The 124,008-nt window shown below is 44.7% G+C and overlaps 2 protein-coding genes and 1 long non-coding RNA gene across 3 annotated transcripts; 2 read left to right on the top strand and 1 right to left on the bottom strand.

Annotated features, from left to right (window-relative positions):
- Positions 1 to 15,251: 15,251 nt before the first annotated feature.
- Positions 15,252 to 73,585, top strand: LOC123763147 (pneumococcal serine-rich repeat protein). The gene is made up of 22 exons (XM_045750108.2): positions 15,252 to 15,475; positions 17,856 to 18,730; positions 23,511 to 32,756; positions 34,782 to 34,952; positions 35,268 to 35,552; positions 36,171 to 36,343; positions 37,812 to 37,899; positions 39,409 to 40,996; positions 43,099 to 48,129; positions 49,161 to 49,274; positions 50,369 to 50,494; positions 52,710 to 52,833; positions 53,565 to 53,749; positions 55,284 to 55,403; positions 58,045 to 58,170; positions 58,363 to 58,551; positions 59,200 to 59,334; positions 62,163 to 62,481; positions 64,193 to 71,177; positions 72,790 to 72,948; positions 73,082 to 73,185; positions 73,386 to 73,585. The coding sequence occupies exons 2-19, from the start codon at positions 17,885 to 17,887 to the stop codon at positions 65,361 to 65,363; spliced, it is 20,037 nt and encodes a 6,678-aa protein (XP_045606064.2). The 5' UTR covers positions 15,252 to 15,475; positions 17,856 to 17,884; the 3' UTR covers positions 65,364 to 71,177; positions 72,790 to 72,948; positions 73,082 to 73,185; positions 73,386 to 73,585.
- Positions 73,586 to 77,148: 3,563 nt separating this feature from the next.
- LOC123763416 (uncharacterized) lies at positions 77,149 to 80,807 on the bottom strand. The gene is made up of 4 exons (XR_011222379.1): positions 79,128 to 80,807; positions 78,829 to 78,976; positions 78,588 to 78,676; positions 77,149 to 78,309 (listed from the first exon to the last, which is right to left on the bottom strand). It is a non-coding gene; the product is annotated as an uncharacterized lncRNA (long non-coding RNA).
- A 21,155-nt stretch (positions 80,808 to 101,962) lies between these two features.
- Positions 101,963 to 104,807, top strand: LOC123763315 (circumsporozoite protein-like). The gene is made up of 2 exons (XM_069303234.1): positions 101,963 to 102,027; positions 104,252 to 104,807. Exons 1-2 carry the CDS (start codon positions 101,963 to 101,965, stop codon positions 104,805 to 104,807), a joined length of 621 nt encoding a protein of 206 aa, XP_069159335.1.
- Positions 104,808 to 124,008: the final 19,201 nt, after the last annotated feature.

The following is a 124,008-nucleotide window of genomic DNA, read 5'->3' as shown; positions in this document are numbered from 1 at the left end:
ATATATATATATATATATATATATATATATATATATATATTATTAAATATGACCGAAAAAGTAAGATTAATAATTCTAACACGAATTTTCTCAATCTTTCGTACATTACGCTTCACTGTTGGAGGTAAATCAAAAATCACTTCTCCAAAATTCATTTTTATTTCTAGTCTGACGCGACACGGGCGCGTTTCGTAAAACTTATTACATTTTCAAAGACTTCACAAATACACAACTGATTAGAACTTACGTCTCTCTGATATTATATCTACATTTGAGTGAGGTGGGAAGGGTGATGTGGCATTAACACAAGACAGAACAGGAGGGGATATTAATAGGGTATTAAAAGTATCAACACAAGACAGAACAGAAACAATGGGTATTGAATAGAAGTGTTTGTAGAAAGCCTATTGGTCCATATTTCTTGATGCTTCTATATTGGAGCGGAGTCTTGAGGTGGGTAGAATATAGTTGTGCAATAATTGGCTGTTGATTGCTGGTGTTGACTTCTTGATGTGTAGTGCCTCGCAAACGTCAAGCCGCCTGCTATCGCTGTATCTATCGATGATTTCTGTGTTGTTTACTAGGATTTCTCTGGCGATGGTTTGGTTATGGGAAGAGATTATATGTTCCTTAATGGAGCCCTGTTGCTTATGCATCGTTAAACGCCTAGAAAGAGATGTTGTTGTCTTGCCTATATACTGGGTTTTTTGGAGCTTACAGTCCCCAAGTGGGCATTTGAAGGCATAGACGACGTTAGTCTCTTTTAAAGCGTTCTGTTTTGTGTCTGGAGAGTTTCTCATGAGTAGGCTGGTCGTTTTTCTGGTTTTATAGTAAATCGTCAGTTGTATCCTCTGATTTTTGTCTGTAGGGATAACGTTTCTATTAACAATATCTTTCAGGACCCTTTCCTCCGTTTTATGAGCTGTGGAAAAGAAGTTCCTGTAAAATAGTCTAATAGGGGGTATAGGTGTTGTGTTAGTTGTCTCTTCAGAGGTTGCATGGCTTTTCACTTTCCTTCTTATGATGTCTTCGATGAAACCATTGGAGAAGCCGTTATTGACTAGGACCTGCCTTACCCTACAGAGTTCTTCGTCGACTTGCTTCCATTCTGAGCTGTGGCTGAGAGCACGGTCGACGTATGCGTTAACAACACTCCTCTTGTACCTGTCGGGGCAGTCGCTGTTGGCATTTAGGCACATTCCTATGTTTGTTTCCTTAGTGTAGACTGCAGTGTGGAAACCTCCGCCCTTTTCCATGACTGTTACATCTAGAAAAGGCAGCTTCCCATCCTTTTCCGTCTCGTAAGTGAAACGCAGCACGGAACTCTGCTCAAATGCCTCCTTCAGCTCCTGCAGATGTCCGACATCAGGTACCTGTGTAAAAATGTCGTCAACATACCTGCAGTATATGGCCGGTTTCAAGTTCATGTCGACTAAGACTTTTTGCTCGATGGTACCCATGTAGAAGTTTGCAAACAGGACACCTAGGGGAGAACCCATGGCGACCCCATCTACTTGCTTATACATGTGCCCATCCGGGCTCAAGAAGGGTGCCTCTTTAGTACAAGCTTGGAGTAGTTTCCTCAGAATACTTTCTGGCATGTCAAGAGGAGTACAGGCTGGATCACGATACACTCTGTCGGCTATCATTCCGATTGTCTCGTCCACAGGTACGTTGGTAAACAGCGATTCTACGTCCAACGAGGCTCTTATCCCTGTGGCCCGTGTGCCCCGCAGTAAGTCCACAAATTCCTTTGGAGACTTCAGGCTGAAGGCGCAAGGAACATAAGGAGTCAGCAGGCCGTTGAGTCGCTTCGCCAGTCTGTACGTGGGTGTGGGTATCTGGCTAATGATTGGCCGAAGTGGGTTTCCAGGCTTGTGCGTCTTGACATTTCCATACGCATATCCAGGTTTATATTCCCCAATGATCTTTGGCAGGTGGAGTCCGGATTTCTTGGCGTTCACAGTTTCGATCAGTTTGTTGACCTTTGCTTTTAATTCGGCTGTAGTGTCCTTCGTTACCCTTTGGAACTTAGTTTGGTCAGAGAGTATGATGTTCATTTTCGCCAGATATTCGTCTTTTTTAAGAATGACATATATTGGCGACTTGTCACCTCTCCTGACAACTATCTCCTTGTTCTCACGAAGGCTTTTAGCTGCCGCTTTAAGCTCGGGGGACAGTATGGTGCTTCTGTAGTTGCCTCGATTCTTTCCTCCTTCTGCAATAAGTTCTGCTTGTAAGGTATCTTTGGTAGTGACCTTCTTTTGTGTCTCGAGGTCGAATATGTCGTCCAACAGAATTTCCAACTCTACTTTCCGGGCCATTTCACTCGGTCTGGACATAACATGACAGTTTATGCCCAGATTTAGGAGAGTGACTTGGTCCTCAGTGAGGTTAATTCCTGCAAGGTTCAGGAAGCCATCTCTTGGTCGTGGAATTGCCATAGGTCCTCCATATAATGTTGTTAGTTTCTTAAACGGAGAAAAGGGCGGAGGTTTCCACACTGCAGTCTACACTAAGGAAACAAACATAGGAATGTGCCTAAATGCCAACAGCGACTGCCCCGACAGGTACAAGAGGAGTGTTGTTAACGCATACGTCGACCGTGCTCTCAGCCACAGCTCAGAATGGAAGCAAGTCGACGAAGAACTCTGTAGGGTAAGGCAGGTCCTAGTCAATAACGGCTTCTCCAATGGTTTCATCGAAGACATCATAAGAAGGAAAGTGAAAAGCCATGCAACCTCTGAAGAGACAACTAACACAACACCTATACCCCCTATTAGACTATTTTACAGGAACTTCTTTTCCACAGCTCATAAAACGGAGGAAAGGGTCCTGAAAGATATTGTTAATAGAAACGTTATCCCTACAGACAAAAATCAGAGGATACAACTGACGATTTACTATAAAACCAGAAAAACGACCAGCCTACTCATGAGAAACTCTCCAGACACAAAACAGAACGCTTTAAAAGAGACTAACGTCGTCTATGCCTTCAAATGCCCACTTGGGGACTGTAAGCTCCAAAAAACCCAGTATATAGGCAAGACAACAACATCTCTTTCTAGGCGTTTAACGATGCATAAGCAACAGGGCTCCATTAAGGAACATATAATCTCTTCCCATAACCAAACCATCGCCAGAGAAATCCTAGTAAACAACACAGAAATCATCGATAGATACAGCGATAGCAGGCGGCTTGACGTTTGCGAGGCACTACACATCAAGAAGTCAACACCAGCAATCAACAGCCAATTATTGCACAACTATATTCTACCCACCTCAAGACTCCGCTCCAATATAGAAGCATCAAGAAATATGGACCAATAGGCTTTCTACAAACACTTCTATTCAATACCCATTGTTTCTGTTCTGTCTTGTGTTGATACTTTTAATACCCTATTAATATCCCCTCCTGTTCTGTCTTGTGTTAATGCCACATCACCCTTCCCACCTCACTCAAATGTAGATATAATATCAGAGAGACGTAAGTTCTAATCAGTTGTGTATTTGTGAAGTCTTTGAAAATGTAATAAGTTTTACGAAACGCGCCCGTGTCGCGTCAGACTAGAAATAAAAATGAATTTTGGAGAAGTGATTTTTGATTTACCTCCAACAGTGAAGCGTAATGTACGAAAGATTGAGAAAATTCGTGTTAGAATTATTAATCTTACTTTTTCGGTCATATTTAATAATATATGTCTACAGGAAAGACTGCTACCAAAATATACTAATATATATATATATATATATATATGACAATGTCAGACCACGGAGGAAAATGAAACAGGAATTTCCTTAAGTACTTTCGTATATTAAATACATCTTCAGAAGGAAGATGTATTGATTGATTCCTTCTGAAGATGTATTTAATATACGAAAGTACTTAAGGAAATTCCTGTTTCATTTTCCTCCGTGGTCTGACATTGTCACATTCTTAATCACGTGTTTATTTTCGTGATATACACACATATATATATATATAATTTCATGTAGTTGAAATGAAAGCACCAGTATAACGGAGAATTTTATTATATTATATATTATATAATATAATGTTACCATGAACCATGAAACGAAAGGAATGGAATTATCAGGAGAAAGCGCTAAGACTATAGCACTTGGAAGGGGTCAGGTTAAGGATTTGGGATGGGACGGGGGTAAAGAATGGTGCCCAACCACTTGGACGGTCGGGGATTGAACGCCGATCTGCATGAAGCGAGACTCGCTCTACCATCTAGCCAAAGTGGTTGACATGAAAGCACCAGTATAAAAAGTTATGGTCTGTTTAGGTCTGGTAATTCAGGACCTACTTGTAAAAATGTCCGAGAGCGGAGAACTTTTAATGGACTTGTAGCAAGTAACCCTTATACTCGCTCCATTATCTCATTATCTTAATGGCGTAACTAATTAACGCTAACTACATAAGCTATAATCCTATCCCTAATTACAGGTAACAGTTCTCACATTTAGTACCCAGATGAGCCACAGAGACGTTAGAAAGAATTTTTTCAGTGTCAGAGTAGTTAATAAAAGTAATACATTAGGCAGTGATGTGGTGGAGGCTGACTTCATACACAATTTCAAATGTAGATATGATAGACCCCAGTAGGCTCAGGAACCTGTACACCTGTTGATTAACAGTTGAGAGGCTGATAGGAGGAACAAATCCACAAGGGCCGTGACGAGGATTGGAACCTGCATCCGGGAGCATCCCAGACACTGCCTTAATCGACTGAGCTACGACAGGGTTAAAAGAGTTGAAACCGAAGTTCTACTAAACTTATTGGATCTCGTAGCCTCTCCGAGGCAGGTTTTTACACAACTCTCCCCTGCACCCGAGCTATGTCAATAGGCCGTTCTCCCTCTTCGCCCTTACATCATTGTGTGATCTCTGTGTGTTAGGATAGGAGGATGTGAAAACAGTCACATGTAATTAGGGATAGGATTATAGCTTGTGTAGTTAGTGCTAATTAACAGTCCCCGTGGTGCAGTGGTAAGACACTCGCCTGGCGTTCCACGAGCGCTTTGTCATGGGTTCGTATCCTGGCCGGGGAGGATTTACTGGGCGCAAATCCTTAACTGTAGCCTCTGTTTAACTCAACAGTAAAATGAGTACTTAGTTGTAACAACGATTCTTCGCGGCGGGGATCGTATTCCAGGGACCTGCCCGAAACGCTACGCGTACTAGTGGCTCTACAAGAATGTAACAACTCTTGTATATATCTAAAAAAAAACAATAGTTACGCCATTAAGATAATGAGATAATGGAGCGAGTATAAGGATTACTCGCTACAGACTACACGTTCCAAGAAGTCCAGATTAGGTTCCTGGAGGAGGATAGAGATTATTAGATTGGTGTTTGCACCAGTGGGATGGGCGTCTTATGAGGCTTTCAGAACTAATGGGTACTCATGGTGAACTAATGTTTAAACCTATTGTGAGCTACCAAGGGCTTTAGGTCACATTTTCTAAGCCTATTCTTACCCATTAGGCTTTTAAAAGTTAATTTAAGTCTAGTCGAGTCTGCTGACGAGGCTATATAAATATTGTATAATGATGGAGGAAATTTTGTCTGAAATATTCCTTGTTAGGCAAGAACTGAGGGGAAAGGTCGGCACAGCAAACATCGTCATGTTAAAGGCCTATTAACGCCTGGAGGGTTATTATAAGGCCATCACAATACTGACAAACTAGTTATTATATTAAAAACCTGAATATATTCCATGTTAAAAAATTTTTTGCAGCATTTAATACACCTCGATCTCAGTGTATATATTAAAAAAAAGGACATCTATATATAAAACCGATAACATATGTAACTTTCACACATCTACATAGTAAAATCACAATATATAACACATGTATATAATGAAGTACATAACAAACGATGAGTCACAATAACGTGGTTGAAATATGTTGACCAAACCACACACTAGAAAGTGAAGGGACGACGACGTTTCGGTCCGTCCTGGTATGTGCCCACCGTCCCATCCCAAAATCCTTATCCTGAATCCTTCCCAGTGCTATATAGTCGTAATAATAGCGAAGTCTATTTTACGGGCTCACCATAGCCCGTGCTACATGGACACTTCGTTCTGAGTTGCTAAATCTGAAACAACAACAACAACGAACTCTATTACACGCAGGGTGCAGTCGAACCTCCACAGATCTCCAGTATCAGCTCTTGATACTGATAATGGTACAAAAGGGCCACCACTTACGGGCTATTCATGCCCGTGCCACCTTTTGGGTGGCTTAATCTTCATCAATCAATCAGAAGTCTATTATTACGTCGAGGGAAATAGCGAAGTCTCTGAGGCGTCGAAGGAAATAGCGAAGTCTCCGAGGCGTCGAGAGAAATAGCGAAGTCACCGATGCGTCGAGAGAAATAGCGAAGTCTCCGAGGCGTCGAGGGGGAACGTTTTCTGCGGCGCTGAGACTTGGCCCCGTCAACAACTCGACCACAACTCTACTTCCACTAACCCCGTCAACACCTCTACCTCTACCCTCGCTAATATCACACACAATCCACCCAATCCGCCTACGTAGAGGTCAGTGACTTATGTGTGCGTCTATTTTGAGTGTCGGGATTATAGTTGATTAACTTGCCGTGGTGTATTTTGACTACTGCAGGGGAGGTCGCTGAGGCCATCTGTATTTTAACGGTACACTTACAATCTTCACACACAAAAAAGGGGGTTCCTGTTCATTATCACTGCTACTGGCACCGGACAATACATACACGGTATGTGGGTTAATATAACTAATTCTATTAACCAAGCATCGTAGATTACTATTTACACTTCTAATCAGTTATTAACCATAATTCACCAATTTCTTCTATTCCCCAACTCGAGGGAACGTAGCCTAACTTAAGGGAACTAACTCAAAGGAACGTAGCCTAGCTCAAGGGAACTAACTCTAGGGGAACTAACTCTAGGAGAACTAACTCGAGGGAACGTGGCCTAACTCGAGGGAACGTGGCCTAACTCGAGGGAACGTGACCTAACTCGAGGGAACGTGACCTAACTCGAGGGAACGTGACCTAACTCGAGGGAACGTGACCTAACTCGAGGGAACGTGACCTAACTCGAGGGAACGTGACCTAACTCGAGGGAACGTGACCTAACTCGAGGGAACGTGACCTAACTCGAGGGAACGTGACCTAACTCGAGGGAACGTGACCTAACTCGAGGGAACGTGACCTAACTCGAGGGAACGTGACCTAACTCGAGGGAACGTGACCTAACTCGAGGGAACGTGGCCTAACTCGAGGGAACGTGGCCTAACTCGAGGGAACGTGGCCTAACTCGAGGGAACGTGACCTAACTCGAGGGAACGTGGCCTAACTCGAGGGAACGTGGCCTAACTCGAGGGAACGTGGCCTAACTCGAGGGAACGTGGCCTAACTCGAGGGAACGTGGCCTAACACGAGGGAACGTGACCTAACTCGAGGGAACGTGACCTAACTCGAGGGAACGTGGCCTAACTCGAGGGAACGTGGCCTAACACGAGGGAACGTGGCCTAACTCGAGGGAACGTGGCCTAACTCGAGGGAACGTGGCCTAACTCGAGGGAACGTGGCCTAACTCGAGGGAACGTGGCCTAACTCGAGGGAACGTGGCCTAACTCGAGGGAACGTGGCCTAACTCGAGGGAACGTGGCCTAACTCGAGGGAACGTGGCCTAACTCGAGGGAACGTGGCCTAACTCGAGGGAACGTGGCCTAACTCGAGGGAACGTGGCCTAACTCGAGGGAACGTGGCCTAACTCGAGGGAACGTGGCCTAACTCGAGGGAACGTGGCCTAACTCGAGGGAACGTGGCCTATCTCGAGGGAACGTGACCTATCTCGAGGGAACGTGACCTATCTCGAGGGAGTGAATGGAGATGGGAGATGGAAAATAAAGGGAACTAGATGAATGACACAGGTAGTCAAAAGAGCATTGATAACTAAGTGGAACTTCTGGAGAAAGTATAAATCCATGAACAACATCATTGATTGAGATACAGTATATAAAAGGGCACTAAACATGGCCACCCAGGAAATCAAATCGGCCAAAAGAAACTATGATAGGATACAAAGAAAGATCTAAAGTCCTTCTATGCCTATATAAGCAGTAAAACCAAAACAAAGGACTCGGTAGGACCCTTAAAAGATGAGTCTAAGCAAGTTATAATGGACGATAAAAGGGCAGCAAAGACCAAGTAAATACTGCACTATGTATCAGAGTTCACACTAGAAAGATTAGACATCTCTATGAAAACTCACGGAGAGAGTCCTAAGGGAGGGAATCATTCACCAACTCTGCGAATAATCTTATAAAAATAACACATGGATTTGTTAAAAATTAGATCCTACCTTACAGACCTGCTCACATTTTTGGACACGGTAATCAGCTACACAGATAATTGACATCCGGTAGATGTAGTATACAGTACTGTACATGGATTTTAATGAAGCTTTAGATAAGATACCAAGTGAATGACTAGCAAGGAAATTACAGGCACATGGAATAATTAGTAGAATACTAGAATGGATAAAAGAATAGTTAAAGCAAAGAAAATAATGGATCATGTTAAACGGGAAGGAATCTGACTAGAGAATTGTGGCGAATGGGGTACCTCAGGGGGTTCAATTTGGGACCAATCCTTTTTGTCATATACATCGATGACATAGATGAGAATATTATAAACCTCATTATTAAATTTGCAGACAACAGGAAAATTTATGATAAAATGGGAAATGAAAATGATAAGGCCTTACAAAAAGAACTACTGTATATGAACTCCACAAATGCTCGGTTCATGGCAAATACTTTTTAATAACGAAAAATGCAAGACTGCACTTGGGACATAAGCCATGTCACAACTACCAAACTACAGTACTGTAATAACATTACCTTACAGCAGATTGAGGAAGAAAAAGGACCTTAGCCTCAGGATCCACCATTCACTGAACGTTGCACAAGAAGTGGGAGCAGCAGTAAAAAAAGGTAACCAAACCCTAGGTATAATCAAGCGTACCTTTGACTTTAAGGATAAGAAGGTAGTTATTTAACTGTACAATAAGTCTCTGGTGTGCCTCCATTTGAATTATTGTATCCAACGATGGAGACCTCATCTTTAGATAGATGTAGCTGCATTGGTGAGAGTTTGACACCAGGCAACAAAAATCATTTCCGAACTAAGTTAGCTCTCGCATGAGAACTGGACACTAGAATGTTAGTAGCCCTCTGGTAAATTCAGGAAAAGTTTAGAATAACAAAATCATTTCATGTTTAATTGCCATGCATGATGTTTAGTAAGAAAACTACCTTGAAACTAACCATTGGATGCAGGTCACTTTCAACTGTAGATTGTTTGCCAATGCATTTTTCAGCCTTCCTAATCCAGTGTCACAACCTGTAGATAAATACACCTATACAATTTTATTAATGCTTTGAAATCAATCATTGTCAAGATTCCTCTATACAGTGTAATTTAACCATGCATTTGACCCCACGGCCGTTGATTAATGCTCAGGTATCCATTTACTGCTAGGTGAACAGAGGCATTAAATGGTAGGAAATATGGCCACCCATTTGTCTCGCCTGGGATTCGAACCCAGGATTTGAATGCAACTGTACTACTGAAACCCTTGTCATATTGTGCACAGGCATTTTTACAAATGGGCTGTTTCATCCATAAATTTGTATTTTAAAAGCAATATTTTGCTTTTGTAAGATTTATATAACCGGTTTTGCATGGTATTGAAAGTGAGTAACATTGAATAAAGTACAACAATGTTTGAATTGTAACTTGAGAAATATGAACAAGGAACTCTTGCCTATCTAAAATGTTTTTGATATGTTTGATATGTGCCTATGTAATTTTGAGCTATTTGAATGCAGTATAAACTAAAAATGACAACCAGCAATGTATGAGCTGACCATTGATTAATTCATTCAACTGTATTAAAGATTTGTATATTAAAGTAATGCAACTCCTCATGGGCCTTGTTATAGTACCTTATCTTACTTCATGGGCATGTTCAATCCCTAGCAGTCCAAGTCGTTGGGCACAATTCCTTTCCTTCATCCTATCCCAAGTTCTTGTCCTCATACGAATTTGAAGTGCAATATGGTTGTAAGGACTTGGCGTTCTCTCCTGCTAATTACCTACCTGGCCCATGTATTTCTACATTGGACTGTTCAACGTAGCCAAAATGGTTAAGTTAGGTAATGTTAGAATTTACATGATTCTCATGTTTATCTAGTTTTGCAGCATGATCTGCTTTACAAAAACTGCTATATGTAAAAATATTGGCTCTACAATATGCTGCATAGATTTGTAATGAATATCATGGGCTAGTTACTGGTAGGTTAAGGAAGACTTGCAAACTATCTGCTCCATAAAGTGACCTGTACTGTATCTAAACTAACCTTAAAACTAACATGTTTGATTACTGTATTGTGTAAAGGAAAATATCAAGCTAAGCTAATGTATGATTTCAGTTTCTAGCTTGAGAAACGTATTCAATATAATTTGCTAAACTTGTGTAAATTGATTTTGGTGGTAGGATGTCAAATCATTGCTTATGCTTAAAAAATCTGTTATCTTGATTGCTGAAGTTAAGTGTCAAAACTTCCTGTACAATCACCTGTACAGTCTGTTATAGGTGATGGTGACAGTTGTGTTTATGCAAATAGCTGTACTTGTAATTCTTCTTTAATGAATCTTAATGCATTATGTATACAGTAGTTGGACAAGGCAAAAACCCTAACATTTTATTTTAAAATGTTGGCTAAGAAAATACATATGTAAATACAGTGGAGTTCTCCTTGAACAGATTTTGGGCCATCAGAAGCACAGAGCAGTTGAAGAATTATTTCATACCACTGTTGTGTCTGCAGTGGGAAATAATGTAAAGGCTTCAACAGGAGGAAGTTTATATTTGTGGACTGGAATGCATTGCTTTAAAAAAAAAATTACACATATTTCGTTGAAAACGACAAAGTTTTAGATTTTTGATTCTGGCACGAATCTTCTCAATATTTCTTATGTTTTTCTTCACTGAAGCAGGAAGATTAAAAATTAACTCTCCAAAGTTCATTTTTACTTGTTATTTGGGTTTGATGTCTAGTGATGCATTTCGTAAGGTCTCACCTCACATTCTCAAAGACAAATGTGAGGTGAGACCTTATGAATTGCATCACTAGGCATCAGACTCAAATAATAAGTAAAAATAAACTTTGGAGAGTTAATCTTTAATCTTCCTGCTTCAGTGAAGAAAAACATAAGGAATATCAAGAAGATTCGTGCCAGAATCATAAATCTAAAACTTTGTCGTTTTTAACGAAATGTTTAAAAGAAAGACTGCTTCCAAAATACAGTATACAGTACTAATATATATATTGTGATGGGTTGTGGTATCGCAGCTATACTGAACCAAGATGGTATGCTCTCCCTCACACAAATAAAAAAATGCTGCTATTGGCCTTACAGTGTGTAAGTCGCAGGTGGAAACAAATGAAAATCATCAAATAAATAATTAAACAATTTACTGAAATAGTAATGAACAAAAATGAACCATGACAATACTTGGCTATCATATAATGCGAAGGTGAACAAATTAATATGACATTAATACAAAAATAAACTATAAACAATGAATGCAAAACATAAATACATATGCTGGTGTACTGAAGACAGCTACCGTACCACCATGGCATCAGTCACACGACGTTGGCTGAAGGCGGACGACGGGTGAGACACGAAGGTGATCCTAGAGCACTAAGGGAGAGACTGACTCCAGGGAGGCAGCGGCCTTTATATAGTCTGGCGGTGATGACTCATCCAGTGTCAACGCAAGGTGGACATCTGGTCAACTAGCAAATTGCTCGTTGTGGCTGGCGGTGCCTTTGTGTTGAGATGCACCACTGGCAGTTGAAGGCCGCTAACTGCTTGTTTGTGGGGGCAAACTATCAGTTAGCAGTGGCGCCCAGCTTACCTCTGAGTCGTACCAGGCCGTGCCAGGCCCTTGGGGGGGGGGGGGATTATGGAGAGGTGGCAGGACTGATGACTCATCTGGGCTGGTGTAGATGTAGACTTCCAGTGCAGAGGCATTGAAGGTGAAGGGAGAAGGCAGTTCCACTGCTATGGAACTGCCATAATTTTGGAATTTTCGAACAAGCGAAAATGTTTGTTAATCGAGGAAAGCTCATTAGTAGAGACAAATGTTCTGCGAGTGGCTTGCTCGTTACTCAAAATGCTTGTAGATAGAGCCACTCGTTAATCGAGGTGCCACTATATATATATATATACTGTATATAGATAGATAGATTATATCTGAATATTTTTTTACTTAAAATGTAAAGTATACAGTATCATATATCTGAATATTTTTTTACTTAAAATGTAAAGTATACAGTATCATGTTCAGGATCTTTGGGATCAAAGAGCAACCCAAAACCAAGAAAGAACACCTTTAAAGGATAAGTGCAACAAAATAAGCTTCTTCTTGAAGGAAATTATTTACCCTGGGGTAAATGCGAAACTGTCTGCGGGTGAACCTGTTTATCTCTGTTTAACTGATGGCTTCCAACCTAAGTGGCACCATTTCTTGATCACACAGTGTTAGTGATGGATGCATTTCACTTTGATTGGGATTCGTAGTCTTCACCATGCCTCTTTTTGTCCAGTTCAAACACGTCTTTATGTATTGACTAGATTAGAGACTTCTGCAGGCCACATTCTTCTGCTGGCTTCCACATAGCTGGTTTAGCCTTGGTTTCTCTGGCCCTTCTTGTCCTTTTTCTGAACCTCCTTCCCTTCCCTTCCTAAGGCTCTGCCACTTTCAAAGCAAAGGCTGCAAGACTATAATTCCAAGCTCTCCACTCATCTCAAGTATAAAGTTTGTATGTTGGGGTCATTTGGCAGACTGCTTGGTGTCGCATTTGCATCTTTGAGGGGACAATATGAGGTGGGTTGGTGGGTCTTTGCTGCCTCCTCTCTCTTTAGTATGTCTTTCTGGTTGATTTCTGTGTTGATGTCCTGTCTGCACTGGCTTTCTGTGGGAACCAGCACTTCTCATCATATAACGCTTTGAAACTACTGACTGTTTTGGCTTCCACCACCTTCTCACCTAACTTGTTTTAACTGTCTACCACTCTGTTTGCAAAAGTAAATTTTCTTATATTTCTTTGGCAGATTCTTTAGTTAGTTTAAAAATATGACCTCTTGTTCGTGAAGTTCCAGGTCTGGGGAAGTCTTCGCTATCAATCTTATCGATCACCATTACTATTTTGTACGTAGTGATCATATCGCCTCTTTTTTCTTCTATCTTCTAGTTTTGGCATATTTAATGCCTCTAACCTCTCCTCGTAGTTCTTGTCCTTCAGTTCCAGGAGTCATTTAGCTGCATGTCTTTGCACCAATCAAAGTATATTGATGCGCTTCTTAAGATATGGGCACCATACAACTGCTGCATATTCCAGCTTTGGTCTAACAAAGGTTGTGAACAATTTCTTTAGTATTTCACCATCCATATACAGTACAGTAATTAACTTTTATGTTATGAAACCAAAAAAGCAGAAAAACAATGAAAGTCTTCATAAAGAATTCAAGTGTGGTTGTCACTAGGCAGGATACACTGGTAAACCAAGAATTGCATCACCCCGCGCCCAGCAGAACCACTTGCTCGACCCATGCAAATATCAACATATGACTTGTATTCCAAGGCAAACTTCGTACACCAGGTCATATTTTTATGAGGAAATTAACTTTGTGTACCAAAAAAATTATAATTCAGGGCATTCGTAAACCAAAGTTCCACTGTATTTAACACTATCTGTATCCCGACAGGCGCGCCGCCAACTTAGAGGCCATGCACCCAATGTGCGGGCGAGTGTGCGGGCAAGCGCGCAGCGACGCCTAAATGTGTACAGTATACTCGTTTCAGTTTTCTCGCCTTAATTCTCGTGCTACGTCGTTCATTTTGGTATCATTGTGTTCGCTATTAAATTCCCTACAGGTGTACATGAACATAATGTCCAAAAGCCCGGCGTGACTCCCAACAGCAAAGCCTAAAGTCGGCAAAAGTTACCCGTGAGCGCACAAAATCAGTAAAATGTGCATACTCGTTCCATTTTTCTTGCCTTAATTCTCGTGCTACATCGCTCATTTTGGTATCATTGTGTTCGCAATTAAATTCCCTACAGATGTGTATGAATATAATGTACAAAAGCCTGGAGTGCCTCCCCGCAGAAAAGCCTACAGTTACCCGTGAACAAGCACCAATTTGTACACTGCAACCTAATGTGTGTACTCGTTCAATTTGATAACATCAATTTTCGTGCTACGTATTTCATTTTGGTATCAAATTGTTCACAATAAAAAGGCGCGTATTTTAAAACTAGTCCCATAATAATAGAGCAATAACTGAAATTTTAACAAATATTTTAATTCTGGAAGCTCATCATCACAAAATTATTTACATCTCTCCAGTGTTCTGACATGAATTTTTGTGTTACATCTTTCATTTTGGTATCAAATTGTTCGCAACATAAAGGTGCACATTTTAAAACTAGTCCCAAGATAATAGGACAATAAATAGAATTTTAACAAATATTTTAATATTTTGACCAAAAACCTATTTATAATCTTTCAAGTGTTCGGACATCAAGTTTCATGTTATATCTTTCATTTTGGTATCAAATTGTGCGCAATCTAAAGGCGCTTATTTTGATACTATCCCGAGGTCGATTGGATAAAAAATGAATTTTATACAAATATTTTTGTAGTGGACGCAAGTCCGGTCCAAAGCTAGGATTCAAGAGAAAAATAATGGACGCGAGTCTGGTCCAAGGTGACCGATACTGTTAAAAACAATTCTGGAATTGGAAAATGTAGCATAGGCTCCTTGCACGATATTCTTTATGTGGCCCTCAGGTGATGGTTTTCTATTTAGAACCACCCCTTAGATCTTTCTTTATCAGAATTCTTTAAAGATTTCTCACAATTTTTAGGTTGTGTGTGGGGGCCATGTTCTCCTATTCCATATTCCATAACATGGCATTTATTCACATTAAATTCCATTTCCCAAGTGGTGCTCCACACTTATTTTGTCCAGGTCTTCTTGAAGGGCATGACAATCGTCTAAGTTTCTTATCTTCCCTAGTATCTTAGCATCATAAGCAAATATGTTCACATAGTTCTGTATTCCTTCTGGTAGATCGTTTATGTAACAATGAACATTACCGGTGCAAGAACTGAACCTTGTGGTACTCTGGAACAAAGGTGGATGTATTCAAGAGGCATTTAGACAAGTTCATGCAAGAAGTGCCTGATCAACCAGGCTGTAGCGAATATGTGAGCCTGCTGGCCGCTCCAAGCAACAGCCTGTTGGACCAAGTTATCACAAGTCATGCCTGGACTTAGGGATGGGCTCTGGGTGTAGAACTACTCCCGAAACCCCCTCCAGATATGCTTCAGGTATATTCCATTTGACAGTTCTCCAGTTCGATACATTCTCTGATGACTGCCCTCATTTTTCTGTCAGGAAATTTTTCATACATGTTAGAAGCCTACCTGTCACTCTTTCAATATGTTCATTTCCAGAACATCTTATGTTCTCTCAACTCTGTTGAGAGTTTTTTTTAGGTCTAAATAGATGCAGTCAATTTCTTTCCTGTAAAATATCTCTGGCTCTATCGTAAAAACTGAGTAAATCGTTATACAGGATCTTCCAGATAGAAAACCATACTGTCTACCTGATATTATATAATTTTTTTCCAGGTGTTCTACCCATTTAGTTATAATTATTTTTTCCAATATTTTGACTATTACACTTGTCAATGATGCAGGTCTATAATTGAGGGGGTCTTCACTGCTGCCACTTTTGTAGAATGGAGCTACGTTAGCCTTTTTCCACACACTGCTAGGACTCCTGTACACAGGGATGCCTGAAAAATCAGTTGAAGTGGATTGCTGAGCTCAGGTGCACATTCTCAGAATCCATGGTAAAATGCCATCTGGGCCAACTGCTTTGTTCTTCCTTAGCTCCTTGAGCATTTTTGCCACTAAATCTGTAGACACCTCTGTGCTCTATGTTGTTCTCTGGAATTCTTGGCGATCCATTGAATTTCATCCAATGGTCATCCATTGGACTTCATCTTCATCATTTGCATGTTTTTACCATTATTTTGGTATTTGCTTCATGTGCGTGTTTCATATCTGGCTTTGTTTTGTGGGCTTGGCTTGGCTTTTGTGCTTCGAGCTGCATGTAGTCGTCCTTCCTGAGTGCTCACTATCACTGCCCTTTGGCTGTTAAGTTGCTTCTCTGGTGTAATTGGGAGTTCGCCCCTGAGAGGCCGGGCACTTGGGTGGAGGGCCTCACCTTGGGCTGTTCATGAGTCATTGACTCCTCTGTTTGGGCCCGTTGGTTGGGGCAGTGTGATTGGTTGGGCTTGGAGTGCACTGGGGTTTGCATGATTGTTTATATGGTGGGCTGCAGTCACTTTTTTCGTAGCCCAGGAATTTGGGCTGCAATTACCTTCAGGCTCGGGCAATTTCCTCTTGGGGCACCTGTGTGGTTCATTATGGATTGGCTCGTCACATCCACGCTCGCTATTTAAAAGCTTGTTGGGTGCTCACTGTGTCTGCTACCAGATGATCATCATTCTCTGTCTCGGCATGCTTCCTATAGGGTTGATGACACCTATGACTGAAAGTTCTGTGATGTATGTACTCACTAGGTTTCTGTTTTCTGCCTTGGGTTTAATTCCATGTTCTGTACAGCATATCAGTCATTCTGTTTCCAGGTGTGTGTGTGTCTTTCTGCCTTTCACCGTCGGTGGCTCTCACGGATCTGTTTCAGTACCTCCTGCAGAGTTCGGACTTTGTTTTGTTGATTTACTGAGCCTCTTTTGAATGTGGGTCAGTTTTGGTTTATTGGCTACATTGTGAGGGTCTGGATACAGAGGTCCTGCAATACAATAAGAGGCAAATAGCACATGGCCAGGATAGACATGTCCATTTACAATAAGGCTACAGCCATCACAAAAAAAGTCCCATAAACTATACCATAATTTCTAGTAAATATTAAAGTAAAATACTTCGCAAATATTGAAAAGCAATTTTATGTTCAGTATTATAATAATACTGTACTGGTATTTACTAATAAAGGCAGAATAGAAAAAGTTAACCATGGCTGTTTTGTTGCTAAGATAGGCCGACCAAGACATCTTTAAGTAGATGCCATTATTGGGTTCACCAAGAATTCGTTTATTATCAAAACTTTTCTGCCGAACTAAGGGTTTCTGTTGACCACCGATTGTTCGAGCAAGGGCCCACTGTATTTACAATTAAATTATGTCGGAATTCATGCTAATAGGTTGCTTAAATATAGCTGGACTGTAATGTTCTGTAATCATGCTAGGTACATGTTGCACCCTGCTGTTCTTGTGCAACAACAACAGTGAGGGTGCAACGAGTAATGGTGGGTGCAGAAAGAACTGGTGGTGCAACTTCCCTCACTTTTGCACCCCGAGTATTTTTGTTTCACCTTTCTGCTCCTGTTGTGCACCCTTCTACTCCTGTTGTGCACCCTTCTGCTCCTGTTGCACCTGCCATTACTCGTTGCACCTGTCTGTATTCTTGGTGCCCCTTGACTCGTTACAGTCCATGCCAGGTTATCTACATTAGTTATTATGCATGGTGGTTGCTGCATAATACAGTACAGTATGATAATTTTAATTATTAATTGTGACTTAGTTGAATTTCTCTATTTTCTCACTGATTTTCAGATGTAAATGCATGTAAATTGAGTTGAATTTTTTTAACTAAATTTTTTTTTTTTTTTTCATTTTTTCAGTGTGTGCTATCAGTATCGTCTAACTTACAATGCCTCCTGAACGACGCAAGAAAAGAGGAACTGAACAGATTAGCAGTGGAATTTCTAGTCAGATTAATTGTAATTCTGTGAGACAGGGAACTTTGTGTTCCAATTTAACAGTTTTGAAAATGGCTGATAATAATGTACGTGGCAGTCGGAAGTCTTTTACAGCCCAAAATCCACAATATTCCGAAAGAGCTAAAAAGATTTGTGAAAAAGGGCCCAATTCTCATGACCAGGTGCATTCTTCTAGTGCTTCACCGACTTTTCGACGCAAGATTAGAGGAAATACGCCCAAGTCATCGAGTACTACACTTCAAGTTACATATTATAAGCAAGTCAAAAGGTGTCTTGAATTGTCTGATCAAATGCTTGCTTCATCATCAAAACGGTTGAGAAGCTCTAGTCAACCTAGACCTTCAGAACCTATTCCTATAAACAACATAAACACCGATTTGGAAACCAAAGATGATGATGAATCTATTTCTACATCAAGTTCTTCAGAACTCCAAAATCAAAATGAAAGTAATATATCTTGCTCCAAGAATTCAGGTTCCACAGTTCATCTAAGAGCAGCAGCTACAGAAACAAAACATGTCATCTCACATAAGTCTGGACAAAGTCAGAGTTACTTGAAATCTTGTGTAAATACAAAATCAGCCACAGGTTTAGTCACTAGATTAAGAAGAACTATTAGGGACACGCAAGATAAAAAAAAGGCCCCTGACCCAGAGGCACTCTTACCACAGGAGAACCCCAAGAATATGTTGAACCGTACGGGCAGGAATAAACTTGGCATGCAACCAGTTGATGCTTCTGAAAGCTCCGTTACAGACAGTCGAGTTGGACAACAGGTGAGTTTCTCAGAATTTATAGTTCAAAGTATGTTCCTTTGTGATTGTTATCAAAATTATTAGCAAATCAGATTTTTTTTCCTAGTATTTATAATTCCATAGTTTTTTAATTAGAAATTACCATGCATACTATAGTTGAACTTTTTACATAAACAGTTTAGAGACTTATGACATGTAGCACAATGGTAAGTTCACTTAGATCAATTGAATGGTCTCATTTAATTTCCGGGCACACCGAGACATTTGGGCACATTTCTTTACACCTGCTGCCTCTGTTGACAAAGAGGTAAATAGATAGCTGGTAGGCTGTTTTTGGATTGATCCTGGGGAAGGCCAGTCATTGGCCTACGTCTACCTTGAAAAGCCTCACAGGCTTTCTACTCCCAACAAACCCATGGAAGCTGGTACAAACTCAAGCAAGGCTCATGGTGTAAACTCCCCATTCTCAATATTAGGCACACCTGGCCTCACATCTATCACATACTCATTTAATCCAGGTATTCTATATTGAAAGTCTTCGGGAAAAGAATTGTCACTTTACTGGGTGACGCTCAATAGTACTGTATCATAAGTTCTGTATTTACATATGTACAGTTACATGAAACTTGGTATTCATTGACACTTCAAACTACAGCTAGATGCCAAGTTAAACAGGTCAAGCTTAAGGTTCATGAAACTCGACAACTGGTACACTAGATTTAAACTAGATGCTATTAAGTTAAACTAGTCACGAGCTTAGTTTACATAAAACTTAGGAACATTAGTACACTTGTCTGCAGTTAAAGTGCATCTAAGTTAACATGGCAAGGTTGGAATCAATGTGAACTTACTAAGCTTTAATGTCACTATGGACCAACAACCTCAGAGTCAACAGACTCAACAGAGTTATTAAAGGAATACCTCTACAATAATGCCCTGCCTCAGTCGCTTTTCCTCAGACCAGTGAGGAGGGACACCAGAACAGCACCAGAGGTCATTACCAACTGATCAATAACACTTCCCTCTCGGGGTATACTTAATAACAACTTAAAAATCACATTCTCTAGTATTCACTGTACAGGAATATGCACAGATGTTTATTTAAGGAATTACAAAAGAAAGAAACCTAAATGTTAATTCACCTTGATTAACCCTTACACTGCTCAGGGGTCCTTGGGACATTTACACCCCTGTGCGCAAGAAAAAAAAAAATTCAAAATTTTTTTTTCGTCTTCTAAACATGTTAATTTGTGTCCCCTGAGCACGGAAAAAATAAAAAAAAATCGTAGGTGACATATTTTGGGCGCAATTGACCGAGGAAGTCTGGCAAAAAGTGGGCGTTGACAGAGCGGTCGTCAGACCCGGTCAGCGTCACCCGCGCTGACAGATGGGAGTTGCCACAAAGATATTATTACCTAATTGTTTCAATGTCTCCGATTGATTTTTTCTTAGTTTTTTTGCAGTAATATTATTCAATAGTGTGTATTGTAATATATTTATATAATAAAAGTGGTTAATAATCGCTATACTCAAAAGTATGATGTGCATATTAGTGATTCAATTATTATGTTTATAAAACAATGAACAAATAGTTTTGCTGCTATTACACTCTATACACAGGTTATATATAAGTATTGGCATGTTTTGGTCACCATAACGAACCACTAAGTTGGTATTGAGAGTCGAAAAGCAACGAGGAGTTACCGCCACACACCAGCCAGCCACTCGCTGCCACTCCCTCAACACACGCACTAAACTTTCTCCCCCAACAATACCATTTGTGGTGTTATTACACTATATACAGATGTTATATATAAGTATGTATATATTTTGTTTACCACAACTGTACAGCTAAGCTGATATAGTTAGTTCAGGCACTAAGAGTCGTCGCTATACACAGATGGCGGCTGGCGGCTCCCTCACTCATTCAAGGTCACACACACTAAACTTTCATCCCCAACAATACCATTTGTGGTGTTATTACACTATATACAGACGTTATATATAAGTATGTATATATTTTGTTCACCACAACTGTACAGCTAAGCTGATATAGTTAGTTCAGGCACTAAGAGTCGTCGCTATATACAGATGGCGGCTGGCGGCTCCCTCACTCTTTCAAGGTCACACGCACTAAACTTTCTCCCCCAACAATACCTTTTGCAGTGTTATTACCCTATATACACATATTATATATAAATATCTACATGTTTTATGCACCGTAACTGTACACCTAAGCTTGTAGTGCGCCCAAAGAGCATAGTGGCCACCCTCTAAACAGCTAGACAAATCGTGCAGACGACGTCACCTCCGTCACCCATATGGCTCCTCCCAGCATAATCCTTTTGCTGTTATTACACTAATACACACATTATATATAAGTATCTACATTTGTGTTCACCATAGAGAACCACTGACCTGGTATGGTGAATGCAAACAATAACAGGTGGCCACACAGTTAGTAAACGATGCTGTCTCCCTCCGTCTCTCAGCATCACTCCTCCCACAGCGCTAATTATTACAACAATCCTGCTATTATCACAACCCTGGTTATTTATATCACAGTCATTGGTCATCTGTAATATTGTCATCGCTAAATAATAACAATTATATATTTATTTTGACATTTTTCGGCGATGCTGTGGTCACAAGCTGAACATCAATGCTGTTCGCTCATGCTGCGTGTGCCGGCCTTGGTTGCTCCAACAGTACTGTGCCTCTCACACCTGAGAATATTGCCCACGATTTTTTTTCAAAATGGCATCTGTTTACAAGAGCCCTGAGGAAGCTACTGTGAACCCCGTGTAGCCGCGGGCCATTTGAATCAGGCCTGGCACCCTATGGCGTATATATACGCCATGCGCACCATGGGACATGTTACTCAGGGCGTATATATACGCCATGCGCAGTTTAAGGGTTAAGTAACCACTTGGTTGGATACTCAGAAATATTGCTCACACACACATACACACATAGAGATGAAGTGGAAAATATGCTAAAGGAGCTCGGGAGGAACAAAGCAGCTGGCCCAGATGGCGTTTCACCATGGGTTCTGAGAGAATGTGCATCTGAGCTCAGCATTCCACTTCACCTGATCTTTCAGGCATCCCTGTGTACAGGAATCGTAGCAGACGTGTGGAAACAGGCTAACATAGTTCCAATCTACAAAAGTGGCAGCAGGGAAGACCCCCTCAATTATAGACCTGTATCATTGACAAGTGTAATAGTGAAAGTATTGGAAAAGCTAATCAAAACTAAATGGGTAGAACACCTGGAGAGAAATGATATAATATCAGACAGACAGTATGGTTTTCGATCAGGAAGATCCTGTGTATCGAATTTACTCAGTTTCTATGATCGGGCCACAGAGATATTACAGGAAAGAGATGGCTGGGTTGACTGCATCTATCTGGACCTAAAAAAGGCTTTCGACAGAGTTCCACATAAGAGGTTGTTCTGGAAACTGGAAAATATTGGAGGGGTGACAGGTAAGCTTCTATCATGGATGAAAAATTTTCTGACTGATAGAAAAATGAGGGCAGTAATCAGAGGCAATGTATCGGAATGGAGAAATGTCACAAGTGGAGTACCACAGGGTTCAGTTCTTGCACCAGTGATGTTTATTGTGTACATAAATGATCTACCAGTTGGTATACAGAATTATATGAACATGTTTGCTGATGATGCTAAGATAATAGGAAGGATAAGAAATTTAGATGATTGTCATGCCCTTCAAGAAGACCTGGACAAAATAAGTATATGGAGCACCACTTGGCAAATGGAATTTAATGTTAATAAATGTCATGTTATGGAATGTGGAATAGGAGAACATAGACCCCACACAACCTATATATTATGTGAGAAATCTTTAAAGAATTCTGATAAAGAAAGAGATCTAGGAGTGGTTCTAGATAGAAAACTATCACCTGAGGACCACATTAAGAATATTGTGCAAGGAGCCTATGCAATGCTTTCTAACTTCAGAATTGCATTTAAATACATGGATGGCGATATACTAAAGAAGTTGTTCATGACTTTTGTTAGGCCAAAGCTAGAATATGCAGCTGTTGTGTGGTGCCCATATCTTAAGAAGCACATCAACAAACTGGAAAAGGTGCAAAGACATGCTACTAAGTGGCTCCCAGAACTGAAGGGCAAGAGCTACGAGGAGAGGTTAGAAGCATTAAATATGCCAAAACTAGAAGACAGAAGAAAAAGAGGTGATATGATCACTACGTACAAAATAGTAACAGGAATTGATAAAATCGACAGGGAAGACTTCCTGAGACCTGGAACTTCAAGAACAAGAGGCCATAGATTTAAACTAGCTAAACACAGATGCCGAAGAAATATAAGAAAATTCACCTTCGCAAATAGAGTGGTAGACGGTTGGAACAAGTTAAGTGAGAAGGTGGTGGAGGCCAAGACCGTCAGTAGTTTCAAAGCGTTATATGACAAAGAGTGCTGGGAAGACGGGACACCACGAGCGTAGCTCTCATCCTGTAACTACACTTAGGTAATTACACTTAGGTAATTACACACTTGAGGAGTTTTGTTGACTTGCTGTGTAGGGAAGAGTGCTGTGTGATGTTCAAACTGCAACCTCACGGTATTCTTTTATAAGAATTTTTTTATGCATGGGCAGAGTGGCACCTTTTATGATAGCTGCATATTGAGGGTTATTGTAGGAATAAGCTAGTCACAAGTTGTGGTTTCCAAAGTGGATTCTGCATACAGTCCTCTATGTAGTTAGGATTTATTTTTTAACCAGTCTCTAATACTGTTTTCTTATGTTTTTCAGTTTGCTTCTAAGACAAAGAAACTGAAAGATATCCACAACAGTCGTCAGAGTGAAATGTCATCCAAGAGAAAATTAAATGGCACAAAATGTTCCTTAATAAGGCAGGAGCTTAACAAAGATGGTAATAGAGGCTTGATGGCTTCTGAGCATAAGAGTACAGTAAAAAGGTTAGTTAAGAAATATTCTAAACCACTTTTGGCGACAGAGAGAAAAAAAACGACGAGAAATATAAGAAGCAGTTCTCAAAACATAGATTGTACAATAGAAAATAGTTACAAGACTGAAACAGATCTTCAAGAGACAGTTGCTCTTGGAAACGGGCATGCATCAGGTGCTAACCAAAGTATAAAGCAGGAGGAAATTGAAGGTAACCATGCAGTACCGGTTAGTATTGAAGATTCAGAGTCTAGTGTATTAACAACTAAGAATGAGGCAGTTACATTGACAGCCATCAGTACAAGAGCCTCAGAAGTGATAGGCAATAGTGTGAAAATCACAAGATCAAAGCATTCATTAAGAAATAAATCACTAAAAGCCATAGCAGCGGCATTAGACGATAGAAAAATAGCAGGGAAAAAAAGTTGTGACCATGTGAAGGTTATAGTTAAACTTGACCCAGACAATGCCGGTGCGGTCGTGATGGATAACAGTGCAAAACTCAGAAGATCAAGGAGCTCGTTATGCAGTAGTTATGTAAAAGCCAGTGTGGAAGAAACTTTCAGAAAAAAAATAGCTGAAAAAATAAATGAACATATTCAGATGACAGTTAAAGATGGTCCAGTCAGAGCTGCTTTGGCACATTCGTATGCAAGATCGATGCTCAGAAGCACAGATGTCACATCATCTTCAAAACAATTTAGCGCTACAGAATCTCCAAGATACGATGACGATTCCATAAAATCGTTAACATCAGGAGTTTCTACTAGACAAGTTGCCACACAAGCTAATACTGATACAGATAATGTAAAAGTAATGAAAGATGATTATGCAAAATTATTTCCGGGAGCCAATATTGGTGGATCACCCAAAGGATCTTGTATTGCTGGGCCGACCAAAAGATCTGACATTGTTAGCTCGGCCAAACGATCTGATATTGTAGGATCATCCCATAAAATTAGTACATCTGAGTTGGCCGGAAAAGCTGAGGCTGCCGGTTTGGCCAGAAAACTTGAGCCAACCGATATGGCCAGAAAAGCGGAGGCTGCAGGTTTGGCCAGAAAAGCGGAGGCTGCAGGTTTGGCCAGAAAAGCGGAGGCTGCAGGTTTGGCCAGAAAAGCAGAGGCTGCAGGTTCGGCCAGAAAAGCGGAGGCTGCAGGTTCGGCCAGAAAAGCGGAGGCTGCAGGTTCGGCCAGAAAAGCGGAGGCTGCAGGTTCGGCCAGAAAAGCGGAGGCTGCAGGTTCGGCCAGAAAAGCGGAGGCTGCAGGTTCGGCCAGAAAAGCGGAGGCTGCAGGTTCGGCCAGAAAAGCGGAGGCTGCAGGTTCGGCCAGAAAAGCGGAGGCTGCAGGTTCGGCCAGAAAAGCGGAGGCTGCAGGTTCGGCCAGAAAAGCGGAGGCTGCAGGTTCGGCCAGAAAAGCGGAGGCTGCAGGCTCGGCCAGCAAAGCGGAGGCTGCCGGCTCGGCCAGCAAAGCGGAGGCTGCCGGCTCGGCCAGAAAAGCAGAGTCTGCCGGCTCGGCCACGGAAACCGGGGCTGTCGGCTCGGCCACAAGGGCTTTTACTGCAAAGTCACCCACGAGAGCTACTAGGTCTGCTGTGAGGAGTGTTGCTGTTAGTTCAGCAAGAAGAACTGTTATTAATTTGGCCATGAGAATTGGTGCTGTTAGCGCGGACACACGAGTTGGTGCTGCTAGGCCGAGCACGAGAATTTACGCTGGCAGGTCAGTCAAGAGAGTTAATTCTGTCAAGTCTACCATTAAATCAAGCACCAGATTAAATAATGTGAAATCAAATGTCAAATTAAATACTATGAAATCTGTTACAAGATTGAATGTTGCAAAATCAAAGGCTGGATTAAATACTGCAAATATAAGTGCAAGAATAAATAACGAAGAATCAAATGCAAGGTTTAATATGGAAAAGTTAGAAACAAGATCAGATACAGCAGTGTTGTATGAAAGAGATGTTGGAAAATTGCCATTCAAATGCAAACTAGTAAAATCAAACACAGAAATTGATAAGGCAGAGCCTACTGTATCAGAAGTTGATTTTGTAAAATTTGAGTCAAAACCGGACTCATTGAAGTTCGTACATAGAGAGACTAATGAAAAATCCACCTCGAAAACTATTAGTATTTCAGAGGACCCCATAATAGCTGATAAAAGAAAGTCTCCAGAAGATTCTGAGGAAAGGTCGTATAGAAAAAGATCTGATACTGTAAAGTCTCCCCAATCAAAGCATTCTATTGCAAAATCTATCAGAGTACCTGACCTTTCCAAATGTCTAGTGCCAGTTGATGATTTAAAGTCTTGCACAATAAGGACAAGAGCTACTTTAAAGTCCTCCTTAATGGGAGCTGATAATAAAATATCAACAGTTTTGTCTGATAAAACAAAATTTTCAACAAGTGAATTCACCACAAGTGAAGATGATTCTAAGGACACTTTAAAACTAAGCCTGGATATCGGGCAGCATCACAAACAAGGTACTGGTTCCCTAGTAGAAATGGAAACAAATAATACAAGTGTAAGCAAGTCAGAAGCAAAGTATTTAAATGATAAGCTAAATACTGCTGGCATCAGATTAACCAGGTCTAGAGCAAATACTGGAGAATCAACACTAGAATCTGCTGCTTCAGATTTCACCACAAAATGTGGTACAACAGAATGCAGTACAAGCAAATATGATTCTGTAAAGGTTCAAAGAGAAACTAGTAATACAAATAGTTCAGAAACTGCTGGGGGGACACATGTAAATAAGTCAGAAAATGTAATAGATGCCAAAACCAGATTTAATACAGCTTCCACACTAACATCAAATAAATCTGAAAAATCTAGTAAGACAAGATATAGTTTGGCAAAATCACTTACAAAAAATACAAGTAAATTCATAAGAAAAATATATAAAATAAGATCTGCTACAAGTGATAATCGGAATTTGAGATCCGGAATGAGAACTAATACTGCAAAATTTAAAAGCAAAAATGCTTCCAAGGTTAGAGTAAAGGCTGATATTACTAACTTGGTCTTAAAATCCGAGTCTTTTAAAGGTACCGCAACAGATGCTGACGATAAGAAATTCAGTGCAGGATCGAGTTCAGCAGAATCAGAGACCCTGGGTGATATGGCAAAAATTCCATCATCTGATGCCCATTCTTCAGAGGCCATTAAAACATCAAGTAATACAAAAATCTCTACAAAAACAGGTGCAGACTCCATTACAACTGTTAAAAAAGAAATCACTACAAAATCTAACTCAAAAGTGCAAAGTGCTGTAGAATCTGGAAAAGTAATCACTGAGAATGTGGGGCGTGTCACTCGAGCCAAGTCGTTTACGGCTTTGTGTGATATTTCATTACCCATTCTAGCAGGTTCTAAAACTGGAAAATGTTCCACTAAACCTGTAACTTCCAAATCCACCACATTGGAAACCAATGAGAAAAAATTTGTCGCGTCGATCCCAGCCACAGCCATTATCACCACTCAAGCCGACACTGCACTGTGTCCCGTTATAGATGATGACTGTGCAGTATTCTCTCTGACAGAAAATGATGCAGCAAAATCTGTTTCTGGTATCTGTAATGTTACGCAAAGTATCTCCAAACATGATACTGAAAAATGTAATAATAAAAGTAATCTTGAGCAATCCGATATATCGGGAGCTTGTATCGAAAAGCCTTTTGTACTGAAAGCTAATAGTGTAAAATTAAAGGCTGATGAAGCTAATACTCCAAAATCTACTAGAGTGGAAACTGATAGTAAAAATTCTGTATCAGTTAGTCTTAATACTCCAGAACGTAAAAAACAAGCCAGATCTCGTATATCAGAAACTGAAAGTATTGAATTAGGTCAAACAAAAATCTGTAGAACGACAAATATATTAAAAAAACTATCAGAAGATGGTGAAATTAAGATTACAAGATCTAAAGCAGCAGCTGTTCTTGTTACATCTCTCAGAACAAGAACTCAGATTTCAAAATATACCAGTTCAAGAGGTAACAATGCAGGTTTTCTTACGAGTTTGGCTGAACCCACAAAGTCTCCCAGAAGAGAACATATTAGTGCACCATCCCTTGGGAAGAAAATTGGTCGTGCAAAGGGTTTCAAGAATAGAATTGATCAACCCACTGCAGTTTTCAACCCAGCTATTACTGTAAGGATGAAAGTCGCCCCACCTGATGCCGGAGTCGCCTCACCCGATGCTGGAGTCAATGACCCACCCAATGCTGGAAAGAATGAAACCAACTTGATCATAACTGGAGAGAAGGGCATTGATCATGCTACAGATGGAATAATGGATGTCAATTTGGCAAATGCTAGTGAAATGGACACTAAACTGGTCACTGCTGGGAAGATGAGTATGACTGTTGCCGGAGCCAGGGTAGCAACCCAGGCTGACACTGGAAAGTTAAAAGATAACCAAACACTTACTGTAAAGGCAGCAGGCTTCACTATTGCATTTACTCAAAAAACAAGAATAGCCACAGCGTGTATAGAAGAAACTGCAATTGCCACGGCTAGTACTGAAGAGGCGCCAGTTGCCATGGCTATTACTGAAGAGACTGCAGTTGCCACAGCTAGTGCTGAAGAGACTGCAGTTTCCACAGCCAGTGCTGAAGTGACGGCAGTTGCCACAGCCAGTGCTGAAGAGATGGCAGTTGCCACGGCTAGTGCTGAAGTGAAGGCAGTTGCTACAGCTAGTGCTGAAGAGATGGCAGTTGCCACAGCTAGTGCTGAAGAGAAGGCAGTTGCCATGATTAGTGCTGAAGAGATGGCAGTTGCCACGGCTAGTGCTGAAGAGATGGCAGTTGCCACGGCTAGTGCTGAAGAGATGGCAGTTGCCAGGGCTAGTGCTGAAGAGACGGCAGTTGCCACGGCTAGTGCTGAAGTGATGGCAGTTGCCACGGCTAGTGCTGAAGAGATGGCAGTTGCCACGGCTAGTGCTGAAGAGATGGCAGTTGCCACGGCTAGTGCTAAAGAGACGGCAGATTGCATGGCTAGTGCTAAAGAGACAACAGTTGCCACGGCTAGTTCTGAAAAGACGGCAGTTGCCACAGCTGAAGAGACGGCAGTTGCCACAGGTAGTGCTGAAGAGATGACAATTTCCAGAGCAGTTGCCATGGCTGGTGCTGAAGAGACGGCAGTTGCCACAGGTAGTGCTGAAGTGATGGCAGTTGCCACGGCTAGTACTGAGGAGGCTGCAGTTGCCACAGGAAGTGCTGAAGAGACTGTAGTTGCCATGGCTAGTGCTGGAGAGACTGTAGTTGCCACGGCTAGTGCTGAAGAGACTGTAGTTGCCACGGCGTGTGCTGAAGAGAAGGCGGTTGCCACAGCTAGTGCTGAAGAGACTGCAGTGCCCACGGCTAGTGCTGAAGAGTCAGCAGTTGCCACGGCTAGTACTGAAGAGACTGCAGTTGCCACGGCTAGTGCTGAAGATGAGGCAGTTGCCACGGCTAGTGCTGAAGAGGCATCAGTTGCCACGGCTTATGCTGAAGAGATGGAAGTTGCCACGGTTAGTGCTGAAGATACTGCTGTTGCCACGGCTAGTGCTGAAGATACGGCAGTTGCCATGGCTAGTGCTGAAGTGACAGCAGTTGCCACGTCTAGTGCCGAAGAGATGGCAGTTGCCACATCTAGTGCCAAAGAGGCGGCAGTTGCCACGTCTAGTGCTGAAGAGGCGGCAGTTGCCACGTCCAGTGCCGAAGAGGCGGCAGCTGCCATGTCCAGTGCCGAAGAGGTGGCAGCTGCCACGTCCAGTGCCGAAGAGGCGGCAGCTGCCACGTCCAGTGCCGAAGAGGCGGCAGCTGCCACGTCTAGCGCCGAAGAGGCGGCAGCTGCCACGTCTAGTGCCGAAGGGGCGGCAGCTGCCACGTCCAGTGCCGAAGGGGCGGCAGCTGCCACGTCTAGTGCCGAAGGGGCGGCAGCTGCCACGTCTAGTGCCGAAGGGGCGGCAGCTGCCACGTCTAGTGCCGAAGGGGCGGCAGCTGCCACGTCTAGTGCCGAAGGGGCGGCAGCTGCCACGTCTAGTGCCGAAGGGGCGGCAGCTGCCACGTCTAGTGCCGAAGGGGCGGCAGCTGCCACGTCCAGTGCCGAAGGGGCGGCAGCTGCCACGTCCAGTGCCGAAGGGGCGGCAGCTGCCACGTCCAGTGCCGAAGGGGCGGCAGCTGCCACGTCCAGTGCCGAAGGGGCGGCAGCTGCCACGTCCAGTGCCGAAGGGGCGGCAGCTGCCACGTCCAGTGCCGAAGGGGCGGCAGCTGCCACGTCCAGTGCCGAAGGGGCGGCAGCTGCCACGTCCAGTGCCGAAGGGGCGGCAGCTGCCACGTCCAGTGCCGAAGGGGCGGCAGCTGCCACGTCCAGTGCCGAAGGGGCGGCAGCTGCCACGTCCAGTGCCGAAGGGGCGGCAGCTGCCACGTCCAGTGCCGAAGGGGCGGCAGCTGCCACGTCCAGTGCCGAAGGGGCGGCAGCTGCCACGTCCAGTGCCGAAGGGGCGGCAGCTGCCACGTCCAGTGCCGAAGGGGCGGCAGCTGCCACGTCCAGTGCCGAAGGGGCGGCAGCTGCCACGTCCAGTGCCGAAGGGGCGGCAGCTGCCACGTCCAGTGCCGAAGGGGCGGCAGCTGCCACGTCCAGTGCCGAAGGGGCGGCAGCTGCCACGTCCAGTGCCGAAGGGGCGGCAGCTGCCACGTCCAGTGCCGAAGGGGCGGCAGCTGCCACGTCCAGTGCCGAAGGGGCGGCAGCTGCCACGTCCAGTGCCGAAGGGGCGGCAGTTGCCACGTCCAGTGCCGAAGGGGCGGCAGTTGCCACGTCCAGTGCCGAAGGGGCGGCAGTTGCCACGTCCAGTGCCGAAGGGGCGGCAGTTGCCACGTCCAGTGCCGAAGGGGCGGCAGTTGCCACTTCCAGTGCCGAAGGGGCGGCAGTTGCCACGTCCAGTGCCGAAGGGGCGGCAGTTGCCACGTCCAGTGCCGAAGGGGCGGCAGTTGCCACGTCCAGTGCCGAAGGGGCGGCAGTTGCCACGTCCAGTGCCGAAGGGGCGGCAGTTGCCACGTCCAGTGCCGAAGGGGCGGCAGTTGCCACGTCCAGTGCCGAAGGGGCGGCTGTTGCCACGTCAAGTGCCGAAGGGGCGGCTGTTGCCACGTCCAGTGCCGAAGGGGCGGCAGTTGCCACGTCCAGTGCCGAAGGGGCGGCTGTTGCCACGTCAAGTGCCGAAGGGGCGGCTGTTGCCACGTCTAGTGCCGAAGGGGCGGCAGTTGCCACGTCTAGTGCCGAAGGGGCGGCAGTTGCCACGTCTAGTGCCGAAGGGGCGGCAGTTGCCACGTCTAGTGCCGAAGGGGCGGCAGTTGCCACGTCTAGTGCCGAAGGGGCGGCAGTTGCCACGGCTAGTGCCGAAGACATTGCAGTTGCCACGGCTAGTGCCGAAGAGACGGCAGTTGCCACGGCTAGTGCCGAAGAGACGGCAGTTGCCACGGCTAGTGCCGAAGAGACGGCAGTTGCCACGGCTAGTGCCGAAGAGACTGCAGTTGCCACGGCTAGTGCCGAAGAGACGGCAGTTGCCACGGCTAGTGCCGAAGAGACGGCAGTTGCCACGGCTAGTGCCGAAGAGACGGCAGTTGCCACGGCTATTGCCGAAGAGACGGCAGTTGCCACGGCTAGTGCCGAAGAGACTGCAGTTGCCACGGCTAGTGTTGAAGAGACTGCAGTTGCCACTGCTAGTACCGAAGAGACTGCAATTGCCATGGCTATTGCTGAAGAGGTGGCAGTTGCCACGTCTTGTACCAAAGAGACTGCAGTTACCACGGCTAGCGCTGAAGAAATGACAGTTGCCACGGCTATTGCTGAAGAGACTGCAGTTGCCATGGTTAGTGCTGAAGAGACTGCAGTTGCCACTGCTAGTGCTGAAGAGACTGCAGTTGCCACTGCTAGTGCTGAAGAGACTGCAGTTGCCACTGCTAGTGCTGAAGAGACTGCAGTTGCCACAGCCAGTGCTGAAGAGACTGCAGTTGCCACTGCTAATGCTGAAGAGACTGCAGTTGCCACTGCTAGTGCCGAAGAGACTGCAGTTGCCACTGCTAGTACCCAAAAGACGGCAGTTGCCAAGTCTAGTGCTGACGAGGCGGCAGTTGCCACGTCTAGTGCCGAAGAGACTGCAGTTGCCACGGCTAGTACCGAAGAGATTGCAGTTGCCATGGGTAGTGCTGAAAAGAGGGGAGTTGCCATGGCTAGTGTTGAAGAAACTGCAGTTGCCATGGCTAGTGCTAAAGAGACTGCAGTTGCCATGGTTAGTGCTGAAGAGACTGCAGTTGCCACTGCTGGTGCTGAAGAGGTTGCAGTTGCCACGGGTAGTGCTGAAGAGGCGGCAGTTGTCACGGGTAGTGCTGAAGAGGTGGCAGTTGCCACAGGTAGTGCTGAAGAGGCAGGAGTTGCCACGGGTAGGGCTGAAGAGGCAGCAGTTGCCACTGGTAGTGCTGAGGCTGCAGTTGCCACTGGTATGGCTGAAGATGCAGCAGTTGCCACGGCTAGTGCTGAAGAGACTGCAGTGTCCACAGGTAGTGCTGAAGAGGCGGCAGTTTCTACGGCTAGTACTGAAGAGGCGGCAGGTTCCATGGCTAGTGCTGAAGAGGCGGCAGTTGGCGCCACTGCTATTGAAAAGGCGGCAGTTGGCGCCACTGCTATTGAAAAGGCGGCAGTTAGCGCCACCGCTATTGAAAAGGCGGCAGTTAGCGCCACCGCTATTGAAAAGGCGGCAGTTAGCGCCACCGCTATTGAAAAGGCGGCAGTTAGCGCCACCGCTATTGAAAAGGCGGCAGTTGGTGCCGCTGCTACTGAAGAGGCAGTAGTAGGGGCTTCAACTGATGGTAGAGAGATGGCAGTTGCCATATCTAACATTAGTAAGACAATTAATATTAGTTGTACTAGTGTGTCAACAACCAGCATGGGTATGAGAGAGTTGGCATTCACCATACCAGAGTTGAGACCAGAAGCTGCAACAATTTCCACTGAGAAGTCACCAGTGACCTCAGAGGCAACAACAATTTGTAATAAATTTCCAGTAAATGTCAGCACTTCGTCCTTGATGGCAGGTGCCATGGTAACCACTCAGGTAATTATCATGTATTTGTGTAAGAAATATAATGATAGTGTTTGATATGATCAATAATGTAAGGGTTTGGTAATTTGGATTCTGGTAACCCAAATCTGAGTAATCCGAATGAATTCATGTTCAAGTCTTTGATCCATTCTAACCATTTAACCCGAAGGGGAATATGGGTTAAAAGATTACACTAAACAAAAAACTCGAATGAATTTGAGTTTCAGTGCTTAACTTCTTAACTCATTAAAATTCAGGTTACTAAGATTTCTGGTTTACAAGAAACCTGAATCAAATTTAATGTGCATTTTTTGACATTTCTGATGTGTTGGCCAATTCAAGTGTGGGGCTTGGACCCCTATGATTTGGATTACCAAGCATAGACACTATAAACATTTTGTAATAAGTATGTATGCTGATATTTGAATATTAGTACAGTGGAACCCCGGGTACAAGCGTCCCTGTTTACGAGTTTTTCGGGTTACGAGTTTGTTGATACGTGTATGGGCCAACCTAGTACGTGGTGGCACGGCGATCGCACCATAGTTTACCAGTGCCTCGTGCCCAGTGACTATCCCGCCTGAATTCTTCACAAGGATTTACAGTTTTTTGTCGGATTTTTGGCCATTTGAGCATAAAAGTTATTATATATCTTGCCATGGGTCCCAAGAAAGCCAGTGGTAAGGTTCAACCTAAGAAAATAGTTGAGTAGAGGCAGTAGGGGATGTCCCTTCCTCATTAAGAAAATGTGTGAAGTATGGGAAGAACTGCAAAGTTTTGTTGAAAAAATCACCCAGATAAAGCTGTAGCAGGCCATTGCATTGACCTTTTAAATGACAATGTGATGATTTACTACAGACAAGTGTTGCAAAGAAGGGAAAATCAATCTTCAATGGATTGTTTCGTTGAGAAAATCAAGCAGTGAGCCACAACTAGGACCTAGTGGTATGCAGGCAAAACGTGCCAGAGAGTGCACTCCAGAAAAATCTTCACTGCCTGATATTATAATGGAAGGGGACTCCCCTTCCAAACAGTAACACCTCTCCTCCTCCCTGCTCACCATCTTCCATATGCCAACAGGAGTCATCAGCAAGGCTAAGTAATAACTTGAACATACTTTTGTAGTGTAGATTTGGATGAATTGGGTATAAAATTTAGTTTGAAGTGAAGTTTTTGGGTAGTCAGGAATGGATTAATTCATTTCCCATTATTTCTTATGGGGAAATTAAATTCGGTTTACGCGTTTCCGGGTTATGAGCTGTCTCCAGGAACGGATTAAACTCTTAAACCGAGGTACCCCTATACTGTGTTATAATTAATGAGCTGATGCTGCATAAAGGTGTCCAAAGATTGGAGTATAGTATTGTATTGTGAAGTATACTTCAGAAAGGGCTGGTCTGCCTACCTAATGTTCTTCAAAGTCTTACAGGATACTGTTTTGTCCCCAATTTTGTTGATCTTTAAACATTCTTAATTTCTTTTAGTGCAATTACAGTGGAACCTCGATTCAATGAACCTTGATTTGGAGAATCTCCGGTTAGAACACTCGCTTTCCATGCGGGGTTTACTCACCCGATTCAATGAACAAGAGTTTGCTGAAGCAGGGATGTGTGGATTTGCTTAGGATGTTGGGACCAAGGTCATGGATGGAGGCAACATTACAAGAAATAGTTGGGGCCTTGGGAAGGCCACTGAGCATATTTAAAACCTGCGTCTTTTTTATTTCCAGTTGCAAAAAATTTTGTTCAGTAAAAATTCAGTTTGCACAGTTCCTTCTCAAGAAGGAACTGTGCTTTTTTCCTTAAACAGTGTAGGATGTAATCACAGTGACTGGGGCCATTTAAGGGTTAGAGATCTTGATAGGGTTATGACTTTATTAAAGTTTCTGCTCGAACAAGAGAAAGCTTATATTTAGCGTTACTTTCAGGGTGAAGACATGACATTCAGAAAGCATGAGCATTGTGTGTAATTTTGATTACAGTGTCAGATTTTGTTCTCATAGTGCTTGTTTTTTTTAGCTACATGTGATTTTTGCAGGTTGCACCGCATGAAGGGGTGGAATTGAACAAGAGTGAATGTAAAGCATTTAATATTGAAATGGATGAGTACCACCCAAAAGCAACCCGCACCCTCTTCATAGGAAACTTGGACAAGGATGTTACGGTAGAAGAACTCGAGAAACATTTTAAGCGATTTGGTGAAATTATTGTGAGTATGATTGTTGGATTATCTGACTTATGTTTCTTGACTCCTTTTGTCAGTATCATATGAGTTATAAGAATGATTTTATTTTAAATGTATGGATTACGAGTAAAGCTCGTTTACATGAAAGGAAATTCAAGTTCCATCATACACACACTCCCAGGAACTCCTTATCAATGGCATTTGAGTTGTAGTGTTTAAGTAGAACTAATGTTATTAATCAGTTTGTTTATTGCTTCTGTGTTAAGTCTTGCATAAACAATTTGGTAATTGTGGATTTTGTCAGTAACTAAATTCCTTGTACATTGCTATCTTTTACAGGAGATTAATATCATGCAGAAAAATATACCAGGTTATGCCCTGTGTCAATATTCGAACATCCGATCAGTGGTATGGGCAATGAGACAGATGGACGGAGAGTATTTGGGGACTAAACACATTAAGCTATTCTTTGCTATAGTCAAGCCGACTGATTGTGTTTGGATCGAAGGTGTACCTAAAACGGTGACAGAAGGGCAGCTATGTGAACAGTTTTCTCAATTCGGCCCAGTCATTCGCACAGTCATTGACAGGAGAAAGGAACATGCTCTCATTTTTTATGAAACTGTAAGTACAAACACATTGTAATTTAAGCATTCTCCCAGTAATTTAAGCATTCTCCCTATACCTTAAATTCGATCCCTGCCTCCACCGGGGATTGAACCCGGAACCTTAGGACTACGAATCTGAAGCGCTGTCCACTCGGCTGTCAGGCCCCACTCACTCAGCTGTCAGACTCCCCTGACAGGCTAGCCCCAAGCATCTGAACCCCCCCCCCCCCCTGCCTTGAACAGGGGGGGTTCAAGGAATTGAATTCAGTATCAATATTGAATTGATGTTGGAGGAAACTCAGAGCGTTAACAATACGCCAGAATCAGAAATGTTTGTGAATACAGTACAGTATAGCAATACAGTATTGGTAATTCTTGGTCAAAAGTCAGGGCAAAAAGTTTTAATTAAATTAAGATTTTTATTAGTTTGTAGTCGTGTAGTGTTTCAAAAGGAAAGCATTGATATCCAGTACAATTCATTGATATGCATTTATTCATTTAAATGCCCTTAATATTGATTTATCATTATTATGTAATTGTTTAAATGTACATACCTGTGTTTAGTACAGTATTGTAGCATATCTGGCTTTTAGAACTTAATGTTAACACGGTTATAAACTTGTCTTTTTCTCAGGTAAGCCACGCAGATTCAGCAGTAAATGAAATGCGTGGTCAGGTGCTGAATGGCAGAAAGTTACAGATTGACTTTGCTACTCAAAAGAATCAAGATTTCTTTGTTGAACATCATTACAAATGCGGGCGTCCAACATCATCAGACAAGTCTCGGCAACAAAGAGTATTAGAAAAGTAAGATTTTTTCCCTAACTGTGCTTAAATTATCTTCAGTTATTTGACGGTTGTGAAATATTTCATGACCTGTATAATAATACTTCTTCACATCAATAAGTGTGGTTATATGGTCCTCTGATGAATGGTTCTCCGATGGTTGGATGATTGTTCGTTGGGTGGTTCTCTAAGGATAGTATTCTGATGGTTGGAAGGTTCTATGATAGCTGTATGATTTTAATAATCATGATTTTGGATGGTTTTCTGAGATTTTTCTTATTGTTGAATGGTTCTCTGATGGATGGTTCTTATGGGTGCTAAATTATTGGGACCATCTCAAAGAAAAAAAAAATATTAATCAATTTAAAATTAACCCTCTGTCAGTGGCTTTTACAGAATGGTCATGTCGCCTATGCACAAAAAAAAAAAGCATTATAGAATTATTAATTTGTATGCAAAATGTAAGAAAAACAAGAAAATGAGTGAATATTTATCGTTTCACTGGGTGGAGGTGCTTAGGAATGTTGCGCAGTGATTGTGTCCGAGACCTGTTAATACCCGGTGCTCGCAGTGGACGTGTCTTGAGACCTGTTAACACCCAGTGCTCGCAGTGAACGTGTCTTGAGACCTGTTAACACCCGGTGCTTGCAGTGAACGTGTCTTGAGACCTGTTAACACCTGGTGCTCGCAGTGAACGTGTCTTGAGACCTGTTAACACACGATGCTTGCAGTGAACGTGCTGAGACCTGTCAACACCCGGTGCTCGACTTTGCAGACACTTCCTGTTTTATCCTTGGATGTTTCACTGATTTTCACTTGTTTCTCTTTATTTACAAGTGTGTGTTGTATGAATTGTGATTTATAAAGTTATTCAACACAATTGTTTCAATAACATATGTTTCAATTGATGATTGGTTTACCTGGTATACTCCATTACAACCATAGAGAATAGTGAACATAATATACAATGATATTTGGCTCTGGACGATGACATGTGACCTAATTGGCACCATATGGGCGAGAGTATAGATAGAAAGGCTTAAGCCACCAATGTGGTGTACACACATGACAGTTGGCTCCTCTTAGTACACATAACTGTGAAATGGTAGCAGGATTGTTGTTCATGGGCCAAGGTAAACTCCATTACATTCGTATTTAAACCTTTTATATCCTTATTTGCATCGTGTGTGTAAAACCTAGACAATAGTTCCTTAAATTGTCAATTGACAATTACTGCATTACTCCGTGAATCAACATGTGACGATGACTGCTGCCCAAGGTAGATAATAGATACAAATTTAATGTACCACATAAAAATAATTCTCTATTTTGTTACATAATACAGTAGTGAAAATCTGTTCACAGAGTTACCATATAATAAGGAATATCTGTACTGCACACACTAATTGTATACAGACCATGACTTTGTAACTATATTAAAATCAGCCTGTCAATCATTACAATATTTTATGCTTTGCAACTGTTCCAGATGTGTTGAGGAACAGCAGTTCTCTCATGTCGTCATTTTTGCCAATGAGCGGTATAGGCATCTCTTTAAGAAACTTGAATCTCCTCAGGTGAGTACTCTTAGGCTAACTTGCACCTTTCAACTATATTAAGTGCTGTGATATTTCTAACAATACTCCATTACCTCTCATTACATTCAGCACTGAAACGGCAGCTATGGTGTAGAGGGAGAATATTTGTTTACATTTAATAACTTGCTGCTGTCTGTTTTGCTTTGCTCTACGTTCTGCTGTTTTTTTTATGGTGAGGGTAATCACGTATTCTCTGATCTCTCTCTACCTCTGTTAGGGAGGGGGGGGGAATAGGTTTTGGCCTCTGGTACCTGGTAGGATTTTATTGACTCAAGGAGCTGGTGTGACTTGATAGATTGTGAGCTAGCATAAAATAGGTAGTAAAAAGGTACAAAATTGTAGGTACAGGTAGTAAAATCGTAAAGAGGTAAAAAATAGGCAGTAAATAGGTACCTGGGAGTTAGTCAGCTGTCATGGGCTGCTTCCTGGGGGTGGAGGCCTGGGCGAGGACCGGGCCGCGGGGACATTAAGCCCCGAAATCATCTCAAGATAACCTCAAGATAGCCAAGCAGCAGCTTAGTGACTACAGGGAGCCACCGAAGTTCCTCAAGAAAGAGACTTCATTACATTCAACATTGGTTTTGTTGCACAAAGTTGAGGTGATAATTTTGAAAATAGCTGCACATTGAGAGTTAAATCCCAGGCATGCTCAGAAAGGTTTTTTGTTAGCAGGCAGCTCTAGCAAGGGTCCTTGCTTTATCCCTCATTTGTTTTTGTGTTTGGAGGATGAATTGTTTGCACTGTGGAGTGGGGTCCCCTGGTATAGAGGCATTTGGCCCTCTTTTGGTTCTTCATTTGCCTCCCTGTATCCTATTGCCCAAACAACACACTAGAAAGTGAAGGGACGACGACGTTTCGGTCTGTCCTGGACCATTCTAAAGTTGATTGTGAGAATGGTCCAGGACGGACCGAAACGTCGTCGTCCCTTCGCTTTCTATTGTGTGGTTTGGTCAACATATTTCAGCCACGTTATTGCGACTCCTCGTCTCCCTGTATCCTGTAGTGGACATAGGTAGTTTTCTCAATAATTTGGTAGTTTAGAGTGGTATTCATTGTGTTTAGTAACACAAGGAATTGGCATCCCTTATTGCTTGGTGAGGGGTGTTGAGAGAGCTGTTTCACTGTATGAAGTTGTATTGGTTTATTCATTGTTTACATTTAATACCACATCATTATTAAGAGTACTTGTCCTTATCTCTGCTACCTAATGATGTGGCTAGACTATTTCCAAAGGTACTTATCATGGTGGTGTGAAGGTTCTTGGCCTCTTGACAGTGTTTTGTTTGGATCCTGGCTGTTCACCTGGGAAACAGTCGAGGGTGATTTTGTCTTAATGTATTATGTATGTATTTACTGTATTCTTTCTTTTCACACCAAAAACCTTATGGTGCTAGAAAATTTATTTATCGGGCATCCCTTTTCAAACATCTTTTCTAAATAAGATGTAACTATTTTTACTTGTATATTCAACTGTTTCTTTTATTGCAGGTGACTGTAATCATGGAGGATAACCTGAATTTTACCAGCATCCCTCAAGTAGTACGCCGCAGTTTGAATCACACAACTAGAAATGCGTTATGGCTATTACCATTGGGTATTTATAGTTTTGTTCAATTCCACATCTGTAATAGTTGTGGAGATAATGGATGTTTGCATCCCATATCAAGCATTAGATATGTTGGCAACACTGATACACCCTCAGAAAATGAAATTTACAGTCGCGTATCTGACATAATAACAAACGTTAATAATTTGAAGGATCGTGTGCAAAAGGAATTGGGGCCCAATGGTAAGGCATTGTTGGTGCCACTAATACCAGTTTCAGTTGTATGTGAAGAGGCTTTTATAAATCATAAAGATTTGCACCATGCAGTCTCCAAAAATTCTGCTTATGTTATCAGCCATTCAGATGTGCTTATTTTGAAGACTCTTTACAATAAGCTTAGTGAAACTTGGTGTAGTTCATTTATTGAAGGAATGGTTGACAGATTTTCGTCTATGATGACCGATTTTGTGATTATGAACCAAAATACAAAATTTGTGTCTATTGAAAGCAATAAGAATTTTAGATATTTGACTTATCCATGGATAAGTATGATGAAAGATGTGATAAAATTGGCTCTATCAAATCTTCATGAAGAATGTGTTGGTAGCATTGAAACTGGTGAAAGGTTGAGTCCCTCTGTTACTGCGGTGCCAGGTACTACTAACCAGGTTCTTGTGCCATTGCTGGACAAATCTGGACAGTCTCAAAATGAAATAAAGCCTCTTTTCAAAGATGTTGTTGTTGTTGGTGATGAATGCCACTTCAATCACCTGGTTAAATTAAGTAAACATTTACCAATACATTTTGTTTATAAAAATATATGTCTTGATGAAGCTGGTCTGAATACCATCCTTGATTACCAGATAGTGTGGCCCTCTCAAGCTCTCTGGTTTATTCTCTTAGAGGTGTCTCAAGTAGCTACATCTGTAGAGCTCGTGCCCAAGTGTGTCGTTTCCAAGTGTCGGATTCCATTGAGGAGCTTCAGTCTTAAATACCCACAGGCTGTTGACGATGGTGCGAGCACTACCAGTGAGAGTATTGCTGATGGTGTCATTTGCCAGGCTAAAGAATTTGCGTGCCGTGTAGCAGAACATTTAGGAGAAGACTCTGCAATATTTTTGGCACCTCTTTGCCCATCGTCATTGACTGGGGGAGATACTCCAATCACACATCACCATGACTACTTACACGCCATCTGTCATGGTGATCCTGCTCTACGTATAGTTAAAGGCAAACGTGAAGAGTGGGAAAAATATTGTAGTGATGTTAGAAACAAGTGGTTATCAATGCTCATTGAGAGCATGTTGAGCTTCCCAGAACCACTCCGCATAATGAATACATATTTAAAATCTAAAGATAAAATTGTGCTGTTTAGAAATACTGCAAAAAAGCAAAATGAAATCCCATTGGCACACAGAGCATGGAATGGTGTCATCAAGGATCTGGTGGTATACTTTGCCAATGCCAAAATGGAAGATGTACAAGAAGGCTCTCCAGCATCCTCATCTATTTCCTCTCAGGATGTTGTAGGTAAGTCTCAGGAGTTGTGTTGTTAATGTCTTAAGAAGGGTAACAAAATATGTAGTTTGTTACCTGTAATTGTGAACTGTAATTGTGTTGTGTACCTTATCTCAATAAAAATGCATACTTGTATTAAAGCTAGCCATTTAGCTGTAGATCATATATTTGTATTAAAGCTAACCCTCAAAAATAAATATATAACCTATCTGTAGGTCTTTTATTTTTCAATTATATAATTTTCCTTAAGACCATTAATACTGTAAGAGAAAATCTGGATGCTGTGTGAAGGGATGGAAGGCCCACCTGTGGTTGGTTGATACCTGGTTGATGGGGTTCTAGGAATTCTTCTACTACGGGCCAGGTTTGATTTGTGAGAGTTTGGTTTACCAGGCTGTTGCTTGGAGCGTCCCGCAGGCCCACATATCCACCACATCCTGGTTGGTGTGGCACTCCTTGGAGGAAACAATCTAGTTTCCTCTTGAAGATGTCTACGGTTGTTCCGGCAATATTTCTTATGCTCGCTGGGAAAGCGAGCTCGCTGCTCGCTGTGATTTTATTGTGTATTAATACTGCAATAGTAGGTATGGGAATGTGTGTTTAGTGATCTATTCTTTATGCGTATTGTACCTGATAATACGTATTCATTCTGACAAAAGTTTTCTTTTATTGTGGTTTTTTAATTGACAGTGGTCAGGCAATATCTGGAGAATACCTTTGCATGTTGTTTTGAAGGTTTTTGCACCTGCATACAGGGACGATCGCTATTGCTGTTGGGCCATGAGTGCCTCTTCACTCTGATCCTTGATATCAGAGGAAGGGCTTGTTTATCCCCTGCACTACGCACCTGTTTATTACTGACAACCCCGTGGTGCTCACTAAACAAATCTGAACAAATTATTTGTTCTTTTGACATTGTTAATTAGCATCCAGGAAGCACAAAAATTCAAGTAAAAAGTCTCTCTTGCGGTTTAGCTGCTGTGGCCAAGATTTTTTTTTTTTTTTTTTTTGAGGCATTATGCCGCACAGGGAAGTTCAGTGGTTTCTTGTACAGTATTTTGCACTGCCTGTCCAGACACAGTGGAAGGGTTAAATACTTGACGTGCAACTAATATTTCCCACACTCGCTAGTTCCTTTAAATTTACACAAATTGCTGCTGCATAGATACACTGAAAATGTGTATTGGCATATCTGTTGATAATGTGAGTCATGCACTTAACAAGTATGTAATTGCCTCAGTGCCATTACAGGATGAGAGCTACGCTCGTGGTTCCCCTATCTTCCCAGTACTGTTTCCTTTTATTTCATACGATGCTTTAAAACTACTGTACTGACATTTTTGGCCTCCACTGCCACCATACTTGTTCCAACCGTCTACCACGCTACCCTCTACTGCTATCGTCTACCGCTCAAAAAAAAAAAAAAACTTTTTTGGGCAGCTTTGTTTCCTTAGCTTGAGCCTATACCTTCTTGTTCTTGAGGTTGCAAAGTTATTTATATATATCCATACAATATGTAAAAATTTCATTCATTTTGAATGAAACTTTCCTTAGAAATTGCTGAAAACTGGTGCACATGTCTGAACATTCAAGTGACCAACATTTTATGAATATTTAAGTGTATATCTTGTATAAAATTGCCAGTTCTTTCTCGAAAATATTACTTGTTTTGTTACAATCTCAATAAATTTACTTGGAGGAAATTCCAGACTGTTTTCCATTGCAGCTACATCTTTCTTGACCATTTATTTAACTTGAGCTATGGTACTTATATTCTGCTTTGTCAGTATTCCAGAGGAACCTCTGTCCATCACGTGTTTTCATGACCTTATTTGACCTGACCTTAAACTTTGACCCGCCAAACACACACCGAAACTACGACGTTGGTACAACGTTCGAACAAGTTTTAACACTTCCTAACCAGTTATAACAACCAATATAGCAAGTTGTAACAACGTTCTAATTCGTTATAAACACGTTAAGCCAAGATGTAACAACTTTATTACAAGTTGTAACAAGCGAGAAAATAGACAGTTTTGGTTTGTGTTTCCAGGGGACTGCTTATGCAACATTATGCTCTCTTACTTTGACCTTACTTGGTTTTTATTTTACAGATCTAAAATGTGGGGAATCTTCATCGGTAACAACAATTGCTTCCGATTTGGCTGCCTTAAATACAGAATGTAGCAAAGTTGGTGGATCTTGTATGCAAGACTTGAAGAAAACTTCAGTAAAAGTCAGATGTCCAAAACCTTATGTGGAGGAGTTGGAGAGCACTTCATCTAAGAGGAAATTAGTCTCTCCTGACACATCGTCAGAGAAACCTTCCCTCAAGTTATCACCAGGCCCCTCTGTCAAGCCCTCGGCTAAGTTCCCGGCAGAGCCCTCTGTCAAGTTTCCAGCTAAGTCCTCGATGGACCCTCCTAAAGTTCAAGCAGGTCCTTGTGCCAAAAAGCCAGAAAACCCTTCCAAAAAGTTCAAAATATCTCCTGTCAAGTTCCCAAAGAAATATCCAGAGCTGCCTAAAGATTCCCATCCCATATCAACAAAATCTCTTGAAGTGTTTTCAAAACCAGGCATATTCAGCGGCAGAAAGAGAGAAAACTTTGGCGATAAGCATTGTATAAAAGCTCCATCCAAAGTTCACCCAATCTCTATTGACAAGTTGTCAGCAGGGAGTGGCAAACAACTAATAATATCATTAAATCAGTCAATAGAAACCACCAAGCAACCAGCACAATCTGTTGATAAAGTTTTAGAAAAACCTACCAACCAACTATCAGAAAATAAGAAGACAATAAAACTAACCAGGAATCTAGAAGAACCTACAAAGAAGCCAGAAGAACCTGCTATGAAGCCAGAAGAGCCTACTAAACAACTCGTAGAGCATGACAAAATGGTTGTCCAGCTTTCAGTAGAACTTAACCAACATTCTACAGGATCAGCAAAAAAGTCTGTGCAACTTGCCAAGCAACCAGTTAAGCCTCTCGGTCAGTTATCTGAACTTGAAAGGAAGCAAATGGAACTTGAAATGCAACTGACAGAACCTCCCAAGCAACTAGTAGAAACTGATGTGAACCCAATGAAGCATACAAGCCAAACAGCAGAACCTACAACGAAGCCAATAGGACCAACAAAGCAACGATCAGAACATACAAAGAATCTAGTAGAACTAACTAGACAAGTATCAAGACCTACAAAGAAGCCAATAAAACTTTCAAGACAACCTCTCATACAATTAACAACTTCTATGAAGGCAATTGAGTGTACTCAAAATCTGCAAGAAACTAATAAGAATGATGGGAAACTTGGCAAGCAACTAATGGACCCTCCAGTACACAAGATGGTCATACTGTCACAAGAGGCAGGAGTTGTGACCAGACAAGTTGATTTGTCTGATCAGTTAACAGAGCCTAGTAACAAGCTATTACAACATACCAAACAACCTGTCAAGCCGTCTGCCGGGCAGCCTGCCGGGGAGCCAGTCGGGCCATCTGCCGGGGAGCCTGTTAGGCCGTCTGCCGGGGAGCCTGTTGAGGAGCCTGCCAGGCCATATGCCGGGAAACCTATCGAGGAGCCTGCCAGGCTGTCTGCCGGGGAGCCTGTTGAGGAGCCTGTCGGGCCGTCTGCCGAGGAGCCTGTTGGGCTGTCTGCCGGGCCGTCTGCCAGGGATCCTATTGAGGAGCCTATCGGGTCATCTGCCGAGGAACCTGTCGGGTCGTCTGCCGAGGAGACTGTTGGGCCGTCTGCCAAGGAGCCTGTCGGGCCATCTGCCAAAAAGACTATTGGGGCGTCTGCTGAAGAGCCTGTTGAGGAGCCTGCAGGGCCGTCTGCTGAGGAACCTGTCAGGGCGTCTGTTAAGGAGCCTGCAGGGCCACCTGCTGAGGAGCCTGTCGGGCCATCTACCAAAGAGCCTGTTAAGGAGCCTGTCGGGCCGTCTGCCGAGGAGCCTGTTGAGGAGCCTGCAGGGCCATCTGTTGAGGAGCCTGCAGGGCCATCTGTTGAGGAGCCTGTCGGGCCGTCTGCCGAGGAACCTGTTAGGCCATCTGCCGAAGAGCCTGTTGAGGAGCCTGCAGGGCTGTCTGCCGAGGAGCCTGCCGGGGCGTCTGCTGAGGAGCCTGTCGGGCCGTCTGCTGAGGAGCCTGCAGGGCCGTCTGCCGAGGAGCCTGTCGGGCCGTCTGCCGAGGAGCCTGTTGGGCCGTCTGCTGAAGAGCCTGTTGAGGAGCCTGCAGGGTTGTCTGCCGAGGAGCCTGTCGGGGCATCTGCTGAGGAGCCTGCAGGGCCATCTCCCGAGGAGCCTGCAGGGCTGTCTGCCGAGGAGCCTGGAGGGGCGTCTGCCGAGGAGCCTGGAGGGCCGTCTGCTAAGGAGGCTGCAGGGCTGTCTGCCGAGGAGCCTGTCGGGGCATTTGCTGAGGAGCCTGCAGGGCCGTCTGCTGAGGAGGCTGCAGGGCCGTCTGCCAAGGAGCCTGTTGGGGCGTCTGCTAAGGAGGCTGCAGGGCCGTCTGCCGAGGAGCCTGTCGGGGCGTCTGCTGAAGAGCCTGTCGGGGCGTCTGCTAAGGAGCCTGCAGGGCCGTCTGCCGAGGAGCCTGTCGGGGCGTCTGCTAAGGAGCCTGCAGGGCTGTCTGCCGAGGAGCCTATCGGGGCGTCTGCTAAGGAGCCTGCAGGGCCGTCTGCCGAGGAGCCTGTCGGGCCATCTGCCGAGAAGCCTGTTGGGGCGTCTGCTAAGGAGGCTGCAGGGCCGTCTGCCGAGGAGCCTGTCGGGGCGTCTGCTAAGGAGGCTGCAGGGCCCTCTGCTGAGGAGCCTGTCGGGGCGTCTGCCAGGCTGACTGCTGGGGAACCTGTTGAGGAGCCTGCCGAGGTGTATGCTGAGAAGCCTGCTGGGGCATCTGCCACGGAACCTGTTGAGGAACCTATCACCACGTCTGCCGAGGAGGCTATCAGGATATCTTCCAAGGAACCTGCTGGGGCGTCTGCCAAGGAGCCTGCTGGGGCGCCTTCTGAGGAGCCTGCTGGGGCGCCTGCAAACGAGCCAGCCGGGCCGTCTGCCGGGGAACTTGTTGAGGAGGCTGCCAGGGCGCCTGCTGGAGCATCTGCCAAGGAGGCTGCCGGGGCACCTGTTGGGGCGTCTGCCAAGGAGCCTGCTGGGGTGTCTGCCGAGGAGCCTGCTGGGGTGTCTGCCGAGGAGCCTGCTGGGGTGTCTGCCGAGGACCCTGCCAGGGTGTCTACCAAGGAGCCTGCCGGGCCACCTGCCGGGGTGTCTGCTGAGGAGCCTGCCGGGGTGTCTGCTGAGGAGCCTGCCGGGGTGTCTGTTAAGGAGCCTGCCGGGGTGTCTGCTAAGGAGCCTGCCAGGGTGTCTGCTGAGAAGCCTGCCGGGGAACCTGTTGAGGAGCCTGCCAGGGAACCTGTTGAGGAGCCTGCCGGGGCGTCTGCCGAGGAGCCTGCCGGGGCGTCTGCCGAGGAGCCTGCCGGGGCGTCTGCCGAGGAGCCTGCCGGGGCGTCTGCCGAGGAGCCTGCCGGGGCGTCTGCTGAGGAGCCTGCCGGGGTGTCTGCTGAGGAGCTTGCCGGGGTGTCTGTTAAGGAGCCTGCCGGGGTGTCTGCTAAGGTGCCTGCTAGGGTGTCTGCTGAGAAGCCTGCCGGGGAACCTGTTGAGGAGCCTGCCAGGGAACCTGTTGAGGAGCCTGCCGGGGCGTCTGCCGAGGAGCCTGCCGGGGCGTCTGCCGAGGAGCCTGCCGGGGCGTCTGCCGAGGAGCCTGCCGGGGCGTCTGCCGAGGAGCCTGCCGGGGCGTCTGCCGAGGAGCCTGCCGGGGCGTCTGCCGAGGAGCCTGCCGGGGCGTCATCCGGGGCGTCTGCCAAGGAACCTGACGGGGAGCCCGCCTCACTGGGTGCCGAAGAGCCCGCCGCGCTGGGTGCCGAAGAGTCTGCCACACTGGGTGCCGAGCAACCAAGAGAACTGCCCACTAAACATCTAGTAGGATTTGCTGGAATCCAATCGGGAACTATTACAAGACAGCAAGCAGCTCCTCTCAAGCAGCCTTCAAACTACTTTAGTAAGCAGCAAGGAGAACATACTGAGCAATCTGGAGATATTGAGAAGCAGTCTACAGAGTCAATTTCAAAGAAAGAAACAGATGTTTCTGTCAAGCAATCAGGACAATCACATACCACACAATCATGGCCTGTTAAACAATTATCTGAGCTGGTCAAGCAACCAGAAGAAACTGTAAAGCAACTTGTGGAACCCTTCAAACCATTGGTGGGAGAATTTTCTGTTAGGCAACCATTAGAAACCTCTGCCAAAACACATCCAGAAGCCACTGCCAAACAACTGCTAGAATTAACTACAACACCTGTACCAGAATCATATTCCAGACAGCCATTGGTAATGTCAGACAAGCAGTTGCCACAGCCATTTACAGAGAGATTACCAGAGGCAGCCGAGAAACCAAAATTATGCCAGGAGAGTTCTCATGTGAAATCAGCTTTCGAATGTAAATTAGATCCGATAAATAAATTGCACATTAAAATGGGACATAATAGTAATGTTGGCAAAAGTGTTTGTAGTAGCAAGTCTTCAGGTACAAAAGAAAAAGGTGTGGTAAAAGGCAATAATAGAACACTGAACACTGGAGTCAGTAGTACTTGTAAGGAAGTCACTCATATGAATGTTGAACAAAATTTGTCCTCGAGTAATACATGCACAGTCATTGAAAACAGTCTAGTTGAGGATGATCGTTCTGCAATTTCTGGATGTGTGCGAGGAAAGGATGTAAGCATTTCTAACTTGAAACATAATGAAGATAATGTAAAGACTTTGCACCAAAAAAATGCAATCACAGATCTTGTTACCAAATCCAAGAGAGAAGAATCGGTGGAAGAACACGAGAGAGAGCTGGGACTCTCAAATGTGCGATCAGAAAAGGCTGGTTCTACTGTCATTAAAAAAGGTAATGAAGACAATGTTAAGATATGTGATACGGTGCGGGTTACGAAGAAAGTGTTGCACCATGCCACCTTTAGACCCAAGCCTCACTTTAGAGAAGATATTATAGTAAGGGCTTCAAACATATCGGACTTGATTCCAATATCGGTTATCCATGAAGTATTTGAAGAGTGTGGTGCATGCAGCCCTGGAAAATTTGATGGAGGTAAGCTTTTGTTGATCACACTAATACTGTATGTCGGTAAATGCACGTTACTTTTTTTTACTAAACTTATTTACTGATTTAATTTATTTACATATTTATTTAATGGCACTTATTTACTGATTTATTTAAATTGTTTACTGATATTTTACTTAAGTAACAGTAAATGCACATTACCTATTTGTAAATCAAAAGCTGTATAGGTCCTTTTACAGAGTAACACATTATCACATTAGGAATAATTTTCTGCTCTTTTTCATGAAATAGTGATGATCGCTTTAATTTAACTTGACACATTTAGCTTTTCTGTTTTTTTTTGTACCATTTCTGTATGATGGGGGGGGGGGGAGGCTAAGCAATGGAGGGTTTATGGAGTGGGCAGTTGAGTATGGACTGTCAGTAACACTCACCCTTGCCAGTCCCAACTGTCAGTAACACTCACCCTTGCCAGTCCCAACTGTCAGTAACACTCACCCTTGCCAGTCCCAACTGTCGGTAACACTCCCCCTTGCCAGTCCCAACTGTCAGTAACACTCACCCTTGCCAGTCCCAACTGTCAGTAACACTCACCCTTGCCAGTCCCAACTGTCAGTAACACTCACCCTTGCCAGTCCCAACTGTCGGTAACACTCACCCTTGCCAGTCCCAACTGTCGGTAACACTCCCCCTTGCCAGTCCCAACTGTCAGTAACACTCACCCCTCGTATAACAAGACTGGTATACTGAGGTTGCCTGTTCAGAAACAACATTTTGGAAAAAAGTTGTGTACTGCATGAAAGGAAGTAATCAAGGGTTTCTGTTTGTTCTATCATTACTAAAGTATTTAAATAAGAAACAGGGTTATGACTGCACAAATATTAGAAAAAACCTGAACGTTATGTGATATAAAGTATTTGATGCTAAAGTATAATTGTAAAGTTGTTTTACTAAGTAAACAAGTCCCTATAATAGATTTCAGAGAAGAAATGTTCTCTTTATATTTTGTTGGTGTAAGTGTACTCTTGCATTATTAATAAGTTGTTTTTGTTCTTCAGATGATCTGCTCTACAGGTTCTTGACACTGAGGAATGCTGTTCTCTGCGTAACAATGCTCAATGATTACCGCTTCCTTGACAAAAAACTTAAGGTTAACCTGGATGGGGACTATGGTTAGTTTTTAATATTTTTTTTTTCAGTAGATAGCATTCTACATTAACTGCAGAATTAAAACAAATTTTCATTAAGTAATAGTTTGGAGAAGTGAAGAGATGATGTGTGTAATAAAGTAGTTATTTAATTTGGTTTAGAAATAGGTATGGTGTTTATGTATCACCATATGGTTATGTATCACCTTTGTATAGTTTTCATTTTCATGGAGTATATAGAGCTATGTAGAGAATGGTTAAAAATTCTCATGTACATCCATTAACCATATGTTCACACTAAACTGTACCATATAGAATCAACACATCACATTACAGGATGGGGATGGGGAGGAGATGTACCTTTCTGGGAATGCCAAATGCTGTTGGAATTCATAAAATGTTCAGTGGTTTTTAGATACTTGTCTGTTTGCCATTTAACAATAGGGCTGGCCCTGGATGGAAGTTTTTTTTTTTTTGCCTGCTTCGTGCAAGGCAGTGGAGTCACTTTTATGGTAAGACTGATCTTTCTTCCCATGCTGGGCTGTTGTCCACCAGATTTCAGGACTGATCTCCAGGGGCCAGATTCACGAAAGCACTTACGCAGGCACTTACGAACCTGTACATCTTTTCTCAATCTTTGGCAACTTTGTTTCCAATTATTAAACAGTTAATGAGCTCCGAAGCACCAGGAGGCTGTTTATAACAATAACAACAGTTGAATGGAAAGTTTTCACGCTTGTAAACTGTTTAATAAATGTAACCAAAGCCGTCAAAGATTGAGGAAAGATGTACACGTTCGTAAGTACTTGCGTAAGTGCTTTCGTGAATCTGGCCCCAGGTGGTGACTGCTTAGTCGGCTGGCATCCCATTATGCTTCTGACAGCCCCTTTTGAACTCTAGTGGCTAGGTGGGCATTCCTTGTGTTGATGGAGGTTGAGCAATTGGGCTTGCATGTTACGCCATGTTTACTGCCCCTTTCCCTCCTTTGGTTCCTGGGTGTGAGGACGTTTGAGAGGTGTCACTGTATTATCAAGCACTGAACACAATTACCAATCACCAAATACACACACCAAACACTACAGTATTACTTAAAATTCCTCTTTCTTGTTTTCCTTCAGATGTTTCAGCTGTAAAGAGTGAGTACAACTACCAGGATGAGCTGGCCTTGGATAGTGAGGTGGTAGATGTGTTGAAATGTCAAGAGGATGAGATGGTGAGCTGCATAAAGAGGTGGATTGATAAAGGTATTTGATTTGAGAAGTATTGTTTGTATCATTATGTATATACATTATGGGGAGTCTCCAAGTTATGAACTGGTTGAGTTTAAAATTGTAATTTGCAAGTCATGTGTTCTGTGCTCTGAACATAATTTCCCATAGATGTACAGGTATTGCTTCAAATAATAGCTAGGTTTCCAAACCACTCCATATTAGTATATTTAACCTATATTTGAATATAATGTTAATTTGCACAAAATATTAATAACTGATCTGGCTTGTAAGCTGGGTTTCTGCCTGGCCATTTGAATATTGGCGATTGTCAAATCACGAGAGCTGCTCGGTGGTTGGTGCACTGGTTCGGAAGAAACAGGTCTTGGACAGGTACAACAGAGCTTTCCCATTATGCAATAAATTAATGTTGCCGTGTCTAGTGTTGACACTGACCCACTGAACAAACCTGACTGCCTCTGTACGTGCAGTATATCTGTGTATCTGTTTGACTCCTGTGTCTGCATGCTTTGTTGAATGCTTCACTATCATTTAGCGAGTGATTTGATTTGTTGTTTGACTTGACCGAGTGCTCGGGTGTGTGTTTACGTGCTTAGTTGTATTTGCAGTGTTATGTAATAGCTCCCTAAACACACCTTTTCAACTTCTAATGTGGTAATGCAATGACTTTTATTCCTTCTGTGTCTTGTCATATTTCCGTTTGAAGCTATTTATTGAATTGACCTCAGCAATCTTCTCTTGCAGCCTGTTTCATTTTTACTTGATATTTTTTATGATTGTCTTGCATCTCTCCATTTTAACTGGTCTGGCTGTTTTTTATTATTGCCTCTTTATCCACTCTGAGGCAAGTCTTGCCATGTATCCACGTACTTGTTTTGTCATGCTTTTTCATGTTTGAATACCATGCTTATGCTGCATACTAAAGAATTGGTTTTGCCACTTTTTTTTTTTGGCTGTTTGCCACTTTTTCTGTTGGGCGTTTGCCACTTTTTCTGTTGGGCGTTTGCCACTTTTTCTGTTGGGCGTTTGCCACTTTTTCTGTTGGGCGTTTGCCACTTTTTCTGTTGGGCGTTTGCCACTTTTTCTGTTGGGCATTTGCCACTTTTTCTGTTGGCCATTTGCCACTTTTTTTGTTGCCCGTTTGCCACTTTTTCTGTTGGGTGTTTGCCACTTTTTTTATTTTGCCACAAAATAAAACATTAGCTGTATCTGTCATTACCTCAATTTTGCTCACTCTGTCATTAGGAAGGCTCCAGCCCTACAGTTCTACTGGGAGTTCTTTAAAATGTTTCTGGGTATCTTTCATTTAATACTTCACTTACTATGTCATATTCTGTGTTTGTGTGTACATGCAGGCTTTCTTTAGTCTGATTACCTGTTCATTCGCCACCATTTTCTTTCTAATGTGATTGTTTGGTTTTTCCTTTGTCTTTGATGCAACATGTCATTTTTACATTGCTTCTTTATCCTTTTACTAATCTCTCTTAATAGGAGTTCTGGCTTTCTTCTGTTCTTTCCAAACCTTCTTGACCCTCTTTGCTTCCAGGCATCTATTATCATTGACTGATCTTGTACTTCTAACTTTGAAGTCCTCTTGGTGGTATTCTTATATTGGCTTCTTTGCACTTGCTGGCAAGTGCCAAAGACAACACATGGAGTAAAAGTGGATTGTGGAGGAGGTAAATAGTTGGTATTGATGATGATGTAAACAGATAATGTGATGGTTCTTTCCCATGAGTGAAGATACACTGCTAAAGATTGTGAACGAGTTTGAGTGTGTATACAAGAAAGTTAGGTCTAATGTAGGATAAAGTAACATTGTGATGATTTGACAGAAAGGATTGGGCTGTCATGGGTTTGTAGAACTTAGTGTGGCCAGGCAGAGTGATATGATCTGTAGGATAAAGAAGAAAATTAGGGCAGCCATGAGAAAGGAACAATTTATTACAATCAATGCTTGATCTGGATGTGAGATGCATCTAGCATATTCATAGTATTAGGCTTATAACAGACATTGTAAAAATTAGATGGGAAATGGAAAAATAAATAAATAAATAAATAAACCATAGCATAAAACAATATGGCTTTAAATTGACCATTAGGAGATCATCACAACGTAGTGTTGCCATCTGCCTGGTATTAGATGAATACTTTGTATCTTTCTTCTCTCTGAAACATACCTGAGTTTCCCTACATTTTTTCTGATATGCTTGCTATTTTTTTGTTTCAGGTTTCAATGTTTATGGATTCAAGGTTAAAATGTGTATAAAACCCAAGTGTTACTCCCCTGGCTTGTGTTCTGGCTATCACAATCTATTAGATCGACGTCGAAGCCCAGGGTTCTATGAATACAGGTACGTCTTATGTCTGCTACGCGGGTGCATTTTGTTTTGTGCTTTCGAACATTTGGCGGTACTGCTGTACATGATCAGTAAATTTCAAATAAGTTAATCCATTGTAAAAGCAAAAATGCAGTACTGTATTTGAACAATTTTTTAAGGGTGTGATGAAACGGGTGACAATTGAAGATTATGCGAGTAATATTCTGCAATGATTGTAAATACTCACACTAACACGTGAAATTTAATCACTGTAATTGGGTTCAATTTTACTATATGATTGGGGTCTGCCTGGGTTCATTAACATTCAGTCAAATTTTGAGATTGGTTTAAAGATAATTGTGTAGGCATACACAAAGTTCACACTTTAAGGCAATTCCAAACCTTTAATGTGGTGAAGTCATATGCATTGATATGCATTAATTATTAAAAAGAACTCAAGATTCAAAATTAATATTAGTATTTGGTTGTAGGGAAGTTGTATGTTGAAGGTTGAAGGTTTTTCATGTTTTAACCTTTGAGTGTTAATCTATTGTAAAAGCAAAAATGCAGTACTGTATTTGAACAATTTTTTAAGGGTGTGATGAAAAGGGTGACAATTGAAGATTATGCGAGTAATATTCTGTAGTGATTATACTCACACTAACACGTGTAGATTTAACATCTTTATATTGTATCATGTGAGAGATTGTGACTGCGGATGCCTTCCCAATTGGCTTTTATTAACACATTCTTACGCTTGGCAGTGATGAAATGTGTCGTGCAGTTATACAGAGGACAAAATGTGCCAAGCAAGATTCATGCCCATATGCTCACACAACTGTAGAGAGAGACTACCATGTTAAAAGATTTCGATCTCTCGTTTGTCCGGGCAGGAATAAAGCTCACTTTTGTTCAAAGAAGAAAGAAGTTTGTCCATTTGTACATCCAGGTAATATTTTTTTAAATTACTGTGCCATATTAATATTTCTAGAAGTAAGACTCCTATAACTGATTCAAACCATTAGCTTCTTAGTGTAAATTAGTCATGCAAAATCTCTGGTTTCTTCAAGAAGCCCAATTAAAAGTACTATTGTGAATTATTATTCAATGTGAATTCAAGCATTCAAACCATATTATTCATGATTACTTATCAATTTTTTAAATATTGGTTTTCCTAACAAAATTTTAAGCCGTTAATTTATGCATCAGTTTCTCTCTTATACCAAAGTTTATAAGGTTTCAGCATTTTTACACACAAGTTACACTAGGAATTCCTTTGTTGTTCCTGGGTAGTAAGTGTTATTTTTCGAGTGCTTATTCCTTTTGTATTGCTTAGTTACCGAACAGTACACAAGACTGTTCTCTGTGGGCCCTCTTGATGACGAGACACATACCTTTGACTGTGTTCTTGTGTACATTAAAACCCCACCTATTGTGATGACCCTGCTCCTGTATGCATTACGGGCCTGGAAATTTAGCTAAAGTTGTGTTTGTTGCTGTACATGATTTTTCACATTCGGCACGCTTATTTCCCTGCACATAGCTTGCCTGTCTGTAGGATGGTCTGGCAAAACTGTTATCCCCTACCCACTATGGGCTTCTTTATCTCATGTATGTAATCCACCAGGTTGGTATGGCTTTCCTGCTCAATTCCATACTTGAGATTGCAGTGTGCAGTGTCATTGTTGAATGTAGGTTTTGGGTAAGCTGTCTTTCCTGCCAGTTGCCTATCAGGCTGGAGCTGCTATTTAGGACTGGACTTTACATTATTGGCTTGTGCAGCCACTGTTTGCAACAGGTGATGCAGATACCAATCCCTCAGTGTTTTCCGGGAAGTTTCCATGTGCTCCTCTTGGACACTTGACACCTATCAGCCTGCTCCCCCCCAAGAGGTCACTTGGTCATTGTTCTTCCCGCTCTCTTCCCAGAGGTGAAGTTTTTACAAGCTTTGTCGGCATTGGGGCAGCATCTTTTCTGTCACTCCCAAAGTCTAAACAAGTAGAGGAGAAAAACGAGATTAACCATTGTGTTCATCACAATGGTTAACCATTAACCCTTCACTATCTTGAACAAAGTACAGGAGATAATTGGTAATTTCCTAGTGAGGTGTAGCAGTACAATGGAGCACTGCTGAAAGTTGGAAACACAAATGACCCAGAGATGTTAAATATTTGGAAGAGCTTAAGGTAGAAATGGTAGAAGCCACCTTAATGAGAGCTTCAAGAGCAGGCACAGTAAGACGGTACTGGAATGCTGGAGGCATATATGCACCATGTGGTTTCAGTTGTATTTATAGCAAGCGAGACCTGGATTTTGCTATAAGTACAACTACTGTTGGTGAGAACAGTTGCCATCACTCGATTTCTCTTGCTTTCACTCTTTTCTCTTCCTGCCATCTTGACCACAGTACAGTGCTGTGATTTATGCCAAGAATACAGCTTTGAGTGGATGGTAGATATTGACTGTAATATTTTACTCCACAGAGAGTGCAGATTCTCTATACCATGAATGCTGGCAAGACTTGTATGTCGAGGGACTTGGTAGCACCATATATTTCACGGTGGAAGCGATAAGGAATATTTTTAAGCTGCCAATTGCCTCTGGTAAGTAATGTTTCAATTCCTTAAACAGTGTGATATAGCATTCCCCCCCATCCCCATCGATTGTTTACCCCATATAAAATATCTACACGATAAATTAGGTTTTTGTAATTACCTATATGCACAATTTGGTTTTTAATGCTTTCTAATTTACCCTTGCATATGCTTCTCTGCAGTTTAACTTATCCTTGCATGTACAGTTCAGCTTTATAATCTATCTGACTTGACCTCTAGTTTAGTGGCCTGTGACAACACTGAGCATTTTGACCTATTCACTTTTGTTGTTTTTATATCAGCCCTAGATATTGAAGATTGCATTCCTATAGGTACCATGTTATTTTTTCTGAAGATTGATAATATCATACCACCATGGTTTAAAAAGTGAAGGCAACTTTGAGGGCATGGCTTTAACGATAGTAGGAGCAATCCTAAGACGAAACATGTGATGAATTTTGAGTAGAACGGACAATTTATAAACATAATTAAATCTGGCGTGCCTTCTAGTGTTATATGAAAGTTCATGATGAGAACAACTATTATTTTTAAACCCTTGAAGAATGATAACCTTTGACATTGTCACTGTATCTACCTATGTTCCCTTGTCCCACAACCTTTTAATTTAAATAGGCTTCCTTTGTCCACATTATTCTCCTGAGAATATTGTATGAAGTGATCGTATCTCCCTCAGTTTCTTTTCTCCACAAAGTTTATGATGAAGTCCTCTCAATCTGTCATACTAGATGAATCCTCTCAGTTCTGGTACTAATCTAGTTGTAAAACTCTAGACTTTGTCAAGTTTATTGTTTATGCTTCACAAATTATGGGTTCCATGCTGATACTGCATGTTCGAGTAATGGTCTCACATAGGTAATGTGTATAGGCTTGAGAGGCTCCTTGTTTAGATTTTTAAAAGATGTACTTCCTTTTGCTAACTTCCCATATGTTTATGATGTTATCCTGTTCACATGTCTTCTCCCAGATCTTTTCTCTTATTTTTCCTTGTAGTTTACTTATCCTTACGGTGTAGGTACCTACAGGTCTGTTATCTCACTTTTCTCATATCGTTACCTAGTACTTATTTGGGTTGATTTCCAGCAGCCATTTGTGAGGGGTCTTCTTGCAGCATCCTAAGGTCCTATTCAGTTTTTAGTCTCTTCATTAACTGTGTCACCTGTAAACATTGTCATGTATGAGCTTACTCCCTCATGTCGATCATTTACATAAAGCAATGATTCTGGACATAGCCCTGTGGAACACCATTCCACTCCTCTATAGCTTGACATACCTCTGTCCCTTTTGTTTCCTGTCAATTGGGTATTTCTTTACTCATTCCAGTGACTTTTCCTGTTATCCCTGCTTGTCTCCCCATCATGGGTATTAGTGTTTTGTGGGGGACTGTATCAAAAGCTTTCTGGCAGTCTTGGGAGATACAGTCCAGCCACCTTTCAGTCTTGTCCTATTTTGGTGACTTTGTCATAAAATTCAATCAAGTTTGTTAAGCATGACTCTTTTTTTTTTCCCTTCTGAAGTTGTGTTGTCTCTTTTTAGGAAATTTACTCTCTCAAAATCTACAAATTTTACTACAACATTTTCCAACATTTTACATGGAATGGATGTTAGTGACTCTGGTCTATAGTGCTTCAAGTTTGTCACTTTTCTTGAATATTGCAACTACACATGCTTTTTTTTTCAGATTTTCGGTATCTCTCTCTCTTGTCTAGTTAATTGGTAACAAAAAATCCCTACAGCTTCCTTCAGTAACCATGGTGATATCTGGACTGATTCTACTGCTCTTGTTACATCCAATTCCTCCAGGTGTCCTTTTTTTTTACCTCCTTTTACAGTAACATAAATTCTGTCTAGTGTTGTTTCTGCCCATCTGTTGTCACCTATCTTTTGGACATGAATTTGTTTCTGAAGACTAATCACACACCAGAAGATGAGGAGACAATGACGTTTGTCTGTCCTGGACCATTATCAAGTCTGTTGTGATGGGAGTGTGGGAGGCATGGGATTAAGTAAGGCAAGAGAGAGAGAGGTGAGGAGAAGGAAATTCCTAGAGGAAGGCATGAGCAAGGCAAAAGGTACGGATGGGATGGGTGTAATAATAGGGGTGTAAGAAGGTGGTAATAATGAGTATAAGAATGGAAATGTAAGAATAAGAGGAGAAAGAAAAAGAAAGAAAAAAGGGGTGTAGGCTCATGTCAGGTCACATATGAGGGACGGTTAGAGCATTTGAGAATGTACTGTGAAAGGGAAGAGTCAACAGCAACAAAGGTAGGACTAAGGTTCATGTCGGGTTTGTTGTTTATCAGAGCCGATTTGACAAGAGAGACTTTGTTTCTGGTTGTAGATGTCCAGGAACCTCTTGTTGAGTTCTTCTCACACTTGTGAGAAGGGCATTTCTGCCTCTCCCCACAGTCCGATTACATAGTAACATATTGTTGTTTTCCTTCATAAATGGCTATTTAAAAGCTTAATATCTATAAGGTTAGTAAAACACTAATTATTTCCATTAAATAATTCAATATATAGCCCTTTGATTTGCCTGTGTTGGGTGTTGTGTATACTGTAGTTTCTAGTTGAAGATGATTTAAATTCACAGTAAACATACTGTATATATATAATCATTTAATTTTTTCAGGTGTAAGAGTTTTGATAATAACTCCCTCAGCAATGATGGCCAACATGTTGAGACTGGCAGTGCTGGACTTGGCCAAAATATTCCTTCAAACAGTTGTCGTAGTCACTCATGAGCACCAGAATTTAGGTTTGTTACTCTTGAAGTTCTTCCTTTGTACATAATAAAATAATAGTAATAGTTAAGAAAATTTAGATTATAATTAGTTTTTTTGGTATATACAGCACCTATTTAATAAAATATTTCATTGCAACTTTGTATTTTTAAGTGTTCAGAAGCATGCAACGCATCCTGATTTTGCTTTACACGATGATGTTACAGAGAATGCATCAGTGCTGATTGGGACACCAAGTGTTCTGTCCAAGTTATTGGTGACAAAGTCTAAAGAATCTTCGAGCCACTTTTGCAACACCAGGGCCATCATAATTGATGATATTTCTGCCATATTGAAGGACTTCATGCTTCGACACCAACTCACTCACATTCTTAAGATTATCCTGGGAAATTTTGGTACAGTATTGTGTTTCCAGTGGAACTGGTTGTTGCTTAATTTTTGTAGGATAATATATTGCAGTACTAACTTAAGTTAGTTTATATACCAGCTATGTAAATGTTATAAAATATAGATAGTGTGGGAAATTTTTGGAGCAGGAGGGCTGGATTGAGCCAGCTTCCTGAGGTGTTTAATCTATGGACCTCGATATGCTCATTAGCATATCGTGGTCCTTGGGTTAAGGCGCACAGTTGGGACAACTCATGATGCTGGTTCGATCCCGCCATTCTGCTCTGGAGATGTTCTTGTGCATGTACGTATAGTGTGGGTTTGGTGGTGAAGAGCAATTCAGATAAATGGGTACAGTATTCTTTTGCTAGAAGCTCAAGAGATTAAGTATTGTTTCATTGTTTTAGCATAATTGTCAAAAGTATTTTGAATATGCCATTCTGATATGTAACCTAAAGGAAGTTCTATTATTATCAATGTAATTGGATGGAGGAAAAGATTACTTTGGTTTTGTAATCTGTCCTGATTGTAAGTGGAAAGCCTAAATGGTGAGTAACACGCATCTTTCATACAAATTCTATGGAACTTTTCCAAGCAAAATTTTATAAGTGGAGAGTTGTTGAGAGTATCTTGCTGAAGTGACAATTCATTTTCAGGTTTAAACAAGGTTGTTATAACAGAGAAGTTTAATGACTATGAAGTTGGTGCTGCAGCCGACCTTCTCAAGACAAAGTTTGTCAAGGTTTCAATGGAGGAGCAGAAAAGCCAGCTAGATATCAAGGATTTAAGAGGTAAAGTAAGATTTCTGCTGTTAACAAAATACTGAAATCCACCATCAGTCTGTGAAAGATGTTTATGTAAAACCTTTTATTTACCTTCCATTTTTTTATATTTCTCTTTTATTGGGAAATAAAATCTGTAAGCAACTGGTTAATCTGATTTGTACGTTCCTGGAAACACAAATAGGGTGTCCACGGATGTTCCACCAGCTGTTACTGGCATTCTCTTAACAGCCTTCACCTTTCTCCACTTTCTGGGTGGGTTCCCTGTAGATAGTCGCTTTGGATAGCTCCACACCTATTACATTGCACCAGGCCCAGGCGAGTCATTAATAACCTGCTGAGATCAGAGAACGAACTCTGATCCCCCTCACAGAGGCACAGAGAGCAGAGAATTGTAAACTACTCTGATGAATTAGCCACTTTAAGAGTAGACTGGGAAAGAAAACCGACAAGGCAAAAGTAAGCAAAACAGAAAAAACGACACCCAGCAGTGAGGTAGTGTCGCCACTAGTTCCACCTCCAGATGCCAGCACTGGAAACTGATGGTTCAGGTGGTGAACAGAGTCATTTGCCTGGTGCTACTGTGTGTAGTGCTCCATCTGTTGCCATGTTCTTCAGCTTTTGGTTTTTTCAAAGTAAGTCCTTTGGACTTTGCCCAGTGGGGGCCATTTGTTTGTGTATTGTTCTACTTTTAGTATAATTTTTATGAGCACGTCTTTATAAACCTCACTTGTTGATTGAACTTTGTGCAACGGTTTGCCTTGAGCAGCATATACCTAAGTGCTCGCTGCCTTGACAGGGTTGCATTCCCTGATGAGTTTGGGAGTCTATTCATGAGTGCTGTCCTATTACGGAGGGGTACTTTGGCCTGGATAGTACATGGGTCTTTGAATCTTCTGTGAGACTCGGGGTTTGAAGCAACTGGAGACTTCTTTGGGGGGGGGGTGCACCTATGGTTTGCATGCTTGCTATACAGCGGGCCACTTTGGGCCTTCATAGCCACCCATGTCATCTAGGCCATTTTCGGTGTTCCTTTGTATCTTCGTCACTTTAGTTTGTTCCAAGACTATTCCTCCCTTTATGCATTTGTGGGTGCTGACTGGTTCTCTGGATTCGTCCCCTAGCTTTTTCTGCTGATTTCCAACTGTGTATGTTCCTGCCATTTGTGGGGCAGGCTTGCCTTGGTTCCTTCCACAGTTCAGGACTCCATTGGGTTTGGGGTCCTAGCCTTGCCCTGGCTTGTATTTGTCCCCATTTCTTTAAAGGACTTGGTGCATTGATTATATTCCTCAACTATTTTTATGCTGTTAGTGTAGTTGTTTGGCTGTGTTTGGATACCTTTTCTGTGGGTTGCTCGGCTCTTGCCTCTTGCCCTTCTGTTCCTGGGTTTGGTGCTGGTTCTTTGCTTCTCATTTTGTGGTCGGGGCTGCAACAGATGTGCCCTGGATTTTCTTGGCTTGGTTGGCTTTCTGATGGGCTGTCCTCACCCATGTTTGGATTCGGCTAGGTTCCTCTCACAAGTGTCTGCTTTCCCTTATTCCTGCTCCTGTTTTTTAGGTGGTGGCTGTTTTCTGCTGTCTTTGGGGTGGTTGTCTTTGCAGCTTCTCTGCTGTGGGTTTTGCTGCTGGGGACTCGGTCTGCTTTGCAGGAGTGGTTGTCCATTTAATCCCCCACGTTTGAAATAGAGCCCCAACCCTAGTTCTTTGTTGGCTTAATGTTTGTTTTTTCATCCTTGTTCTTATGAGGCCTGTTAGACTTCGGTCTTGGCCGAGTCGCCTTTGTTGATGACAGCTTTTCATGCCAGCCATTTTATGGGACAACATCTCATTTTTGTTCACATGTTCTTGGTCTGGCTTGGGGATCTCAGATTTGGAGCCCATGTTTTTTTTTTTTTTTATAGAACATGGAGTACTTGGTTATGTAGACTTGTTCTGTTTTCATCTTCTCTTCATTTCTTACTTTATGCAGGTTTGGTGTATCCTGCCATCCACCCTCTGCCCTTGGTGCAGGTGCTCAAGTGTGTTCTGGCTCTGAGGTCCTGGGCTGCTCCGGGGTTGGGGACTATAGGCATTTCTCTGGCGAATGCTCTGTATGAACCTGCGGCAGAGATTGATTTCGTCGCAGACAAATCTTCCCTGTTGCAGTGGGGACACTGCTTTTTTTTTATGGAGCTTAGACTCTCTTAGGATGATGTCTCTCTTTACTCACAGGCATGTGGTGGGGATCCTGCATCTCTTCCTAGGGCTTCTGGGTTTGGTTGTGGTGAGGGTTTGAGTGTCGTAGATGGCCCTGAGATGGGTCTGTGCGTGCCCTTCAACCCTCGATAGTCTCTAGTGCCTGGTTCTGGGTGTTTGGTCTCTGCATGGATGTGTTTTCTTATCCTCCATCACAATTTGGTATGGATTCCTTGATGGCTTCTTTACATGTAATTACGGTTCCTGTAGGCTCCATGGTCGCCTGTCTTTTTGCAGGTTTTCATTGTTTTGTTTGTCTCCAGTTAAGGCATGGACAGATTTGCTTCGATTCCTGTTTGAGGATTGGAAGCATGGCTCAATGATGGGTCCTGTTTCTTTTGAGTTTGGATCGATTTATCTATCTTGGTTACAAATTCAGGTTGCGGCTGCCTTCTGAATTATGAACAATTCCGTTATCCTTTCATCTTGATTTAGCTTTACCCATTCTCTAGTGGTAAGAGTTGGGTTGATGTTTCAGGTTTTTTGAGCAGCTTGCCCTTTATGGCACTTAATGCACTTTTTTTGCACCAGCCCTGCTAAGGAATATATTTAATGTGAAATTCTTTTGTGATGTATACTGAAATTTTTATTAATTCACAACAGATAAACAAAGAACTGGAAATACTGAAGGGGGTTCAAAGGATTATTCACAGCTGGCAAAACATTCCAAGAGGAAGAGATCTACACATGTAACCTGCAGCCCTGTTAAAAAGAGGAAGTTGTCGCCATTGATGACATCATCCAAAATGACCAGTGAAAAAACTGGTTACCAATTATCATCTGTGGAAAGACCCCAACAGCAAAGCAGCCCATCTCCATCAACATCGAAGGGCAAGTCTGGTAAACGAAAACGGTGCTCCTCAACATCGTCAGAGTCGAACTTGTCTCTTGGAACTTCATCCACTAGCTCAAAGATGAAATGGTATGCCGTTTTCACTCATGTAGAGTAGAATATTAAAAAAAAAATTATTATAAAAATTTACTTGTCTTATATAAGTTAGATATTTAATACATTGGAGCTTAAAATGTCTGGAATTCTGTTTAACAAATCTTCCTAGGAAATAGGTTATGCTACTGGAACTTATATTTCAAAGTTCTGAATAGGGAAATGCACTTTTAAATATTAGGGAAAAATCCTGATCAGTGCAGTGGTATCTTAGTGTATCTTAGTACAACTGCCCTAGAGGACGATTTTTTGGTATATGACGTCAAATTCATCGTAAAATTTGAATTGGTGTACGACGTTTTACTTGGAATGTGACGTCAGTTGATACGTGTATGGGTCGAGCGAGCACGTGGTGCAGGGCGCAGGGTGAAACACACTGTTGTTTACCAGGGTGTCCAGCCTAGTGACAACTGTGCTGAATTCTTTGTAAAGAATTTAATTGTTTTCTACTTTTTTGTTTTCTGAACAGTAAAGTTCTTATTATATATCATGCCATGGGTCCCAAGATGGATGGTGGGGGACTGGGTGGTGAGGGGACTGGATGGATGGATGGATAGGGGGTGGATGGATGGATGGTGGAAGGGAACTGGATGGATGGATGGTGGAGGGGGACTGGATGGATGGATGGTGGAGGGGGACTGGATGGTGGAGGGGGACTGGATGGATGGATGGTGGAAGGAAACTGGATGGATGGATGGTGGAGGGGGACTGGATGGATGGATAGTGGAGGGGGACTGGATGGATGGATGGTGGAAGGGGACTGGATGGTGGAGGGAGACTGGATGGTGGAGGGAGACTGGATGGTGGATGGAGACTGGATGGATGAATGGTGGAGGGAGACTGGATGGATGGATGGATGGTGGAGGGAGACTGGATGGATGGATGGTGGGGGGGGACTGGATGGATGGATGGTGGAGGGGGACTGGATGGATGAATGGTGGGGGGAGACTGGATGGATGGATGGTGGAGAGGGACTGGATGGATGGATGGTGGAGAGAGAGAGGGATAGGATTGATGGAAGGGGACTGGAATCTGAAAATTAATCCAAAATTAATTTTGGATTAAAAAATATTGATGTGCGACACATCTCTGGGAACGGATTAGTATTTCAAGCAGGTACCACTGTACTGTACTATAACCAATATTTAGCAATTTAGAATTTGAACCAAAATTTTCAGATGTGTGGGGTTCAAATCCAGACTAACTTTGCATTATGCAAAGTATTCTTATTTCTTGATGGGTTACTATCTCTATCATCCTGAGCTCCCCTCCTGCAGTCCTTCAAATCTGGATACCAAACCAGGCACTAACAAATCATGAATGTGTGCTAGAGACCACGAGCAGAATCTGTTCCTCCCTCACCCTCAATAGAGGCACCGTGGAGTGGGAATACAAGATTAATTACATTACCAAAGGGAAAGGCCCTCAGAAAGGTAGCATGCATCAAAACATGCAACTGCTTGGAAAATATTTGCAACCCTGATTCAAACTATAAACAGTCATTGTCAAGGTCCAGCCACTGGCCAGCTGCACACACTTAGCATGAAAGTTTTACAGGTACAGGTACAGCATTCTGTACCTGTTTTATTAACGGAGCAGTGTTAATGTGATTTGTTTTTACAGTTTAGGAACATAATATGCTTAATTAATTTTGTACAGGTGACTATTTAATTTTTATTCATTTCAGCCCCAATTTTGATCCAGAAACTATGAAACTCTTCCTGGCTGCAGAGGAGGAGTTGAGAAAAGACCACCAAATAGACCGCCAAACTTACTTGGAGGTGCCGGAGGCTCATCCCAGTTATGAAGATAAATATGCAATTTTCAAGGCAAAATACCAGGAGATGCATGCAGGAAATGAAGACCCAAAGGAATGTGAAAAACTGTGGCGTGAATTTTGGGAGCAGGTGGTGACTGAGCAGCTTGAGGTAAAGTGGAATCAGAAGAGAGAGAAGTTAATTAAACAGTTTGAAGCAGCAGCAGCTAATAAGGAGGCAACTGCTACAAGACCAAATAAAGCAAGGCAGTATCCAGATGACAAATCTCATTATAGAGCCACCCCTAGTACTTCATTTGAAGGGCCTTTGGAGTCCTCTTCCAAAATTATAACTAGTCAAAAGTCTACATGTATAGATAATGGAGACGAGCAGTCCAGTTCTGGTCCTGACTATGAAGGCACTGTGGTGGCACCATCTGTGAAGGAGTTTACCTTGCAAATGCCTGCAGAAAAGGTTGCTACATGTTGTCCCAATTCTCATAATCAGGGTGATGGAGACACCACAGAAGATTTGCAAGTCATAGATAAAATTTTGCCCGTAGTTAGTACCTCCCAACAAAAAGATGTTCAAGGTGTGAAAGCATTACCAGCAAAAGAATTTTCATTGAAAAGTACTTTAGCGCTGCTTCTAGAACTCAGTGACTTGTTAGATTTTCTTGCTCCTGCTCTGAAGCTCATAATTCGGAAGATGAAAAACTTGGGTTCAAACACACACACAGCTATTCAAGTACTTGCTGATAAAGATAATGCTTTAATTATTAAAATGGCTTCAGAAAAGTTACGAGTTTTAAGTGAGAGTGCTACAGGTAGCTATAAAGACAAGTTAGTGAAAGGTAGCACTGAAGCTGCAGCGTTGTTGAGCCACGCTTCGGCACTACCTTTGAGTAGAGAAAGACTGTATAATGGTGTTGATGTTGATAGAGCGGCAAAGGCCACAGTGGGGAAGGATGCTACTTTTATTGTTCAGTTTATAAAAAATGCACTTGCTTATGAAGGTGTTGTGAATCCTACACTTGAAAATATCACTGAAATATTCTTGGCTGTGTCTTCAAAACACTTTACGATGGCCCAGAAAAAGTAACTCATTTCTAGTTGAATAGAAATAATACATGTCACATTACATATTATGTTTGAGTTTGAGACAATTTATAAATAAAAAGTGTAGAATTATTTCAAATTTTTAATGATCAATGAAGTATTAGAGCAAGACAGGCAAAACCTTATGGCTTATAGTGGATGGTGTTCTGAATGCAGTTCACAGGAGCTTTTAATGAAGGGAAACTGTGCAAAAATTTTTTAACACGGTTTTAATGTCTTTTTATTTTGTTAAAATGAACAGCTTTCACCTACACCTGCATCCATGCCATATTGCTCGACTCAGAATTTGTTTTGAAGTTTGTGAATCTTACATCTTGATATTCTCATCCAATATAATTACACAGTCCTTTAGTATAAATTGATGCATAAAACAGAGAATGGTTATTAAGTGTAAAGATTAGCTTCAGATGTATATACTATGAAGAACCTGTATAGTATCTGCGTGTGTGTGTGTGTGTGTGTAGTGCTTTGTGCTTCTTGAAATTACGAGACTGGTGAAAGGGGCTACAAGACTACCATATTTAGAATAAAGTTATTCTCTTGTATTTAGATTAACATTATTTTTTGCTGTCACTATTGAGCAGTTTTATTTTAGTTTGTATATATTTTTCTATCCAGTATATGTAATACTGTTCTAAAGCAAAACATTATTTTCATTGTAAATAATACATTTTTGTTACATATTACCAAATAAATTTAAACAATGCATCACAAGAATTTTAGTAAAATATACACCATGTATCTGCAATGCCTTTTTTTCTTGTGAAATTTCCCAACCCATCTCCCTCTTTAGATAGTAGGTATTGTGATGATAGTCAATAGTCACGAATTTGTACATACTTTGCTTTTAGATAGTAGTATACTAAATAGTAAGGAATTCTTTTAAAATAAATGAGGCTAAAAAACAAACTAAGCCTAGTATAGCACACACATGTACTATATTAGGCCTCAAATATTGTGTTAGAAAGGTTAGGTTAGTTTAGTTTGTCAAAGAAACACAAGTAAAAAAATAACTTTCCAGTTTGCCCAACTTAATAGTTCAGATTTCTATGTTATAATTTCGTTGTACTTCGGTATATATGCTATGGTCCTCATCGTTACTATAAGCCCTTCTACAACATAATGTTAGTGTGAATGCATGTTGAACATTATATTAGTGTCCCATATTGTCTGACTTTTGCCCTCTTGGGTTGAGATGCTGAACTCTGTAAATACTACTGTGTTTGAATACTGGAGCACTTGATGCTCCAGTACTGTACTGTTAACATAGTTCAGCATATCTCAACCCAGGAGGGCAAAAGGTGACAATATGGGACTCTATAATATAATGTTCAACATGCACTCCCTTGAGCATTATATTGTAGAATGTTCCATATTGACTGACTTTGGCCCCTCCCTCAAGTTGAGATGTTTTGAACTTTGTAAATACTCTACTGTACTATCTGAATACTGGAACACATGATATACTTGATATTATTCCCAAGATTGACTATGTAGTGCATCAGTTATACTATGTACTGTATGTGATGTAACTATAACCTGAGCTTTTAAGATTAAAGCATCTTAATCACTTTCAGTGCTGTTGCCAATGTATGGGATGAAGTAAAGCTAACAACAATAAGAAATGACTGGAGAAAACTTTGGCCTGCATCAGGTCTGTTTCCTGAGGAAGATAAGGCAGATTTGAAGGATTTGGGCCCAAGAACGTTTGCGAGAAGAAAAATTAAAAGAAAAAAGAACTCCTAGCCAATGTCAGAGGAATTAAGTTGTGAGAACTGAGAGGAGAGCAGAACTGGGGTCAAACACTAGATGACGACATAGATAAGGGACGAAGATGCCTCAAGCTTTCAAAATGTGACTGATGACGAAATTATAAATTTAGTTATAGAAATAAAATTGGAGTGGGAAAATTAAGATGAGGATGATGACTTGGAAGTGGAAGTTTTAAAGGAAAAAGGTAATATGGAAAACATAGATATATTTTGAAGGCTTTCTTGACTGTGGAAACAAGTAGTATCGAGTGTGACATTAGAGCGATGATGAGCATATACAATATACGTATGGAGCTTTTGCAAAGAAACGAAGAGAACTCTTTTTCTCTCTGCTCTCCCAAAGGCTTCCTTCAAACCTGGAAATGAAGCACCTGCACCTGGCTCCTCACCATTAATCTCCACTTCAGTCAACCCAAACCATCAACATCTACCACCTTCTCTTGCATCTAAATAGTCCCTCGCGGTCACCTGTCCCTCGATAGTATCCTTGGTAAATCGGATGCCTTTGATATTCACCTTGTGCACTTTTGTTCTCGTATTGGCATCCTTGGTGATCTCTAGCACCTTTTGAATTTTCGGCACTTTTGACGGTGCTACATAGCCTCCCCGGCTTCGTGCCTTCTTTTGATAATTACTTACTTCCATCCTCCTTTGCGAGTGTCGTTGACTCTCGTAGTTCTCTCGTGGCTCTCGGGTTCTTTAATCCTGTTCATTTGGTGGTTGTCGAGATTCAACATTGGCTGTTTCTTATCTCTAGTCAATTTAAATCCGTGGAGCTTTGCTGGGTTCCCAGCCATGATGGTGTCTCTTTAAATGAGCGTGCAGATGCTGCCACTAGGGAGGCTATCCGCTCTTGTCCCATTTCCCGTAAATATATTCCTTTTTCCAACTTTTATCCGGTTATTCATTCCTCCATCCTTGCCCGTTGGCAGGGTTGTTGGTCTTCTGTTGTTGGTAACAAACTGCGTACTGCGTAAGTGTTGTGTGTCCCCGTGGCCTTCCTCCTGCCACCGTAACCGGCGGTGGGAAACGGCTCTAGCGCGGTTGCGTCTTGACCATACTCGCTTAACTCACGGTCACTTAATGGAGCGCCACTCAGCTCCTTATTGTCCAAATTGCGTTCTCTCACTTACCGTCATACATATCCTTGTTGAATGTCCTGACTTCCAAGACGAGCGCGTGTCTTGCCTTCCGACCGCCCCTCGCGGTCATTTGTCCCTCGATAGAATTCTTGGCGAGTCGGATACTTTTGATATCGTTCTCCTTATGCGTTTCTGTTGTTGTATTGGCATCCTTGGTGATATTTAGTGCCCCCTGATTATTCCGCACATTTGATAGTGCTACATAGCCTTCCTGGTTCGGTGCCTTTTTGATAATTACTTACTTACTTCCATGTAAATAACAATGCTCCAGCAATAAAAATCAAGTTAAAATGATTGTACTAACTAACATGAGAAGTGGGTAAAGCAAAACAAGGTAAACAAAGGTAAAGTCACATCCCCCGGTGAGGATCTTAAGGTAATCTTGAGATGCTTTCAGGGTTTAGCGTCCCCGCGGCCCGGTCCTCGACCAGGCCTCCTCTTTGTTACACACCCCAAGGAAGTGGCCCATAGTAGCTGTGTAACTTCCAGGTACCTATTTACTGCAAGGTAACAGGGGCATCAGGGTGAAAGAAACATTTTGCCCATTTGTCTCCACCTCCATTGGGGATCGAACCCGGAACCTCAGGACTACGAATCCGAAGCGCTGTCCACTCGGCTATCAGGCGTCTTGGTATCACTTATGGGTGATACCAAGGATGGTATCACTTGTGACATATTGCGTGTATTCCCTTTAGTACCAGGGAATACCCTTCTTCAGAGCAGCAGTATTCCGAGAAAATTAAGAAAAATCTAGTTGACGTGAGGCAGTTAAATAATTATTACAATTATTAATTAAGATTTATAATTCACCTATGGTATACATAGCTACCACCTACGGCTCCTTATTTTAGTATTATGATTTTAAGGCTTAATTAAGATTGTAATGAAGCCGTCAGTGAAGATGATAGCTGTTCACTGATGAATGCTTTCTTTATTGAAATAGTTTACTCTTTACTGAAAATAGTTAAAAAATTATATATATAATAAGTCTCCATTCTGTGTTAACTAATGTTTCAACCCATGATTTAAAGCACTATTCTACAGTGCATCCTGTTAAAGGTTAGCACTTAGGAGAAATCGTGGTGCTTCTCGGTAAATTATAATAAGCACTATAAATTATAACAATGATGTTTTCGGTAAACATTATATACAATAATGGTATATTGTGGTGAATCTCTTACACACTCACAGCTTCCTGACGAGAGAGCCAGCTTAGCTTAGCTGCCAACACCCACACATCATGTCAGCAAGGCGGACAGTCCACCTGCTTTCATACCTCTCACTGTATTTCCCACTTCTATACTTCCTTTCACCTATCACCTTTCACCCCCCCCCCCCACAAAAAAAGTTGTAGGAACGTCAATTGAAAACGATATGACGTTGAATTATCTATGGGGTATACTACTGCAAACAGGATGGATATAGGGTCCACAAGTCACACGATGTTTATGAGGTCCACGACCACCCAAAAGGATAGGTATGAGGTCCACTTCCACCTGTTGGATGGATATGGTGTCCACTACCACCCACAGAATGGCTATGGGGTCCACTACCGCATAGATGTGGGGAGGTACTGTGACCCCATACGTTTCCTGTGGGCGGTAGTGGACCCCATATCTTTCCTGTCGGCGGTACTGGACCCCATATCTTTCCTGTGGGCGGTAGTGGGCCCCATACCCATCCTATGGGCGTTACTGGACCCCGTAGCCATCTTGTGAGCGATAGTGGGGCCCCATACTCACCCAACAGTTGGTAGTGGACCTCATTAACATCCTACAGTTGGTAATGGACTCATACCCATCCTAGGGATGGTAGTGGACCCCATACTCATCCTAGGGGTGGAAGTGGACCCCATACTCATCCTACGGGTGGTATTGAACCCCATAGACATCGAGTGACTAGTTGTGGACCCTATATTACCCATCCTGAGGATACACTGGCAGTGTTGAAGGCAGCAATGTTCAGTGTACAGGTTCCCAAGTAGGTAGACTTGAGAGGTAAGACCGACGAGAGGCTGTAGAGGCATCAACATCAGAGGCTGGTGTCACGTGACAGACTTGCCGTGGTGAGAGGCAATGTCACGTTACTCTATCTCGTCGTTGTAGATTCAATTCAATTCAATTCAATTTCTTATTCAGGAAAAGTACATACATAGATGAAAAGTTACAAACAAAATGTTGGATTTATAGACAGAGCTAGTACATACAAAACCTAAAGCCACTAATATGCATAGCGTTTCGGGCAAGGTGTGAGGGGAAAAAACCCACTTAGACTAAAACTTAATAGTAATTGGGATTAAGGTATAAATTGTGTTGAAAAAAGGAATAAAAAATAAACGGGGGGGGGGGGGGACATGGCAGAAATGAGCCATTGTACAAGTTGGTGAACAAACAACATTGTTTAAAATAACAAGACATGGGTAGACATTTAGGGGGTAAGGTAGGTTACATGAGTTAATTAGGTAGTACTTAGTTCTACTCTTAAACTGGTTGAGATGATGTTCTTTAGTGCCCCGAGACGGTCTTAGTTGCCTTCCTTACTGCCTGGCTGTGGTCGTCTGAGGTGGAGGTTACCATAAGACAGTTATAACCTTATAAATCTCCAGGTAAACATACAGCTTTAACAGGCAGAACTGAAGAGGCTGGAGCTGTAGAGGGCGTGTAGGAAGGAGCTGGGAACCGTCTGACATCCTATAAGACTCGTCTTGAGACTTATACTCCAGGCGCTCGAGGAGTACCTTGGGGGAGACGGAGACAGGAAGAGCGAGGAAGGTGACGGGAAGTTTTGTTCTGAAGACGAGAGGAGCCTCGAGGAGCGTCACCTGGTGATCGTCGAGGACGACACTTGTGCAGAATAATATTCTGAACACTGTCATCCTGGACGGTAATAGTTATTATAAAGCATAAATGTTCTCACTTCAATACGTTAAATTGACTTAATTTGTCATTAACGAGTAATATCTTAAGTCAACTGAAAGCAAATATTTAATATCATCCAGTGTTGTGTCAGGAAGTTTGGGTTGTTGGGTTTGTTAGTCTGTTATTGTATTTATTGTATATTGTAGTTGTCTGTTATTGTATATTGTGTTCACTGCTGTCGTCTTTTATGTGCTAGCCATATGCTGTACTGTGCCTACTAATTTTTGTTAAAAGTACCATTCAAGCTGTCATTGCAATCAATCTGATCTACCTATGTGCTTTAATATACCTACAATTTTCTCTAATCTTTTATTTTTTTCATGCTATGTAACTGTTATAATTTTTATAAATTATGCTAGTATTTACCTACTTAAAATTTTCTTAGATTAAGGATCTGCCCGAAACGCTGCGCGTACTAGTGGCTTTACAAGAATGTAATTACTATGCTATGTATCCTCACAATCCCAATGTACCTTCTTGTATATATATAAATAAATAAATAAATAAATAAATAAATATATTGTATATTGTAGTTGCGGAGCGGCCATTAGCAATTCTTGACTGACGGACGATTACTATTTCACTGCCGATTATATCAAATCAAATCAAATCAAATGTTTATTTAGGTAAGGTACATACATACAAGAGATTTTACAAAGAGTGATGGATTTATAGATAGAGCTAGTACATACAATGCCTAAAGCCACTATTACGCAAAGCGTTTCGGGCATGAAAAACTTAAATGACTAATTGCATATTGCAAATGTTGCTCTGTTGTATCTGTTGTTCTGTTGCAACATTTACAATAGAATGTTGTATTTGGTTTGTGAATTAGATTTTGAAATGAACAACTTGAAACACAAGCTGGGGACCATTATTGGTACATAAGAGACTCGTTCGTATTTGTGGAAGTGAAGGAATGGTTGTTGGCCATTGTTAATTGACACTTGAGACTCGCAGAATGTTAACCAATGGGGGTGAGTTTTAGGGCGAATGTCAGCCAATCAGCGGCCGGGTTTGGTTGGCTGCTGGGTATAAAAGGAAGGATGAGGTACACAGCACTTCAGTGTTGGTTTACCTCACTTTTGGTATACAGTTCAGCTTCGTCTCTTGAAGGTGAGCTGTATGGTGAGGATCCTCCCCTCTTTGTTGCCTCCCCCCCCCCCCTCCCTGCCCTCCACTTGCTGCCTCCCCCACCCCCTCCCTGCCCTCCACTTGCTGCCTCCCCCACCCCCCCCCCCCACCCCCCTTGCCCTCCACTTGGTGCGTGTCTCCCTTCCTCTCCCCCCCCCCCCCTTCTTGAGTTCTACCCTCGCTTCCCGCTGGTTCCCCGTACTGGAACTCGAAGCGTGCGTGTGCGTTCCTGCGTGTGTGTGCCGTTCTCTAAAGACACTAATCGGTTTCAAACTAGTTTCTTCTCGGTTCAATATAACGTCCAACAGTTACTAGTTACTCTAAAACCCATAGATCGCACCAGTGATGTGTTTGGAGTACCCAAGGTGCAGGTTGGACTCCTCAGCATGAGTCTTATTTGGTCCCCTCTTGGTAAAATTAGAATAATTTAGTTTTTGTTTCAGATGCGTGAAACGAAGGCTGGTAAGTACTATTCCTCATGGCGAGTGAGCACTCCCTTCAGCTGGGATCAAGCAAACTGTTGCTGCTGGTCTTGGCAGAAGCTTCCAGCTAGTTAGTATACACAACGATACGAGACTTCATAAAGTGCGTTATCGCCAGAGGTGAGTTACTTGGTGTTATAAATTGTTGAAATGTGCATTAAACATGGAGAACGGTTATCCTGCTGAACTAAAATAGTTTACTATGTGGCTAAAAGTTTGTCTACAACTACCTAATATTTAGATATTTTATTAGGCAAGATCCAGTTCGTGTAGACAAGCGGTAAGGAGCGAGGCAAGACGTGCTGGAGGTGGTCATCAGAGTACACTGTCCTTCAACAACTGGTCTGACACCTTAAGGTCAGTATGGCTCGTTTTACTTTGTCATACAGCTCAAATTGTCATAACATACGGGGTGTTGCGTAGACTTTGTAAGTGCAGGTTAATAGAAAGAGCTTCATCGGCTGTAGGGAAGTCTGTAAAACTTAAAAGATAACTTTACAATACTTAAACTTGTCACTAAGGAATTTAATGGTTGTTAGTGTTTCTTCCGTCCACAGGCTCAGGCGACCCCAGCCAGACCTCGGGGAAGGTGACGAGGACTCTCGGGGGTACTGAAGAATATGTAACAACGGCAGGAAGTGGCGCCACATTACACCACGTGAAGTATGTCATCTGTGACACAAGCCTTTGATATTGTTACTAGAAAAGTCTTGGTTTACTGAATGGTAAAGTTGTAAAATATTAAAGCTTAAACTAGCGCACAATCTTCTTGAATACCTTGACTAATAGGTCTCGGTACTTTGTCACTTATGACCTAAAGTGTCGTTAGTGTACATATACTTTAATTTTTGGCAGGGGAATGATTAAATCCTAAACTCTTCGGTTAAGGGTTGCTTGAGACTTCAATGTCACAATGGTCTGACATTGAAACAATGCAGGGAGTGGGGGGGGGGGGGGGGAAAGAGATGTGTACCATAGTATGTACAAAAGTATCCTTTCTTCCCCGCCACCCCCCCTCCAGTACAGACCAAAGTGTAAATGGGTTACTTGTACAACCTGGTTGTGGCAAGATTTTGGGCCTCGTTGGGTAACTGACAGTACATACCATCAAAGACTTTAGTCTTTGGCACATTTGATGGTGCTACATGGCCTTCCCGGCTTGGTGCCTTTTGATAATTACTTGTCTTCGGCAGAGTTAGTATCTGGAAAAAACTTGAACGCTGGTTGACTTTCCAGTGTTCTGAAATATATGTAAACTTGTTATGTAAACTCAATACCAATTGGGCAACAAACGCAACTAAATGATTTCCTTAGTTGCCTAATTATTCAATCTACAGAAGTAAATTTTATACAGACCCGGTATTATTAATACATCTCTAAACTATTAACTTCCTTCTACCCGCCATAAATGACTTGTAGATGACACTGAACTTTCTAGTTTCAGGAAGATAATGGGGGGGGGGGACAAAAACGGTTTTCCATGAAATTTTAGACATTAAACATTTCCATTAGAAACTTTAGAAAGATGCACTTTTTTGTTCCAAATATTAAACTGGTGCAGGCACGTCCAGTGTTGATGTTGTTCTATCTCCAGGTTTTAATTATGTGCACAAAGACTTTTACATTAGTAATACTGTATCATTTACTTGGTCCATGTGGTTGGGCACCATTCCTTCCCCCCTCGTCCCATCCTGACCCCTTCCCAGTGCTATATAGTTGTAATGGCTTGGCGTTTCTGATAGAAATTCACCAAGGGAAGGGAACTACGTTAAAAATATCTAATATGCGAGTATGCCACAAATGGTCTGGCAACAAGAGCAGCGTCACCCTTGTGAGTTAGATTACTGTAAGTTAACTGATTAGTGTGTGGCCAGCCACTGATGGGCGGTGACCCGCATGTTGACGTCCTGGTACAGGTGGTTGGACCGTACCTGTGAAGGTGGTCACCACCTTCCCTAGTAACACCTGGGAAGGTGTTACTTCCCCGCTCCGTAACGGGTAAGTAACATCTTCTCCGTTACTGAACGGTGAAGTAATGTTGTGAACACTCCCGCTGGTCTTCTGCCCTTATTGTTGACGCCATTAATCCCAGCAACTTTTGTCTTTCAAAGATCTTGTTCCACTAGTCTGTCCATTAGCTACGTTTTCCATCTGATGCTGTTGACATGGTTTCGTAAGAGCTAAAAAAAATGAACAGTACCGTTGATCTCTTGGGAGAAAGCTGTGAGACGTATGTCACTTAATTTTTGGTTTGCTTGTCCATTTAAAAATTGTCTTGAATAAATACGAGACAGTAGGACAAAACTTAAGAACGTGGTTATGCAAACTATTGATATCATTTACTGCTGTATTCGCCTGTTTCTATATCAAAGAATTAGAGGTATGAAAGTATCAACCAATTTGTACATGCAGATTAGTAAAATTTAACTTTTTATTTAGGTAAAGTACATACATGATACAAACATTGATGGATTTATAAAGCTAGTACATACAATGCCTAAAGCCATTATGCAAAGCGTTTCAGGTAGGAAAAAACACTTAAACTTTAGTATAGTCCTTAAGTTTGAGCCACGTGACTAACAGGACTGATCTTGTGCTCCAACTTCAGTATTTTACATACATAAAGGCCACTGTGCGTAACACTGGACCAAGTGCTTGAAGCACGAGACTTCACCCCCATAGGGTTTTAAACTCCTGAAACTGTCGGCACAATTTAGTTATACAAATTTGGAATGGAACTGCCTCGACGGGGAGGTGGTGGCTCTCTAGGTAATCACAAGTTACCAGTCTTAATCCATACACCAGAAGAGGGCAAGTAATTCTCGAGGGCGGTACCAGGCTGGGGAGAGAACGCGGAACTCTTTGGATCTTCAGAAGGAACGATGACAATGTAGGAACGCGAGATCAAAGGCATCAGACTCGCCAACCACTAAGTAAATGTTATGCTTCCGTGGCTGAGAATATTTAGCCTCACGAACAGCCTTATCCCCAATAAGACTTGGTGTCTGTACGGCTAACATACTTCAGCCGTTCACTGCATAAGAATATCCGTCTACATACGTCACTTTCACATCCAGCCCAATACAAGGAACAAGTCCCAGAACACAGTAAGGGGCCTAACAGCCGAGTGGACAGTGCTTCGGATTCGTAGTTGAGGTTCGATCCCCGGTGGAGGCGGAAACAGATGGGTAGTTTCTTTAACCCCTGATGTCCCTCTTACCTTGTAGTAAATACTGTACCTGGGAGTTACAGCTACGGGCTGCTTCCTGGGTTTAACAAGAGGCCTGGTCGAGGGCCGGGCCGCGGGGACGCTAAGCCCCGAAAGCATCAAGATAACCCAGATACTGTTGAGGCACACGGCACAAACGTCGAGGTATTACTAACGAGGAAAGGTTACGGGAAGTAAAAGACACGTCCACGGAAGACGAGAATTTAAAGTGATCATGTCTGACTGGACAAAACTATCATGGAACACTAACAAGGGGGGGGGGGAGGGGGACAGGTAGAAACTGTGCAAATGAGGAAGTTATCAGGGAAAAGCGCAAAGCCATTACGACTATATAGCACTGGGAAAGGGTCAGGATAAGCATTTGGGATGGGAGGGGGGGGGGGGGGTTGGAGAATGGTGTCCTACTTTGACGGTCGGGGATTGAACCCAGACCTGCATGAAGCGAGACCGTCGCTCTACCGTCCAGCCCAAGTGGTTGGGAGAACCACATTTTATAGATTTCAGTCGGTAGTCAACAGATGGAATGCATTTGGCAGTGATGTGGTACAGGCGACAATACAGTTTAAAATGTAGATATTAGAGCCCGAGGGGCTCAAGAATCTGTAAACCAGTAGACTGATAGTCAAGAGGCGGGAGCAGAGAGCCGAAGCCCAATTTCTTATTACACAATCCTGAGGGTGATCTGGGAACCCACAGGAAAGGTCCGAGGAAAACACTTGTGGTTCTGGAGAAATAGGAAGGTGCAAGTATTAACCAGGTCAGTTCAATGTTATGGTGTAACGGGAAACTAAGCCTCTGCAGGTCAGCTTCGTTTCTCTGCAGACTTGTGTAACCTGTTACAGGTCGTCTTTTTAGAGCTAATGGGTCGTTTTATAGCCCCTTTTTGAATGTTAAGACAAGGTTAACTGTAGTAGGGCTGTCCTCCCGAGGGCGTAGAGACTTGGTACTGTCGAGTCTTGACAAGTTTACCACCCATAATGTCTAGCTGCAATAGCATTAAATGCAAGATATGTGGAAGGTGGGGTATGGAGAGGGGAGGAGTCAGTCTAGTTGGGAATTAGATTCTGAGGTCTATGAACACCTCCAGACTAGACCATCACACCGGGCTATGGGTTCAGGATAGCAGCATCAGTCTAGTCAGAGACCAGGCCTTGACAAGTGATTTGTACTGCTGGGTACAATGTCAAGTAAATAAAGGTAGGATAAAAACTAGCGTTTGAGGTAGCAATTTAGTATTTAAATTCAAGAATGAGCGCGAGGCGTCATCAGAAAACCAAGTGGTGACGACAAATTTTTAAATTAAGTTGGGTTTTGCCCCGAGGGGCGAGTTTATTGGGCAGCGCCACTCATCCTGTGAGTGGACACACTGCCATAGTGACAGTATTGGGCAGCGCCACTCATCCTGTGAGTGGACACACCGCCATAGTGACAGTATTGGGCAGCGCCACTCATCCTGTGAGTGGACACACCGCCATAGTGACAGTATTGGGCAGCGCCACTCATCCTGTGAGTGGACACACCGCCATAGTGACAGTATTGGGCAGCGCCACTCATCCTGTGAGTGGACACACCGCCATAGTGACAGTATTGGGCAGCGCCACTCATCCTGTGAGTGGACACTGCCATAGTGACATGTACAACATTACAATAAAGACAACGCGTTGGGGTGTTCTTCCCGTCACTTGTACCCAGACGCAGCTGGGACTAAAGTGAACAGCTCTTCAAACAAGAAAATTAACATGTCAACCCTTAAAAATCTTACGTCATCTTGCTGGTACAAAACGGGGGAATCTTTTAAGAACAGTATCAATATTTGACAAATAGTGTTTTCCCAACTCAAACAATGTGGAGTTTATTATTCTACACATTTCTAATATGTCTCAGGTGTTCATATTCTCTCGGGTAGTGGTCAAGGTGGTATCTGTCACAGATTCTGCAACTCAACTTTAAGCGTTTCCATAGATAGATATTTGTATCCAAGATGGATTCTGGCTATTACCGATACTCTCCCGCGGCCACCTCTTCACCCATAACTGCGATTCCCAGCTGCAACCATTTGTACCATCGTCCAGATTCGCAGAGCTGTTCTATGCCTAGTTACTTCGTCACGCTGATAGTGCCCGATAATACCCGGTGATGGGTAGTACATCTTTATTCCGTCGTTGAAGATGTCCAGTGCAGAGACTGTCTTCGTTGTTGCCCTCTTAACCGGCTGTACTTGGCCGGTCCAATTACAGGTCCGGCCGTAGGCCCTGGGGGGGGGGGGGGGGGGACGAGACTAAGTTAATATTAGAAATGTTTAAAAATTAGTAACTAGCATTTTTTTAAAGTTTTGTAAAAGCAGTAAATTAAGCCTTAGTTACTAGCAACCTTTACTATCGCCCACAGGATGCATATAGGGTGCACAACTAGTCACTACCACCCAGAGGATTAACTACCAGTTAACTATGGATTAACTACGGATTAACTACCACCCAGAGTAGCGCGTACCACTACCATCCAGACTAATAAAGTAAAGAGTCATACTGACCCTGCAGTGTGAGACCAGTTGGTGAAGGACACTGGACCAGGATGACCACCTCCAGGTCCTCCTGCCTCGTTACCGCTCCTCCACATTAACTGCATCACACCCGACAACAAATAACGTAGTTTTAAACACTTTGCCATTTAATAATTTTTAGTCCAGCATGTTTGCTATATTTAAAGTTAATTGCACATGTATTTCAACATTTTATAACCAAAAAGTAAACTCACTTCTGTCGATAACTCACTTTATGAAGTCTTCCGTATCTTAGTCTTCAATAGTAATTAGCTGGAAGCCTCTGCCAAGACTAGCAGTAAGAGTTTACTTTATCCCAGCTGCAGGGATTATTCACGCACCTTGAGAAGTGGAAGTGTCTACCAGCCATCTTCATGTATCTGAAAAAATTCAAATTACATAAAATTCTTTAAAGGGAACAAAATAAACAATGTTCAGTACCCTAAATCTGCATCTTTGGTACTCTAATCACATTACTGTTTGATCTATGGGATAGAGAATATCCCATAGATCAAACGAACATTTACTTACCACGTTAACAGGTATTCCACAGGATAAAGTGTGGAGTTTGCTGTGGCCTTGAAGGCTGAGAGACTTTAGCAGTGACCAACGGAAGCTGGGGATGTGGTCGAGGCTGGGGTAGAGGCCGAGGAACGAAGGGAAGCTGGGGGACTTTAAATGCAGTTAGGGGTTGGAAGCACAAGGGTGCCGCTTTGAGAACTGTGGACGTAATATGGGACTGGAAAGCAATTAGTTGTGAACAGGTTAGGGTGTTTGGAGAATTTTAGAGACTTTCCCTGAACTCTTGGGAAGGCAGAGGCGACACAAACTGGTGCAGACAACTGGTTTGGCTCAGCAGACTTTAGACCACCACCAGGGAGCCGTCTGGGGCCACGTGGAGGGTCCCAGAGATCCCACGCCAGTATTTTTAGCAGCAACTTTATCTGAAAAGTAATACAAATTTAAGACGGTGCATTTAGACAACTACGTTCTTGCGTCAGGGTTAATTAGGCAAGCAAAGTTACATTGAAGAGTTTCTTTGTAATAATTACACGATTAAGTTTAGAAATTAGTTTCAAAATTAAATGTTAACTTAAATTAGTACTAGCCAAGATACTAAAACATTAAGCCTATAGGCTAGGGTTTTATGCAACTTTGACGTTTGTAGATTAATCAAGACAAAGGCAGACTTTTTGCGGAATGGGAGAGGTTGCCAATCTTTTTTTTTTTACAAGATTCATTAATGCTACACATTTGTAGCAAAGTTTTACTGCTAAAAACTTTTTTAGCTACCAATTTTTACACTAAAAAAGTTTATTAAATATACAGTTGATAAGTGTTAGTGCCCCAAGTAACTGGAGGAGTCACCGTGCTTTGCTATACTAGACATTACCCAACTACAACTTTCTGAACTACTAGAGCAAGCCACTGTGGGGGAGTGTCCGGAGACTAGCATCGGACTGCTTTTACTTACGGCGCGTTTGTCAAGCTTGTGACCACCTTGTGAAGACCTCCGGGGCGCTGACAACTCTACCACTATGAACCACCGGTAATAATCTTAGGTGCAATGGTCAGGACGAATTATTCCGTTAACCTGTTATAATTTTTCTGTTAACCTGAGGGGGGGAGGAGGGGTGATGCAGCAAGGGAAGGGAAGGGGAAGGGGGGAGGATCCTCACCTTCAAGAGACGAAGCTGGACTGTATACCAAAAGTGAGGTAAAACAACACTGAAGTGCTTTGCGCTTCATCCTTCCTTTTATACCCAGCAGTCAACCAAACCCGGCCGCTGATTGGTTGACATTCGCCCTAAAACTCACCCCATTGGTTAACATTCTGCGAGTCTCAAGTGTCAATTAACAATGGCCAACAACCACTCCTTCACTTCCACAAATACGAACGAGTCTCTAATGTACCAATAATGGTCCCCAGCTTCAGTGTTTCAAGTTGTTCATTTCAAAATCTAATTCACAAACCAAATACAACATTCTATTGTAAATGTTGCAACAGAACAACAGATACAACAGAGCAACATTTGCAATATAATCGGCAGTGAAGTTTTTTTTTTTTGACATGCATACATGCGAATAAATACAATAAAACAAGAACAAACAAACAGAACACAAACACAAATACAAAAGCACAACACGTACAAAGACAAATACAGTAAATACCGGCCTGAAGGACCGACAACAAAAACCAAACATAATGCAAGATAGTTGAAAAAGAAGAGTTCAAGACTTGCCGTTCAGCGCTGAGCGTACACAGGCAAGCATGCGTAAGGTAAACAGATCACAAAAGCACTAATCACAAAAGCACAAAGTTAGAAATTACCAAATACAGAAAAGATCGGCCTGAAGGGCCAACAATAAAAACAATAAGCACAGCAGTACAATTACAAAGTACCCAAACCCGCACCCAACAACCCAACCCTTGAAACAACACAAAACAAGCCTCCTGGCCCCAAAACCCACACGGAGAGGTACAAATACATAACAACAACAAATTAAATTAAATACTCCCACGCACGCACACACGCACGCAACCGCACCCCTCGCACACAAATGGACACAACACCACAACACATAGCACACACACACACACACAAAAATCACTTAAAAGGAGGAAACACGTCAATGGCTAATATTTCTCAGGAAACTCATGCAGAGGATATTTCTGCTTATAGGCTTCCCACACTAAGTACTCCCTGTCGGTAGGACAACGGTCCCCCTGCCTCAGGGGGCGGGCATAAACTCGGGAAGCACCAGATCAGGCGGAAGTGGCAGCACCCGGAGCAGGGTGGCAGTAGTCGCATAACGAGGTAAGGCAGAGCGAAGGGAGAAGCGGACGTAAGCTTCCGAGACGGTCCCGCCGCCGGACGCACAGGAGAAGACGACGAAGGCCGCCGAGACGGTAACCCCACACCCGACACCGCAGGAGACGCAGTAGAGACGGTCGGAGACGGGAGAAGCGGCAAAACCGCCGCCGATGAGCCAAGGGACGAAACTGGGGACACGGAACCCCCAGAGAGAGCAGTCTTCTTTAACACCACCACCAGGTCACCACGCTCACCAGCAGGAGGAACCACCCCCGACGCAGAACCGGAACCACCCGACGCAGGCGACGCACCGGAAGCAGCCTCCACAGGCACCTCACCAGAAGAAACACCGACACTGGCAGCCGCAGGCACATGGACCTCCGCCACTACCGAAGAATGCGACGCAACCGGAACCTCACCGCCATCGCCGTCGAAATCTCCCACTCAGCCCAGGCAGAAGAAGAACGCCGGGAACGCTTGGGCTCTGGCCGCACATCATCAGATCCAGAGGCCGACCCAGAGACACGGGCATCACAAGCCGTGCGAACCGACGCTCTCCGCAGGACGGCAGCATCCTCAACCACATGGGGTACCAAGCTGGGCACAGATGGAGGCCCTGTATCCACCCCAACACAGCCGAGACACATGTCGAGGGCGCAGGGGCATGCGCAGCAGGTGGAGAAGACGGAGACGACGTACAGAGATCCACTGGAAGACCCACGGGACCATCAGGGACACCAGCGGGAGCAAGCTGAACATCTGAAGGCACCACAGCCCCTGCAAGAGGGGCCACCGTCGGAAGTGAAGTAGTAATCGTCCGTCAGTCAAGAACTGTTAATAGCCGCTCCACAACTACAATATACAATATATACAATAACAGACTAACAAACCCAACAACCCAAACTTCCTGACACAACACTGGATGATATTAAATATTTGCTTTCAGTTGACTTAAGATATTACTCGTTAATGACAAATTAAGTCAATTTAACTTATTGAAGTGTGAACATTCATGATTTATAATAACTATTACCGCCCAGGATGACAGTGTTCAGAATATTATTCTACACAAGTTCGGGTAAAGATACATACTTTGACTGTGAATTACAAATATAAGCAGGCGAGGAGCCACAATAATGTGGCTGAAGTATGTTGACCAATCCACACTAGAAAATGAAGGGATGACGACGTTTCGGTCCGTCCTGGACCATTCTCACAATCGACTTGAGAATGGTCCAGGACGGACCGAAACGTCGTCGTCCCTTCACCTTCTAGTGTGTGGTCTGGTCTACAAACATAATGTTGGATTTCTAGATGGAGCTACATAGATTTATAGATAGAGCTATCTATTTCTAGATAGATATACAATGCCTAAAGCCACTCATACGCAGAATGTTAGGGCAAGTTGAGGGAACAAATAAAGTTAGTTTAAAACTTAATACTAATCGAGATCAAAAGCATAAATTGAATTGAAAAATAGTTTAGTGTATTTATTATGCACCCCATACCCATCTTGTGGGCGGTAGGGGATAAGGTTACAGAGGCACATAATGGGCTCAGGGACTGAACCCCAAAATTCATTTTACTAAGCAAGTTAGCTAAATTTGGAGCATTCTGTGCTCAGTCCCACAAGGTCTCCGTACCGTTCTCTGTGCTCAGTCCCACAAGGTCTCCGTACCGTTCTGTGCTCAGTCCCACAAGGTCTCCGTACCGTTCTCTGTGCTCATTCCCTATAAAATAGGAGAGGTTCAGATGTTAGCAATGAGGCCTATTGCGGAATCGCGAGAGATGGGGAAAGACTGAAAGAACTAGACCTGGCGCCTCTAGAAAAAAGGAGACAGGATATATGATGGAGACTTATAAAATACTTAGGTGACTGACAGACTTGAAAATAGAGAGATGTTCAAAATAAATCCCAATGAAACAAGACGGCGTGGATGGAAGCTTGAGATACAGATGAGTCAGAGATGTTAGGAACTTTTCTTTTAGCTTAAGAATAGTGGGAAAATGAAATGAACTAAAGAAGTAGTTTTAAAAGTAAATATGATAAGGCAATGGACCAGGAGTCATGCATTATTGGACAGGAGGCGGCTGAGGCGGGGTTCAAGAGCTAATGCTCGTTCCTGCAGGCACAAATATGTGAGCACACGCACTCACACGTCGAGGGCACTCATCACAGATATGTACTCATCATATGTATTCCTAACATATCGGTGGGAGCAAAGACATTATTATGTATGGTATAACTTGACAACGCTTGGAACTTACGTCCGAGAGGATCCCAGACGCAGGTTCGAATCCTCATCACGACCCTTGTGGATTTGTTCATTTGATGCATCACGCTATTGTAATTTCTGTGTGTAATAGTATATAAATTTCCCTTAAATGACCAATGATCGGTGGTAAAAAATTCAGATAAAAGGTCGAATGATTCGACCTGATTCACTGTACTCGTCGAGAGGCCTCCACGATCGACTTGAGAATGGTCCAGGACGGACCGAAACGTCGTCGTCCCTTCACCTTTTAGTGTGTGGTCTGGTCAACGCCTCCGGCATATTTTGTTCACAGGATGTACAGCATTTACACCCCACGATTATATAAACTTACTATACAACACTCTATTGAACTTACCCTGGCAGACGCTAGCAGGGTATCAATCATAATATAAATATATTGTTGATTATATCATGTTTAAGAAATAATAATGTATAATGTATCTCAGCATTAGTTTTTCTTGGATGAAACAGCATAGCAGAGTAAAGTTTATAGCAATTAATAAATCTGGGATAACTAGCTTAAGTTAGCGAAATAATCTCCATTAAACGAGTGAAGTATCAAATGACATCCTTGTCTCTCCTGGGGGAAAAATTACGCAGGGCGCCATAGGATCAATAACAAATGCGCAGCGGCCTCTTGTCTCACACATGTGGCTCCCACCACACTCCCACACCTGGCTCCCACCACACTCCCACACCTGGCTCCCAGTGTGTGGAAATCAGGGTGATTGCACTTACTTGGAGTTGTAAATTACAAATTTTTATACCGAAAAATTGCAAATTAGTGAAAACGGCGATTGGTCAGATTTTGCCCAAATCCCCCTGCAGTTCTCAAAATACGATTCCTATCGGATATATGACTTTTGAGCGTTATTTCTGAGCAGAATTCATGGTGATTGTACGTATTTGGAGTTGTAAATAACTCTTATTCCCTTACCTCCTTCCCTCCCTCCCTACCTCCTTCCCTACCTTCCCTCTCTCCCTATCCGAGGAAGGATGGTTGGGCCCCCTTACGTGTATGCCACTTTAACGTGGACCCGGGGTTCAGTTCCCTTGACATTAGTGAGGGTAGTGAGCAGTATGCTGGTCCAGTGGATGGGTAGTGGGAGGACGGGAAGCACCTGGGTGAGGTGACGCCAGCATGGTGAGGGAGAGAGAGAGAGACAGAGAGACAGGGAGAGAGTCAGACAGAGAGAGAGAGAGACAGAGAGGAGGGAGGAAGGGACGGACAGACGGACAACTTAGTCTGCCCTGCTAATGCAGCAGGCAGACTACCTGCTCTTAGCAGTTTTCAATCTCGAAAATTTAGCGAGCTTTCCGGCCCACATATCAGGCTCGTCTCTCGATCCGGTCGAAACTGACCTTCCTGCAAGCATAGTCCACAACAGGCCTCTGGCTTCACCAGACCACCAGGCTGACTTTACTGACTATCCTGACACATCGAGGTGATGTATATACTCAAACTATCTGACTTTGGGACAGGGGAAAACTGGTCAGCTCTCCCGCCCAAAGGCTAGAAGCAACTGATTGGAATGTCTTGCTCCAAGGGGGCGTGAACAGCCAATCAAACACCAGTCATATAATAGATCTGCAGCATAGGCATATTTCTCACCGGCAGTATACGACTAGGCCTACTGATCAGCCTTATCTTGCAGTGATTCGGGGGTCAAGGCACTGTTCCCCTACCCTCTGTCCCCAGCACTGTTTCCCTGTACACCCCCACACTGTACACAGGTGTACACCAGCAGACACCTGTATGTATGTATGTATGTATGTATGTATGTATGTATGTATGTATGTATGTATGTATGTATGTATGTATGTATGTGCATATGTGACCTACTTTCAAAATAAACACACTCGTGGGGGGAAGTTTGAAGTATGTGGACTCTGTTATCATGCCCCCCACAATCATATCAATCCCCCATAATCCAGAACAAACACAATATGGCAGACACCCCCCCCCCTCACACGCCCCCCCCTCCAATCCGGGGGTCACAATATCGCCCGTAATATGGGGGTCCATTTACCCCTCACTAATCCATACAAATACAAATCCCATCAATATTAATTTTCCAGCGTCGCGTTTTCTATGTCAGTTGCAAAGAAAATAAGTTCCTGAAGGATAACATGTTCTTGGCCCGATTAGTGACTTATGGGTCATTATGAATGGATAATTATGGGTCATTATAGAAGACAGGTGTGTACCGGGTGCTCTTGTATACTAAGACAGGTGTGTACCGGGTGTTCTTGTATACTAAAAGACAGGTGGAGCAGGTGTTCTTGTATACTAAAAAACAGGTAAACTAAAATACAAGTATCCTAGAAGACAGGTGCACTGGTATACTAGAAGAAAAGTAAACTTTGTTCCTCCATTTGTATTGTTCACTTGCTCTACAGTCATTATTGCGACTATCTTCTGAAATCTTTAGTTGAGTTCCCCACATACTTCCTTATTGTTTTCTGTGAGAATTGTCTATTGTCTCCTGAGCCTGAGTACATGGTCTCTCGCTGTTGTTTTTCACATTATATGGTAGTCGAACCGCTTGGGTTGGTCCTCAGCCTTTGCTGCTATGTCATTTTCAAATTGTCTTTCATCTTTTGTCGTGTCTCTGATGTGTTCTTTTCTGGCTCTTTTTAGTGTTTATCTATTGCTTTCTGACCCTAGTTCTCAGTCCTTGTTTCAGGCTTTTTTTGGTTCTTGTGCTTCTCTGTATTGCCTACTGAATCAGGGGTTGAATTCAATCCTCTCATTTGCTGTCTTCCTTTCCATTTCTCTTTGTCAATGAATTCCCCGCAAGGTCCTTAATCTTACTGTAGTCCCCACATCTGTAATCTCTCATCTTCTCCAGGAGATTTGCCTAACCAACTCCTTTAGCTCCACTACGTCCTCAAGCACTATGATGCAATGGCTGCTAGCTCTTAGAGGCATCTCATACTCTGTCTTTTCAACATCTGCGTCATTTTGGGGAGACGCCATTCAGGTGTAGTGTTGCTGGTGGGTCTTATCCTCTTACTCCTGATGGATCTAACATGGTGCTTTAAGAAGTTTGACCACCGTGTTTACCAGTTGTTAAGTGGCCCCATTAAGCTGCATAGTCCTAATGTTTTCTTTTAGTATCATCTGCTGATTTATTAAGCTGGGCAGCCCCACTATTTCCCTCTGTTGTATTGTCTGTTGTCAGATTTGCTGCTTATGAATTGTTTGTGTCATATTCTAGTTTACTTCCATTTTTTGTGTTTTTTCATCTTTGCTTTTTTTTTTGCTGTCTCTCTATCCTCTTTAAACATATCATACCTAATACTGTATGATATTGCCCTTCACCCCCTCAAACATCCAATTTCTGCCAGTATAAATTTAACTGGATTATTGTTCATAAAAATAACTTTTCCTTGCCGATTTCTTTCATTTTGAAACCAACCTAGCCTACAGCGATGTTCCACTCTGGGCCGCAGTCTGTGTAGAATTGATGTTATTTCATTGAAGAGAGAGGTCAAATCTGCATCTACTACTCTGGATGTAGTAGATTATATATTACGACAGATCTTTTCTGCTCCAGTTCTGCTGACCCCCACCTGGGTCTGCTGTTACGGTAATGGGGCGCTGCCATGGCCTGCTAATGGCTGCTCTCCCTCATTTGGCCTGGTGATATAAGAGTAGGGAAGGGGGGGGGGGGGGACGGGGGGGGGAATCACTTTAATAGCCGCCCCTCCCAGACCCGGGGGGGGGGGAGGGGCTGGCATGCTATTGACTCCTCCTCCATTGCCTGCTGGAGGAGGTGGGAAGGGTTAGGTGTCCAGGTGATTACACACCAGCAGCAGCAGGTCTGCTGCCATGGCGGTGGGAAGCAGGCGTTCTACTGGCTGGCCTACCATGGGTCTGCTGGTTATGGGAGTGGGTGGTGGGGGTCAGCAGAGCCAGTGAGAGCCCCTGCCCGCCCCATGCAGGCTCACGGCCATCACTAAGAGGATTACCTCCCTGGCTCTGCTCGTAAAAAATGCGAGGACTGGGGATATGCTTCGTCCCTCCCTGTCTGTTACAGTGTCTGTCCTATTTACTCTGTCTGTCTCTATTCATCTGATAGAATATTTTCCTCCAAGGTGGGTGAGGCTAACAGCCAAGCAAATGCTGTTCAAGCAAACTGTCAAGCTGTCCAAGCAAACCTTGTGCCGTATCTCCAGCAGTAGGTGACAAGACCTGATCGGGCAGTCTGGTTATCGTTGACAAATGGCTGCCGAGGCCCCTCCAAAAAATAAAAAAAAATGCTGGAGGACATATACAATTTATTCTTCTGCTCACAACAGTGACACTGAAGGAATTTGCCGTCAAATGAAAAATGTTCAGAAATGGGCTATCATTTAACAGGAATCAGAAACGAGAAAAACACTTGCATTATAAGAAATTGGATCCAAAGTCTAGTGGACAATGGTTAAGAACCGGCAGAAGGATTTATGCGAGGAGACAATCCCACCTTGAAACAAGGAAGCTGTGACTGTGGCAGCCAGCAGTTACGAAAAGCCTCATAGACAGATCATTTTGCTAGTAAAATGAAGTTGTTTGATCCAGAGCAACAACCTCCAACAGCTTGTTCCAAGTTGTCAGCAAAGATTCTTAAACACGAAGACTTCTACCACCTGAGATCAGTCGACATAGGTAAGACAACTGGGCTGAGATACACACAGAAATCTCAATAACGTGATATATCAAATGAACAAATCCACAAGGGGCGTGATGAGGGTTCGAACCTACGCACGGAATGTTCCCAGATGCGCCTGCGTCAACTGTACTCACCTAGATGTGCTTAAAGTGGTTGAACAACACCACCCAGCACCAAATGTTTGTTTTTTTTATTTTTATTACTCTTATATTCCTGATCCCTTCCCAGTGCCCTCTGATCGTATCCTGACCCCTTCCCAGTGCCCTCTGATCGTATCCTGACCCCTTCCCAGTGCCCTCTGATCGTATCCTGACCCCTTCCCAGTGCCCTCTGATCGTATCCTGACCCCTTCCCAGTGCCCTCTGATCGTATCCTGACCCCTTCCCAGTGCCCTCTGATCGTATCCTGACCCCTTCCCAGTGCCCTCTGATCGTATCCTGACCCCTTCCCAGTGCCCTCTGATCGTATCCTGACCCCTTCCCAGTGCCCTCTGATCGTATCCTGACCCCTTCCCAGTGCCCTCTGATCGTATCCTGACCCCTTCCCAGTGCCCTCTGATCGTATCCTGACCCCTTCCCAGTGCCCTCTGATCGTATCCTGACCCCTTCCCAGTGCCCTCTGATCGTATCCTGACCCCTTCCCAGTGCCCTCTGATCGTATCCTGATCCCTTCCCAGTGCCCTCTGATCGTATCCTGACCCCTTCCCAGTGCCCTCTGATCGTATCCTGACCCCTTCCCAGTGCCCTCTGATCGTATCCTGACCCCTTCCCAGTGCCCTCTGATCGTATCCTGACCCCTTCCCAGTGCCCTCTGATCGTATCCTGACCCCTTCCCAGTGCCCTCTGATCGTATCCTGACCCCTTCCCAGTGCCCTCTGATCGTATCCTGACCCCTTCCCAGTGCCCTCTGATCGTATCCTGACCCCTTCCCAGTGCCCTCTGATCGTATCCTGACCCCTTCCCAGTGCCCTCTGATCGTATCCTGACCCCTTCCCAGTGCCCTCTGATCGTATCCTGACCCCTTCCCAGTGCCCTCTGATCGTATCCTGACCCCTTCCCAGTGCCCTCTGATCGTATCCTGACCCCTTCCCAGTGCCCTCTGATCGTATCCTGACCCCTTCCCAGTGCCCTCTGATCGTATCCTGACCCCTTCCCAGTGCCCTCTGATCGTATCCTGACCCCTTCCCAGTGCCCTCTGATCGTATCCTGACCCCTTCCCAGTGCCCTCTGATCGTATCCTGACCCCTTCCCAGTGCCCTCTGATCGTATCCTGACCCCTTCCCAGTGCCCTCTGATCGTATCCTGACCCCTTCCCAGTGCCCTCTGATCGTATCCTGACCCCTTCCCAGTGCTATATAGTCGTAACGGCTTGGCACTTTCCCCTGATAATTCCCTCCCTGGTCGAGGACCGGGGTGTGGGAATAATAAGATATGACATTGCAGACGAAGCTGCAACACTTGCAACTAAGAGAAGAAATGTAGACGTTGACATGCCAAAGAGTCTATCACAGAATAAGAAAGTAAATAAAAACAGAGCAATGCAGAAGACATATAATGACCACAACACAGCAGTTGCAACATTAGGATCTGCGGGTTGGTACAACCAACTACGAACCACTTAATTTGATGAAAGGGAACAGTAGAACAACAGAAGTACACATACATCGCCTCAGGCTTGGATACTATTATGTTCGTGTTGTTGTAGGTCGAGTGAGTACATCCCTACCATACAACCAGCCAAAACCCGTAGAGTGCTTATACTTTAATCAGGAGATCACCCTGTACGCTTCCTGCTCTCGGAGAGGGGCTCAACATCACACATTAAGGGGTGCGGCTCCAACACTGATCTCGTTGTCATGTGCACACACCCTATTCGAGCCGCTGTGACTCCCCACTCTCTCCTTATTTGGTATGACCTCCTCAATCCCCCCTTTCTTGAATTGTAACACTATACCACCCTGTCCACGGCTGTGGTTCTCTCTCTTTATTTTCTACTTTCTGGGAAGCCTCACTAGGACAAGGGCAAACATCAGCAAATTTATATACATTTACTTAGACAATGAACATGTATGACACATATACAAGAATAATAATATGACTCTAACACTCTATAATATTATAGTCAGGTTGCAACCCAATACCATCAGGACTCTACCAGTGGCTTATATCAAGTGGTAGCCCAACTCCTGGCTCGCCACTTATGCTACCAACCTCACCAAGTGGGTTAAATTTTGTAATATGATACGGCACTATCAGTCCTAGAATACATATATAAATAAATATATACAAGGAATCCATCCTATGGCTGCAACAACATAAACATCAGTATAAATATTCCTTGATACTAACGTCCAATCACTCACCTCCCACTGCGTCATGCACGCTAATGACACTCAAACACTCCATCAACCCTCTATAAGTAATCAATCTCCTCTCTGCATCCAGAGGTTCACTACCCTGAACACTTCAGGATCTCACAGAATTGTCCACCAGGGTCTTCCACAGCTCTTTTGGATGCTACACCATGAAGTCTTCCTTAAACAGCATTGGTGCTTCACCACTGGTACCACAGAGGCACGTGAAACTCAACTCCACTGCTTTTCCTCTCACAACTTGATGTCCAACTCCTTCCCGTGGGGCTGCTCTTCCACAGAGCTCATTATTTCTTCAATAGCCTTGGAGTTCCATCCACTGACTCCTCCTCTACTGGCTCGAAGTTCTCAGCAACTCCTTCCCCCAGACAAACCTTCAACCCATTGATACGCTAATAAAAATGTTTCCTTACAAACATATAACTAAAATAAACTCATATACAATAAATGTCTTCATCCGACATCTCTCTGCTTCCCACATGCTCTGAGGGGACTCCCCTACGTTTGGGCTGGTCCATCCTCCGTCCGGCCGGGCTCCTCGCTCTTGAGGCTGGCCCTGTCAGTTGCCCTCAGGAGCTCGGCAAGGAAGGATGCGCCGCTCGTCCCTCCAGCTGGCTCCCTCGTCTTAATTCCCTTATTTAGGCTTTCTGCCTTAACAAAATATTTCTAACACATCTATAAACATCTGCTACGGTCGCTGGGTACATGACCAACAACAGACAATCACTGTTAACTGGTTAAAATGGGCTTCCCACAAAAGCCAGGGGCGCCAGGGCGCTCTAAGCTGCCCACAAAACTGCTTTAGAGACTGCGCCACACTCTCCCTGCAGTCCATGACTTGAGCTGACACGTCCACAGACTTATTCTACAGTCGAAAAGTCCGTCCACGTCCTTCTTCTTGAAGGTATATCAAACAGGGGTTCTTCTTCACTAGGGGCTCAACGGAGCGCGACCTGCCCTCATGATTTCTTCAGCTCAAGTGAGGTCGAAGTCCTCTGAAGTGAGCCTCACACCTCTAGCAAATTCTCCACATCTTATGTCAAGTCATTTATTTGTATTCTTACTTACTGCCCATACCTTTAAACTACTCATCAAATTCAATCGAGTGTTTACTATATACATTTCTAGGTTTATATTTCTTTGACCTCTTAGTTAGGTCAGGTCTGACAGAATAACTCTCAGGGGCAGACTCGTTTCTCCTGCAGCCTGAGATCATAACAATATCCATGTGCATGAGAAATAGGCTTACAGGTTCCAGAAGATGAGAGGAAATGTCAGCACTGTGGAGAAAGACCCAACAGACCACTGGAACATTATCTAACACAGTGCACAGTTATAACCACAACAGACCACTGGAACATTATCTAACACAGTGCACAGTTACAACCACAACAGACCACTGGAACAAAATCTAACACAGTGCACAGTTACAACCACAACAGACCATTAGAACATTATCTAACATAGTGCACAGTTACAACCACAACAGACCATTGGAACATTATCTAACATAGTGCACAGTTACAACCACAACAGACCACTAGAACATTATCTAACACAGTGCACAGTTACAACCACAACAAACCACTGGAACATTATCTAACACAGTACACAGTTACAACCACAACAAACCACTGGAACATTGTCTAACACTGCACAGTTACAACCACAACAAACCACTGGAACATTGTCTAACACTGCACAGTTACAACCACAACAGACCACTAGAACATTATCTAACACAGTGCACAGTTACAACCACAACAAACCACTGGAACATTGTCTAACACAGTACACAGTTACAAACCCAATAAGATTTCATCTTAGATTCAACAGAGCAAAAGAAGTTGTTAAACACATATGGCAAAATCTTACTGAAGTGACCATACGAGTCATAAATACTCATACTCCGCCCAAGTAAAACAGAAACAAGCAACACTTAGTGGGCCAGCCAGAGGCTTGAGAATATTCCTGCCAAAAAAAAAAAAAAAAAAAAAAAAAATAAATAAATAAATAAATAAATAAAAAGAGGACCAGGGTCGAAGAGGTCTGTTGAGGACCGGGCCGCAGGGACGCTAAGCCCCGAAATCATCTCAAGGTAACCCCCCTTCCCTCCAGGTCTTTTATGATGCAGGAAACTGTCTCCACTTCTGTCAATATTGCTGTATTAATCTTTTCACTCCAGTTCCTATAATGTTGCAGTTGGCTGGGTTAAAATCAAGTAGCCATTTCTTCGACCACTTTTGGAGTGTGGTAAGATTCCCTTGCTAAGGTCTGCAGTATTATGATGTTCTGATTCTTCTAATATCATTCTCTACAAACATATAGCAAAGACAGGATTTGCCAGAGTACCAACCCTTGCGGATCAACCCTCCTTACCGCTCTCCACTCTAATATATCCTCCTCTCACTGTATCCTTTGTTTCCTTTCTGAATGGTATTCCTTTTTCCACTTTAGGTTTCATCCTGACACACCACCATCTTAGCTTTCTTGGACATTATCGACTACTTTCTGGCAATCGAGAAATATGCAGCTTTCCCTTCCCAATAAGCCCTCTTGTTTTAAAGTCCTAATGATTTTCCAAAGAAGGATTTTCCTTGAACAAATCCACAAGGGTCATGATGAGGGGTTTGAACCTACGTCCGAAAGGATCCCAGACGCGTCTTAACCGACTTTTCCTTCGTTGAATGTTTTCGTGTTTAGAAGCAATGTCTGTGTGTTCTAAATGTCTTACGAAGCTGCTTCACGTTAGCCTCTAGTACTCACAGAACATTTGTGGTAGCAATATTGGTCTGCAGTTCAGCAGATCTTGCCTTCTTTAGCGTATATAGGCACCTTATAGACATCATATTACCCATTTTCTAAAAGTCTGAAAACTCTGTTTTCAAATTGCGGACTCAGTCGCAAAGAGGTTGACACAGTTCTTCAGTCGCTTCCTTTAGCACCCATGATGATATCTGCCTTTGTCTTGCGGCTTAGTGGGTTAGGGATGGGTGCAGAGGTGGATGACGTGTTGAGTGGGTGGATGAGGACATGGATAGTGTAGTGAGTGGATGGATGAGGACACGGATGGTGTGGTGAGTGGGTGGATGAGGACACGGATGACGTGTTGAGTGGGTGGATGAGGACACGGATGACGTGTTGAGTGGGTGGGTGAGGACACGGATGACGTGTTGAGTGGGTGGATGAGGACACGGATGACGTGTTGAGTGGGTGGGTGAGGACACGGATGACGTGTTGAGTGGGTGGGTGAGGACACGGATGGTGTGGTGAGCGGTTAAGGGCGTGTCAGAGGACCGCCCTCGGGGGTCCCGGACCACCACCACCGTCATTACCACTCGTGGCTCCTGGCTGGCTACCGCGCCCTCTACGTCTCCTCCCTGATCAATACTGCTCTCCCTCTCTCTCTCCCTCTCTCCCTCTCCACCACAACCATCACAACCCATCTCTCTTTCCTCCAGCACAACGCTCACTCCCGTCTCACCAAAAGCAGCTTATCATTCCACAACATAACTCCAACCACAACACACCTACCGTCCACTATGCCACAACACACCACTAATAACTCCAGTAACTACGCACAACTACATCCCCAGCAACTAATTCTCATCTCAGACTGAACTACAACGTCCTTGCAACTCACACAAAGCAAGCACAGACGAAATATATAGAGCAACAACCGCAAAAAAACAGAATGAGATCAAAACTTCTAATCATGGGGGATCTAAAGTCCAGAGAGATAGATTGGGAAATTGAGAAAACTTTTCTCATGGCGCGGAAGAAAAGTGAGGTGCAAAATTAGGGAAAGTTATGGAAAGGAACTTCGTAATACAGCAAGTAAAGGATGTCTCGTGAGAAAGGAGAGAATATATACCTAGCCTATTGGACCTGGGCCCAGATTCACGAAGCAATTACGCAAGTACTTACGAACGTGTACATCTTTCCTCAATTTTTGACGGCTTTGCTTAGATTTATTAAACAGTTTACAAGCATGAAAACTTGCCAATCAACTGTTGTTATTGTTATAAACAGCCTCCTGGTGCTTCGGAGCTCATTAACTGTTTAATAATTGTAAACAAAGCCGCCAAAGATTGAGAAAAGATATACAGGCTCGTAAGTGCTTGCGTAACTGCTTCGTCAATCTGGTCCCTCTTCTTATAATCAAGAACACATCGTGAACTTGGAGCATAGAATTCCCCAAGGAGCCAGTGACCATTTTGTCGCGGTCTTTGACTATATGGCTGGCCCATAGGGCAAGGGATCGAGGAAAGGAGAATAGACTACAGAAACGCTACAAAACGTAGTCGATTGTGGCTACAGAATGCCACAATCGACTTGAGAATGGTCCAGGACGGACCGAAACGTCGTCGTCCCTTCACCTTCTAGTGTGTGGTCTGGTCAACAGACTACAGAAAAAGAAGATTACATGAGAGTACCTTGAAATGTGTATCAGGAGGTAGAACTTGGACGGAAAACAGTCCAGGAAACGATAGATCAACTCAAACGAAGATACACAAAGCCTGAGAGATACATATCAACAGTAAGGGATGAAGGTTTAAGGGATTATAGGAACCTATCTTGAGGTTATCTTGAGATGATTTCGGGGCTTAGTATCCCCGCGGCCCGCTCCTCGACCAGTCCTCCCACCCCCCCCCCCCGGAAGCAGCCCGTAGCAGCTGTCTGACTCCCAGGTACCTATTTACTGCTAGGTAACAGGGGCATCAGGGTGAAAGAAACATTTTGCCCATTTGTCTCCGCCTCCACCGGGGATCGAACCCGGAACCTCAGGAGTACGAATCCGAAGCGCTGTCCACCCAGCTGTGAGGCGCCCCTGACAGCTGGCGCCCCCTGACGCCCCTATGATTCAATAAATACCAAGATGCCCCCCCCCCCTAAAAAAGGAGGGAGTGGGAAAGTTCAGAGGACAGAAGAGAACCACAACCAGTTATCACAGAGCTAAGAACGAATACGAAATAAGAAAAACTCTAATGGTAGAATATGCGACCTGGCAATGCCGGGGTCGCAGGTTCGCGCCCACATCACAATCGTAGTGGATTTTCTTATTGAGATCCAAGCAACACCAGGCTGTTGCTTGGAGCGGCACACAGGCCCACATTCCCACCACAGCCCGGTTGGTCCGTCACTCCTTGGAGGAACAATCTAGTTTCCTCTTGAAGATGTCCACGGTTGTTCCGGCAATATTTCTTATGCTCGCTGGAAGGATGTTGAACAACCGCGGACCGACAACTGACAACCAAATATGACAAGGAAATTTACAAGGAACTAAATGCCAGTTTGCATGATGTGTTCACGACTGTATCAGAACAGCTCATAGTACTAGGAGAGGAGGTAACCCTAGATCAGGGACGGACAGCTAGTGAGGTACCAGCAAAGAAAGCAAAGAAACAGACAACTATCATGTGCAGGCGAGGAGTCACAATAACGTGGCTGAAGTATGTTGACCAGACCACACACTAGAAAGTGAAGGGACGACGACGTTTCGGTCCGTCCTGGACCATTCTCCTGGAAAATCGACTTGAAAATGGTCCAGGACGGACCGAAACGTCGTCGTCCCTTCATATTCTAGTGTGTGGATTGGTCAACAGAGAACTATCATCACCAGATAAAACTGAAGCTATTGGACTAGACACAGAATATTAATGGACGTTAAAGGATCCTCCTCAGACCCGCAGAACACCTCTCCTGAAAGAAGGCAAATGTGGAACCAATATACAAAAAATGGGATAGTGAGAAGGAACTTAATAATACACCAGTGCCATTAAGAAAGTATTCCTTGTAAAGTATAATATACAGCGCTAACTTTAACAGACAGACATGATAAAATACTCACTGGGCAACCAGCATCCCTCAAAACTAAAGAAATCACCAAATATTATTCCATTGATTGTCCTTTCACTAGCAATTCTTCACTTAGTTTATCCAAGGAAAAACCCAACTGTGTAAGAATGATCTCTCCGTTTCCCACAGCTTTAACTGGCACATTGCAGAACATCTGCAAGTGCACTAAGCTAAGGAATCTACCCTTGAGTGCAACAGTGTGCTCCACAGCTTCAAGTGGCGGAGGCAGACTCCATACACAGCTTCAAGTGGTGGAGGCAGACTCAATTACACAGCTTCAAGTGGTGGAGGCAGACTCCATACACAGCTTCAAGTGGTGGAGGCAGACTCCATACACAGCTTTAAGTGGTGGAGGCAGACTCCATACACAGCTTTAAGTGGTGGAGGCAGTAAGTAAGTAATTATCAAAAGAAGGCACCAAACCGGGAAGGCTATGTAGCACCATCAAATGTGTGGGATAATCAGAGGGCGCTAAATATCACCAAGGATGCCAATATGAGAACAGAATTGCATAAGGCGAACGTTATCAAAAGTATCCGAGTCACCAAGAATATTACTATCGAGGGACAAGTGACCGCGGGGAATGGTCGGAAAACAAGACACACGCTCGTCCCGGAAGTCAGGACATTCAACAAGGATATGCACGACCGTAAGAGGGACAATGCAATTAAGACAATAAGGAGCAGGGCGGCGTTCCATCAAGTGACCATGAGTTAAGCGAGTATGGCCAATACGCAACCTCGCCAGAGCCGTTTCCCATCGCCGGTTACGGTGGTAGGAGGACGGCCACGAAGACACACAACTCTTAAGAGTACGTAGTTTGTTACCAGTAACAGACGACCAACAAGCCTGCCAACGGGTAAGAATGGAGGAATGGATAACTGGGTAAAAGTCGGAATAAGGAATACCTTTACGAGAGATGGGACAAGAGCGAACAGCTTCCCTAGCGGCGGCGTCTGCATGCTCATTTAAAGAGACACCAATATGGCTGGGATCCCAACAAAACTCAACCGACTTAAATTTACTGTGAACAAGAAACAGCCAATGCTGGATCTCGACAACCACTGGATGAACTGGATTAAAGGACCCAAGAGCCATGAGGACACTACGAGAGTCAACAACAACTACAAAGGAAGATTGACAACGAGAAAGCAGGAGACGAAGAGCATAGAGAATAGCATAAAGTTTCACTATGAAGATGCTAGCTTCCGGAGGTAAGCGACACATATTAGTGCAATCAGGAAAAAACAACAGAGTAGCCAACACCGTCCGCAGACTTAGACCCATCGGTGAAGACGGAAACGGAGTGGGAGTGAGAAAAAAAGTGCTCAAGGAAATGGCGTTTTAGAACCGTAGGAGTAAAAGCTTTAGTGATGCGGGTTAAGGATGTACAAAACTGCGGAAGGGGGACTCTCCATGGGGGCAAAGAAGGAACAACACGAGTAGAAATATTAGAAATACGAACTGAAAGAGAAAGAGTAAGCGAGATAACCAGACAGAAAGAGGGAGGTGGTGAAGAGGAACAAAAGTTAGAGCACGACAGAGGCGAGAGGAAGGATGTTGCAAGGACCGCACAAGATAGCGAAGACAGTAGCGATCACGGCGGTCCTGGAGAGACAGGAAGCCAGTGTCAACATACAAGCTAAGGATGGGAGTCGAACGAAAGGCACCGGAACTGAGGCGCAACCCAGTATGGTGCAAAGCATCAAGACGGCGAAGAGTAGAAGGAGAAGCAGACGAGTAAGCAGGGCAACCATAATCGAGCTTAGACAGGACGAGAGAGGAATGTAAAGCAAGTAGAGTGCATGCCTAGCCGCTCCCCAAGAAGTATGGGACAATACCCGAAGGAGGGTAAGGGCCTTAGAGCATTCAACACGAAGGTAAGAGATATGGGGCGACCAAGACAAACGAGTGTCAAAAATCAACCCCAAAAGCTTAGCGTAATCCCTGTACACAAGGGGGTGACCATAAAGCAACAAAGAAGGACGAAGAACGACATGCTTCCAAGTAAAAGTCATAGCACAAATCTTAGACGTAGAGAATCTGAAGCCATGACCGGTGGCCCAAGACGACACGGCATCAATCGCAAGTTGAAGCCGGCGTTGAAGGAGAGGCGAATCATCACCCTGACAGCAAAGGGTTAGATCATCGACATAAAGAGCGGAGAAGACGCCTGAAGGAAGAGAGGAAAGAAGACCATTGAGGGCAACTAGAAAAAAAGAGTAGTGCTCAGAACACTACCCTGGGGCACACCTTCGTATTGCTGAAAAGAGCCAGAAAGAGCGGTACCAAGCCTCACCCGAAAGGAACGACGAGAGAGGAAGCTGCGGAGAAAAAGAGGGAGATGACCACGAAGGCCAAAAGAATGGAGTTGGGATAGAATATGATATCGCCAAGTGGTGTCGTAAGTCTTTTCCAGGTCAAAAAGGACGGCAACAACGGAGGTCCTCGCAGCAAAAGCAGTACGAATATAGACCTCCAAGTTCACCAGGACATCTGTTGTGCTGTGGCACTTGTGGAAACCAAATTGAGAAGGGGAGAGGTGGTGATGGTGTTCTAAGAACCACATTAGACAAACGTTAACCATACGTTCAAAGAGTTTGCAGACACAACTTGTGAGGACAAGAGGGTGAAAGTCCTTAGGGGATGTTCCCAGAGACCCCGGTTTGCGAACAGGGAAGACAACGGCATCGAGCCAGTCCTCAGGGACTGACGACGACTCCCAGATCCGATTATACACTCAGTAAATACTGAGACGTGCATGGAGGGAGATGGCGAAGCATCTCATAATGAATGCCATCGAAGCCCGCCGCCGTAGAACCGCAGAGGGCCAGGGCAGACCGAAGTTCAGAGAGAGAGAAGGGATCGTTATAGGGAAGGCGAAGATGAGTACAGAAATCCAAAGGACAAGATTCAAGGACAGGTTTACGAAGAAGGAAAGATTGGGGAAGATGAAAACCAGAGTTAACAGAAGAAAAGTGGGAACCCAGTTCGGTAGCGACCTGCAACGGGTCCGCCACAAGAGTACCACGGAGGTGAAGGATCGGTGGGACATTGGGAACGAACTTTCCCGCTATCTTGCGAACACGCTTCCAGATCTGCGGCAGAGAATTTTCGGAAATAATGGTTGAGACATAAGACGCCCAACATTCACGTTTAGCCGTACGGATGGCCCTACGGGCCATCTCACTCGCCTTCCGAAATAAAATAAAAGAATCGGCTGTCTGCCGGCGGCGGTGTCTCTTCCAGACTGCATGCTTACAGCGGACAGCCCGAGCACAGTCTGTATTCCACCAGGGAACGCACTTCCGTAGTCCCCGAGAGGAAGAGCAAGGAATAGAGGGGAGGGCAGCGTCGAAGACGGTGTCATGAAAAAGGAGGAGAGAGCGAGGGAGAGGCAGAAGGGAGAGGTCAGAGAGAGCAGCACTGAGGGTAAATAGGTTCCAGTCTGCCTTAGCAAACTGCCACCTAGGGAAGGAGAGGGGAGGGTGAAAAGAGAAAAAGGTAACAAGGATGGGGAAATGGTCACTGCCATGGAGGTCATCAAGAACCTGCCACGTGAAATCTAAGTAAAGAGACGACGAGCAAAGAGAAAGATCAAGACATGAAAGGGTGCGAGTCCGAGAGTCCAAATGCGTGGGCTCACCAGAATTCAGAAGAGACAGGGAAGAAGAGAGGATAAACGGCTCAAGAAGGCGACCCCGGGTGTTCGTCAGAACATCACCCCAAAGGGAATGACGACAATTGAAATCACCCAGCAGGAGCACCGGCTCCGGCAAGGAGTCCAGTAGGTGTTTCAGATCAGGAAGAGAAAGTGGGACATTCGGGGGGGGGGGGGGAGATAAATGGAACAAATGGTGTACCATTTTCTCAAAGATACGAGTAGCAGAACAATGGAGAGGAAAAAGTAAGGGGACAAAGGGAACATCAGAGCAAATCTAGAGAGCAGAAGAGTTAGGAGCCACAGCAACAGCTGGGGGGGGGGGGGGGGGAGAGAAAGGAATAGCCACGAAAGCAACCAGGACGAGCACCAAGCATCGGCTCCTGGAGACAGACACAAGGGGCGAAAACCGCGAAATCAGAAGCTGGAGTTCAAGGAAATTGGCGTAAAAACCACGAACGTTCCATTGAAGAATAGACATCGACGAGAAGAGGAAGGACAGCAACAGAGAACAACGAAGAATTAAAAGCGAATAGAGAACAGAGCCAGGGTCAGCGAAGTCAGGGTTAGCGGGCATGGGTAAACTGAGTAAAGAAGGAGGGTAGGTGGCTAGAGGACCGACCAGGGGCGAACAAGGAGGGTCCGGAGGAGGAAGAGAAGGGGATAAACGAGGGTCAAGGACAGCAGCAGGAGGGGCAGAAACCAGGGGATGCACCTCAGCAAGGGCACCAACCGAGAGGGAAGCGGGGGCCAAAGAGACCTCCATAGCAGGAACAGGGGGCGCAACCACCGAAACGGAAGGGGACGGAGAGAGTCAAAAGTAAGGGAACGAGGAAGAAAGCAAAGCCTTTTTACCCACCGAGGAGGAGAAAGGAGAGGAGCCAGGCTTAGGCTTCTGACTCAAAGAGACAAGTGTCCCAGCAACTACGTACTGGGCAATGGATTCCAGTGTCTCAACAGAAGCTGAACGAGAGCATACACGACGGGCGTTGGGAGAGCGATGGACATCAGCCCGTACTGACAGGCGGCGTGGAGAGCCAATAGACGTAGGAGAAGGACAGGAAGGAGGAACGGAGGGAGACAAGGAAGAAGACACAGGAGACATGACAGACCAGGCAGAAAGAAGGGGAAACCCCAGACATAGGACCAGGAGGGGGACCCTTCGGGACAGAACTCAAAGGAACAGAGACGGGGGCGGCGGGTGTATCAGGGTCCAAGGCCCGGAAACGGTAGTGAGTCTGAGGAAGGCGGGAAGGACGAGGAGAGGAAGAGCGCAACACGCGAGCATAAGAGACGTTAGCATAAGGCGGGAGCCGGCGAACCTGGCACCTCGCCTCAGGAAAAGATAAACGCTCCCGGTGCTTCGTGTTGAGGACGACTGCCTCAAGCTTGTAATGTATACATGCACGGGAGAAGGCAGGATGGGCCTCACAACAGTTGAGGCAACGAGCCTGGGGAGAAGTACACTCCGACTTAGAGTGACCTTCGCCCCCACACAAAGGACAGAGAGACAGTTCCAGAGCAGCGGAGGGCACCATGCCCAAACCTCCAGCATTTATTACAGAGCCGAGGGGAGGGAATGTACTCCTGGACAGAGCACCTGGCACCAGCAAGAATGAGAGAGGACAGAAGGGTCCTACCATCAAAGGTAATCTTCACAACCCGGAGGGGTTGACGGCGACTACCACGAGGGGGACGAGTTAACGAGTCCACCTGGAGGACAGAATGGCCCTGGGCATCGAGGATATGACGAATATCTTCGTGGCAGTCTTGGAGATTCCAAACATGGGGTAGGAGGAGAATAGTGCCAACACTGGTATTCAACCGAGCGTTCTTGGAGACTCGGACAGGGGTCTCGCCGAGGCAGGACAAGGGGGCCAAGCGGGAGGCCGCATCCTGAGAAGGAGCAACAACGACAGGTGTACCGAGACGGGTGGGGTGGAAAGTAACAGAGGCATCTACGGAATCAACAAGGTGCCTATGAAGGGAGAAATCGTCAGGAGGCGCAGAATCAAGAGGGAGGAGATCAAAGTATTTGGCCCACGAAGCGGGACCAAACAAGGCTTGATACGCAGCAGTACTGGAAGGAATCGAGCGAGTGCGGCTGTATCGAGGACGGCGTTGAGAACCCCCAGAGAGAGAGAGAGAGGGGTTAAAAGGCACAGTAGTCTCAACTGAAGACTGAGCCGTGCCAGGGGACGGGGAGGTCACCACTGGGGGCTCGACCCAACCACAGAGGAGGGAGGGGAGCCAAGGGGAGAAGTCAGAAAGGTCAAAGGAGGAGCAAGGTCGGGGCCCAATGCAGCTGGGGCTACAGAGCCCGGTCTTCTAACACGGTCCGACTCGGGGGCTTGGTCGCCCACCCCACGAGTCTGAGAAGGTAAAAGAGAAACATTATTGGACATAGGTACGAAAAGAAAAACATTCATTCACGAATGTGCCCCCACACCCACCATGGAGCCACAATTAGAGGCAGGACACCCAACAAGAAGCTATCGTCGATCTTGCCGGGGCCCCCCAGGGGTGCGTCGTGAGTATACTGCCCACGAACGCCACCTTCAAAACCGTCAGTCCGTCGAGATCGGGTTCAGTGACGAAAGGAGGATTGACAATAAAAGGTTCCCGTCGCTCTCGACGTCGAGTACTACAGTTCTATGGGTGCAAGAGTATGCCTCCCCAAGCACCCGGGCGTCAAAATAGAAGAAGTCCAAAAGAATAACCAAATCAAGCAAAAGGTCGACAGGAAACGACAAGCAGATAGGAGAAGAGGGGGGAGAAAAACGAAACATAAGGAAAAGGAAAAGCGATCCGGCACAATTGGAGAAGACAGCAGCAGGAGCATAAGGCCACAAAAGGGCAGACGACTGTCCCATGGAGCATCACACTCTGGCAGCTGACCACCAAGCCCCCTCACGGCGCCAACGGGCTGGATGGGGAGGGGGTGGTGGAGGCAGACTCCACACACAGCTTCAAGTGGTGGAGGCAGACTCCACACACAGCTTCAAGTGCAGGAAGGAGACTCCACACACAGCTTCAAGTGGTGGAGGCAGACTCCATACACAGCTTCAAGTGGTGGAGGCAGACTCCACACACAGCTTCAAGTGCAGGAAGCAGACTCCACACACAGCTTCAAGTGCAGGAAGCAGACTCCACACACAGCTTCAAGTGCAGGAAGCAGACTCCACACACAGCTTCAAGTGCAGGAAGTAGACTCCACACACAGCTTCAAGTGTAGGAACCAGACTTCACACACAGCTTCAAGCAAAAGACGCACCCTCCATTCACACCTTTAACTATAGACGCTATGAGCCCAATAGGCTCGACACACTGTTGAGAAGCCAGACGTATAACAACCGTAGCTAAATCACCCCAAATTCAACCAGATGAGCCCACAGGAGAGGCAAGATGCTGGACCCACAGGAGAGGCAGGATGCTGGACCCACAGGAGAGGCAAGATGCTGGACCCACAGGAGAGGCAGGATGCTGGACCCACAGGAGAGGCAAGATGCTGGACCCACAGGAGAGGCAGGATGCTGGACCCACAGGAGAGGCAGGATGCTGGACCCACAGGAGAGGCAAGATGCTGGACCCACAGGAGAGGCAGGATGCTGGACCCACAGGAGAGGCAAGATGCTGGACCCACAGGAGAGGCAGGATGCTGGACCCACAGGAGAGGCAGGATGCTGGACCCACAGGAGAGGCAGGATGCTGGACCCACAGGAGAGGCAGGATGCTGGACCCACAGGAGAGGCAAGATGCTGGACCCACAGGAGAGGCAGGATGCTGGACCCACAGGAGAGGCAGGATGCTGGACCCACAGGAGAGGCAGGATGCTGGACCCACAGGAGAGGCAGGATGCTGGACCCACAGGAGAGGCAGGATGCTGGACCCACAGGAGAGGCAGGATGCTGGACCCACAGGAGAGGCAGGATGCTGGACCCACAGGAGAGGCAGGATGCTGGACCCACAGGAGAGGCAGGATGCTGGATGAAACTAAGTAAAACCCACATCCAGATGTCTCCTACTTATAAAATTGGAGGAGAAGAGCAGGATTCCAGGCTGTTTAGCAGACCAGCAGCAGGCTATAGGAGCAGGCCAGCAGCAGACTCTAGGAGCAGGCCAGCAGCAGACTCTAGGAGCAGGCCAGCAGCAGACTCTAGGAGCAGGCCAGCAGCAGACTCTAGGAGCAGGCCAGCAGCAGGCTCTAGGAGCAGGCCAGCAGCAGGCTCTAGGAGCAGGCCAGCAGCAGACTCTAGGAGCAGGCCAGCAGCAGGCTCTAGGAGCAGGCCAGCAGCAGGCTCTAGGGACAGGCCAGCAGCAGGCTCTAGGAGCAGGCCAGCAGCAGGCTCTAGGGACAGGCCAGCAGCAGGCTCTAGGAGCAGGCCAGCAGCAGGCTCTAGGGACAGGCCAGCAGCAGGCTCTAGGAGCAGGCCAGCAGCAGGCTCTAGGGACAGGCCAGCAGCAGGCTCTAGGAGCAGGCCAGCAGCAGGCTCTAGGGACAGGAGGCAGAGCACAGAGGAGCCACAAATCAGCGAACCAGAATCAGACAAAGACCAAGATTAACTGGTGAAGGTTCCTCGATGTTCTTAGACCAGAGGCAGAGTGAAGGTTCCTCGATGTTCTCAGACCAGAGGCAGAGTGAAGGTTCCTTGATGTTCTTAGACCTGAGGCAGAGTGAAGGTTCCTTGATGTTCTTAGACCAGAGGCAGAGTGAAGGTTCCTTGATGTTCTTAGACCTGAGGCAGAGTGAAGGTTCCTTGATGTTCTTAGACCTGAGGCAGAGTGAAGGTTCCTTGATGTTCTTAGACCAGAGGCAGAGTGAAGGTTCCTTGATGTTCTCAGACCAGAGGCAGAGTGAAGGTTCCTCGATGTTCTCAGACCAGAGCCAGAGTGAAGGTTCCTTGATGTTCTTAGACCAGAGGCAGAGTGAAGGTTCCTTGATGTTCTTAGACCAGAGGCAGAGTGAAGGTTCCTTGATGTTCTTAGACCTGAGGCAGAGTGAAGGTTCCTTGATGTTCTTAGACCAGAGGCAGAGTGAAGGTTCCTTGATGTTCTCAGACCAGAGGCAGAGTGAAGGTTCCTCGATGTTCTCAGACCAGAGGCAGAGTGAAGGTTCCTCGATGTTCTCAGACCAGAGCCAGAGTGAAGGTTCCTCGATGTTCTTAGACCAGAGGCAGAGTGAAGGTTCCTTGATGTTCTTAGACCAGAGGCAGAGTGAAGACTAAATCTGTACGTCACCAATCGGGAATAAAATATAAATGAACATCGCATTTAGTGAAAATTTAGACACCTTAACTTTGTGAACAATTTAGTGAAAACTATTTTTTTCTGTTTTAGTGAACATACACTTGATGGTAGTGGAGATAAGGAGGGCAGTGGTTAGACCAGGTGCCAGTTCAACCACTGACAAAGGTGACCAGTGGTATAGTGTCCTAGTGACACAGGTGACCAGTGGTATAGTGTCCCACTGACACAGGTGACCAGTGGTATAGTGTCCCACTGACACAGGTGACCAGTGGTATAGTGTCCCACTGACACAGGTGACCAGTGGTATAGTGTCCCACTGACACAGGTGACCAGTGGTATAGTGTCCCACTGACACAGGTGGCCAGTGGTATAGTGTCCCACTGCCACAGGTGACCAGTGGTATAGTGTCCCACTGCCACAGGTGACCAGTGGTATAGTGTCCCACTGACACAGGTGACCAGTGGTATAGTGTCCCACTGACACAGGTGGCCAGTGGTATAGTGTCCCACTGACACAGGTGGCCAGTGGTATAGTGTCCCACTGACACAGGTGACCAGTGGTATAGTGTCCCACTGACACAGGTGACCAGTGGTATAGTGTCCCACTGACACAGGTGGCCAGTGGTATAGTGTCCCACTGACACAGGTGACCAGTGGTATAGTGTCCCACTGACACAGGTGACCAGTGGTATAGTGTCCCACTGACACAGGTGGCCAGTGGTATAGTGTCCCACTGACACAGGTGGCCAGTGGTATAGTGTCCCACTGCCACAGGTGGCCAGTGGTATAGTGTTCCACTGCCACAGGTGACCAGTGGTATAGTGTCCCACTGCTACAGGTGACCAGTGGTATAGTGTCCCACTGACACAGGTGACCAGTGGTATAGTGTCCCACTGACACAGGTGGCCAGTGGTATAGTGTCCCACTGACACAGGTGGCCAGTGGTATAGTGTCCCACTGACACAGGTGACCAGTGGTATAGTGTCCCACTGACACAGGTGGCCAGTGGTATAGTGTCCCACTGACACAGGTGACCAGTGGTATAGTGTCCCACTGACACAGGTGACCAGTGGTATAGTGTCCCATTGACACAGGTGACCAGTGGTATAGTGTCCCACTGACACAGGTGACCAGTGGTATAGTGTCCCACTAACACAGGAACTACAAGGAAACTTGTAGACGAGGAGTCACAATAACGTGGCTGAAGTATGTTGACCAGACCACACACACTAGAAGGTGAAGGGACGACGACGTTTCGGTCCGTAATCGACTTGAGAATGGTCCAGGACGGAGCGAAACGTCGTCGTCCCTTCACCTTCTAGTGTGTGGTCCGGTCAACAATGAAACTTTGTAAAGTGGGACATTCTTGACTGTCCTGGAACATGCTGATGATGTTCCTGTATTCATCAGGAGCAAAATGTTAACGCCAGATTCCACTCTCTGACTTTCACTTATAAAAAAGTACTTTATAAAATAATCTTAAACTTAAGTCTGACTTAAGACTTAAGGACTTAAGGAATGAACTAAAGGAGCACATTGTGGAAGCAAACACTATACATGGCTTTAACACTAGGTATGATAGAGAAGTGGGACAAGAGTCATTGCTTTAAACACCCGAAGGCTAGAAAGGCGGGACCCAAGAGCCAACGCTCGATCCTGCAGGTACAAGTGGGTGAGTATACATACACACACGCATACCTTGTCATTTGGTGTGTGAGTGTGTGTGTGTGTGTGTGTGTGTGTGTGTGTGTGTGTGTGTGTGTGTGAGTGTGAGTGTGAGTGTGAGTGTGAGTGTGAGTGTGTGAGTGTGAGTGTGTGTGTGTGTGTGTGTGTGTGTGTGTGTGTGTGTGTGTGTGTGTGCGCGTGCGCGCGCGTGTGTGTGAGAGAATATATATAGAATAACGTCAGCTACATACTCTACTCTGGCAAAAGTCAGAACATCCTTCAGAATCTTGAATAAGGAGGCTGTTAGATCACTGTATACCGCCTATGTGAGGCGAGTCTTGGAGTATGCCGCCCCATCCTGGACCCCCCCCTCTATAAAGCACACAAGGAAGCTCAAAAAGGTGCAGAAGTTCGCCACGAGACTCGTCCCAGAGCTGCGAGGGATGAGGTACGAAGACTGACTGAAGGAACTAAACCTGACGACGTTAGAAAGGAGGAGGCAGAGAGGGAGGACATGACATAGACGTACACAATACTTACAAGGATTTACAAGGTGGAAACAGAAGAAATGTTTACCATGAATATGAATACAACAAGGGGACATGGATGCTTGAGACTCAGATGTGTCATAAGTGATGAATGTGTGTGACACATACACATGTATACATAGACATGTGTCTACCCGTATCCTCATCCTCTCCAGCATACAAAGGTGTATTACCTTGGAAGTAAACTCCAGTTCTCCTGTGTCATCCATTGCAACAATGGCTGTACACTCTACCTCCCCTCCTCTCGTCGGTTCGAGTATTTCTATATCTTGCAGTGTATTCACGACAAGTGTAACCTGCCGTTGTCTACCTCAGAAGGAATTGCAGAGGTGTGTGATCAATGACCCTCGTTGTAGTTGGCACTTCCTCTCTTGTAACTGTAGTTAGTGGTCATTCGAGACTTCGGGAATGAGTAGTTGATAACTGAGGTACGCATTCCACAACCAGCATGCCGCCCCTCGGTAGTTTGGCTCCAGTTGAGAGACATTCAGATTGTGCTTTACTAAGGACAACTCTTAGAACTGGGGCCAAGTTCACGAAGCAGTTACACAAGCATTTACGAACCTGTACATCTATTCTCAACCTTTGGCGGCTTTGTTTACAAAGATTAAACAGTTAATGAGCTCCGAAGCACCACCGAAGGAGGCTGTTTATAACAATAACAACAGTTGATTGACAAGTTTTCATGCTTGCAAACTGTTTAATAAATGTAACCAAAGCCGTCATAGATTGAGGAAACATGTATACGTTCGTACTTGCGTAACTGCTTCGTGAATCTAGCCCCAGGTTCTTCAAGATAGTTCACAATTATCTGTAATCTTGAGCCTGAGATATCCAGTGCTTGAAGTAGACCAAGATGTCACAACCGGTCAAATCCATTAGCAATATCCAGTGCAATAACCCATTTGACCTTGCAGTGGAGAAGATAAATGAGATCAGAACAAATTACCATCCATAACACCATGTTTCAGACCATGGGAGAAGAACTCTCAGAACCCCATCAACCAGGTATCAACCAGGTACCACACGGTAGCTACTGATGGCCAGAAAATGCTGCCAATTATTTTAGACTATGGAATGAAGAATTTGGCCAATATGAACCAGTGACAAAGGTCTATGTTGTTCCTAATCTCTGAACGACTCCTCGCCCTTGTGGACGGGAACTTTATCTGCCTTTACCCTATAGGGAGGACGTCTTCCTTTGAGGCAAGTTGTGGGTAGGGTGGGTGAGGGAGGAGTCAACAGGTTAGAACAATGGCGTAGTTGTCTCAGACTGAACTTATCTGGCTCAACTATGACAAAAATTACCTGAGTAGAGTGATTTAAGTTTGTGGAGTACATTGTGGAGATTAATAGTCTCTCTCTGTCTCTCTCTGTCTCTTCTTGTCTCTCTCTCTCCTCTCTCTGTTTCTCTCTCTCCTCTCTCTGTCTCTCTCTCTCCTCTCTCTGTCTCTCTCTCTCCTCTCTCTGTCTCTCTCTCTCTCCTCTCTCTGTCTCTCTCTCTCTCTCTCCCTGTATATGTATATATTTTGGTGCTGTCAAAGTGATTTTTTGTTTTAACTTGATATTGTTCACAGAGTGTGAGCGTCTGAGCTTAGCTCACTTTTGGTCTGGGTGTCCTGGTCTCTCTCTCCCCCTCACTCCTTCCTATCCACCCTCACCCTCTATCCTCACCGCTACCCCTTCACCCTAACTCTCCACCCTCATCCCCCCCTCTCACACCTCCACCCTAACCCTTCATCCCCTCCATCTTCAGTCCTCCATCATCATTCACTTGTTTGTGTACATGTCCATCTACTCATAGCTGCGACCACCACCAGATGGCGTCCCTACGGCTGTCCTTGGAGGCACTATTTACCATTTTTTTTTTACAAAGATACTGTTGAACAGTCCTTGTTGACTTTAACCTTCAACCGGACGTCTACTGCAAACAGATAACATTCCTGCAAACACCTAATACTCAACACCTTTTGTTGAATGCCATACCTGGTGGATACCTGGTTGATGGGGTTCTGGGAGTTCTTCTACTCCCCAAGCCCGGCTCGAGGCCCGGCTTGATCAGGGGGCGTCGTGTGCTAAGGTTCACTTACGAGATTGAGAGTGAAGGTTAGCTTATCTTTCCTATATGTAATAGAAAGAATTGGTATCTTTCCCACTGCAGTTTACACGAAGGAAACCTACATAGGAATTTGAGGGTAGTTTCTTGATAGTTACCAGCGAAGTGTTGTCAGTGCCTAGGTCAACCTCGCCCTCATTCCGGTTGGAAGGAAGTTGACAATCTATCCTGAAATGATAGTACTTATAGTAAGAATATGGTGGAAAGTACCAATATGGTGTGATGGACCACCAGAAAGTACCAATATGGTGTGATGGACCACCATAAAGTACCAATATGGTGTTATGGACCGCCAAAAAGTACCAATATGTAGCAATGGACCGCCAGAAAGTACCAATATGGTGTGATGGACCACCAGAAAGTACCAATATGGTGTGATGGACCACCAGAAAGTACCAATATGGTGTGATGGACCACCAGAAAGTACCAATATGGTGTGATGGATCACCAGAAAGTAGCAATATGGTGTTATGGACCGCCAAAAAATACCAATATGTAGAAATGGACCGCCAGAAAGTACCAATATGATGTGATGGACCGCCAGAAAGTACCAATATGGTGTGATGGACTACCAGAAAGTACCAATATGGTGTGATGGTCCACCAGAAAGTACCAATATGGTGTTGGACCACCAGAAAGTACCAATATGGTGTGATGGACCATCAGAAAGTACCAATATGGTGTGATGGACCACCAGAAAGTACCAATATGGTGTTGGATCACCAGAAAGTACCAGTATGGTGTAGTGGACAAGAGGAAGAGCGACAGGGTGCAGGCAGGTAGTGAGGGGGCAAGAACGTAGGGGCGGACAGACTGGGGCGCCGGCAGGTAGAACGCAAGCATGTGGGCAAAGGGAAGGCAGGCAGAGGGGAGGGAGGCAGGAAGAGAGGCAGGCGGGAAGAGAGGCAGGCAGGCAGGAAGAGAGGCAGGCAGGAAGAGAGGCAGGCAGGGGGGGCAGGCAGGGGGGCAGGCAGGGGGCAGGCAGGGGGCAGGGGGCAGGCAGGCAGGCTGGATGGTACCGAGCCAGACGACGGAGGCGGGCGTGAGCATCTCCACTTTAAGCTGTCCCTCGCCCCCCTCTCCCTGACCCTCTCCCTCTCAACCCCTCCCTCAACTTTCCCCCACTGCCTACCCTTCTCATATCTCCCTCTCCCACTACCTTTCTCTCTCTCTCTCAACCTTCCCCAGTATCTACTCTACTCCTATCTCCCACTCTCTGGCCCTCCTAACTTCCTTACCCCTCTCTCACTCATTCCTTACCCATCACCTGTTCCTCCCCCTTGATCCTCCCTTACGACTGACCTCTTCCCATATCTCTGACTAAGCTCTCTCTCTCTCCCTCCCTCTCTCTCTCTCTCTCTCTCTCTCTCTCTCTCTCTCTCTCTCTCTCTCTCTCTCTCTCTCTCTCTCTCTCTCTCTCTCTCTCTCTTACACTTCCCTATCTTCGTGACACTTCACTACTATCTGGTCTCTCTGGCCCTTACCCACTACCTACCCATCTCCACACTGCTCTCCCGTTACCTAACTCACTGTGCACTAACTCACCATTCGCTATTTACACACAGAAATCACAATAACGTGATGCATCAAATGAACAAATCCACAATGGCCGTGACGAGGATTCGAACCTACGTCCGAGAACATCCCAGACGCTGCCTTAATCGACTGAGCTACGACATGGTAAAAGAATTGCAACCAGAAGTTCTTCTGCCCTTACTTGGACCCTGCAGCCTCTCCGAGACACAAACCAGGATTTTACGCAATTTCCCCCATGCACTCGAACTCTGTCAGTTGGCCGTTCTACATCTTTGCTCTAACTTCATTACACACGGAAATCACAATAGCGTGATGCATCAAATGAGCAAAACAGAAATTGCGTAAAATCCTGGTGTGTGTCTCGGAGAGGCTGCAGGGTCCAAGTAAGGGCAATAGAACTTCTGGTTGCAATTCTTTTACCATGTCGTAGTGCAGTCGATGAAGGCAGCGTCTGGGATGCTCTCAGACGTAGGTTCGAAACCTCGTCACGGTCCTCGTGGACTTGTTCATTCCCTATTTCTTGATTGATTGATTGATGACGATTAAGCCACCCAAGAGGTGGCACGGGCATGAATAGCCCGTAAGTGGTGGCCCTTTCGAGCCATTACCAGTATCAAAAGATGATACTGGAGATCTGTGGAGGCGCAACTGCACCCTGCGTGACGGGAGATGTCTCCCGGACCAAGTGGTGACCAAATGGTCCCTATTTCTTTCTTCTCTAACCATTTTCAATGATCAGCACCTCACTCGTTGCCTTTTGTTCAGTCTCCCTCACGCTCCTGTATGCTTAGTTACCCATCCCCACTATTTACCCCAAACTGACTTTATTCTTCATTTGACTTTCCTAACTCATTGCTCTCATCTGTGATCCTTCCCCAATCACTACTTGTTTGTTCCAAACACGGATCTCCACTGCTGCCACCACTCACCAAACAAGGACCCCACCTGGTACCTGGTTACCTGGTTGATGGGGTTCTGGGAGTTCTTCTACTCCCCAAGCCCGGCCCGAGGCCAGGCTCGACTTGTGAGAGTTTGGTCCACCAGGCTGTTGCTTGGAGCGGCCCGCAGGCCCACATACCCACCACAGCCCGGTTGGTCCGGCACTCCTTGGAGGAATAAATCTAGTTTCCTCTTGAAGATGTCCACGGTTGTTCCGGCAATATTTCTTATGCTCGCTGGGAGGGTGCTGAACAACCGTGGACCTCTGATGTTTATACAGTGTTCTCTGATTGTGCCTATGGCACCTCTGCTCTTCACTGGTTCTATTCTGCATTTTCTTAAATATCGTTCACTCCAGTACGTTGTTATTTTACTGTGTAGATTTGGTACTTGGCCCTCCAGTATCTTCCCGGTGTATATTATTTGGTATCTCTCTCGTCTTCTTTCCACCGAACTTGATTAGGGAGTACCTGATGGACAGAAAACAAAGTTACAGTCAGAGAGAGAGAGGTGATTTAGAGCTAGAATAATATAACAATTGAGGTCCCGCAAGGTTCGGTTATGAGACCACCTTTCTTTACTTTTCCTAATTTACGTACACGACCCACCCAAGGGCGTGAGCTGATACATGTCCATGTATGCTGCACGTAACGGTGTGGTAAGTCCCCAGGTGAGAATGACCCAACCAGACAGTAGGGAAAGATGGGACGCTTTCAGCTAGAAACTTAACATTTTGGACTTTGTCAGAAAATCCTGACTATAGTGTAATCCCGACCAGCCCCCAGCATCTGGTGCTGTGATACGCAGAAGCTGTGCAAGTTTATGCCAGAATGAGTTTATGTAAAACTTATTTATCAAGTATATACATATTCTTGATTTCCCTTCTTGGTATACATATATTTCTCTTGACAGGTCAGCAATATGTATTAAATTTGTGTCTTGAATGAAAGCTTCAGGCAATATCTTACCTTAGACAGGACTTTGAAATGTATCAATTGTAACGTCTCATAATACTTTTTTTTGAGATATATACAAGAGTTGTTACATTCTTGTACGGCCACTAGTACGCGTAGCGTTTCGGGCAGGTCCCTGGAATACGATCCCCGCCGCGAAGAATCGTTGTTACAACCAAGTACACATTTTACTGTTGAGTTAAACAGAGGCTACAGTTAAGGATTTGCGCCCAGTAAATCCTCCCCGGCCAGGATACGAACCCATGACAAAGCGCTCGCGGAACGCCAGGCGAGTGTCTTACCACTACACCACGGAGACTGGTAAATTAAATATATATATCTATTAATTTCATTAGACGTGTACAAATATTGTAGTTTGCAATGTCTTGTTATTCCCGCCAATATGTAGTCATGGAGCTTCAAAAAGCAAATTGTTTTGGACTAATTCCGTTCTCCGTCTTTTCCTCTGTCTCTTTGTAACTTTCTCTGTCTGTCCCTATCTCTGTTTATTTGTCTGCTTCTCTGGTTCTATGTTTGACTGTGTGTGTTCGTCTATGTATGTGTCTGACAGACGTCAGCGCCACCTGTGAAGGTCCAGGACACAGGTGTACTCCAGCTCCCGCCAGAGGGGGTCCAGGAGACACCTGCCTGCCACAGCAGAGCCCGCGGGAAGGGGGGGGGGTCGGTGGGCTGGCCTCTGTATCTCACTAGACCACCTTTCTAGACGTCTGACCAACGAGGCTGTTAGACGCCGCTGCTCGTAGTCTGACATGTAAATCACAGCCAGGGGGGGCCAGATTCACGAAGCAGTTCCGCAAGCACTTACGAATCTGTACATCTTTTCTCAATCTTTGGCGGCTTTGTTTACAATTATTAAACAGTTAATGAGCTCCGAAGCACCAGGAGGCTGTTTATAACAATAACAACAGTTGATTGGCAAGTTTTCATGCTTGTAAACTGTTTAATAATTGTAACCAAAGCTGTCAAAGATTGAGGAAAGATGTACACGTTCGTAAGTGCTTGCGTAACTGCTTCGTGAATCTGGCCCCCTGGGCTCCCCATTTGCTACTCCGTTAGAAACACAACTGTTCCGTCGTACCAGAAACCCACGCCCCAAAGCAACGCCCCTGACCTATCACAGCCGGTGTATAGAAAACATTAATATTAAAATACTAGAGTTTGCCCTAAGAGGTCGTTTTTTTTAACAGACTGGTCGCTTACGTTACAAACGCGACGTTCTGGGAGATATGACGTGGTACTGACGTCAATAACATTCTAACAGCAACCTTTGACTAATGACTTTGACCTCGCTAATGACCTTGTTCAACAGACAGATTACCTTGAGCTGCACTGACCGTTTGGGCCAATCACGGAACACAATGTCCGTGCCAATTAGCTGTCCCAATCACCGGATATAAATATGATATGGCCGACCAATCGTGGACTATATACGACGTCATCAATTGTTTGGGCCAATCACATTTGTTTTACGCCAGTGTTTACTAGAGCGACGCACGGGGTTGGTTATGACGTCATGAAAACCTGATGTCATCACCAGCTGAACCAATCGGCAGCCACCTGTGACGTCACTAACCTCTTTATGGATGTCAACATTTAAAAATGTTGCCACAACTGGCAACAGATGGTACAGTGTTGCCACCACTATGTGTCAAGGGGTGCCTGACAGCTGAGTGGACAGCGCTTCGGATTCGTAGTCCTGAGGTTCCGGGTTCGATCCCCGATGGAGGCGGAGACAAATGGGCAAAATGTTTCTTTCACCCTGATGCCCCTGTTACCTAGCAGTAAATAGGTACCTGGGAGTTAGACAGCTGCTACGGGCTGCTTCCTGGGGGTGGAGGCCTGGTCGAGGACCGGGCCGCGGGGATGCTAAGCCCCAAAATCATCTCAAGATAACCTCAAGATAACCAAAAAGATTCCAGCAGCATCCACAATAGTACCAGTGACGATATCTGGTATACCGGTACTCTGTATACCAAAGTATACCGAATATACCATATATACTCTGAATCTCTCACTAACTTGATATAACCCACAACGTATCGCAACTTAAATAAACTTACACGTCTAGTAAAACTTTATTTCATCCTATTTCCTGTGATATGAAGTGAGAAGCTGTCATTAAGTTAATATGTTTGTACTGCAGGAGTTTTGGGTTACCATGGCGACATCTCCCGGGACAATATGTTAAGAGATGTGGCTGGGAGGTGTAACTGTCTCTTGTGTGATCTGTTATAGTGAAGACGAATTGGTATCAGACGGAGATCAGGTCTGTCTGTCTGTCTGACTGACTCCTCTTTTCTTCCCTCTCTTCCTCTCCCTCTTCTTATCTTCTCTCTGCTTCTCTCTCCATCCCCTCTCTTTCCCTACAGTTTATCCCGTTCCCTTTTGCCTCAGGGTAACCAAGAAGACTCCAACAGCATCCTCATCCAGTGTATCATTGGTGCTTTTTAAAGGGTTTGAAGCCATACTGGCAAGAGCCAAGTATACTGTCTTTTACTAAGCAAGAGAAGAGCTGCTTGTAAATCAGCATTTCAAATATTTTAGACAAGGAGGAGGAAGAGAAGCTGTTACCCATGCAGCAAATCCCCCCTTTCTCCACAGCGCCGAAAGTCTCCAATGGAAAGCCAAACACCAATACGATATTGGTTCCAGCGCCGTCGCAGGAACTGTGAGCTCCGGTGTTGACCTCGAAGTTGGTATAAAAAAGCCACAGGGACTCCGAACCCGGAGACCGCCGAGGTCGGGGCTGGAGAAAAACCACCCCAGCAAGGGTATGAACGACCCCAGCCTCCTGAAGCAGAGGAGGGAGGGCCGTCCTCACCAGCCCCGGTGAGGGAGCCGGTCGGCCGAGCGGACAGCACGCTGGACTTGTGATCCTGTGGTCCTGGGTTCGATCCCAGGCGCCGGCGAGAAACATTGGGGAGAGTTTCTTTCACCCTATGCCCTTGTTACCTAGCAGTAAAATAGGTACCTGGGTGTTAGTCAGCTGTCACGGGCTGCTTCCCGGGGGGTGGAGGCCTGGTCGAGGACCGGGCCGCGGGGACACTAAAAAGCCCCGAAATCATCTCAAGATAACCTCAAGATAGCCCCTAGGAGGTGGACGTCTCGGTCCAGCACCTACGGGTTCCTGACAGAGATCGTCACAGCCCTCTTCCACCCGAGGCCCGGTTCCTTCAAGACCCCAGCAGAAGGAAGATTGATAATTATTAATTACTTGTAATTATATTTACTGTTATACTAATAATATAATGTGTGGAAATCACGAAAATTAACACGTGATGAAAAATGTGACAGTGTCAGACCTCGGAGGAAGAACTGAAACTGGAATTTCCTTAAGTACTTTCGTATAGCTTTACATATACATCTTTATCTTACATCTTATATACATCTATACATCTTATATACATCTGAAGATATACATCTTCAGATATACATATTCAGATATACATCTTCAGATATACATCAGATATACATCAGATCTTCAGATGTATACATCTTCAGTAAGAGTCACTCCTTCTGAAGATGTATAAATATACGAAAGTACTTAAGGAAATTCCTGTTTTAATAATATTAATTATAGGCATCCATTATAGGTATGCATATAATTAATCATGCCATTATAATTATGGTTATAATAATAATATAATTAAATAATTATTACCCATCATTCTGATGGGCCATGCAAGAAGCTGTCCTCGGGTGAGAGGTAATTAACTCCCAGGTACCTATTTACTGCTAGGTGAACATGTGCATCAGGGTGAGAAAAAACTCTACCCATTTGTTTCCGCCTCCACCGGGGATCAAACCCGGACCCTAAGGATTACACCCCCAGAGCGCTGTCCACTCGGAATGAGGAGTTGTGAGGTGGAAGTGGGAGTGGTGGGAGTAGAGGACAAGTGGGAGGGGAAGATGTGACCTGGGAGACTGTGCCGTGGGAGTGCGGGAGTCGAACCCGGGGCAAGGGGTCTGCATAATTCATCCTGTGTGTTTGGCCCCCTGTTAGCAACCCACTCTGGAGTAGTGGAGGGTGCCACACTGTGCCTGTGTCCTCGCTGGCACTGTGTGAGGGTGTGTGGGGGGTGTGGGGGGGGGGGTGTGTGGGGGTGTGTGGGGGTGTGTGGGGGTGTGGGGGGTGTGTGGGGGGGGGGGTGTGTGAGGTCCTCACCGTGGGAGAACAGGTCCCAGGGGTCAGGTGGAGGTGCTCACCGTGGGAGAACAGCTCCCAGGGTGTCAGGTGGAGGTGCTCACCGTGGGAGAACAGCTCCCATGGGTCAGGTGGAGGTCCTCACCGTGGGAGAACAGCTCCCAGGGTGTCAGGTGGAGGTCCTCACCGTGGGAGAACAGCTCCCAGGGGTCAGGTGGAGGTGCTCACCGTGGGAGAACAGCTCCCAGGGGTCAGGTGGAGGTGCTCACCGTGGGAGAACGGCTCCCAGGGGTCAGGTAGAGGTGCTCACCGTGGGAGAACAGCTCCCAGGGGTCAGGTGGAGGTCCTCACCGTGGGAGAACAGCTCCCAGGGGTCAGGTGGAGGTGCTCACCGTGGGAGAACAGCTCCCAGGGGTCAGGCGGAGGTCCTCACCGTGGGAGAACAGCTCCCAGGGGTCAGGTGGTGGTGCTCACCGTGGGAGAACAGCTCCCAGGGGTCAGGCGGAGGTCCTCACCGTGGGAGAACAGCTCCCAGAGGTCAGGTGGAGGTCCTCACCGTGGGAGAACAGCTCCCAGGGGTCAGGTGGAGGTGCTCACCGTGGGAGAACAGCTCCCAGGGGTCAGGTGGAGGTGCTCACCGTGGGAGAACAGCTCCCAGGGGTCAGGTGGAGGTGCTCACCGTGGGAGAACAGCTCCCAGGGGTCAGGTGGAGGTGCTCACCGTGGGAGAACAGCTCCCAGGGGTCAGGTGGAGGTGCTCACCGTGGGAGAACAGCTCCCAGGGGTCAGGTGGAGGTGCTCACCGTGGGAGAACAGCTCCCAGGGGTCAGGTGGAGGTGCTCACCGTGGGAGAACAGCTCCCAGGGGTCAGGTGGAGGTGCTCACCGTGGGAGAACAGCTCCCAGGGGTCAGGTGGAGGTGCTCACCGTGGGAGAACAGCTCCCAGGGGTCAGGTGGAGGTGCTCACCGTGGGAGAACAGTTCCCAGGGGTCAGGTAGAGGTTCTCACCGTGGGAGAACAGCTCCCAGGGGTCAGGTAGAGGTTCTCACCGTGGGAGAACAGCTCCCAGGGGTCAGGTAGAGGTTCTCACCGTGGGAGAACAGCTCCCAGGGGTCAGGTAGAGGTTCTCACCGTGGGAGAACAGCTCCCAGGGGTCAGGTAGAGGTTCTCACCGTGGGAGAACAGCTCCCAGGGGTCAGGTAGAGGTTCTCACCGTGGGAGAACAGCTCCCAGGGGTCAGGTAGAGGTTCTCACCGTGGGAGAACAGCTCCCAGGGGTCAGGTAGAGGTTCTCACCGTGGGAGAACAGCTCCCAGGGGTCAGGTGGAGGTTCTCACCGTGGGAGAACAGCTCCCAGGGGTCAGGTGGAGGTGCTCACCGTGGGAGAACAGCTCCCAGGGGTCAGGTGGAGGTGCTCACCGTGGGAGAACAGCTCCCAGGGGTCAGGTGGAGGTGCTCACCGTGGGAGAACAGCTCCCAGGGGTCAGGTAGAGGTCCTCACCGTGGGAGAACAGCTCCCAGGGGTCAGGTTGAGGTGCTCACCGTGGGAGAACAGCTCCCAGGGGTCAGGTAGAGGTCCTCACCGTGGGAGAACAGCTCCCAGGGGTCAGGTAGAGGTCCTCACCGTGGGAGAACAGCTCCCAGGGGCCGCACAATACCTACAGCCCGCTCTTAGGGACCTGGACCTGATGGGAAGATATTGGTGGGCGTGTCGGGGCTTATTAGTGGAGGCGTAGGTAATGGTGGGTGGTTTATTGATCTGTGTCCTGGTGTGGCACTCCCTGGCACCCCTGGCACTCCCTGGCACCCCTGGCACCCCTGGCACTCTCCTCAGCCACCACCACCACCTCAACCACATCTCCCCACCACAAACGCCAGCCCCAGTCATCCACACTACCACCAAACGAACGCTCTCTCAGCCGTCTATCTTATCACCCAGCTGAGTAATCACGCTAAAAATGATCTGATTTATATTTGTAGGGTTGAGGTCTAGCTCCTGAGCCCCGCCTCACAATGCCGGGGCTCAGTACAAGGTCTCAAGTGTGATTAGAGTTCTCTGAAGGGCACTCTTTCCCTAGATTCCTGAATGCTCTATTAGTTTCCATCAGCGTTGCAGATGCCGCTGGTGTCTCCCAGTTTACATGTTGCATAAATGTTCACATATTCAAGAGTCTCACCTTTGGTGTATATGAAGCCCAGAAAGCCCTTTTGTCGAAGTTTCTGAAGGATATATGGACGTTGTATGTCATGTGCTGCTGATGTTATTCTGTTAATGTGGGCTTCTGGGAGCAGATTTGGGGGTCATGTCCACTTCTAGGTTTTCCACCTTTACTGGTTGAGGAATTTGTCTTCCCTTCATTCTGTACTGGTCTTGGCATTCCTGTTCCAATCTTCATAACTTTGCATTTAGGTGGGTTGAATCCTAGCAGCCATTTTTCAGACTACTTCTGGAGTGTCCAAATTAGCTTGCAATGTATTGCAATCTATCTCTGCCCTAAATTTTATTAGTTTTCCATCAAATCTTCAAAGGTTGGAGTCCATTTATATAGTCAGGTCGTTGACATATGTTAAAACATTACAGGTTCCAGAACCGACCCGTGCGGCACTCCACTCGTAACCTTTCTCACCACTCTGATGTCTCACTGTAACCTTTTGTTTCCTTCCTGAGAGGCACTATTTGACCCTCCCTAAGATTCTTGCCGAAATACCGGCCAGATTCTCAAGCCTTAGTAGGAATCTCTACACAATCGACTTGAGAATGGTCCAGGACGGACCGAAACGTCGTCGTCCCTTCACTTTCTAGCGTGTGGATTGGTCAACATGCTTCAGCCACGCTATTGTGACTCCTCGTCTGCGTAGGAATCTCTAATGTGGCATAACAGATGCTTTCTGACAGTCGAGGAATATGCAGTCTGCCCAACCTTGTCTCTTGTTTGAATTTTGTCAAGCAGGATTTTAATTTGCTTAATCCGAGTTAGTGTTTTGAGAAAAAATTTACCTTCGGATCAGGCTCTAGTAACATCAAGAGGATTTCTGTAATATATATTGTTTAACTGTTTTTGTCTTATCCTTTTCTTGTAGATCGGCGCCACATTAGCCGTTTTTCAGCAGTCATAAAGTTCTCCCGTTTCCAGAGAGGCATTCAGTATTATAGGAAGGGGATTAAACAGTGTTTCAATTGCCTCCTTTAGTACCGAAGGGGATATTTTGTCAGGGCCTACAGCTCTTGTCACGTTCACCTGCGTCTTTACGTCTTATAGCCTGGCTTCCTGTGTGTGTGTGTGTGTGTGTGTGTGTGTGTGTGTGTGTGTGTGTGTGTGTGTGTGTGTGTGTGTGTGTGTGTGAGTGTGAGTGTGTGTACTCACCTAGTTGTACTCACCTAGTTGTGTTTGCGGGGGTTGAGCTCTGGCTCTTTGGTCCCGCCTCTCAACCGTCAATCAACAGGTGTACAGATTCCTGAGCCTATCGGGCTCTGTCATATCTACACTTGAAACTGTGTATGGAGTGAGCCTCCACCACATCACCCCCTAATGCATTCCATTTGTCAACCACTCTGACACTAAAAAAGTTCTTTCTAATATCTCTGTGGCTCATTTGGGCACTCAGTTTCCACCTGTGTCCCCTTGTGCGTGTTCCCCTTGTGTTAAATAGACAGTCTTTATCTACCCTATCAATCCCCTTCAGAATCTTGAATGTGGTGATCATGTCCCCCCTAACTCTTCTGTCTTCCAGCGAAGTGAGGTTTAATTCCCGTAGTCTCTCCTCGTAGCTCATACCTCTCAGCTCGGGTACTAGTCTGGTGGCAAACCTTTGAACCTTTTCCAGTTTAGTCTTATCCTTGACTAGATATGGACTCCATGCTGGGGCTGCATACTCCAGGATTGGCCTGACATATGTGGTATACAAAGTTCTGAATGATTCTTTACACAAGTTTCTGAATGCCGTTCGTATGTTGGCCAGCCTGGCATATGCCGCTGATGTTATCCGCTTGATATGTGCTGCAGGAGACAGGTCTGCTGCAGGAGTGTGTGTGAGTGTGAGTGAGTGTGTGTGTGTGTGTGTGTGTGTGTGTATGTGTGGGGATAGTGTGTGGGTGTCCTAACCTTTCCCTACTGCTTCAGAAGCTCAACCAGGTATTCCCGGTCCACCTGGGAAATTACAGAGAGTTCACCTCTCTTCGACCCCCACCTGTCCACCCCCTACCTGTTCCCCACCCACCTGTCCACCCCCACTTGTCCCCGTCGCTCCCACCTGTCCACTCCCCCTCCTATCACCGCACGTGTCATTCCTACCTGTCACTCCTGTCACCCACACATGTCACCTCGACCTGTCACTCCCACCTGATACCTCACCTATCCCCCCCAGCTGTCACCCCAGCTGTCACGCCAGCTGTCACCCCAGCTGTCACCCCAGCTGTCACCCCAGCTGTCACCCCAGCTGTCACCCCTACCCACCACCTGTTGTTACTGCCATCGCTGGCTGTGGCCTTTCCCGGGGGTCTGACCACATGCTAATATGGTTAGACCACCTCATGTAATGGTTAACCCTCATGTAATGGTTAACCTCATGTAATGGTTAACCTCATAACTAGCTACATTGTGACGTGAGCTACAGCATTGTGACGTCAGCTACAGCACTGTGACGTCAACTACAGCCCTGGGACATCAGCAACAGCACTGTTACTAGACGACTTCCCTTGCATCTTGACCACATACATAATTCTCTAACATTCTGGTTATTAACCTAAACTAACCTCAGTTGTAATCGCAATTTAACATTGTGTTAACAAGGTGATTGACTTCATCAAGACATACCCCCCATTCCCCGCCCCGGCCCCCCCCTCCCCAAGGAAAAGCTTGCCAAACCGCTTAAGCTTACAATGGCTACAGCAGTGAAAGTTTTTCTAAAGTTTGTGAACATCTTCAGTTCAGGAGAGTTAATTATGATATTCTCACATGATACCTCACCTCTCACTTTACCTCACTTCTCCGTGACAAGTGTTGTGGTCCTTTGTGATAGGTGTCTGTGACAGGTGTCCGTGACAGGTGTGTGTGACAGGTGTCCGTGACAGGTGTCCGTGACAGGTGTGCGTGACAGGTGTCTGTGACAGGTGTCTGTGACAGGTGTCCGTGACAGGTGTCTGTGACAGGTGTCTGTGACAGGTGTCTGTGACAGGCGTCTCCTTTTCTCATTAGCATTTTTACTGTCGTTTCTCCTGCCACAGAATTCTTTTTATTCCTCATTCTCTCGTCGTGTCTGGCCGCCGGCCTCATTTGACACTCATTTCCGCCCTGCTGATTCTCTCTCTCATTTGTTTCCTCATTCCCCCTCCTCTCTCCCACACCCTCACCTTCCTCTCTCTCTCTCTCTCTCTCTCTCTCTCTCTCTCTCTCTCTCTCTCTCTCTCTCTCTCTCTCTCTCTCTCTCTCTCTCTCTCTCTCATTCAGCTTGACGCCTGGTGCTGGATGGGTTCAGCTAGTGTTCATGCTAAGTACCCTGTGAAGCTGGAGGCAACTGTGCGCCACGGCCTGCTAAGCTGGGCCAGGTGGGGCACCTTGAGAGCACTGGCCCCCACCCACAGCAGTGAGGTAACCCACACTGTCTGTTGCTGAAGAATCTTTTAAACTGACCCGTCAAGGAAGGGATTCTGGTGCACAGAGCTACTCTATACGTGGCTCTGTGTCAGTCTTGCACTCTATACGTGTCTCTGTGTCAGTCTTGCACTCTATACGTGTCTCTGTGTCAGTCTTGCACTCTATACGTGTCTCTGTGTCAGTCTTCCACTCTATACGTGGCTCTGCGTCAGTCTTCCACTCTATACGTGGCTCTGCGTCAGTCTTCCACTCTATACGTGGCTCTGCGTCAGTCTTCCACTCTATACGTGGCTCTGCGTCAGTCTTCCACTCTATACGTGGCTCTGCGTCAGTCTTCCACTCTATACGTGGCTCTCCGCCAGTCACCGGAGCGCGGAGAGAAATAACAAAGTTACCCTTACGTTAGAGGGAAAACAGGACGCTCGAACTGCACTGTTTGATCTTCCAAACACGTAGCTTCAATATCTTTCCATATACACGTCACGGTATTGTGATTCCAGTTTACCCGTCCCATCCTACGTGCTGGCGGAGGACCCCCTCGCCTCCCCAGGTGACAGTGTTGGCCTGAGAACAATTACAACTGTCATCTTTATTGAACTAAGTTGTGAGTTATGTCGCCCCTCCCTGAGGCGTCCCTCCCAACCTAAATATATCACAGAAAATTCTCGAGAATGGTGGCAATTGAGGAGAGACTCTGGTAAACGAGAACACTGAGAGAGACTGGTGCCCTTCATCACCCACATTGAGACTCTGACCAACTCACAATATTGTTAAATGAGGAATTTCATTGGAATACATGACAGCTACATAAACCCCATAGACATGACATCCTCCTCATAACTGCCTCACCTCCTCATGTAGCCTAGGCTATACGTAAGTAGCCATAATACACCGTCAGATAGCCCCCTGACTGCCTGCTACAGGTAATGGAACTTGTAATATACCACAGCTTCGTTGTCCGCTCACATCAGTAAGCTGGCGAGCTTTACGTAGCTCCTGACCACACAAAGG

Source organism: Procambarus clarkii, chromosome 49 (genome assembly GCF_040958095.1).
Source record: "Procambarus clarkii isolate CNS0578487 chromosome 49, FALCON_Pclarkii_2.0, whole genome shotgun sequence".
NCBI classification, from domain to species: Eukaryota; Metazoa; Arthropoda; class Malacostraca; order Decapoda; family Cambaridae; genus Procambarus; species Procambarus clarkii.
Note: the sequence above shows the minus strand (reverse complement) of the source record. Positions and strands in the feature narration are given on the sequence as shown.

Bases quoted from the DNA above. Each gene is read 5' to 3' on its own strand.
- LOC123763147 (XM_045750108.2), top strand. From the start codon at position 17,885: ATGCCTCCTGAACGACGCAAGAAAAGAGGAACTGAACAGATTAGCAGT. The intron at 58,552-59,199 runs GTACAGTATTGT...ATTCATTTTCAG, and splicing joins GATTATCCTGGGAAATTTTG to GTTTAAACAAGGTTGTTATA. The intron at 62,482-64,192 runs GTATGCCGTTTT...TATTCATTTCAG, and splicing joins ACTAGCTCAAAGATGAAATG to CCCCAATTTTGATCCAGAAA.
- LOC123763315 (XM_069303234.1), top strand. From the start codon at position 101,963: ATGGCCCTGGGCATCGAGGATATGACGAATATCTTCGTGGCAGTCTTG. The intron at 102,028-104,251 runs GTAGGAGGAGAA...ACCCACATCCAG, and splicing joins TTGGAGATTCCAAACATGGG to ATGTCTCCTACTTATAAAAT.